At 37.2% G+C, this 144,179-nt stretch overlaps 3 protein-coding genes across 4 annotated transcripts; 2 read left to right on the top strand and 1 right to left on the bottom strand.

Annotated features, from left to right (window-relative positions):
- The first annotated feature begins 7,551 nt into the window (after positions 1–7,551).
- Positions 7,552–25,182, top strand: LOC121970567 (casein kinase 1-like protein 2). The gene is made up of 15 exons (XM_042521360.1): positions 7,552–7,776; positions 7,867–7,970; positions 8,072–8,112; positions 10,373–10,442; positions 10,523–10,671; positions 11,148–11,243; positions 11,323–11,393; positions 15,762–15,823; positions 15,984–16,047; positions 16,126–16,210; positions 16,294–16,420; positions 16,548–16,630; positions 16,712–16,772; positions 17,836–17,981; positions 24,578–25,182. The coding sequence occupies exons 2-15, from the start codon at positions 7,895–7,897 to the stop codon at positions 24,866–24,868; spliced, it is 1,422 nt and encodes a 473-aa protein (XP_042377294.1). The 5' UTR covers positions 7,552–7,776; positions 7,867–7,894; the 3' UTR covers positions 24,869–25,182.
- A 5,682-nt stretch (positions 25,183–30,864) lies between these two features.
- LOC122040604 (ELF3-like protein 2) lies at positions 30,865–36,348 on the top strand. Its single transcript, XM_042599973.1, has 4 exons — positions 30,865–31,569; positions 33,213–34,177; positions 35,967–36,018; positions 36,094–36,348. Exons 1-4 carry the CDS (start codon positions 31,348–31,350, stop codon positions 36,346–36,348), a joined length of 1,494 nt encoding a protein of 497 aa, XP_042455907.1. The 5' UTR covers positions 30,865–31,347.
- Positions 36,349–37,945: 1,597 nt separating this feature from the next.
- On the bottom strand, positions 37,946–50,650 carry LOC121970573 (UBP1-associated protein 2C-like). Of its 2 annotated transcripts, none has more exons than XM_042521375.1 (2): positions 49,237–50,650; positions 37,946–38,293 (listed from the first exon to the last, which is right to left on the bottom strand). In XM_042521375.1, exon 1 carries the CDS (start codon positions 50,648–50,650, stop codon positions 49,238–49,240), a length of 1,413 nt encoding a protein of 470 aa, XP_042377309.1. In that variant the 3' UTR covers positions 37,946–38,293; position 49,237. The 2 variants fall into 2 exon arrangements, with proteins under 2 accessions (XP_042377309.1, XP_042377304.1); XM_042521370.1 differs by lacking the exon at positions 37,946–38,293 and adding an exon at positions 39,943–39,987.
- Positions 50,651–144,179: the final 93,529 nt, after the last annotated feature.

A 144,179-nucleotide genomic window follows, 5' to 3' on the forward strand; every position in this document is an offset into this window, starting at 1 on the left:
TTGGAAGCACATCACGTGCTCCTTGCCCTTGCGTATCGGGACTCCGGCTTCCTTGATCTTTGGCGCCGGTGGAGTCTTCTTAACCCTCTTTGGACACTTACTCTTGTAATGTCCATACTCCCTACACTCAAAGCACATTATGTGTAATTTATTTGAAATTGAAATGCTTGAGTTACCTAGGGTTGAGATGGGTTGTATGCTTTCTTCTTCATCCCTTCCGGAAGTAGAGGCTTCTTCTTCTTGCTCCAATCTTGAAGAAGAACTCTCCTCCTCTTCTTCCTTAGATGTTGAGTAGCCCTCAACTTCTAATTCCTCTCCTCCATGATGTGAGCTACTTGGCTCACTTGACTCCTTTTCATGACTTGAAATGGAGCTTCCCTCATGGAGCTTGGCCAAGTTGTTCCACAACTCCTTGGCATCGTTATATCCACCTATCCTACACAAAACATCATTAGGTAAAGAAAATTCAATGATTTTCGTTACCTCATCATTGATGGTTGATTGGTGGATTTGCTCCTTCGTCCACTTCTTCTTCTCCAAAAGTTCTCCTTCTTTATCCAATGGAGGTTTGAAACCTAATTGAACACAACTCCAATTTTCAAGGTTAGTCATAAGAAAATACCTCATTCTTACCTTCCAATACGCGAAGTCGTCGCGGTCATATAAAGGTGGAATGGTGATGTCTTCTCCGAGTTGATCCATCTCTAGCTTGTGCTCCCCCGGGTGTCAATCCAACGAAGAGCGACCTCGCTCTGATACCACTTGTTAGGATCGATGGTCGCGGCTAGAGAGGGGGGGTGTGAATAGCCGACCCCAAATCTCGTTTATTCCTACGATTAGGGTTAGCGCAGCGGAAATAAAACAATAGAAACGAAACGAAGATGATCAAACCTTAGACGCAGCGATGTAACGAGGTTCGGAGATGATTCTCCTACTCCTCGGCGTGTCCGTAAGGTGGACGAAGCCTATCAATCCGTCGGTGGATGAGACCCCGGATAACCGGCTAAGATGAACTCCTTCTGGGTGGAGAAACCTCGCCACAATCTCTTTGCAACAGCAATAAGGAGTACAACAATAGAGAAAGCAAATAAGAAGAATATGAATGTACAAACACTACCAAGTTTTCTTGCCTTCTCGTTGTCGACTGAAGTCCGGTGATGAAGCAACAACTTCACGGATTCAAGCACAGCAGCTAGACAACCAGCCGACGGAAGCTCACACGAAGCTTCAGCAATGGGGAGCTCAACAAAGCTCAGATCGCAGGAGCAAGAACCAGGAGAAGAACTACAGTAGAGACCCTCGACCTCCGTATATATCCTGCGAAGAAGAAGACACATAAACTAGCCGTTGTGTCGCAACGGCTAGGACCTGGACCGATCAAGCACTCTCCTGATCGGTCCATACCTCCTCTGATCGGTCTTGGGGACCGATCAGGACCTATGCTGATCGGTCCCCAGACCGATCAGGACCTATGCTGATCGGTCCCCAGACCGATCAGCACACTTCACAGAGAGTTTGCACAACTCTCTGTGCGTGCCCTGATCGGTCCTGGGGACCGATCAGGCTTCATGCTGATCGGTCCCTAGACCGATCAGTAAGCTCACAGAGGCACTGATCGCTTTCTGATCGGTCTCCAGACCGATCAAGAAACCACAGTATCACTGGATCGGTCACTAGACCGATCCAGGTCTTGGTTTTTGCCCAAACCAAGCCCAAACCAATATCCGGTCAACCTTGACCTATTGGTACATCATGCTTAGCATCCGGTCACTCCCTTGACCTGCTAAGACTCCCCACCAAGTGTCCGGTCAATCCCTTTGACCCACTTGGACTTTTCTCTTCGTGTCAAGTACCCGGTCACTCCCTTGACCTACTTGACCTTCTCAACACCAGATGTCCGATCAGCCTTGATCCATCTGAATTTTTCCTTGCCCGGCTTCACTCACCAGGGCTTTCACCTAGCTTCACTCACTAGGGTTTTCATCTGGCTTCACTCACCAGGATTTCCAATCTGCCCGGCTTCACTCACCAGGACTTTCCAACTGCCCGGCTTCACTCACCAGGACTTTCCGTCTGCCTGACTTCACTCACCAGGACTTTCCAAATGCCCGGCTTTACTCACCAGGACTTTCCGACATCCGGTCCAGAGAACGAGCTACCGAGCCCTCTCTGACCACAGTTCAGAGAACGAGCTACCGAGCCCTCTCCGACTTCCATCCGGTCCAGAGAACGAGCTCCCGAGCCCTCTCTGACCTCAGTCCGGAGAACGAGCTACCGAGCCCTCTCCGACTTCCCACGCCAAGTTTCCATACTTGGATTTCTCCGTGCCAAGTCTCCCTGCTTGGACTTTTCACCATGCCAAACTCCCTGCTTGGACTTTTCCCATGCCAAGCTCCCTGCTTGGACTTTTCCCGTGCCAAGCTCCCTGCTTGGACTTTTCCGAGTCAGGTCAACCAGGTCAACCTTGACCTAAGGTTGCACTAACAATCTTCCATCAAAATACAACTCTTCTGTTTTCGTCAAACATCAAAATACAACTCGAGTCAAGTCAACTCGAGTCGGGTCAACCAGGTCAACCTTGACCTAAGGTTGCACCAACAGTATAGAGTGCAGCTATTGACCTATTTTTCACTCGGCTTTCATATTGTCGGAAATGCGCACTTTGTTCGATCGGCCCTTAGGTCCGATCGGCAAGGAGTGACCCAGGTAACTTAGTATTTGACTCTTAATCTCATCTGTAAGTTTTGAAGGACAATCGTTCAGACCGTCTGGTCGATCTTTCACATCTGACTGACACTAAGACCCTGCTCGACTAACCTTACTTGATTTATAGTTCACTGTTTCACGGTCCGTTTGATCATATAATTTTGATCGTTTGACTTTAACTTTTACATTATCCTTGCTGTTTTAACCCACTTTTAGATGGATCCACCTATCATCGTGTCAGCCCTCACAAGGGAATATGATATACAAGATGTAGATAGGAGCTGTCATGGGTTATAGTCCAGCTGAACAAATTGATTGCCGCATCTTTTCTTCTTTATTTTGTTCCTTTCGTTCACTTCATAGATTGCCCAACTGATTTGATTTTATAGGATCGGCTCTACCTCCACAAAATGAGGTAAGCTTCACACCGATAACAATATATATTATAACATATGATCCAAGCGGCCATCGAATTAATAATTTTATTTGCAAACTCTGTTAGTTCATTTTATTCCTGTATTTTTTAGATAATTTAGGTGTTAGAACTTCACATGATTAATTTTGAAGGTAAACATATTTTCTCTTAATTTTTCTATTAGGTAAATCTAAAGTATAACTCATGATGGTAAAAAGATAAATATATTCGTCCTCAGTGCCCCCACCAATTCGTCCCAGGACCAACATGGAGGAGGTAAATCATGGACGACTACTAGCCTTTGGAATAGTGACTAACATATAAGGGAGACATTTATCTCGACTTTATCGAGATTCAAACCCCAGACTTCATGATGATAACACTTCATGTACTAACCACTAGACTCATCCGAGAGGACCCATCTAAAACATAACTCATGCACACTCATGAGGTTGAGCTTCAAAATATTCATTCTTATTGAGATTTAAATTTTGGTCTTTTATTTATTTTTTAGTATTTACCATTACATCATATTTGTGGAGCATCTATTCATAACTCTTGTAAAAAGAGTGTCATATTTACTTGCAAGTCACGTTTGATTTGTGGTAAAGTAAATTTTAATTAATTTTTACTTCTCTTGCGATGTTTAGAAGGAAGAGACATGATAATTTCAGTTAATTTTATGACTATTTATAGGATGATCAATCTGACCCTATAAAAGTTTTCTATCGATCATTAGAATAGATCGAGAAGTACACGTGACGGCCAATCCAAAAGGAAGAGACATGCCAAGTATCATTATATTTCTCATAGAGCCGTCAATTTGGATTGAGCCTGTCAGGTTGGCCCGCCCCGCCAGACAATTTAAGTAGGTTGGATTAAAATTTTATCAACCTATGCCCGGCGCGAGCTGACCCGCCTAGGCCCGCGACCCATGCGGGTCGACCCGGGATGGACTTAGATTGACCCGTGAGTTGAGAAACATATGTAAACTAAGTCTTATGTTAATTTATTATTATTTTTTATTATAATTTTAAAATAAAAATAGTAAGTACTGTCTGTATCCATTTATATTTAAAATACAAATTTATGAATATATTTGATTAATGAAACCTTTTCGAAATAAAACGTTGAAAATATAAAATATTTTTTAATTTTTTTAAAATTTTTTAATGGCCCTGTGGATTGACCCGTCAAACCCGCAACCCGCCTTGGATTGAGTTGGGTTAGAAATTTTCCAATCAACTAAGTTGACGGATTAGTCCCCCCTACTAAATGGTTGACCCACTATGGATCGACCTGTCCCGTCACGGATTGACCCGTCTGATAGCTCTAATTTCTTAGATGATATTGGGAATGTATAATTTTATTTTAAATATTTCTCAAATTCATGTAAAACATAAGGTACAATATTTATTGCTTCTATGGATTATTCCACCCCTCAAAAGGATAAGTTTTTAAGGATTATTGGTCGCAAACAAGGGAAAATTTACATGAAGTCCCTATTGGTAAATACAATTTTGCATGTAGTCCTTATTGATAAAAATCTTTATTTCTACTCCCTACTTAAATATATTTATCTAATTGCCTATGATATTTTTAGATATAAAAAATCTAAAAATAAGTATAATTTCTCTTAAATTCAGTATATTAAAGTAGAATATAGTATATTTTCTATCAAATTGAGTATGATTCACCTCAATTAGATGAAAAATATATTAAATTTTCTTTAAATGATACTCAATTGAATGAAAAATCTACCAGATTTTCTTTAAATGGTGCTGAATTTAGGAGAAATTATATTAAATAGGAAAAAAGTCGTGCTCAATTTAATAAAAATATACTCAATTTTAGTTTAAAATGCTAAATTTAACATGAATTATACTCGTTTTTAGACTATTTATACCTAAAAAATATTAGGAACATTTTTATAGAAAATATACTTTATTTTAATATAAAGTACTAAATTTAAGAGGAATTATACTTATTTTAGTGTATTTTCTATCAAATTAAGTATAATTTATTTTCCACCTCAATTGGATAAAAAAAATACTAGATTTTCTTTGAATGATACTCAATTGTATAAAAATATCTTATATTTTTCTTTAAATTATGTTGAATTTAGGAGAAATTCTATTAAGCAGAAAAAAGTCGTATTCAATTTAATAGAAAATATACTCAATTCTAATGTAAAGTGCTGACTTTAAAAAAGATTATATTCATTTTTAGACCTTTTGTATCGAAAAAATTTGAGAGACAATTAGGTAACAATATTTATATGAGGGAGTTGAAGCAAATAAAACTTTATATGCAGGGATTAGAAATAAATTTTTTTATGATTAGGAACTACATGTAAAGTTAAAATTATGATTAAAATTTTTTCTCTAATTTATCAAAAAAAAAAAAACAAACTTATTTTTATAAATTTTTTTACATAGCCCACTAAAGTCCATTTCTTCTGCATTAGTCATCTGTAATTTCTAGATCTGTCTTCGATGATATAGTATACGGTCTCCGTACATTGAATGTCAAATCAATGGAAGAGAAAATTTATTTAAAATAAATTTATATTTATTACATGTCTCCATTGTGCTTAATAAAACTGTGATCCAATCTTTGAGTCACCTTGCAATTGCAATTTGACCTCTTAGAAAAACTTATTCTTTCCTCGTGAAAATATTTCTAATATTTTTTTTTCCCACATTGCAAGCTTTTTTCAATTTTTTTTTCAAAAACTGTGTCAAAAATATATCACCATGGTAAGAATAAGTTTTTTTTTAAAAAAAAAACCTTTCTTGCTTTCAATATCTCGAATTTAGATTTTTTTACGAGGTAATGAGCCTACTGTTAAAAAAAAAATGATATAAGAGTGGGCCTATTAAAAAATAATTGGAAAATTTTTAAAAGAAAAATAATTTTTTTTTCTACGTGGTAACGATGATAATTGAAAAAACATAAATAATAAATAAATAAATAAAAACTCAGTCATGTTCTGCGTTATTTTTGGACATGTGGGTTTTCCAATGATTGCAGTCAATGTCATTAGATGCTTTGAAAACTCAGAACTTTGACCAAAGCTTAAGTTTACTCAATGCATGACCCTTCCACTTCCCAATCCGCCATTAACACCCTTCTTCTACTTCCAAAGCCACACTATTGCAGTAGGGTGAAGATTGATCCGTTAGTGCGCGATTCGATTCATTGCTCTATAAATACAGTGCCAAATGAAGAAGCCATTCACCTCAGCAATTAGAGAAGGTGAGCTACAACTGTCTTCACTTAGAATGGATCACAAAGGTGGCAATCCAGCAGGCGTTGCTGAAGGTGGTGCAAACAAAGGTGGCAAACCTTCAGGAGTTGCTGAAGGTGGTGCAAGAGGCGGCAGCACTGGAGGTTACTCTTCAAAGGGCCCAGGCGAAGCCTCTTCATCGGCGAAGCCAATCGGATCAGGCGATGGGGCGATGAAAGCTCCTGGAGCAGAGGGCTACATATTAAGGGAAGCCTTTGAGAGGAACCCCCAAGGCTACTTCCAGGGCCTCCATCATGGTGACAAGGGCGGAAAATGAACTGAGCCAATCAACTATCATTAATAATAGCTTCTGATATATGTAACTCTTTTCATCGCTTGAACCAATGATGCAACTTCTTGCTATATATTTATCCTTTTTTCCATTCTATGAATTACCAAATGCACTGTTAAAGTAAGGTCATTTGACTACTCCGATCCCTCTTGTCAAATCGCATGCACAATAGAATTGGGGTTGATGGAGATGAAAATTAGAGGATTGGAACTGAGAAGATTGAAATTTGATCGATAGGTTTCTAATGACAATCCATCAAGACTAATATGTCTTCTTCCCTTTTCTAGTAGTGATGCAATAATGGTGGAACTCCATGTAAACTTTTGTTTCCTTACCTTCTGAAGCAATAACAAAGCTGGAGTTGATGGAGATGGGGTTTGGGGATTGGGATGAAAATTTTCCTTCAAAGGAGATTGACATTTGATCAAATGGCTTCTCTATCACCCAATAACAAAACTAAGATTGATGGAGATGAGGTTTGAGGGTTGAATTTGAAGTTTGTTATCAAAATATTGAAATTTAATCAATTGGCTTTTGATGAAAATGATCTAAGTAATCATATGGCCATGAGATCGTTATGGCCGCTTGATTGCAAGCTCATGATCGTTATGGCCGCTTGATTTATATCTTCCCACAAATTGGAAAATAACTATCAAATATAATACAAAAAATAATAAGTTGGAAGAAAACAAACAAATAGTTAATTAGAATATATGCACTTGGTATATATTTTTGTTTAATTGTAGTGACGTGTAATGAAATCAATTAAATATTTAAAAATTAATTTACGCGTAAATAATCGATGATCACGCGTACGGACAAAGTTTTATCCGCTCGGTATCCAGGGAACTAACGAGTAGCCTACGCTTCGCTCGAACCGGGCGTTCAGAATCCGGTGGAAATACGCCATCAATCCCCGCTTCACGACTTCGTCTGTTCGTCCCCTTTCTTGCTTGTGAGCGATAAATTGACCTAGACAGGTCTCCGCTCAATCTAATCTCCGGTTCTTCCATCGATTGAGATCAGCTTCCTTTCTCCCTTGACCTGCTAAATTTGTCTTGATCCTCTTCCGCGGTAAGTTGGACCAGAGGTTTCGCTATTGTTGTTCACTTGCGTTTTTTTTTCCAGTTCAATTGTTTGAATTAGGGGCTGATTTGAAACCAGGTTACATACCGTTTCCGATCGCGCTCGGATGGAGCCCCGCGTGGCAAACAAATTCCGCCTTGGTCGAAAGATAGGGAGCGGATCCTTTGGCGAGATTTATCTAGGTTTGTCTCTGATTGGACTTGCAATCGAGATCTGTTGCTATTCTTTTGTGATAGGAATTGTGAAGTCTGATTCTATGGTGGTTTCGCTTGTTGGACTACAGGAACAAATATCCAAACGAACGAAGAGGTTGCCATTAAACTTGTAAGTGCAGATTTTTAACAAGGACAGTTTGCTTTCTTCAGCGATCAATCAAAAAGTGGATTTTATTTTTTTTTGAGTGTTGAATAGTATGGGGTTCAGGTTATTTCTGTATCTTTGATGCATATGACACCATTTAGCTGAAATAGATTTTTTTTTTAGTTTTTTTTAAAGCTAAGACACCATTTAAATAGATAGTTTCAGTTTGTATATTGAAAACAAAATCAGTTTTTTTTTTACCCTTGAGTAGTCATTTCTCTCTTAGCTTTGGAGTGCTTGTTTTTGAGAAAATGCAGTAGCTCTCACCCTGAATGCCTGAAGCTTGTTACATGAACCATTGGGTTGGAATTTGCAGGTGATGCTCGAAGAGTCACTTGTGAATGGGCTCTGAGGAAGTTAAACCTCAGGCATATAATGTATCTTTTTATTTCACGCAACTAGTTTTATCCCCTTCAATGTATTGGATTTTTTTTAACTCAATAATTAATTATAATAAATAGAGAATGTTTTAACAAATAATTATACTGACAGAGCAAGTAATTGTCATTTGTTAGTAATATTATTTACTTAAAATGGTTGGGACTTTGTTGTTGTATCTTCACTTACTTCAAGTTACTTTGTTGAAGATAAGTTATTGATTTTATTAATTGCTTGAACATTCCCATTTTTTTTGTAGTTAATATTATATTTTATTATTGATTTTATTAATTGCTTGGGCATGCTCATTTTTTGTGGTAAGTACTATATTTTGTTATTATGATCAGACACATTTTAACTTTTAGCTTATGTTGAAACAATTTAATTCATAAATAATAATTTATACCGAGTCGAATGTACCACCGGTCAAATTGCTAGTTAATTTTCATACTATTCAAATTAAGGTTTTAAATTCTAAGTTGTGCTAGTTGGCATTGACGACATTTACTATTATGCCTACTAACTGATAGCTGAAAAGATTTTGATATCATGACTTACGGTGATGAAAAAGGTCCTTGAGGGTTTCTACGATATTGATGAGGTTGCGTGAGAGGTGTGCAAACCTTGAGAGGAGGTGACAAGTACATAAATAGAGAGACCAAGAGACATATTGAGGGATAGTGAAAGGTTACTAGAGGAGTGGGAGAAGGGGCATGATGCTCTTCTACAACTTTGATCGACGGCAAATGGCATGTGCGCGAGTTGGGCAATGCCATGAGGTAGAGGAAGGGAGGAAGTAAAAGAATAAGGAGAGTACATGGACAAGGAGGAGAAGAATATGAATAACTCTTAATCTCCTAAAAATTTCACTAATTCAATCAAACAGGATTGAACCTGAACCGGACTATCTCATTTATAAACATGGTTCAATCTTAGACCGACTTAAATGAAATTAAATGGAGCTTGACTTGAATCCATCTAACCCTAATCACTATGTCTCCTCGATAAGCTCCACTAAACCCTAAATTGCCTTTTTGTCAACTTTAAAAACTTAAATATTATTTTGATTCGGCTTAATAATTAATTACAATAAAATAATAATTAAAAATTACAATTTATACTCAGAAAAATTCATATTATTAATAATTCAATTAAACAAGTATCAAAATTGTACACGAGAGAGAATACCGAAATTGTATTGTTCTAGTTATAAATTGAAATTCCTTGAGATTTTATACCTTTATTCAAATAATAGTTACTGAATAAATTTGATTATTCATTTAGATTGGATTATATAATAAAAAAGTTTCTTTAAACATAAATGATATTTTGATTTCTTTTCAATCAATATTTTTTTCAAAAAATAATACTAACAGAATATATGAGAATTGAGCATTTAATGATTTATATTTTTTATATAAGCATTTATAACAATTGTCAATGATTGCCTTGAAACAATTGTAATAATAATAGAGACTATTTTTATAGACTAATTAAATTTGTTTATTAATTATATTTTTGTTAGATTTCATTTCTCATTTAATCTAACTAGACTGCATATTAATATTCTGTTCTTATGTCATCTTAGCTGATAACTTAAACATAAAAACTTAAATTAACCATAGTCAACGAAATAACTATTACAGTTGGATACACCTGTTAAATGAAATAAATATCTCAAATACCTTATCTGTAATTCGATGTTGTGCTAATGTATATGTAACATGCTACACAGAAAATACATATGTTTTTTTTTCTATTTGGATTTCAAGAGTTTCTTTCTGTTAATGCAAGTTTTGGACTACCTACCTTCCCTAATATGGCCACTTGCTATTTATTTTCCTAGGAAAATGTTAAGACGAAGCATCCACAGTTGATATATGAATCAAAGCTATACAAGATCCTACAGGGAGGAAGTATGAAATTGTTTTTGATAGTTTTGGAAATACATTTTTGCCATTTCTTCATTCCTTTTCCTCCTTGCTTGATCTGGCAGCTGGAATTCCAAATGTTCGATGGTATGGCATTGAGGGTGACTACAATGTTCTGGTGATGGATTTATTAGGACCTAGTCTTGAAGACTTGTTCAACTTTTGCAACAGAAAATTCTCATTAAAGACAGTGTTAATGCTTGCAGACCAGATGGTATGTAAATTCATATATATATATATATATATATATAGCCTAGGCGACGCCCGTGGGCGCCTCTCACATGCGGAGGCGCCTCCCAATGTGAGAGTCGCCCAGGCTATCAAGACTCTCTCTCTCTCTCTCTCTCTATATATATATATATATATATATTATTGACTACAATTTTCTTTTATTTTTGTCTATGATTTCCCTCCATATCTGTCATTTTGACTGTCACATTGTTTGTCTTTCACAGAATATTCAATATTGCAACTTAGGTCTTATCCTCGTTGAACCAAACTTTTTATTCCTTGCAACCCTACGAACTCCCTTTGGAATGCAGTTGATAGCTATTTTTATCCTAAGATTTTAGGCTTACATTTCTATCCACATCTTAGTTTGCAAATGCCAGTCCTCAATACTTTCTTTCTGGTTAATTTCCCCCATTATTGCTACCAAAGAATTGAGTCATTATATCTGTGCTTTATCAGATAAATAGAGTGGAGTTTGTTCATTCAAAATATTTTCTACATCGAGATATCAAGCCAGATAACTTTCTTATGGGTCTTGGGAGACGTGCTAATCAAGTGAGATTTTAGGTTCCTTCTATAAAAAATAAACAAGTGTATTATGTTTTGTGTTAAGCTACTTTGGATTTTCATCTAGGTTTATATTATTGATTTTGGACTTGCCAAGAAGTATAGAGATAGTTCTACTCATCAGCATATTCCTTACAGGTAAAATTTTATGGCATTTTCTTGTAGTTCTGGGCAAAATTATTGCATCAAATATTCAAATAGCTGACATGTTAGAAAATTCAGAGACTTAAAGGCTTACAGAAATTAGTGCTTCAAGACACGGAGTATATTCCTTAGGCTATTACAACAACAGTTCTGAAAACAAATAGTCTGTATTTCTTGATTGAGTTTTCATTTTTAAGGATATGACAGAGTTAATATTTGAACTTTAACATTTTTAGCTAGCATTGTGTTTGTTAACTACCAAGTTTGTTGAAATTGTTGGAAACTAATCTCAATCATGGAAGGTAGAAACTTGGATGTATTCCTTTTGTTAATTTTTATGTACTTTCATCTGAATGTTAACAGAAGCATCCTTGTCTCTGTTAAAATTGAGTTTGACAGTCCCCACTATCTGAATTGGCATGAGCTGTGTGTGCCTTGGCTGCTTCTTTGGTGTTGATAATATAATTGTGGTTTGTGTTTCCAAATCATGGGAGAATTAGTTTCTTGCCACGCCAAGAGTTATTATTGCAATAAACAGTTTTTCCCTTTTACTTGAGCACTTTGTTTGGCTTTAGAAATTTCCACCCAATCCCATGTACTTTATATTCTTCATTAGGGAAAAATCCCAGGTAACCCTTTGTTGTAGCCTTTCCATACTATTGCTAATTTTGGCCTTAAATGCAAAATAGGACAATGTCTATTCCTTCCTATCTTTAAACTATGCTTACTTTCTGGAAAAGAGGTTGAAGAGAAAGGAGAGGAGGGAGAGGGGGAGAAGAGAAGGGGAAGGGAAGGGAGAGGAGCGGTGAAATCTTATTTAAAGGAGGAGAATATGGGGGAGAGGAAGGAGGAGAAGAGGATGAGGTGAAGAATGACAAAAAACCAGCCATCCTCCTCCGGTAGTATTGACATAGACTTCCCACCCAAGTTTGCTAGTTCTCTGTGTGTTCCACCATTTTCGCTCTCTCACTATGAGGGCATGTGGTGGAGCTTGATTAAGTCAAGCAAGATGGCAGTGTGAAGGAGGTCCTTTCTTGTTGCCAGAACCTTTTTAGCACCCTTGTCACACTCCCCATTGGAGCTCTTAGTGGTGGTACAATGGCTTTATAGCTCATCGACCATCCACCATGGCCACCCATGTCAATTGGCAAAGACGTCACTGTGGTCATCACACAAGGCCTTGTTTAGCTGCCAGAATCATCCAAAGCAGGTGGTGAAGATGAAAATAATTGAATCAAAAGAAATAGACAAAAAGACTTTGGATACGGTGACACTAAAATCAATGGAGATGATGATGGAGCTCAGGATAGTAATGGTCTAATGCTGTAATTTGATAAATGAGAAAGGCAAGAAAAATTTTGGGTGGAAGCATTGGACGCATGAGATCATTCCAAGGGTTTCCTTGCCAAATGCATCACCTTCCATCCCGCTCAAAGTAAACTGTGTAAATCAATTCCCTTCTCTACTGATTTATATCTGCCCTCTAAGCAAAAAAACCATTTAGTTTTTTTTTTGTCAATAAAAAACTAAAAGTACGAGAATATAACAGCGAACTGTATGGCAGGTACAGTGGCCAATACTATATTTAAACTTAGGAACCTAGGACCAATTTATCTAACTTATTATTACATCTAGGCAGTACTAATCCCTCAAGCTAGATCATATATATTTTAACAATAATATATTTATTTTACATCTTGATTACTTGAGAGGCACTCAAAGGCTTAGTAAAACTATTAGCCAACTTCTTTTCAGCACATATGAGAAATCACACTCTTTGGAAAAATTGTATCACATAAAAAGTGAGAATCGACCTGGTATGTTTGGTGGGTTATATAAGACAAGCTCACTACCAGTATAAGTTATTGCTTTATTGTCACAATCCAGAACTATAGGCTAAAAAGTTGATGTCAATTTTTTTTCTTCATCAGAGCCTCTACCATATCATCCTACATTTACAGGCACAATGAACCATTATTCTGTAGTCAGCCACATCACTGGAGCAAGTAACAACACTTTTTATCTTCCAAGCAACCAAGTCTTTACCAACAAAAGTGTAACAGCAATATATATATCACTAACAGATCCAACATAGTCTGCATTAGCATTGATTTCAGTTCATAGATTTCTTGCCTTTTTATGAAATAGCCATCTTTTAGGAGTCCTTTTAAGGTAACAAAGAATTCTTATCACAACTTTCCACCGATGTTGGTCTTTTAAGAGTGAGACGATGAGCTTTCCTACCACACCTTGATACTGAACACAATCCTTAAAATCTGCAATCTTGGAATATTCAAGTCAATAGCAGTGTCTGATTTGCATCCAAGAAGTCTTCCCTTCAGGTAGAACAGTATTTTTTTCAGATGCTTTTTTACTTCAAGAATACACATCATTAATATTAGTTCATAAAATATCATCAGTAAACTGCCAAATGCCAATATCGCCATGCCAAAAATAATATGACAAGCAAAGAATAGTCAGCACTGCTCTGGCAAGATCAATTTCTTCTGCTTCATACCAAGCTTGAGTATTCTGTTTCAATCTGTAGATGGTCTTTGGAAGCTTGAACAGTTGCAAATCCTCCTGAACAACATACCTTGAGGGTTCAATCTATACAGAGTACATACAGCCTCAAAATGAATTTTTTTAAAGTACAATAGTTATGTCTATCTGCTGCATTTTCCAACACTGAATAACAGCCATTGGTGAAAAGAATCTTGCTGCCAATGAAAATGTTCTGAAGATACCCAAGCCAGATAATTGGGCATAGCCTTTGGCCACCAATTTTTACTGTGTCATCGAGATTAAATTTAAGTACTTACAAGCAAATGGGACCCTTACCCTTGCAGTGGCTAAGTCCCAAGTATGCCAATTAATGCAGTCATTTCACTGTCTGTTGTCTATCTCTGATCTAACAGATATTGTTGATGAATCATGGCTGTGGACACTGAGAAGAGAAACACTGTGAACTCTTGAAAAGATGAGTGGTTGGCTAGAAATGATGTGATACAAAGGGAAGCACAGTTATGACAATTTTTGCCAAATGGCACTAGAAGATCCAAACTAGAAGGTCTATTAGGTGAGGACTTTGGTGGAGGATCCTTAGGCAAAGGAAATGATGGTGGAAGAGTTTTAAATTGTAGACATGATTCCACCAAGCCATTTCATAGAGCATATGATGATATGCATATGTTGTCCATATTAAAATAATTAAATTAATTATATGATAAATATATACTACTCTATATGCAATTAAATATTTAAGTTTGTGCTCTAATCTTTTATATAAAAAATTAACCTAACCAATTATAATTAGCTTTACTGCATAATTTTTTGAATGATCTAATTGAACCAATCTCTATGAGCAAAAATTTTACATGTATCACAACATATTAAATCAAGCAAACCAACACTATAAATTTTTTTGAATTTCCCAAGAATCTAGCTCAGATTTACAATCAATCTATTTGAGGGAATGTACTTGGCCTATAAAGCTCCTTAACTAGTGTTTTCTCTTCATACTTTCCTGTTACTTATTTTTTATATTATAGATGTTCTTTATTGATATGTTTCCATGAGACAGATTGGAAAGGAAGATTTATTGTTTGATTAAAGATTTTTTTTTTTCGTTTTTGTGATAAATGTAATTACTGGCAATCAATGAGCAATTGACATGACCTTTCTACCCTAGAGTTGAGGAAATGTAAGAATTAACAACAATCCCAATCCCAAAATCTCAATATGCAAGGATTAAGATTGCTATCTCATAAAATTTTGCTCAGCATTATATTTCCCACTGTGAGAACCTTTTGTATTTAGTTAAGTGAACGTACAATTTAGGAGGTTAATTATGTGAATTTTTAGTCTGTACTTTGTTCATCAGAAGGAGAATTATCAACTATAGTTTTCCTCTATTAGAATCATGATAAATACTTGAGGTTTTCCACATATGAACAAAGGATCTGCAGGATCAGTTAGCTGGTTTATAGGAGGCATATGCTTGACTTGATACACGTGACATGATAACAGGAATGATCATTCTACTATCATATGGCATGATGTTGGTCACCATAGCAGCAAATACTGGTTGGCAAAATCCATATTCAGCATTATGTGATTCTTGACATGTAGAAATATTCCAAGTAAAAAACAAGTTTGATGGTGCTAAGTTCAAGTCCTTAACCAATCAGTCCATAGTTGCAATAAGGTTGTCCAATTTTTGCCAACAAAGTTTGCAGATTCAGTTGTTAGCATTGTTTATTTTGATGTTTTTAGTGGACTCTTTATATTCTGCCCCATGTTCCAGTAGCATGTTGTTTGTCCTTCATTCTCTTATCACATGTTCATCCCTTGTCATCGCAGAGAGAATAAGAATCTGACTGGGACAGCAAGGTATGCAAGTGTTAACACACATCTTGGCATAGGTATGGAAACTAACTTTTACTTCACTTAATAATTATGTTTAATTTGGATCTATCTGTTATAAATATTTGTTAAATTGAACTTTGGTTGATTTATTTTCAGTTTTTCCCTTCATTATGAATCCTTAGTCTGACTTCTATGTTTCTGGTTTTGACTGCAAAGAGCAAAGCAGGAGGGATGATTTGGAATCTCTTGGATATGTTCTCATGTACTTCCTAAGGGGAAGGTGCACTTGGGTTTCTTAAACTTCTTTCCCTATGTCTGTTAAATGTTCTAATGTAAATTTCTTGATTTTTTATTTCAGCCTCCCATGGCAAGGTCTAAAAGCTGGAACCAAGAAACAAAAGTATGAAAAGATTAGTGAAAGAAAAGTTGCAACATCCATTGAGGTTAGTTTTAATTCTTGTCACTAGTTATATTCTTTATGCCTTAACATTTTCACTTGAGGATGGGGATCCATTTTTACAATCAGGCTTTATGTCGGGGTTATCCTTCAGAGTTTGCATCATATTTCCACTATTGCCGTTCGCTACGTTTTGATGATAAGCCAGATTATGCATACTTGAAGCGATTATTCAGGGACCTCTTTATCCGAGAAGGTTAATTTTCTTCTTATATATACATATATATTTATTTAACATGTGTCAAATACCTCATGACTGATAGCTGTCGACATTCTGATCTTTATATGAATGGTTTTAACACATTTTAACACTTATTTTCCAGGATTCCAGTTTGATTATGTTTTTGATTGGACAATTTTGAAGTACCAGCAGTCACAGAGTGCTAATGCTCCTCCACGTGCTATTGTTAGTTGATCTTTGAAGAACATAGTAATTTATAATTTCAAATATTTTCCATGAGTAAATGTGTTATCTCTTAATTCTTAGGGATCAGGTGTGGGACCTAGTTCTGGCTTGGCTCATGCTGCTACAAATGATAGACAGCCTGGTATTCCTGTTCACCTAGTGCTATGGTTACTGGTCTTTAGCATGCATATCTGATTATATTGTGTAAAACTCACTGATTTTTATGTAATTTTGATATTTTTAGCATGATTTAAGTACATATATGTTGGATTGTCTCTTAGAATTTAACCAGAAATGGTGCACAATAAGCAAGAACTGCACTGTTGTGAATCAGTACATCTAAGTTCAAAATTAGAGTTTCACTAACATTTGAAATATTATTACTTATAAAGAATCTCCACATGAATTTGTTTGCCAGATAGTCTATTATTCCGTATGTTCTTCTAGTTGACACAACATTAAAAGTAGTTACTGGTCTTTCGCTTACATATCTAATTATATTGTGCAAAACTGATTAATTTTCATGTAATTTAGATCTTTATAGCATTTCAGTACAGATATGTATGTTTGTCTCTTAGACTTTACTGGTATGTCTTTACCAATTCATAATCTGCCCAGAGATATTGCATGATAAGCAAGAACTTCTGCACTGTTGCAAATCAGTACAACTAGTCAGTTCAAAATTATAGCGTTTCACTAATATTTGTAATATACTTTACATAGAAAAGAATTTTCACATGAATATTTTACCAGATAGTCTACGAATCTGTATGTTCTTTTAGTTGACACGGCATTCAAAGTAGTGCAGTATATGTGTTCCAATTGGTGGAAGCAGGAACTTCCTCCAACCAGCTTTGGGCTTATTGGCTGGACAAAGGACTAGTCCAGTTCAGAATTATAGAGTTCCACTAACATTTGAAATATCATTACTTAGAAAAGAATCTTCACATAAATTTGTTACCAGATAGTCTCTCAATCTTCTTTCGTTGGGGCAACATTCAAAGTAGTACAATTTACGTGTTCCAATTGGTGGAAGCAGATTACAGATCATAACTTCAACCATTTGGGCTATTGGTTGGACAAAGGACCAGTACTCACCATACAGCCTACTAAACTAATGCTTATGTGGCCCAAATCCCAATTGCAATTGATCTTTATTTCTTGAATGGCAGTTAGTAATTTGTAGTTTTTTTTCCTGATGTTAGGTGGTGATGATGGAAGGACAAGTGGTTGGGCAACAGTGGACCCCACTTATCGCCCAAGAGTTCCACCTCCAGCTGTACATCTTGGGAGCTTGACCAAACAGAAGGCTCCCGCTGGTCATGATTCACCTGCAAACAAAGAAGCTGTTGTGAGTTTTATTCTTCTTTTTTCCTTGTCTGTGTAGCAATCAGCAAGAAAGATTTATGATTGTTGGAAATTGGAATATATATTCAAAAGTCATCTTCATAAATGTTGAATCTCATAGTTTTAATAATTTGTTTTGAATATGGACTAAGATTAATTAGTTTACTTGATATAAATGTGGTCTATTGTTTTCATACTTTGACAAAGACATGAATTCAGATGCATCAAACTAAGCCATCGTCGGATGCTTAGAAGTTTGTTGCTATATCTTAGACTAAGCAAAGGCCTCACTTATCATGTTTGAGCTATTATAACATCTAGCAAAAACCTTCATCCTTTGGGTTTAACTATAAGTATATGATCTTGATGTGTTTTACAAATGCATGGTCACTCGAGTCTCTGTCTTAAGCCTTGTTTGGTAAAAGAGTCTTCTGTTCTACACATGGGATTTGACAAGAATCACATGGCTTGATTTCTTCAATAGAATTTGGCAGAACCCCATTCCATCACAAAACCCACTCAGGAGGCTGGATTTACAACTTTTCTATGTTTGAGTTTCTCGATATTACTGTTATTCTCTTGAAGGAATTACTAACTCTCTTATGTTTTATAAAAAAATCCTTTTCGAAATTTTGTTCATATGAATGGTCCTCTATTGATATGAAGTTTATACACATATCTTATTTGTTTTTGTGTTTTGTGGAAAATGTGGATCGAATTGATATTACTCAAAGAATTGTATACATTCAGAATGAGAATACCCATTATATACAACATTAAGAGAGAATGGGAAACTAATTATTCTGTATATAAGAAATTAATATCTTTCTAACTAAATCCCTTGATTTCCTACTTTGTGCTCACAGCTGTTTTATTTCTATACAAGTTGTGAAATCTATTCACAGCTGTTTGACACAGCTATACAAGCTGTGAAATCTGTTCACAGCTTGTCAAATCTGTTCACAGGCTTTGATAGTTGCTGTGATAGCTGTTTGACACTCCCCCTCAAGTTGAGGAATAGATGTTTTCCATTCCCAGCTTGACTATGAGATCGTAAAATCTAGAACTGTCCAGTCCCTTTGTTAACACATCAGCCAATTATATTTCTGACGGGACATATGACATACATACTAATCTTTCTTCCAATTTTTCCTTGATAAAATGCCTATCAATTTCAATATGCTTAGTCCTATTATGTTGAATAGGATTATGAGCCATATTTATAGTTGACTTATTGTCACAATAGAGTTTCATGGGTATTCCAATTTGATTTTCAAATCATCCAGGATAATCATTAACCAGAGTAGTTCACATATTCCTTGAGCAATGGCTCTAAATTCTGATTCTGCAGATGATCTTGCCACCACATTTTGTTTCTTGCTCCTCCATGTCACCAGATTACCACCAAAGTACAATATCCTGTAGTGTTGATCTTCTATCCACTAGAGAATCTGCATAGTCTGCATCTGTGTAAGCTTCTAAAGCTAGTGTCTCATTTCTCTTGAACAAAATTCCCTTTCTTGGAGTGCTTTTCAAGTAATGTAATACTCTGTAAACAGCTTGAAGGTGAGATTCTCTTGGATCATGCATGAATTGATTGATTACACAGCATATGCAATGTCTGGACGAGTGTGAGCAAGGTATATAAGCCTACCAACCAACCTCTGATACATTCTTTTGTCAACAGTTGGTTCTTCCTTAGCTTCTCCTATCTTGTGATTTGGATCCATTGGATTAGAAATCGATTACACCCAATCTCCCGGTTTCAGCTAACAAATTAGTCACATACTTGTGCTGAGAAATAAAAATTCCTTTAGTAGAGTATGCTACCTCAATACTAAGGAAGTACTTTAGTTTGCCCTGTTCCCTTATTTCAAACTCCTTTATTAATTGTTGCTTTAGATCATGTTTTTCCTTTTCATCATTTCCATTCACATTGATATCATCTACATAGACTAGAAGAGCAGTCACCTTCTGTACTGTTGAGTGCTTAATAAAGAGAGTATGGTCCCCTTGGCCTTGGTTATACTCAGATTTCTTCATGATTTTTGTAAATCTTCTAAACCATGCCCTAGGAGATTGTTTTAGACCACAAAGAGCCTTCCTTAGTTTATATACTCTGTTACTAGTATCCCTTTCAAATCCTGGTGGGAGGTTCATATAAATTTCTTCATCTAAATCTCCATGAAGAAATGCATTCTTCACATCATACTGTAGGAGTTTCCAGTTGAAGTGTGCAGCCAAAGATAGTAGAACTCTAACAGTATTCATTTTTACAACTGAAGCAAAGGTCTCCTGATAATCTACCCCATAAATCTGAGTAAAACCTTTTGCCACTAACCTAACTTTATATCTCTCGAGATTTATCTGCTTTGTATTTTAATGTGAAAATCCAATTACAATCAACAATGTTCTTCCCCTTTGGCTTCTCAACAACCTCCCATGTCTTATTCTTTTCTAATGCGTTCATTTCCTCCCTCATGGTATCCCTCCATTCCCTTTTTGACACTGTCTCAGAAACAATATTGGGAATAGTCATGGTATTTAGACTCACAATGAATCTTTTGTGGACTGGTGATAGATGTTTAAAATAAACATAGTGAGATAGAGGATAGAGAGAGTGTTTGGTGCATTCTCTAGTACCTTTTCTAACCGCAATGGGAAGGTCAAGGCTATCTGTTAGGTTGGATGATTTAGTAGATTTTAAAGGTGGGTCGGAACTTACCATGATCCTAGCATTGAGGTCGGAGGTTTGTAGTTGAGGTTCTTGGTCTTGTATCACTTATGGAGCGGCCTTTTTACTTGAATACACTTGAGGGATATTTAAAGTATCACTAGGAGGAGGCTCACTAGATGGAATAGAAGGTGATTCGATACGAACTTGAGTAGGAGGAAGATCAAGAGCGTTAATGGGTTCAAATGACCCACAAGTGCTATCTTTTGTTGTTGAAATCTCCCCTTAAGGATAGGACTTGGAGAAGAATGGGGTATGTTCAAAGAAGGTAACATCAGCCAAGATGTAAAACTTTTGAGATGAAAGATGATAACACTTGTACCCTTTTTGAGTGGATGAATATCCAAGAAAGACACATTTGATGCACGAGGATCTAGTTTACCTCGAAGTGGACTGTGGATATGAACAAAAGCAATGCACCCAAAAATCCTAGGAGTAAGTCCATTTGTAGTTCGGAAATGAGAATAAAACTCATTGAGGAGTTGCATGAGACTCTTGTTATCTAGGACATGTGAAGAAAGTATGTTTATCATGTATGTGGCATTAAGGATATCCTCTCCCCAATAAGATTTAAGGGCATTGTTGTGGAAAAGAATAGCACGAGTAGTATTGAGTAAGTATCTATTTTTCCTTTCTGCTATTCTATTTTGTTAGGGTGTATAAACACAATATGAATCATGAATAATCTCCTGGGATTGGAAATAGGAGGACAAAGTTTGGTTGAAGTAATCTCTAGTGTTGTTGGTTCTAACACTTTTGATTTTCACGCCAAATTGATTTTGAGTCATTAAGTGGAAATTAGAATAATAATATTGGCATTAGATTTTTGTTTGAGGAGAAACACTCATGTAACCCAAGTGCAATCATCAATTAAGGAGACAAACCATCGAGCCTCAGAAAGATTGGGAATATTAGGATCCCATATGTCACTATGAATTAAATGAAAGGGTACACGAGAATGTTTTGCCAATTCGCAAACATCACATTGAAATTCAGAAACATCCAATCCTTCAAGGAAACATGACCTTTAACACTCTAAAAGAGGGGATGACCAAGACGTTTGTGATGTAACCAAATAGTCCTTATTGGAAGAACTATGAAAGGACAAAATCATCTTATTCTTCTTAGTGGATTCAAGGTAGTAAAGACCACTATGTTCCTTAGCAAGTCCAATCCTCCTCCCCGAGTCCAGATCCTGGAAAACACAATAAGAAGGGGAAAAAATGATATGACAATGAAATTTAGTAGTTAATTTTTTAACGGAAACAAGTTTGACAGACAGTTTTGGTACATGGAATGATATGACAATGAAATTTAGTAGTTAATTTTTTAACGGAAACAAGTTTGACAGACAGTTTTGGTACATGGAGGATGTTTTTGAGGATAAGGTTAGGAGACTATTGGCTACTATAATTTTTCTGTTACTTGGGTTGGGGTCATAAGTGTGAAAAATTTTAGAATTGGGAGTCATGTGGTCTGTGGCACCGGAGTCTATTATCTATGAGTTATTAAACAAACTATTTTAGGTATTCATACAAGATGAGAGTGAGAGGATACTTGAGAGAGTCAGAGCGTGCGTCAGATGGTTTATCAAGAGAACCCAATAATCCTCGAAGTTTCTCAATTTTTACACTGTTGAATCTGCCAAGAATTGAGTTTCTTCAATATGGGATTGCTCAATCAGGTGTGCTTGAGATTTGTGTTGCCCCCCACGACTTCCCCATTCTCGACTTGGTGGTTTACCATGTAGTTTCCAACATGTCTCTTTGGTGTGGCGAGGTTTAGTAGTTGCACCAAAGATGGGCTTTATTGTATTTAATCGGAGTCACACCATACTTATCTTTCTCTTGCGAGCCAATTTTGGATGTAAGGGCTGATCTAGCCATGGGTTGGGGCTCAAGAATCACACTTCATCAAACTTTCCTTAGCCCGGAGTAGAGAGATCACCTCTGCTAGGGGTGGTATGCATTCTTTGCCAATGATTTGGATCCGGACCTGATCAAATTCAGGATTTAAGCCGGCCAAAAAATCATATACACGCTCCTTTTCAATAAAATTCTTCAAAACAACAGCATCAGAAGCACATTGCATCTCAATTACTTGGTAGTAATCATGTTCTTGCTATAGATTTTGCAAAATCGTGGAATATTCCGTGACTGAATTATCTGCTTGCTTAGTAGCACCTGCTTTGATTTTAAGTTCATAAACTTGGGCAGCATTACGGACTTTTGAGTAAGTGCGAGTAATGCAATCCCAAATTTCATGAGCAGAGAAACATACATGTATCACTGATGGATGGTTCCATGGAATCTCATAACTAAGACATAATCATAGAATCTTCTTCATCCCATGCCTCAAAAACTAGATCAGTCGTGGTAGGTCCTATCCCAAGGATATGACTAAGTTTCCCTTTGCCTTTGAGCTACGTACAAAGGATATGGCTAAGTTTCCCTTTGCCTTTGAGCTACGTACAAACAACCTGACACCATTTCAAGTAGTTCTTCTCGTTGAGTCGATTGGAAGCTTGAATATTCTGCAGATCACCAATTTTCTGGACTGAACTACCATCATCAAATACAATAGATTGGCTAGGGTTGTTGGAAATGGTTGTTTGAGAATCGGCCATGATGAAGAAATGTAGAAAAGAGAATTAGCAATGAAGGCTAAAGCTCTGATACCAAGTGGAAAATGTGGATCGAATTGATATTACTCAAAGAATTGTATACATTCAGAATGGGAATACCCCTTATATACAACATTACAATAGAATATAGAATAGGAAACTAATTATTCTGTATATAAGAAATTAATATCTTTCTAACTAAATTCCTTGATTTCCTACTTTGTGCTCACAGCTGTTTTATTTCTGTACAAGCTGTGAAATCTATTCACAGTTGTTTGACACAGCTATACAAGCTGTGAATCTGTTCACATCTGTCAAATCTGTTCACAGGCTGTGGATATGTTTCATTTGTAATTGCCTCAAGTTTCTAGAGTTCTACCCTGTATCTTCTGTGGTGACAAAGTCATGTAGATACATTGTCTCTTGTATATATACACGTTTTTTCATTTAATGAGGGCATGGTGATGATTATCTTTAAAGTTTTCCTGCTTAGTAATTCACCCCACTTTAATAATTTACTGAATGACATGATTCTTATGATTACTCTTCCTAGGCTACATTTTTGCATCTCGCCTACCAACAACTTTGCTAGGATCTTGAATATGCATAGCTAGACATTTAGTAATTGCCTCGTTCCTTAGAAATTTGAGGGCTTTATGTTTCTTTAGTTGAGACATGACATATTATTGAATATTTCTCATTGTTGAAGTTAGTATATGTCACACAAGTTGCTTGGAAAGTCTCCTGCTTATCGTGTTGTTTATCTTTCCTATCCTGCCATTTCTAAATGGACGTCTTGTCATGTCATCTACTGAGTCGGACATCGTACAAGTGATTTTTTGACAGACCTTGACTTTTTATTAGTAGTATGGAATTTCTGGTAGTGAACTTTGTTAGGCAAATACAGCCAATGCTCTGTTGGATCATAGTTTCCAAGAAGTCAAGAACCTTAAATTACAAGCCTAACTTGGACTTTTGTGAATATTTTTGGTTCTGCTGCAATACTAAGTTTTCTAGAATTTTTCCCTGTTCAAGTTCCTGTATGTGTATGTCTATACCATTTTACTTGGTGGATTATCATTGTATCTGGGAAAGTTTACAACCAGAACATTTGGTTGTCTTCTTTTTTTACTCAGGGATTACATTCTCTAGTTTCTGAGTGATTCGTTGGGCATGCTATTCTGCATTTGCTAATTTATTGATGTCTACTCGATATCTTCTGACACTGAAAGCACATTTGTAGTTTTCCAGTTCAGCTTTTTTGGGACAATCAAGCGGATCTTCAAGGCGAGTTGCTGTTTCTAGCAGCCGAGAAATAGGCTCTGAGGGTGATCAGACACGCACTCGCACTACAGAAGTCAGTCCTGGGACCTTCCGTAAAATTTCAAGCTCCCAAAGAAACTCCCTGCTAAGTTCTGCAGAACCCAGACACTTCTCCCAGGTAAGGAATCAACCAAATTTGAAGAACTACGAGTCAACTCTCAGAGGAATCGAGGGCCTTAGCTTTGACGATGAGGAAAGGATTCAGTATTAGCCTTGCCAAGAAAGCAATACTTTGTGTTGCTTTTTCTTATCTTTGTAAATTTTTTAGAGCGCGACAAGGAACACATGCCCTCCCCGTGAGGTGGTATATAACACTGGATTTGAGAAATTTTCTTTCTGACAGTAGATTGATGGTGGGTTTGAGGAGCTGTGTCATTGTAAATTTATTTAGAACTTGCCGTTGCTCCTCGCCTTTGTCACTGTCGTTAGCACTATGTATCGTATTGTTTCTTTGTTTTGCATCTGCTGTAAACGGTTGGCTTCCAGTATTATCGGATAAGAAACTATTCATGGCGGCTTCCGTAATTTCTTTAGGACAAGAGATCAACTGTGTTGCTAGTGATGGTGAATTCCTCATTACTTTTTTAATCGTCTAAGATCAATTAGATTCCTATGATATAGCTAAGATATGCGATCATGTCACTATTCTTCCATTTGATAATTTAGATATTTAGTTATTTGAATCAATTGATTCTGAAAATAACTGGTTTAATACTACAGAAGTTTTTTTTTTATCGATTATCATTATAAATGGTCTCCAAGGGAAGCGTTGATGGAGATCTATTACTAACATTCATAGAGCATCTCCGATGGATGAACTTCAAAAGTGAGGTTTTTTTATTTTAGAAGTGTCGTATCATTGTTACATCAAAATAAAAAATCTCACTTTTCTCTTCACTATCTTCTGTCATCTTAGGGCATTCACATGGTTAGAACCCATTGTGAGTTCTTTCGTTTCCACGTCTGCGTTATATCAAAAGTTAAAAACCTCATACGTCTTTCCACTATCAAAAAAACCTCTTAACAATTCTCTCATAGGTTTCACACTTTTCATTATATATAATTCTCATTTCTCCTTCATATTTTACATTATACACCATTAATTTTTTATAAAATTTAAATTTATAAATTGCTAACATGAAACAACATTAATAATTAAAAAAAACATAAATATTATAGTGCATCAAATAAAAAGACATAAATTATAATAATATATAAAAATAAACGTAAACTCATCTACACCAAGCCATGTCTCTGTTTAATTTTTTCCACCATTTTTTCATGTAAATAAAGTTGTCTTGGTGTCATCTCACTGGTATCCTTCATAAGAATTTCATAATCTTTATGAAAGATCTCGGCTTCCCCGCAAAGCCATTTTTTGGATTTGATATTCTTTAATATCTTACCATTCTTTGTCGATGTTATGTTCCATTGTGTCGTCCTCTCTGGCTTTAGATTTGCCCTTTCTTTGCGCTACCTTTTGCCCTATAGGATTAATGCGGACTTCAGAGTCATCTAAATCAACACTTGTATCTGGATTTGATGTTGAAGTGTTTTCCCCTGATTCGGATGTCCTTGCCTTCTTGTTAGAGTAATGAGCAACTGATTGTGGAGTATATTTCTCATATTCTTTGAGAACTCTTCACATGTGCATATACTTAAAATCCTTGCCTTTGTTGTTGGCTTTCCACATCTTCAATGCATTCTCCAACACATTCTCGTCACTCCAACCGTTTTGCCGATGAGATAAAAATTATTATAAGTTGCAGAAAATTCATTTACCATCGGTGCAAACATATAATAATATGATTTCAGCCGCTGATAACTTCTCGTCATAGATCCAGTGGGGCGATGTTTGTTGTAGTAATCAGCTATACGTTTCCAAAAAGCTTGATCCTTCTGGTCATTACCAATGATTGCATCAGTGCTTATAGTTGCCCATGACTTCGCAAGGACCGCATCTTCATCGAGAGACTAAAATCTTCGTTTCGATTCATTTTCCTCCAGCTCAACTTCACGCTCCTCTTGTGATGAGTGTGGTGGCAACTGAGTTGCAGGAACAGATGATGGTGTTAGAGATTCTTTGTCGCTGATAGATGGATCAATAGTTGTTCTTCTTGATTCATTCGAATGTATGACAGGTGGTTGAGTAGGAGAAAATACATACGGATAAGGCATCCCAAGTTGGCTACCCATTGCTGACCAATCTTGGGATGGATACATACCAAATGGAGTTGGGAAGGGGTTACTTGGATTCCACGTCTGCAAAAAATTTTGAGAACTTTGGAAATTTGGAAATTTTGGAGAATATTGTGGAACATATGAAATATTTTGAACATTTGGAGGATATTGTGGGTGAGAGAAAATATGAGGATATTGGTATTTGGAGGAGTGCGAGTATTTTGAGAAGATGTATTTCCTTTCGTGAATTCAAAAGATTCGTAAAGGAAATATTGAGATTTTCATTCATCTCGAATACAAATAGGGAATGAAAGGAAGAAATGAGTTGAGAGCAAAGATAGCAATGGAATGAATGAAATAGATCCCATAGTTATAGATTTTTTTATATATTAAATAATTAAATTAAAACGTTGAACAACGGCTAAAAATTAACCGTTGTTCGACGGCATGCAACCTCTAAATTAGCCATTGCTCTTTTGTCTTTTTTTTTTAATTATAAAAAAAATAAAATATTAAAAAAAATTAAAAACCATGAAGAAGCGGCTCTGTGGTTACAGAGCCGCTTCTTCGTGTAAATGAAAAACCTCCCTCCCACTATGGGAGGGAGGTTTCTTATTTATGACACGTCAAGGAATTTCCACTATGGATGCTCTTAATAGTATTCTTCATAAATACTTCATAGTCCTTAATTGTCATCTCGTATTTTTACATCTTAATTCGCTCTCTTTGTAATTCTTTCATTTTTTGCTACTTATTATTAAAATTCCATGTCATCAATGTCTCTAGTTTTGGATTTGCCCCTCCTTTTGGTTGCCTTTTCCCCCATTGAACAAGTATGGATTTCGCAACCATCTACGTCGACAAGAGCATCTGATTGGATGAGGTTGTGTGCCCCTTTGATTCCGAGGTCTTGGATTGTTTGTTAGCACGATGACCAACTCCTTGTGGAGCATATTTCTCACATTTTGTGAGAACTCGTCAAACATATTCATAGTTGAAAGACTTGTTGCAATGATTTTCCTATCACATTTTATGTGCTCTCATGAGTACATCCTCATCGCTCCACCTACTTTCACGATATGTATAAAATTGTTGTATATGGTTGTAAATTCATTCAGCATCGATAGAACCTATAGAAATGTGATTTTACCTTCATCTAATGTCGCTCCACAAATTCATGGAGCTGATATTTGTTGTAGTAATCTGCAATTCATTTCTAGAAAATTTGATCCTTTTGATCATTACCGACAATTGGATAAATGCTAATATTAATTCATGCCTTTACAAAGTGTATCTCTTAATCCATTGACCACTTTGCTCTTTTGGTGTCACGCACACCAAAACTCATTTCTTTGATTAACTCTGAAACTTCGGATGGTGTTACTGATTCTTTGTCGGACCCAGATATACCTATGCTAGCCCTTCGTGAATCCTCTGAGAGTATTAATGATGGTTATGGAGAAGAAATTTCATAAAAAAGGGGTGACATTACAAATTAATTTGTCATGGACCACCAATATTCGGGAGGATATATATAAAATGGAGGTTGAGGGATATTACTTGGAGGAGCCCACAAGTTTTGGACACTTTGAAAATTTAGTAGAAATTGTGGAATGTATGGAATATTTGGAAAGTTTTAAGAGTAATGTGTGGAAGTGGAAATATGAGAATATTGAATATTAGGAGGATTGTCAGAACTTTACGAAGTTGTATTTTCAGAATTGTAAATATTTCTAAAATCTCTCTATATTTTGGATCCATTTGGAAAGAATAAAGAATGAAATGGATTTACAAAATAAGAATGTGATGATTTTTAAAAGTAGGATTGATGAAAATAATAGAAAGGATGCGCGTATCTATATAGAAAAAAATAGCCATTGCAAATAATTCGCTAGAAATAACGGTAGAAAAAATTGGTCACAAAAATAATAATAAAAAAACAGTCACAAAAAATAAAACGGTCAAGCAAGCACAGTAGAAAAAAATAGTAAAAAAAAATTAATTAGAGAATAAAATAAATGAAACCAGCCTCTCAACAAAATTAAATGGTCAAATCTTTAAAAAATCATTTTTGATTCCACTAAAACTCAAAAACCTGAGTTTAATGGGCAGGGATCCTCTAGTCTCGGATCGCTGGATCGATTTTGATCCCTTATTTATTCATTAGTTGAATGGATTGGATCTCATCTATTTAACATGTGGAGTTCGGTCCATCCATCCAATGAATGAATAGAGACTCTTCTGGTTCAAAAAATTCTAAACCAGCGGATCTGGCCTCGAGTTTAATTTGTCGAAGCTAGGAGGACGAATCCTCTGGTCCGTAATTTACGGATCAGAGGATGATCCACTTGTTTAGACCCTTGATTTAGATGGACCCCATCTATTTAAAGTTGGAGTCTATCCAAATCAAGGATCCTCATGCAAGAGACCATCCATTGGTCCATAATTTACGGACCAGAGGATCCCTACTGTCGAAGAGGACGAATCCTCTAGTCTGTAATTTGTGAACTAGAGGATGATCCACATTTTTAAACTCTTGATTTGGATAGACCCAACCTATTTAAAGGTGGAGTCTATCTAAATCAAGGGTCCTCATGCAAGGGATCATCCCCTGATCCACAATTTGTGGACCAGAGGATCCCTACTGTCGAAGGAGGACGGATCCTCTGACTCGTAATTTGTGAACCAAAGGATGATCCATTTTTTTAGCCTCTTGATTTGGATGAACCCCACCTATTTAAAGGTGAAATTTATCCAAATCAAAAGACCTCATACAAAGGACCTTCCCTAATCTATAATTTACGGATTAAAAGATCTCTATTATCAAAGGAGGACAGATCCTTCCGTAACTGAGCTAGCCAAAGGTTTTTAAAAGAGAAAACCTGATAATAATAGTGCCCAAGTTTTTAATATAGTTTCCAAAGGCAAAAACCTTCCAAAAAGCACAGTTAGTTAGAGATGCCGTTAGGCTCATCCCAATATCCTCAAAGGGGCCTAACTGAATCACATATTTATTATCTAGATATGCCTCATTAAGTAGCATTTATTATCTAGATTTCACATGAGAACTACTAAATCGCATAAAGATTAAATTGTCATTTTATATTTTTATATCCATACAAAAGTTGCCATCCAAGTTAAAAATCCTTCTCAACCAAAAAACCTTTCCCAACAGATTCGGATCTTTGTGAAAATCCTCTTAAATCTATCTCTGCTTGTAAAAGAAAAAATCACAAAATTAAATACAAGTTCTTCTAAGAATTCAAAGAATGCCTCGAATATCTCAAAAAACGCGATCGAATGGCAATCCTTCATACACGTGCGATGCGTGCGTATAGATATGGAGTCCCCGAGCAAAACCCCTCATAAGCCACACATTTTAGTTGCTCATTTCATTTATATTATTAGAATTTAGACTTTTTAGGTCTAGTCTTTTGACAAGTACGGCAAAGCTATTTGAGTTAGATTGCAGTCAGACCTTCTTGAGAAGAAGAATTATAGGAGGGGGAAAGATTTAAGGAGGTACCAAAGTATAAAAATCATAATTGTCCTACTAAAATAAAGTGCCAAAAATTATATATATATATTTTTAAAGAACTCTGAAGAGTCTAGTAATAACTAAAACACTCCTCTTAATTTTTATTAATTATAGTAAAAAAAAAATAAAGTCATCAAAAGAAGAAAAAATAAAGTCGTCAATCTCTAATATAGTCCCATAATCTAAAAGAAGAAAAATCATGAAGGACATAGAACGTACTTTGCACGAAAAAATCACACACTCTTAATTTTTATTAATGAAAAATATAATAAGGGCGTCTTGTTGATATTTTTAAAAATATAATGTTTTTCTTTTTTAATAATAATAATAATATCTTTTTAATTTTTAGTTATAACTTATACATTATAGATGGTGTTCCAACATTAAAAATTCACTCTGGGCTTTTGAGGCCAATCAGTAGTCACAGCCATGCTACGAGGACACGGTTCGGTTATTTTATTTTATTTTATTGGTACTTGTTCGTACCTTTAAATTGATGAAATGGGATGAGGTGGGATGAGGATCCAAAAGTGACTCTCGATTGCACTTTCCCGAATCTCTCTTTCGCCGGCCCTTTCTTCGTATGCTCGATCCCGAGTCGTAGCTCCTGCTACTTCTCCACCGATTAGTGAATTGCTGCTAACAGATTTTACTCGTCGCGAGATCCGGCTCGAGATTACTGCTGATCAGCTGTCGCGGTGGAAGTTTGATGCCGGATTTGGTGCTCCGCCTACTGTTTCCGTTCTTCCCTGACTTACTTCGCCGGAAAGTTTGGATTTTTCTTTTTTTTTGACCCAAATTGGTAGATGGATTGTCGTTGTTGTCCAACACTGATTTAGGATTTCTTTGAAGAGCCTGCGTGTCTATCGACTCTCGTTTGCAGTTTTTGTTGAAGATCGTGTTCTTTTCAGTGGGTTAATTAGGCTTTTCCCCGGTTGAGTCGAGTTTCCAGATCGGTGGAATCGAGTGGTATGAAAGGGGCGAAGGAGGAGGATAAGACCATGGGGCCTCTTTTCCCGAGGCTCCACGTGAATGACACCGATAGAGGGGGGCCGAGGGCGCCTCCGAGGAACAAGATGGCGTTGTACGAGCAGCTCAGCGTCCCTTCGCAGAGGTTCAACTCGACCTCCTCTGCCATGCCATTTCTTCCTCGTAGCTCCAACAATTTGGTTCCTTCGTTTTCGTCGAGTCAGGTTGGTGATGCCTTTTGTTCACTTTCTAGCTTGGTTGAATTTTTCGAACTGCTTATCTTGCTGTTATCATTCATCTAATGTATTTCACAGAAGTATCATTGACTTTTCCTAACAATTTGTATCTGGGATGGCATGATAATCTTTCCAATGCCGTAAACTAATTCAATTTTCTTTTACTTTAAAGTTAAAACGGATGTGATGGGCAAGACGACAATTTACAAAGGATTAATTGTTATTTTAGAGCAGTGTATTATGTGCTATCATAACTCAAGGCTCGGACCATTTCTTCCCATAGTCAGAAATAACATCATTTGTTTATGTTACCCTGGGGTAGATTAGAAGCCATGTTCAACTAAGACTCTCTTAGCTCTCTTTATAAATTGGTGTAACTACAGTGGGCTTTGCTAAAGATGCTAATGTGACCCAGGCATCTCTTCTCCTTCCATAACTAGTGTCGCATCCTTCACATTTCGTCTTTCTACCCCCTATCCATGTTGTTAGATCGTGGATGAGATAGGATAATTGTTTTCTCTTTCATACCTTAAATTATGTACATTTTTTAGCTTCTTCATGCCAAAAATTATCCTATACATGATGTTAGATCGTAGGGATTCAAAAAGTATATGTATGCAGAATATGGTCGTTCCAATGCATAACACATATTTGGTATACTAGGTAGGCATGTGAATGGGTCTGGCTCATACTTTCTCATAGGAATACATCAGCATAAGTCATCCTAGAAACAACAATTTTTCCAGACATAGATAACTGTAGGAATCAAAAAACAAAACTCTGGAAGAACAGGATCCAACTGATAGATGAGCTGTGGAGAACAGTTTGCTGAATGAATAATTCAGCAGAACAAGCTGCCGAAACAAGAATTCTCCAGCATCTGGAGAGGGGGAAATGAGGATCTGAGGTTCACAATGAAGAAACCATGGTTGAACGCAGCTTGGGAATAAAAAAAATATGTGCACTTGGATGCACATGATAGATTCTACATGATTCAATTGGGCATGATTCAAATGGGAAAGAACTGAGAACAGGATCTGAGGTTTACACCGAAGAAACAGAGGAGATTGCATGATTCAAACAGGAAAGAACCAACAAAATAGATGGATTAGCTTTGATAATATGTTCGGATTAGGAAAATCATTACATAGGGTTGTTCCCTAAGATAATGTCTTCTACCTTTATTATTACCTTTATTGTCATTTTACAGTAACATGGCTAATTTTGGTATATTTACATTTAAACCCTAATCTATATTGGATGACAAACTTATTTTTTGCAAAATAAATCAACCATAACAGACTTCAATTTGAAAAATGAAATTATGTGGACCTACACTAGGGCTTAACTATAGAGTTCAAAATATGCACATTGAATCCTCAAAGAAGATTCAAAATGCATATAGTTATCTTGCATCATACAGTCAACAAAATTTTTGTTGATTTAATATCCTTTTTCCTATTGAACTTATTTTTGTATAATGTGCATTTGGTTTCCAGTCTGGTATTAAAACCATGATGTACTTAGACCACTCTTATTCATATTTTATGATCAATGCATCAAAAGATGATCGTTATTATGTATGGCTCTCAACTATTTCTTTTAGGAGTTGACAAACATTTGTGTTTTAGGGATGCGGTCAGCAGAGGAAGATATTTTCCCCTTTTTGTATCAACCGTCAAGTGTCTGTTCGTTCAGCGGAAATCTCTAGAACTACTGATGGTATGAATCCAATCACAAGAAGGATAGAATTAGAGAGAAAACCCACAAAGCAAGTTAGTTCTGGAAATTTGTTTGGAGCAAGATCAGTTGCTGAATGTAGCTTACAGAGACAAGACAACCCTAGTGCTATAAATTCTAGTAAGAAGGTTTTGGATGATGCAGATGAGATAGTGGTTCCTTCCTTTGATCAGTCAGAAATGGTTGCATCCATGCAAAAGGATACATATATGACAAATGCAGCAAAGTTAACTACCTTCATTTCACCAAAAATGCAGAAGAGTCTTACTGCTGTTCATTCTTTATTTGAACGCCCAAATTCAGATGTGCAATCCTTAGAAGAAACAGATATTGCAAAAACTAGATTACAAAATTCCGATAGAACTCGTATTGAAGATCTTAAAGAAATTTCAGATATTGATAAGATCAAGGAAATCAAAGAAAAGTCTCTGTCCAACAATATTGCTAAACGACCAAGCTGTTCAAAAGATTTAGTTGAGACTGATACAAATAATTTTCATTTAACTAAGTCAGCGAATGGAGAAACAGTGTCATGCCAAGAAAACGGTGATCCTAGTGGTTTTAATACGTCAAATGACATTCCTATTTCTGATGTTAGGAAATCTCTGAAGGCCAAAACTGTGCTATATTCCAAGCTGTCATCTAGAAGTCCAAAAAATACAACCTTGTTGGACTTCTATAAGGAGGAAAATGCAAAGAGAAATGGGTCATTTGAATTTGGTGATGTGGAGAGGAAAGATGATGCATATGAGCCCTCAACGGCTGGGACAGTATCAAGCTTAGAAATATCCCCGGATGATATTGTTGGAGTAATTGGTACCAAACACTTTTGGAAGGCCCGAAGAGCTATTATCAAGTATGTATAAAACTTTTTGTAGAATTACTATTTCCTATAAACACATTCTTGAGAATGATCTTAACAATATATGTTGTTCCTTATCCCTTAGGTGGCAGTTAAATTACTGATAAGCATTGTTTCTATTTATGATCTCATAGTAGGAATCTTTGTCCTTGTATATATCCGATAGTATGTGTGACCAATGAAACATATTTGTGGCGCCATTTTAAAGGGCTTGAAGAATGGATTTGACTATTCCAATGCAAGTGAGCCATCCTGTCAGTATGCTGGTTTTGTAGAGACCACTGTTTATGAGCCTATATCTGAGTCTGTCAACTATGGAATCGTATTCATCTAAAAGAAAAACAAAAATTGTGGTTGCATTATGGTCTGACAGAGTGACAATTACTTAGTTATGTGCATATCGCTAGAAAAGCCAAAGGGTCAGTTGGTCACGTTTTACTACAATTACTTTAGATGCTTTTGGAAAATGTCCTTTTCCGATTGGGTATATAGCTTCGGTGATTCCTGGAGCCCGACAATTAGTTAACCATAGACATATTTTAGTTAATGGTGGTATAGTGGATATATCAAGTTATCATTGTAAACCAAGAGATATTATTACTACGTAGGATAAACAAAGATCAAAAGCTGTTATATATGGAGGACAAGTATGGTAGAATTGTCTTTAAACAATTCATTGTTAATTCATAGGCTGTTGCAGCAAAATGCTCATTCATTCTGACAAGTTCATTATAGGAATTGGATCATGAACTTGGGGAGAAGTTAATGCATCCAACTAGTTTGTCTCTTTAGAAAACCTTGCTTCTTTATCACATAGCTAATCTGAAAGAAATATGTTGTCCTAAGTTTCTAAACAAATGTGAAGGCACTATCAGATCTTGAATGTCGCGGATTAGGAGTGATTGGATATGAATTACACTATTATCTTTATAGGTGACTGGGGAAGGGTTCTAGCAACAATTTATGATCCTTGCCATCTCTCTATTCCTTTGCATGCAGCATGATTGCACGTCACAAGATGATACTAAAGTCTAGATAAACTAAGCCAGTATGTGCAGGCAATGGAGGACCAGAAGATGATGTCTAGGGCTGAGAGTTGAGTGAGGTCATATTTGAGAGTAAGAAGTCAGAAGCCCAACATTAAGCATCCCACTGCAAATAATGTCAAACTAGAGGGCAGCGTTAGTCAGCCACCTTAAGTGGCAGAGAACATGACACTTCAATTTAGTCACAGCTAATAAAGGGTGGTTTATTAGCTTAGATTAGTGACTAGTTATTAATTGACTGAGCATTTTGAGCTAGTTGCAACTTGAAAGGGTTTATAAGCCCTAACCCCACTCAAACCTTTTATCAGCTTACTCTATTAGTTGCAACTTGAAAGGGTATATGCTACTTTCTCATTTTCACTTTCCTCTCTCTCTCTCTCTCTCTCTCTCTCTCTCTCTCTCTCGTTTTCTTTTGAGCATTCTCGGAACTTTATTCAACTCCAACAGCCAGTTCATCTACTGATTCTCTTTGTCGTTTAAGCTGAACCCTAGTCTCTTTAATACACAAACTTTCACAACATTGTTCCATTAGGTGAGGTTCACTATGTGAAATCAGAAATAGTAACTCTTTGACTTATTTTACTCAATAGAAAGTGCTCATATGTTGTACAAAATGTTAAGCACTTTTTGTTTACGTATTACATCTGTCATTACACTGCAATTGTGGTATTTTTTAAAATTTTTTTTGATGATTTCTTGAATTGCTTTCAAGCAATGATTTTGTTATATTTTTATAGTCAGCAAAGGGTTTTTGGAATGCAAGTGTTTGAGCTTCACAGGTTGATAAAGGTTAGTTTCCATATATAGTTACATTCACGAGCCCTTTGTCTTCTTGCAGTGTCTATAACATTCTACCTGAAACAGGTCCAGAAGTTGATGGCTGCATCACCTCATTTACTTATTGAAGGACATACTTATTTAAACAAACCTTCAGTAAAGATTCCAAATAATACCACATTACCTCAGTGCAACACTAACTCTCAGCTAGTGGAATTAAAGAGACAAGATGATTGTCATAAGACAAAACATAATTTGGAGAAGCCAATTGATCACTTGGATGAATTGGAATTTGGTAGAAAAATGAATATCCATCCAAATAGCAAAAATGTGAATGTTTAATAAATCACTCTAACATTTGATCAATGAAAGGTAAAGAAAAATGATCTTTCCTAATTTTTTATTCAATTTCTTATAATCAATACATATTCATCACCCTATGACTATTCTTCGGATGGAAATCAACTAATTATTCTCATTCTACATTACTATTATCCCCCTTTCTTTGAAACTATATGAACCGGACTCACCCATTCACTATCCGAAATTGGATAAATTACTCATGCATCCAACAATTTCAACACTTTTTCAAACAATTTCTTCCATATTCCGATTTAATTGTCTTTGATGTTTTATTGAAGATTTATAACGATTTTCAAGTAAAATTCTGTGTATGTAAAAAGATAAGTTAATGCCCTTTATATTTTTAATTGTGTATCCCAAGACTTTCTATGCAGTACAAGTTCTCCAAGTAACCTCTGAGTTGCTGACTCATTCAAATCAACATTCACTAGGTATGTTGAATTTGATCTAAAAAATTTATACATAGGGTTTGAAGGAAGTGGCTTCAGTTCGATAAAAGGAACTTTCTCTGTTGCTTCTCCAATTTGTCGTGGTTCAAAACTCTGAGAATTTTCTTTAACCATGAATAAATCTAGATTTCTATCCATCCATTGTGAAGAATCAAGATCTCCCTCATCTCCATATGCTTTGACATTCAATACCTTGCTTTCTATTTCTTCTTGTACAACTCTATGTAACATTTCAACTCTGCAGCAAATGTCCACTTCAGATGGTAATTTAATAGTCTTTGATAGATTAAATTCAACTTTTTCTCTCCCTATCATCAATACAAGTCTATAGTTTTTGATGTCAATAATGGCACTAGTTATAGCTAGAAAAGATCTCCCTAATATCAGAGGAACATTCATGTCTTCTTCCATTTCCAACATCATAAAGTCTGTAGGTACAACATAATCTCTAATCTTTACTAGTGCATCTTCAAGCATTCCTACAGGATGATAGGTTGAATGGTCCACTAATTGTAAGGACACATTCATGGATTCCTATTCCATAAGTCCAATTCTTCTACACAATGTATGTGATATAAGTCTCATACTAGATCCAAGATCACAAATTGCTCTATGAATATGACATTACCAATAATACAAGATATCAAGAAACTTCTAGGATCTTTCAATTTGGGTAGCAACTCCTTTTGAATTAGTGTTGCTTTCTTTAGATACCGCTACCATCCCTTGTTCCTCTAATTTTTTTTTAAGAACCATGCATCTTTTAGGAACTTCTGCCTCAATTTGGGTAGCAACTCCATTTTTACAATTTTCCCTGTCCAAAGTTACCTCAGATGGGGTGTGGTGTTCATAACATTCTGATGGAATTTCCATGCTTCTGGATATAAACCTCTCTACTCTCTTTTATCTCATTAATGCTTTGGTTCATTACCTCAACACTTTTCTTTATCTATTCCAAATTATTTTCTGAATTTTTTGTGCATGGCTACACATTGAGCTATCATAGTATCATCTTCTTCACTTCTGTTATATCTTACCTCCATAAGTTGAGATATGTTGTCAAGTCCTCAATAAGTAAATACGCATGTTCCATGTTTTCCTTCATCAAAAGAACCCCTTGCTGTGATATCCAATGAATTCCTTACTGCATTAGATATTCTCATGTAGCATAGATGAAGTGTAAGTCATTCCTCTAGATCATAATAAAGGCACAGCAACAACAATTCCTCGAATCTGCCACAGGCATGACCATGAGCGTGACATGGGTGTGGTGCAGTCCGTGCCAACCTCTATGGCTGTTGTCAGAGTTTGCCACAGACATGGCAAAGCCCATGGCGGCCTTTGTGGCTGTTGTCGAAGTCTATCAGAGTTTGCCACGGGCATGGCAGAGTCCATGGAGGCCTCTATGGCTGACCTGGAACTTGCCACGAGCATGACCACGAATGTAGAGGCTAAAATTCTACCCATTGTCAAATCTGCGAAAAGCTAGAGTTAGGCATGGGCTGCCAAACAGTGTTCACGGTCGTGACAAATTCTGAGTGTCTAAAATATTTTGTTAACAATTCTCCAAACTAGAAAAATAACAAAATGAGACATGAATAGATAAAAACATGAGATATATGTATATGAAATAAAACAAAATGTGTGACAAATTATGATAAAAACACAATATAAAAGGCACACATTAGTGTATCCTATGTGTTGGTCATCGAACATAAAAAAAACAAATTTATTGCCTTCTTATTTTACACACATTAAGCATATTTCTACCTTTCATTCATCTTAAAATCATGGACGGGACCACACAAAAATTTCCCACCACTACCAGATAAATCCAAAAAGGGTAAACGAACCATATGGGATAGCCTAACACCATGAGTCATTCGAATGTCACATGTATTTATTTATGCTACATGAAAATTTAAGAAACTCATCCATACGCTTACCATCGCACCAAGCTCTGAGGGCCCTTATTTTGCACTCATTCGAGCAAAAAGTGAAGCGTCACCTTAACCCCTTCATAATGGCCCTATACTCTCTGAAAGGAAATAAATCACAAAAACATTTACCCTAACACAACGATTCTTTACATGAAAAAAAGTCGGGCACCCAGTGGCATATTTATACCCACTGAGAATTGATCCAAAACTTTTTCAAATAACCATCCATGCAAATATCAACTACGCTGATGAAAGCTCTTAATTTGCACTCATGCTTCCCATCCTGTAGCCTTGATGTGTTCCTCTATGGAAATTAATGCAGAACTTCAAACCTCATGCTTTTCAGTCAAAGAAATCCATTCACTAGCAACACAACTAGGGTCACTAACAGGCTTACAAGGCTCAACAAATTTTAATGATGATCATTACAATCAGTAGCATATAAAACAATCAGCAAGTCAGTGACATTGAGTTTTTGTTCATTCACAGGGTACGCAATAAAGACAAATCCACAGCGAATTAAAAGGAGAGATACTTTGCAATCCAACAATCAGGTGAAAACCATGATATATTATTTGAAATTACAAACTAAATGTTGAATTTCAATAAAATATTGAGTATCTAAGATGAAAAAAAAAACATAATTGTTAATGCCAGTCAAACCATTGAAGGAACAACCACCACAATTCAAACAAAACAAACATATTTAATATTTGAATAATAGCAACCAAAATAAATGCAACACAGCCACAAAATTTCAAGAAACACACACGTCACGACTATGCCATATGTTGAGACTACAACACCGGACATTAAAAAAAATTAAGCGTAGAGAGCAGCATGCAAATTTTAAAATTCATAAAATTTAAACAAGAAAATCAAATTATACTATTGCTCAGTCTTACCCTGAGATTCTAATGGTAATCCACCTAAGCAATTTGCCGGCAAAAAGCTACAGAAGGTAAGCAAGTCATACGGGATAACAATTCAACTTGAGACGAGCAACCAGTTGCATTCTAAGAGGTAACATAGTCAGCATACAAAGTTAATTATTAAACATCAACAACCATAGAGTTAATGAAGTGCTAAAACCTTAGATCAATTATATCTCTACAGCTAACATTCCGAAAGGAAAGTGCATTCCAGGGCAGAGAAGCCACAAAACTTTGCAAACCATTCATAAAGCAGATAACAATCATTCAAATCATTGCTCCCATGTTCCCAAACACCTGACGACACAACCATCAAAATATATCAAAACAATAACACAAAACAAATTGCCACCTTAAATAAAGTGTTGCAATTATTTGCTCTATAGAACACTACAAATGTCCAAAATACTAAACCACGATTATTGAGATATAATTATCATAGCACAGAATGTACATTAATTATACAAATTAATGAAAGCAAATTAATGAAAGAATGTGAGGAATACAACAATTACAAAAACAATTAAATATCAAAATCTAACTTAGCCACGTGTAAACAAGACACAAACATATTTATTGGCCTTTTCTGTTAATATGTGATATTAAAATACTAGGAAAAAAAACACTAAATATATAATATATTGAATAAATAACATAACTAAAGAAGGTGGTGCAAAAACAAAATGATAGAATTTGCAAATCATACAAACAAATTAAATTTGGACAATTTATGACAGTATCAAAATCCATATCAGAAATTCAAAAAACTAAAAATATGGGTCATATCGGATCGGCATCGGTATAGGAAAAAAAATCATATTAGAGCGCACTTTTTTACCAAATTATCAAAGAGATGCCATTTTGAAATGGCAACCCACTTGCTTTTACCTGCCAAAGGAAATGTCCCTTTGAACCTGCTCACTCAAACCACTGCACTCTAACTTGCCCGTCCAAAAAAACTCAAACCGAAAGTCAACAAACAAATGTTTCCGCCTAAATTGCAATATGTAGCCCTTCTATCGCGCTTACCTTCCCTTTTCTTATTATATTTCTCTGACTCATCTCTTTCTTTTGCCATCACTGTTCGACAAAATTCTCACAGCCTCTCTATAAGACTAAGTTGACAAACTGCAAGGAAATCACTTTGACACGATGAACAATCAATTAAATATTGGTACATTATGCTCAGAGACTTTTATGGTTTCTAGTTTTAGAAGTTTACTTTGTCATGAGAAGTTTTAAGAACTAAATACCTAGAATGTTTGTTTAAATTTTAAGGTATTCTTGTTAAAGCCTTAGAGAACCATCCAGTAGCTTTAGACAATGATAAATAGATCTAATCCTGCAAAATCCTCAAATATGTAGCAACTTTAGGAATTATAAACCCAAAATAAGTAATAATTTTAGGTCATCGTACCTCACTTTAGGAATCCAATACCCTTCTCTCCCAAAGAGTTTCAGGTCGGAATTTCCCAAAGAGTGCACCAGAATTTGATTTTTACCAAAGGCACACTTAATTCTCAAAATATCCTTCTCCCAAATAGTTGTAATTCCAACCCAACTTTCAAAGCATCCAACCCGAAGACTATCCAAGCCCCAAATATGACCTAGAGATTCGTGCTTGTCAAGTCCTATTTTACACAACTTTTCCAACTCAAAGCATTGTTCCGATGATATAACCCTAAAAAAAAGTGAAAGAGTGTTGTTTCTACAAAGAAAACTGTTTAGGGTTACTCTAGAGCTCAGTGCAGATTGTTACTTGACATATAATCTATGTTCTCATTTATTCTCTTCAAGGCTTTCTCATGTATGTTTTCTAACTTTTCTACAAACCAGAGTTTACAATTTATTTATATTATGAATGTATATTATATAAAAATTCATGTATACCATTGTTGTTTCTATATTGTTTAGAAATATTATTTTAGGATGATTTTTAGCGGTTATAATGTAGATCTTAAAATATTTGATAATTAATATATGGATTTAGAATTTATTGTCCATTGTTGTCTAGTTCTAGGGTTTAGAAATCCAAATTAATTGTGTATTTACAACAATTATAATGTACATCATTAATCATTGAACATTTGATAACTGCTACAAGGACTTAATATTACTGTCCAAAGAATTTAGAATTCTTTTTATGCATTATATTGGCATTGTAATTGCTCTGTAACTCCCTAAAAGGAAAAAGAAATGGTCTCTGCCCACCCAATATTAGAAAAAACTATTATTTTAAAATGGTTTCTTCAACGCAGCACCATCACAGAGCTTGTTTCTTCAACGCAGCACCAACATAGTTCTACTTTCTTTAACACAGCACCACTATGATGTTGTCTTCAACGCACCATAACCGTCGTACTAATTACTCCAACATAGCACCCTAGTGGTGTTGGTTTCTCCAACACAGCACCACAGTGGTGTTAATCTCTCCAATACATCACTATAGTGGTGTTGGTCTCATCAATGCAGTAGCCTCTAGGGCATGATTGAGTTGGCTACTGCGGGGTAGATATTGCTACAATGGGCAAGGGATCAAATCTCGACAAAGCCGTGAAAAATGTCCTACCTGTAGTAGCCAACTGCAGCTTCCTGATTTACCTCTTCACAGATGGTTATAGGGTTGGTCGTATGGGGCCGCTAGTGGCAGATTCCACCTTTATTGCTACAATGGTCTCATTAATGCAACACCATAATGATGTTGGCCTCTCTATAGATTGGTTTATGATAACCAGGTTCTCCATAGGTTTATGGCTTGGTGACACTCAATGGAAAGGCAGGAACCTAATGCACTTGGATTGGGTTCAATCAAAGATTCATAGGGTCATCAATGGGTTTTGATCAAAACTAATTATGAATCTAAGCATTCAGGTTTGATGAATCTTACGCATGGAAAGGAAGAGGGGAGTGTAGAGAAGTTAGTGTTGTTGTGCATAAATGGTTTTAGGGGCTCCTAGATAGAGATATGACTTTATGTCAATTAACACAAATTATGAAACAATCACAAGAAACAAAGCCATGAGGCTATGGGTTTAGGGTTCGGTGCACTCAGTGAAAAAACATAAACCTAATGCACTTGGATTGGATCCCATCGGAGCTCATTGATGAACCTAGGCATTCAGGATTGCTAAAACTTGGCTATGGAGAGGAAAAGGATAGTGTAGGAAAGTTAGTCTTCTCATGCAAGAGTAGTTCGGCGGCTCCTAGATGAAGATATAACTTTGTACCAAGTGACACATGTGTTGGTGATGCTTTGTTCAAATAGCACCATGGTGGAGTTGCGTTGAACAAAACATAAACACCTACGATTGACATTGTTGAAAAAACTAGGAACACCATGGTGCTATGTTGAGGAAATTCATGCCACAGTGATGTTGTGTTGGAGAAAGCAACACCACAATGGTGCTGCATTAAGGCGGTCAACACCACTGTGGTGCTACATTGGAGAGACTAGCACCACTATGGTGCTGTGTTGGAGAGACCAACACCACTGCAGTGCCGCGCTAGAGAGACTAGCACCACAATGGTGTTGCATTAGACAGACTGGGACTAATGTGGTGCAACGTTGAAAAAGCCATTTTAAAATAATATTTTTTTATGATATTGGGTGGGCAATGACCATTCCTTTTTCTTTTAGGGAATTATAGAATAATTACAATGTCAATATAATGAATAAAAAGAACCTTAAATTCTTTGGACAGTAATACTAACTCCATGTATTAGTTATTAGATATTCAATGTTCAATGATGTACATTATAATGGTTGTAAATACACAATCAAATTGTATTTCTAAACCCTTGAACTAGGCAACAATGGACAGTAAACCCTAAATCCATTATAATGGCTAAATATCATCCGCAAATAATATTTCTAAATAACATAGAAACAACAATGGTATACACTGTATTTTTAATAATATACATTCAGAATATAAATAAACCATTAACTGTGACTCAGAAGAAAAGTTAGAAAACATACATGAGAAAGCCTTGAAGATAATAAATGAGAATGTAAATTATATGTCAAGTAATGATATGCATCAAGTTATAAACCCTAAACCATCACCTTTTTTTGGTTGTTATATCGCCAGAATAGTGCTTTGAGCGGGAAAAATTGCATGAAAAATAGGGCTTGTCTAGGACGAACCTCTAGGTGACATTTGGGTGGCTCAAATAGTCTTCAAGTCAAATGCTTTGGATGTTAGATTGGAGTTACAGCTGTTTGAGGAGGGGTATATTGGAAATTAAGTGCACCCTTTGGTAAAAAAAACAAAGTGTGGTGCACCCTTTGGAAAATTCCGAAAGTTAAGTGTGCCCTTTGGTAAAATGTCGCGGACATTGTTGTCATGTGAAGTAGCCTTCCCATTGTGTCAACATCCAACTCAGGAGAGGAGGGTGAGGGCAGCAAGTGGCAACAAGGAATTAAATGGGATTGGTAGATAGTAAGTTTAGCTTGGTTGATTTGGTCTATGGAAGTTTCACATGCATTGGTTTGGGTTGATTGAGTATACAGTTGGGACAGGTTGTGAAAAGTGATATTTGTTGTTAGCAATAATATCATGAGTTTCATCCTAAACATTTATGATTGCTGCAACTTGAGGTTTAAGAGTCCCTCATTACAACAACCCCTAGGAGATATCTTGTTCTCTTTATGCAATGCATCTCCCATGGTTTGATTTGAAGTAAAGAATAGCATGGGCTAGTTCAGGGTCTCACAAATAAGAAAAGTATCTATCCTTGCTATGTCTAGTAAGCTTCTAAACTTAAGCTGATGCAGGAGCATCTAGTAGTACAACCAATTTATGTCCTCCTATACAACTATGTTCTCTTTCAAGCTATGACAAGAAGAAAACAAGGCTACCAGTCTCCCTTTTGGGTCTTGAGGTTGTGCTCTATTCCTAGTCCGAACGAGGTGGAATCGTCTTTCTAGTGGTCAACATGACCATCCCGTGCCCCATGTCATGAACGTGTTATGCTATGTCTTTTGATGAACTCTAGATTCGGTCAATTTACTTTTTCTTTTATTTATTTTAATTTTTTAGGATTAGTTTTCTTTTCTAAAAATTAGTTTAAATTTTATCACCTTTTTGTAAGGATGAGTTGCCTTTTACTTTTGTAACAATTGCGACTCCTTATTTCTTAAATTATTTAAACCAAGGTTAGAGCTCTTGTAAAAATATGTCAAATTTGGTTTTGATGTGAATAAAAAAATATTTTCGTTTAAACCTAGAGACAACTCCTCTTCGTTGGCTATACATTAACTCCTCTTCGTTGGCTATACATTAGTTTAGATTTTTAGTCTTTTAATTTTTTCTTTTATTTAGTTTAAATTTTAGGATTAGTTTTCTTTTCTAAAAATCAGTTTAGATTTTATCTCCTTTTTTAAAGGATAAAGTTTCTTTTACTTTTTCTTTTGTGTGTTATGACTTTTTCTTATTTCTTAAGTTATTTAATAAGAGTTAGGACTCTTGTAAAAATATGTCGTCTGGTTTAGATTAGAATAAAAAAATATTTTCGTTTAAACCTAGAGGCAGCTCCTCTTTGTTTACGAATTACCTTCCTATGTTTTTCTCTGCAAACTTCTAATTTGAACGTTGCACCCAAAGTTTCTTCCCATGCATCATAAGCCTATACATTTCAAGGTTAAAATTGGTCACGTCCAAAATAGCCAGCATAATCATTTTGGATTTGAGGGCCAATAGTTAATTAAAAACATACCCACTATGGTCTCACCAACTTATGCTCAAAGCTAGTCGTGTTCCAAGGTGAAAATTAGTCAAATCTAATCAAAACATGTTGTATAGTCAACTTGAGACTTCAACCTCTAATAGCCAAAACTCGCAGTTTGGATGGAAAGATCTGTTAGAATGTATACTAAAAGCCTAACTTTTTGTAAACATTTACTTTGAAATAAAAGAATCACATTGGTCAAATGTCTACATTTATATGCTAAGTGTAGTTGTTCAATTAATTTATATTGTAGATAACATGGTGTGTATTATGTTATCAGTTCCTTATAAATTATAAACAGTAGCTCACGACTAAGATGGATAGGAACAAACCATTGGAATAGTCGTAATGTAATTTGATATTAGTTTATCTTGACTATAAAATTACACTAGTACACTACGAGTGTATTGAGAAGGACCATTTAAGGTAGTTTCTTTTTATACTGACTAAATAAAAGAACAAGATAATAACAGAAGTGTGTGCTCTTAATCCTAATATAATAATAAGCACATATACTTCATATTTATTTCTTTAATTTATCAAAGGGTGTGATTTAGTTCGATAAATCAATAGGCCTGATAAGTTGGAAAATAATATTATTTATAGTGTATGTTGTTGATTATAGAAGAAAACTGTGTTATAGGAATCTAAGTTGATGATGTCTCCAAGAGGAGCTCATAAGGATTGTCATGTAAACCCTGCAGGTGGACTTAGTTTGACATGACAATAAGGTTGAGTGGTATTACTCTTGGAATTAGATATTAATTAAATGAGTTGTCAGTAAGTTATTTAATTAGTGGACATTCGATATTTTAAACACAAAGAGACTAACACACTCATGATAAGAAGGAGCCCATAGAGTAATATGTGATTGGTGCGGTAGTTCAATAATAACTCTTTAGTGGTATGAGTTATTATTGGTGAACTCGAGTTGGGTGTTCGGGGCGAACACGAAAAGCTCAAGTTCATCGGGAGACCAAAACCAATTTCTCCTCTCGGTCCCTGTCGTAGTCTCTTATTTATAAAGTCTTATACCCACCCATATCCACCTTCTTACCCATCCTAAGAAGGTCGGTCAAGCCTAGCTTTGAGCCCAAACAAGGGTCGGCCATGATAAACCTTAGATGGATCAAGCAGGTAGTCGGCCCTAACTTGGAGCCCAAGTTGGTGGTCGACCACAATAAAATTAAAAAGATTTTATTTTTTAAAATCTTTCCTTACGTGGAAGTCATGATTTAAAAGAGAGTTTTAAAATTAAATCTTTCCTTTTATAGTTTCTACAAAAGATTAAGAGAAAGGTTTGATATCTTTCCTTATTTGTAGTTAAAAGAAAGATTTTAATTTTGGAAAAAACTTTCTTTTTTGTAATCATCCACATCTTTTAATAGAGAGATTTTAATTTATAAAAAATTTCTTTTATAACCAATCATGAAGGGAATTTTTTAAAGAAAAATTTTTATTTTAAAAATTTTCGGAAACAAATTAGGAAGTTTTAATTTTTTGTTTAAAATTTTCCTTGTTCGGAAGACATGATGTGGTCGGCCATTGAAAGGTTTATAAGGAAATTTTTAATTAAATTTTCCTTCTTAGACATTGACAAGGAATATAAGGAAGTTTTAATTATAAAACTTTCCTTATTTGCCAAGACCAAGAAATATAAAAGAGATGGTAGAGGTGTCTCACCTCATAACAACGCATCTATTATCCCTCTCCTCCTTAGTGATGGTCGGCCCTCATCCTTCCTCATCTCCTTTTCTTCTTCTTTGATGGTCGGCGACATCAACTCTTGGGGAGTCCTTGGTGGCCGGATTTAGCTTAGAGAAGAAGCAAAGAAAGGAGGCTTTATTTCTTAGCATCCCTTGGAGCTTAGTTGGTGTCCAAAGTTCTTCATCTCTAGAAGACTCTTGGTGGCCGAAACTTGCAAGAAGGAGGCTTGGGTGGATTCTCGTCTCGGTAGATCGTCGCTCACACGACGTCCGAGATAAAAAGAGAAATACGGCAGAAGATCGTGAGGTTTATAAGCTACAAAAGGTATAACTAGTTATTAGTTTCCGCATCATAACTAGTTCATCCTTTTGTTTAGATCTTGAAATACCAAACACAAGAGGCTAATGAATCTAGACTATCGAATTTATGTTTTCGATTTTGTGTTTCTTTTGTTTTTCGAACTTGTGATTCGATTGTTCTTTTTGGTTAAACCTAGGATTACTATAAGAAGATTAAATATTGATTTCGTTGAAAGACTTTGTCTAGGAAGTGGTGGATGCTCCCATATCTAAGAAGGTCTAATGCCTCGCCATGTTTAACCTGGAAGTCGATCTCTGACATTAATATTTAATCGAATTTGTAACATGGGTGGATTTGGATCAATAATGTTAAGCATCGTTTGTGATCCAAGTCTAAACCTCTAAGAACAGATAAGTTGAATTTGGAATCAATAATGTTAAGTTCTGTTTGCGATTCCAAATTTAATTTCTAAAGAACACAATAGGTTGTTAGGAATGGTTCAGGACTTGTACAAAATTTTTGTACAGGAGAACCGGTATGATATTCCCAGTAGCAACCAACAAGAGCAGCATCTACACGTAAAAAATTCAGCTACTATAAAAAAGTTTATAATTAAGCATCATGAAAGAAATCTACATACACCAAATATTACATGTCCAATAAGCATACCAGATATAGAATTCAAATAACAAATATTAAATGCAAAAAAAAAGAACCAAGAAAATTTTAATTTAACAAAAAAATGCGAGGTCACAATTAAAATGAAAATACAATACCTCAAGACCATTTGTGAGAGGAATTGTATTGGTCTACTTATATGAAACAAATTCAAGAACTAAAAAAGCATAAGGGCAGTTCTAGTGTAAATCATGCAAAATCAACCAAGTTAATAGCCCAACCAGTTTCCCAATGAATCGCAAAAATTTCAAATTCTCTTTAAAAAGGACTAGAGCATTTGTGGTACATATTAATGATACACCTAGATGATTAATAATATAGTTGTGACACTTGGAAAAGCAAAGAAGAAAATGAACTAATATCATCTACTTCAATTAAATTATGCAACCAGCAAAAGGAAATCATATACAAGGATGTAACACAAACATAGTCAGCAACTTTACAATCAAAAAACATCTTAGAATAAAATAAAATTACCAGTTAAGAAAAATTAAAATTATTATAAATTCAACAGTATCAATCAATGAACTGTAACCATACGTTGTAAGCCCCAACAATTGGGTCAGCAAACAATAGCAACCAAACCAACAGGAGACTAATAATCAAGAAACAGTATGACTCACCTAAAAACTAAACTTACTGTCCAAGTATGATGCATAAGAACAAAAAATAGGACACAAAACAAAATGCTTAAACCTAATTCACCTCTATTAGGTTTCGAAGGTAAAGGATAGAATTGTCTTTGCTAATTTGTGATGTTTATTTCCAAGAACTTATCAGAGACTCAGGCAAAAGCAAGATTATATAAAGAACCTTTACCCTTCATTTCCCTTTACTTCATCTTTCCTGTATTCCTTCCCACTGCCTTACCAACAACTTAACTGACAAACCTTTGAATATCACACCTACCTCCTTCAATATGATATAGAATCATTGTACACTACCTAGTTTTATGTTTTGTGATAAGTGAAGATTAACAATTTAAAAAAAATAAATAAATACCAGGGATGATGAGGGAAGAGAAAACACAGAGAGAAAAACTACTAAATTGAGCAAACAATACAAGCTAAAATCTAAGTAAATTCAAAGAGGCAAGTAAACTAAAAGAAACTGTTAGAGGCAATCTGTTACCTTAGTAGTAATGTGGAACATTCGGATATACACCTCCACTTGAAGCCTTCTGTCCAGGAGAGGAACCTGCTGGCTGGTGATGATGATTCTGATACACTGACGAAGATAGAGGATAATGCCCGCTGTCATGAAAACCACCTGAAGGCATTCCACCAGGGTTCGGAGGCATTCCATATGAACTCATACCATAACCTCCGTAGCCACCAGAGCCAGGGCCACCATACTGAGAAGAAGACCCGAGAACAGCACCATAACTACCAGAACCTATACCATAACTTCCACCTGAAGGCATTTGACTACCAACTGACAGAGCTGGAGTGACTGCACCAACTGAGGATGGAAATGATGAGCGTATATTAGGATGGTGACTCAGTCCAGCAGCAGCGGTAGGGAGAGCATTACCGGAGTACCCACCATACGAACTGAAACTGCCACCTGGTCCACCATATTGGCTTGAGACAGAGCTCTGCACACCTAATCCAAGCCCATCAGGACCCATATCAGCGCCATTACCCAAAGGCTGGCTTGGAATCCCTCCCACAGGAGCAGTGCCTGGGACTGGGGCACCTGGCTTGCCCTTCTTTCCTTCGATGGCTAGTTTGCAAACCAAGTTGTACCCATCGATGTTTTTGTTAGGTTCCATAAGAGAATTCCTGGCCCCTTCAGCTGTTTTGTACACAAAAAGTGCAAATCCTCGGAATTTCCCAGTCAGCTTGTCAAATCCTAAAGGCCCCTCCTCAATCTCCCCATACGAGGAAAAATGAGCGAGCAAGCGGTCTGAAGGCATTTCAGCAGGGACATTCGCCACATAGATCTTGCGATGGGAGACATCCACGAATTGAGTAGCACCGGATCCCGAGGAGCCGGCGGCAGCGAGCTGGGTTACGGTCATTCGACCATCAATCTTCTTTGAGGGTTCCTTGAGAGCGAGAAGAGCCCCGTCGACGTGGCGGAAGGTGACGAATCCATATCCTCTGCTCTTCCCCGTGATTCTATCGACAATAACGGCAGCCTCCTCGACCTCTCCGTAGATGGAGAAGAGGGAACGGACAGCGTCCGTGGTAGTGTCCATCCCGAGGCCGCGGATGAAAAGCTTTCGCTGGATCTGGTCGAGATCGGCAACGGAGCGGACATCGGCGAGGAGCCCGGGTTCACCGCGGCAGATAGCGGCGGCGACGATGTCACGTAACTGGTCCAGGGAGAAGGCGTCAATAATCTTGCGCCCGTCGGAGAGGGTGAGTTCCCCCGCCGGAATCGAAGTGGCGAGATTGCCGTTCTCGTCGGCCTTCCGCTTCTTGGAGGCGGGATCCATGGGAGGCGCAAAATCCGAAACCCTAGAAACCGTGAGGGACGTCTGAAGGAAGGGCGAGTTAGGAATACGAGCGTGCCCACACGACGGTATCCCGTTCCGCATTATATAGAGAGAATTTAATTTTGCCACCCGGAGTTTAATGTCTATCTTTAAAATCGGTAATTTATGAAAAACATACACACATATATGTAATTTATAATTACTAACCAGATGGGTGAGGGTAGTTTTATTAAAAAAAAAAATATGGGAAGGTAAAATAAAAAATAAGAAAGTAAAATATTTATATTATTTTTATTTGGGAGGAAAAGAAGATTCATTAACATAATATGTATTATCTTGTTTAGAAAGAAAAAGAGGATAATAAAAATTAAATGTATAAAATTATAAAATTATCTTTACTTTTTAAAATACTCTCATCAGAACACTACAAAGGTTTTTATCAAGTTAAGACTAACAAATAAACCTATCTACAGAAGTTATAAAGATAGGTTATAAATTCAAACGTGAACATAGATTTCACATATTAAATATCTATTGTGAATTCTCATATACCTTAAATGAAAAGAACATCAACAAAAAAAATAATAATGAAAATCATTATTATTTTTATTTTTATAAAATAGAAACAAAACATATCCTATTTTTATAAAAAAACAATCCACCATTAGCACAAAATATATCCAATTATCAAATAACAAGTCTTATATTAAATAATAGTCTAACAAACATTAAAGATCATTCAAGTACATATAATCCAAATTCATAATACATAGCATCCAAATATATAACAAGCAACAAACTAATCATGTCGTAGATTCTCTCCATCCAATATTTGAAATAACAAGTTTTTATGATGTTCGAAAGGACATCCAAGTAAAGCTCTCAACATCTTTGGGCATTGAACAAGATACAAATAGCATGTAGACATTATATGTTGCTCAATACCTAAGTGAATCAACAAACTTTACACTTTCTGCTCATGAATAGAAAGTTCATTTGACTTAACTATTTCATGTGTTGAACTCATAATGGCTTGAGCTACATGGTCAATTGCATTGGTTATATCGTCATCGTCAATTTTACCTTTCTTTACACTCTTATTCTTTGATGATGCACCAACAAAAGAGGTAGTTTGAGATTTAGTTGGTTTAGAACTAAGAAATGGAATTTGGGCATTCTCATTAACTATATTTGAATTGTCCAAATGGATCTTTTGTTAAGATATCATAAATTCAACTTCATCAATTGTTTCAAAATCATATCCACCACCATTATTGTCCATTTCCATATTCTTCTCTTTCGCATTTCTAATGCAATTTTGGCATGTTGTCTCGTAGCTCTATCTTTCCCATATAATTGAACTAACTTTTCATAATTTCGAATAGACTTATTTTTCCATTCGGTAGCTGCTGGTTTTATTTATAAGTTACAATATAATTACATTAAACATTCATTCATAAATAGTATCATAAGAGAAAATTAATTATAGTTTTCAAATGCATATCATGAAATGCACCTCAATTAGTTGTTACCAACTTCAGGTTCAACAATGAAGAACTCTGTGATGGGATCCCATCCAAAACCACTTATACCATTCTTTTAATATGTTTTATGCGATTTTGAATCCTGTCCTTATCGATAAGTTTGTCGAGAAATTTTACTGTAATGCCCGCCCTTCTCCTAACCTTAACTTACAGGACAAACATTACCCTTTCCTTGTACATCTAAATTTCGGCATTCTTACATATTATATGCTGCTCAGTTCATAGATCTATTCTAACTTGTTACGATTGGTAGGACATGACTTGCAGTCAAGCAGAGCCGAAAGGGAGTCTAAAGCTTCTAATGGGTCTAGGTCGTGTGACCCTGACAGATAGTGTACTCCCGGCTGGCGCAGGCCACGACCGTGTGAGGGTCGCATGGTTATGACCCTTGGCAGCAGAGGAGAGGAGGGGCACGACCGTGTGAACTCACACGGCCGTGTCACTTTGGCCGAGAGGAAAAGAGACACGGTCGTGTAGCTTTGGCCGAGAGGAAGAGGTGCACGGATGTGTGGAATCACACGGGCGTGTCACCTTGGCCGAGGGAAAGAGGTGCACGACCGTGTGATTCCACACGACCGTGTCACCTTGGCCGAAAGCAAGCAATGGGAGGTCATGTGAACCCGCACAGCCGTGCCACGGGCCGTGCGAAGGGTCACACCCTGCTCTACCAAAAGAGCTTGTTCTCCTCTTTTTCACTTATCCTTGCCACTCTAAATTCTGTCAAACCAATAAATGCTAAACAATTAGTGACAGTATTTTATATAAAACGGAGAGAAGAAAATACTCAAGTTCTAACATGTTCCACACAAATACAAGTTCCCCGATCTCCTTCCATTGTTCCGTCACACACACGCACACAAACACTACTCCTGCTGCCTCCTCCTACTCAAGCTTTCCTTTTCCTTTATCTGCAGTATAAGGAAATGCAAATCTATAAGCGGATGCTTAATAAGTACCATCTACTCACAAAACGATGCATTAAAAGGGGGCATGCTTTTTAAAACTGCTTGAGGAAAATACAACAATGGAAACATGCTTTTAAAACTGCTTAGGGAAAACACAAACATGCACTTGACAATAACTCACGCTAAAACGCATTATTCGAAAATATGTGCATGACGTGTATTTTTAAACAGGTTTGTCATGCAAAACCCCACTTAAAAACATGCTGGTAATGTAATGAAAACCGCGATCTTGGCTTATTAGAGAGTTCCTCAATAATGCGCTTTATAACTCAGGTTCTCAAACATAAGGATGCTTCCACTAAAGCAAACAATGAATTTTGAAAACTTCATATTACATAACTAGTGAAAATAATAATCACTTGCTTGGGTCCGACATTGTACCACTTTACGCGCATCCTTAATAAAATCTGAGGTAGCTAATCCCGAACCTATCAAGGTACTACTAGGCGGTCTAGGAGCCTAGGGGCGATCTAGGAGCTCACCCATGGACCTTGTGTCCAGTATATGTCTTTCTAAAGTAAAATACTTTCTTTTAACTATTAATTTCCTGTACTTGCACTTGCTTTGCATTTAACAAAACACCTTATGTGCACTTAATCCCCTCACACTTATAGGGAAGCACTTTAGGACACTTGAATACACTTCTTAGCCCCAAAACTAAATGGGAAGTAATTCAAGACACACTAAACATGCTCTTAGTTCCAAAACTTTAGAGGGCATCATACATATCATAACGTGCATCTTCTTTATATGCATAAAAATATGATATCTTCTTTACATGCATAAAAACAATAACACAAGATGCATCATCGAACAACTTATACTACAGGTGAGTAGTACTTACATCCTTTCGCTAGATCTTACTATTATAAGGTGTAGGGAAGACCCAAAATCCTCCCTCGTATGTCTTAATCTCCGAGTCGCCCTTCTCCCCTGTACCAATCCTTGCAAAAACTCTCCTCTTAGATCTTCTACTTGAAGAACTTAGAAGCTTGGACCTAGGTTTCTTGATCTTGGCCGAAACCACAAAGGGGACAAGAGAGGATTCGGCTAGAGAGGAAAGGAAGAGGAAGATTAAGTTTTGATCTCATCCAACCCCTTTTATACTAAGTGGAAGTTGGAGCATATCTTCACATCTAATCTACATATAATGAATTGTTTCATATTACTCATGTGATGCTTTACCACCACCTAATGGCTACTTAAACCAATCTTAACTAAGAGGTCTTAGGTTCAAATCCTAGTCCGGGTTATTTATAAATATATTTTTATTTCTTTTCTCTTCTTCTATTTCTTTTTGCTCTTTTAGAATAGAGGAAATTTCCGAGTATTACATTTACTTTCAATTCATTCACAATATTTTCAAATGCATGTGTAGTAAAGGTTCCACCAACTCTATTGCCTATATTATGTTGGTTCAAATATGCATTAATAAAAACATCATCCATTATTTAGTCCAAACACACTAATTATTTGCCTTGCTTGTAATAGCACTTTGCAAGTCCTTTTTTGACATCCTTAAAAACAAAAATATAGTAGCAATCAAATACACAATCACATAAACAATCATATGACATAAAATTCAAGTAACATAATAAATTAAAATATCAATATTCACAATCATCCAATTATATGAGAATTTGTCCAAAACCATAAGATAAACCTATAAACATAAATATCACATATTATAATCTAACGACATAGTCACAACTATAGAATCCCTAAGCAATTCTCCCCTTCTTGCATCTTCACTGTCATCTCTATTATTATGATTTTCCTCTTGATGTTCACAATTATTATTAAGTTCAGCATCAGCCTCGACAAGCAATCCCTCATCTGAATCAATATTAATTAAGTAATTGTGTAAAATACAACAATAGAGAATAATTTTTTTTGAGTTTCAATTCCATAATGTGGTTCCGTTGAACTTCTTATAATAGTAAATCTCTTCTTAACAACTCCAAAAGCTCTTTCGATTACATTGCACAAAGAAGAATGTCGAAGATAAAATAACTCTCGAGCATTTCGTGGTGGATTACGACTATATTCTTTCAAATGATAACCTTCTCCTCGACGCGGTGTAATAAGACCGCTTTTCAACATGAATCCAGCATCAACAAGATAATATTTTCCTAAAAAAAATATATGTTATTAAATTATAAAAAGTAAGGAAAGCCTAATCACAACATATGCTATTTAATTTACCTTCTAGAATTTTAAGACAATCTTATCTGGTTAATGCATTTTTTATTATTCTCGAGTCGGATGCTGTCCCTTCCCATCCGGCTAAAACATAAGTGAATTTTAGATCAAATGTGCATGCTGCTAAAACATTTTGTGTTAAAAAATCCTTTCTATCACGAAACTTTGGGACATCAAAGAGAGAAACTTTAACTAGAATGTGTGTTCCATCTATTGCTCCAACACAATCCTGATATACCATGTCTAAATTATTAATAATTATGAACATATAGACATGAATCTATAGTAGTCAAAAGATAAGAATAATATTTTCACCTTAAAAATGGGTAGAATTGATTGCTATTGAAAATTTCTGAAGAAACTTATGACCCATCCGGTTGTTTGAGAAATTTATCCTCCAACTCCATTATAGTTCTTAAAACATTATGGAAATGATGACTCATTGTTTCTCCTGGTCGATAGAAAAAGAAGCTAAGTCCACGATTTGTAACATTATGACCTAGTAAATAGAGTGAATTTGCTACTTGTTCTTCCATAGTGATCCTTGTTGTAGGTCGTAAACTACCTTCTATCACTAAAAGATTAAACAATTCCACAAATACAGAAAGACCCATTCTAATTATACTACAATATTGATCATTAGTTAATACTTTTGTTATTAATTCATTTTGTACATGTTCCCCTACTAATGGTACAATACGAGGAATTTTACTATTTTATTTGTGCCTATTTTGTGCATACCAAGCCACAAACAAATAAATCACTTGTGTCGTTGTAAGTTGATACATACGATGCAACTTAATGAAATCATTATATTTCCCATCTTGATCACCCATATATAATCAAATAAATGAAAAATAAAATAAATTACAAAGAGAACAATAGTGAGTATCGAAAATGAAATCACCTTGGTAAAAGAAAATTAATTCAATTATGTAAAAAAATAATTCATTTCTGTGAATTCAATTAAGCAAAAAATAAATAAATATAATTCTATAAAAAAATGAATTCATTTTATGGATTTTTGGGAAGGAGAAGGATATGGGCATAAGCTCGAGAATGAATTTACCAGATGTAGATTTTGAGAAGGAGAAAGATATAGGCTTAGGTTGGAAGCGTAGACACATGAGGTCACTCCAAAGACACATGACCAGAGTTGCAAAAATCAAAAAGCCGTAGATTTTTGGAAACTTCACCAATGAGATGCAGATTGTTGGAAACTTTACCAATGAAGATGAGATGAGCAGGGAGGCAAAATTAACTCAAAATATCTGATAAAAAAATAACACAATGTAGAATCGATGGTTATTACATGATGACGAGATGAAAAAACATAATATCCATATCAAATGCATGAATATATTTCACGATAAAGGTCGATTCATACTAATGCAGATCACGTTATATTAAGATCCTAATGCAGATCACGTTATATGATCAGTTTCGACAAAAGGAAAATTTGGCCAGATTCTAACACCGAGAAACAACCTAGCACATCAGAGAATACACGAAGAAGAAAAGATTCAGATTACCCGTCCTTAGAGAGATACAGCGAGAGTCGGTGCCGGTGCTGTGGAGTGAGAGCTATTGGAGTCGATGGTGCAAGCTTTTCTCATTAGCGCGGCGCAAAGAATACCTAAACCAACTAAAACAACAATTTTTATAATTAATATAATAAAACAGGGATAAAATTGAAAAATAATTTTTAGTTTTCTTTACCCTTCCTTACACCCCAAATCGGGGTGTAAGAAATTCTTTTATTTCATAGGTAAGGAAGGTTAAAGCTTACCTTTCCTCACCCTTCCTTTCCTTAACTCACTTTTTCCTAAACAGGTTTAAGTTTCCCTTCCCCTTATTTACCCTTCCTTCCCCTTGCCTTACCTCCTCCCAAATAGACTATAAATGACATACTAATTTATCAAATCTCTTTCTCCCTTTCTCCTTGTAGTCTTAGAAATCCGCAGATCCTAAAATAGATTTTCAATCAAAACTCATTGATCGACCTAGACTGATTTGATTGGACTCATTTTAGGACATGTGGATTTCTGAGGCTACAAGGAGTCCAATGATGCCCTCCATTACTTATTTCAACTTCTCTAGAATATTGGTGCAGTTAGCATTACTAATCAAACTTGGGTTTAAATATATGATAAAAGGTTAAAGTTAGATTATATGTTTTCTAATATATGGACCAAGTATGCAGGCTGAAAGTCTTGACAGATCTAGAGAACCAAACACTAGGCTGAAGTCCAGTTAGGTTAGGAGGATTAGATAACTAACAGGAAGCCTAGATAGGTCAGAGAGGACTTGATTTTAGCAAGAAGTCTAGATGGATCAGTAGGACCTACAACTAATTGAAGTCTAGATGGGACATTTGATAGGAAGACCTAGTGCGTCAGACATTGAGTCAAGTGATTCTTTAAAATGATAAGTTAGGTAAGCAACTGGAGGAGAGAGATCTAGTGAGGATGAGTCCTAGTGGAACTATAGGTGTTGATCTAACTTAGATCCACTAAAATCTATGTTGAGATTGAGACAAGATCTTGGTCGTGTTAGACATGATCTAATTAATAAATTAATTTATACATATGTATTAACTATATTTTGTAAGTAATTTTGTTATTTAGACTAATACGTTTTGTAGGAGCTTGGAGTAAAAAAAAAAAAGCTCTAGTGAACAGTGTTTGAGATGCCTCGATTGATGGAGGGCGCTCTGAGTGAAGGCTCAGAGGTGCCTCAGGTGTGTGGAGGCGCCCCCAAGCAAATAAGAGTTAAAGACAAAACTTTAGTGCTACAGGCTCCTCTGGTTATCAGAGGCACCTCGGGTTGAGGCATTGGAGGCTCCCTCAGCCACTTAGATGCGTCCCTAGATGGATAAATGTCGAATACTTGGAATTGGATCAGCGTTGATGGAGGCACCCTAATGTAGTAGTATAAAAGAAGTGCTCGGCCAGTGCTTTGTACAACAATTCTTCATACAATTTTAAGCTTTTTCTACTACGCCGTTTTTCTGCTACTGTTGTTCTGCAACTCTGCTAGGCCCAACTGCTGTAATTAGAATGGCAACGACAACGAGCTACAACCTTTAACTACTATAAGTGTCGGTAATATTTTAAGTTATTTACTATTGTTCTTGTATAAGAAAGTGTAGCTTGTAACACTTTCTTCATTTGTATTTGATTTTTTAATTGTTAGTGGATTGCCCATTAGATATGTCCCAAAGAGGCATTGCATACTGTGTTCTTGTGTTGTGTTGTTTGTTTTATCTTCCATTGCGTACTTAAGTTTTAAAAACTGAAAAGAGAGATTTTTAAATATGCATGATTCACCCCCCTCCCCACATGCATCGATCTTACAAGTGGTATAAGAGCAAAGTTGCATTGAATTGGTGCAACCACCATTCGAGTAGAATTTGTTTTACACTTTTTTTTTTTTTCATTTTTAGCTTTTTCACATTGAGTCAAAATTGGTACAATCACCTCTTTTGGCAAATCCATTTTTCTACAATTGCTCAAAATTGGTGCAAAACCATTCGAGTCATTTTTTTGCATTTCTTATCTTTGTATCACAATAATTACACCAAGACCTAGTGTTGGAAACTTCTTGTGATATTTTTCTTACAAGAACCATATAACCCAAAACAACGGATACAACACCACTCTCCTCCACTCTTTAACGAAGATGACTTTTCATACTGGAAGAGAAGAATAAAGGTGTACTTGAAGACCGACATTGATTAGTGGTTCAACATTTGATGAGGATACATGACTCCAATAGATAATGCAATCGGTGTGCCACTTGACTTAGAAAAGTGGAACTCGAAAATGAAGAAGAATGCCCAAGTTGACTCGAAGGCGTTGAACAATCCACAATTGTAGGTCAGAGTTGGGCGGCGGCGGCGCGGGGGGGGGGGTTGAATAGACTTGAAAAAAGTTAGAAATTTTCTCTTTCTTTCAGACTTAGCAATGACACAATATTAATTAAACACAAATAATTAACATTAAAAACAATAACACAAAATAAGTAAGAAGACAAACAATTTACTTGGTTATAACCAGGGTGATTGTTAATCCTATAGGATCGATACACGTGTGAGGGGGTTAATCACGTGTATTTTAAAAACTCGTTCTTTTGAAACTTAAAAGGAGCACGAGTGTACAACAAAATAAAATAAAATAGAAATGGAAAACAAACACAAGAACACGGTCGATTATTTGGTTCGGAGCCTTCGGCGACTCCTATTCTAAGACCCAAGTTCATTAGACCTATTGATAGGCAATCCACTAAATTCTCTACCGATAAACTCCTAGTAGAGTAATTGAATACAAAGATAATATAAGGTAAGTGTAACAACCTACACTTCATTTAAGCAATAAAGTAAATGACTAAAATTAAGTTGCCCAACATGATGATGTAGAAGTTTAAATGTAAGATACAGTAAATTTAATAATAAGTGTTATTGGAGAAATAATTTTATTAGATTTTTCTATAATTTTTAGAATTTTTTTCAGATTTAAATGGAGTATGTATGACACATTTAGGGGATAAAGCGATTAGGTTTAAAGTAGGCCTGTTTGGAATAACCAGTAAGTGAGAGTTGATTGAATTCATGAACCTAAAGTTTAATTATTAAACCTAGATTTCATTTCTTTGCCTTCTCATTTCGTCGATTCATTTCCTCTCCCCGTGCCTGATCCTCATCCATCCGTTGCCTCCTCTCTCGATGCACTGCCTACCTCTCCTCATCGCCGCCAATCCCACTCTCCCTTCTCTGCCTCTTCATCGTCAGCGACCACTAATCATGAGACACAGGCTACCATGTGACCTTCCTTGCCATGGGTCCATCCTGGATACCATCTCTTCTCTCCGATGTATCCATAGTAGATTGATCCACTTTCGCCCCTTTCTTCTTGGTTCAATCTCGCCGAGGGTATGACTGATCGTCGTCGATCGCCACATGATCTCTCCTTTTTCCACCCGATCGTGTTGCCCTCTTCACCAGGACAACTCAACAACAACCAGTGCCGCACTTACCTAGGGCAACCAACGTCGCACCTACCTAGGGCAACTACCACTCTTCTCCCTGATTTGTTGCTGCCACCGCCAGATTATCATCGTCGGTCATTGCCCAGAAGCTACCTAATCCTTGCTTTGGCCACTCTTTGGCCACAAGATCCAGTGCTAGATCTCTCTTCTCCATTCGACGAGAAGCCGAACATTAGCCGGGCACCATAGTGTGGTCTCCACTATTCCGACAAGATCAAGAATTTGATTGAGGGTAAGATCTCTGGTTTAAGAGGATTATTGATCAGTAGTTAGCTTTAATTTCTGATGTAGAGTGTTCATTATGGAATTGGGATGATTGGATTTGGTAGATCCATTTCTATGTTGTTTAAGGCATTAGGTTGATTAAAAAAATAGATTTAATAGAGGGATAAATCAAATTTAATTGATAGATTTAGTGAACTTGGGGTTAGTAATGGATTATGATATAAATTGATCGAGATGATTAGTCTTGGTTTAATTTGAATGGTTTGGGTGAGTTTTAGTGAGGATTCATGTTTAAACCTAATTTAATTAGGTTATGGTTTGATGAAGGTTAATTGATGGATAAAACATAATCTAGTTAATAAGATGGATTAATTAGGGTTAATGATAGGGTTAATCTTAATTTGATCAATGGATTAGATTAATTGAAGTTAATCATTAATTAAGGATCGTTCGATTTTAGGGTATTACCTGATTAGTTTGGGTTTGAGTTTAGCTAGTAGTTGCTTATAAGATTAGCTAAACTGTACATCATGTAATTTGTAGGATATTGATTCGAGATGAGCGTCTCGACGTGGAATTGTTTAGCACAATCGGCAGATAAAGGCGAGTACTTCTTACCTTGCTTCTTTAGCATATTGACCTTAGTGCATGAGCTATATTTAGATAGTTGTTGTAGTTATCTTGACTTTACTTATATTTTTCCTGAGCTTGATACTCACATACTTAACCTTAGAGATGATCAATTTGAGATCTATACAGTCTCTTATTGCCATCCATGATATTAGTAGATTTTAGATACCATGTTTACTTGTATTGATTGTTGTTTATTCATGTACACTATTGAGCATGCTAGTTTTATTGTAGTATAGATGATTGCTATTTAAATTATCTGGTGATAACTGTTTGCATCTTGCTCATCATATCATTGCATGCATGTCGGTGACTAGTTCTCCCTTATAGTTGAGAGAGTTGTGGACCACAGCCGCACATTTGACCACTCATGGATAGTGGTAGTTGGAGTACGTGCCGCTTATCCTGTTGTGCCCCCCACTCGATCACTTATGGATAATGGTAGCTAAAGTTGCGAGTAGTAGGGATCTTATTGCTATGTAGCTAGTTAGCTACTATGCAAACTGTCCACTTGGTTACTCAAGAGTAGTGGTGACTGGAGTGTTATATAGTTGTCATTCTCTCGGTCTCTCGACCATACAGGGGTCATGGTGCATAGGGTTGGGTGGGAGTGACCATACCGTGCATATGCATATATTATTGTGTTTGCATATGCTGTTGTTTTATTGTATCCATATGACTATGATATGTATATGATTGAGATATGTCTGCTGCATGTGTATCGACACTGGCTTACTTAGTGGAAGTATGTATATGCCATACATATTGCCCTTGTAGTTATGAGTAGTACCATTGTAGATCCTCACTTCCACCTGACTTTCTATTACTTACTTAGTATATGGGTTTAGGTATGGACATTTACTATGATATCACTATTGTTCTTGCTATAATTTCCCTATGAGACTGTATACCTTTGAATCTCTAGATATATTATGTTTATGTATTATCTGTTTATTACCTGCTGAGTCACCCATACTCACCACCCCTTGTATTAGTTTTTCTTTTTCTAGAGAGCAGGTAGAGGATTTATGGAGTTGTCTGGCAATCCTGTTCGCTAATCTCATATCACATAGAGTGACTTCTTTCGTTATTGCTTCCACTCGCATTATTGATTTTGGACTTGTACGTGTAATATGCATCTTCTATATGCATTCTTGTATTTATTTTGATGTTGTTGTGTCAAGCCAGGTCAGCTCGTAGTCAATTGTTTTGAATTATATGTTTATTTTATGCTTTCCGCTATGTTTTTGATCCAGTTGTGTGGGCTACTATTTATCTTGTTTGGCTATGTGACCATGTATCTAGGTTTCAATTGTCACTATTATAGGGAAGGTGCTGTCTGATTTTTTATCAGACAACCTTATCCTTGGGGCGTGATAATTTATTGGTATCAGAGCCACAAATTTATGAGACATGTTTCCCATGTTTTAGATTTCGTGACTTATTTTCTTAGTATGACTTTTTGAGTTTTGGGACTAGATAGTGACAGGATATCTCGAAGCTATAAGAGGTATGTTTGTACACTGTTATCATATACTTCTATTGGTACTTATCTAGTTATTTATAGCATGCATGACATGTGTGGATCAACTACTATTTAGGTCCATCAAACCCCTACTGGAGATCACAGATTATAGTCTTAGAGGATTCCTTCTACTATACCACCAGTAGCACTAGCTTCTGCTACTACTTTTGGCCGAGAGTTAGAGTCACATACCCTTATTGGTTCGATCAATAGAGGATTGATTTACTCTTATTGGTTCAGTCAATAGAGAACCAACTTACTCTGTTACATGAAGTTTATGCCCCTTGGGTAATTTGTACTTGGTTAGAAAACTTGGAAGACACATATGAGTATATGACTTGTACAGACATAGAAAGGACTGAATTAGAGGTACATCATTAGTGGCTTGACCAATCTATAAAGGATCGATGTATTCTATTCCATGGGGACTTTGACCATGGACTAGATGTACCTGGTTAGATAACTTAAAAGGTACATTCGGATAGATGACCCCCACTGATGCAGAAAGGATGAAGTTAGTTGTTTATCCTTTATGTGACTAGGCACCACGTGAAAGGAAATGTAGAAGATGACTTTTAGGAACAAGGCACCACTTGGTGTTTAATTTGAGGTGTTTTTGAGAGCGAGAGAGTACCTCTCTACCTCCTTTGGTATAATTCATTACTAGGAGTTCTTGAACTTGAAAAGGAGGAATCGTGACATAATGATTTATAAAGCGATGGTCAGTTGAATCACCTAATGTTATTTCATGGGAGATCTTGACTCATGGACTGATCAAATATCATTAGATATCCTCAATGGTACATAGAGATATATGACCGACAATAATATGGAGAAGGTGGTGTTGGTTGGTTAACACCTATAATATCCAACTGTTATAGAGTGGAAATTGAAGAAGATGATTTTCAAGGAGCAGAGTGTTGATCGACAGTTATTTTGACTAGCTATTAGAGATAGTGCTCGTCTACCATTATGTGCAAAGCTCATCGCCAAAGGTTCCTGAACCTTTAGTAGAGTAGTTGCAATGTAATGGGTTGTAAGATAATGGTTAGTCGACTCAATTAATATTGTCTCCATCAAGTAGCATAAGACCTTTACCACATGATCATTTACTAAAGGTTTTGAAGTCTATATTTCAGATCAAAATAGTTGACCTTTTATCGATATTTTTCGGAGGATATTTATGAGCACTATTTTGAGAGTTGTGGGGAGACCCTCTTAATAGGTAGACTCTTAGTTAGGAGGTTAAGTGACCCTTTGGACTTTGAATTATCATTTCCTTATTGTAAATATTTGAGTACCTAGAATGATGAGAATTGGTCATTGAATTGTTCCTTATTTGAGATATTTTCAGGTACAACATCGATACTCTATGTCAACAGGAAGGATGAATGATTTCCTTTAATTCTATCATTGCTCGGGAAGCTATCAATTTTGATTGATGCTGAGGATGATTTATGATTGGTAGATTTTATTGATCAAATTACAAACTCATTATCAATGATCTTATGGTTGTGTGTGGCTGTTGTACTAACATTATAAGTTCTTGGTAATGTCATTTGGGCATACCAATGCCCTTGTTATGTTCATGGATTTGATGATTCGATATTTCTAGGGTATTTGGATCAGTTGTCATTGTCTTCATGATGATATTGTGATACGCTCCCAATCTGAGGTAGATCACGAACAACATCTTCGCTTAGTTTTAGAGATGTTTCGACGAGAACCTCTCTATGCAAAGTGCAGTAATCACAGGATTGGTGTATAGTTTCTGAATAGGGATCAGTAGAGCAGGGACTGACAAATCAAGAGATACTGGTATCTATAAATATTCAGTTGCTTATAGTTGAACATATTAAGAGAGCTCAAGCTAGTGATTAGCACCTGTGGTTTTATGTAGCAGAGTAGTCTCAAGATAACAGATAGAATTCTCGTGTGATGAGAATGAAATTCTTTGTTACCGTAGGAGATTGTGTTCTTAGGTCATATCCCATCTAGGAGGATTTACTCCAAGAATCACATCGATCTAAATTTATGATACATTCAGATGGTACCCAATGTCTAGAGATTTGAAGCGTTCCTATGGCTGGAACAACATGAAGAAAGACACCACGGATTTTGTAGTTCGATGTCTAGTATGTTAGCAAGTGGAGGCTGGACATCAGAGAGTAGCAGGATTATTTCAGTAGATTCAGAGACTAGAATAGAAAATAGGAGTTTGTTACAATGGACTTCGTTGTGAGGCTACCAGGTCATTGAGAGCACATGATGCAATTTGGGTAATCGTTGATCGATTAACTAAATTTGCTCATTTACTACTGATCCGAGGAATATATATTTTTTTTTGGATCGATTAGCAGGTTTCATTGTATACCTCTAAGTTTCATATCAGATAGAGATTCACAATTGGTACCACGATTCTAGTGGAGGTTATAACATGTTTTGGGTACAAAGCTCTGTTTTAGTACAACTTTCTACTCTCAGACAGATGAACAGTCTGAGCGACCTATATAGATGTTAGAGGATCTGCTAATAGTATGTATTATAGATTTCGAAGGGAGTTGATTTACCCATAGTTTGCTAGACAGTGGTGTAGGAGTAGTGGAAGTACGGTGAGCTCATAACCCACAGAGTTATCACTATCTACTTAGAAGTGGATCATCATGTAATTTTATAAGGGAACCTTAATCTCTCACGGTTGGAGATTTGTACATGATACTAGGATGGAGTAATCGATGAGGGTGTTACTTAGTTATTACCCTCAGATGAGGATCCCTGAGTTGAGCAGTAAATTTGGAGATCAAATTTTTATTAGTGGGGGAGAATATAAGATACAGTAAATTTAATAATAAGTATTATTAGAGAAATAACCTTATTAGATTTTTCTAGAATTTTTAGAAATTTTTTAGGATTTAAACGTCTTTCGTATGACATGTTTAGGGGAAAAATGATTAGACTTAGAGGAGGCCTATTTGGATAACTAGTAAGTGAGAGTTGATTGAATTCATTAACCTAAAGTTTAATTATTAAACCTAGGTTTCATTTCTTTCCTTTTTCATTTCACCGATTCATTTCTTCTTCTCGTGCCTGATCCTTATCCATCTGCTGCCTCCTCTCCCGATCCACCGCCTACCTCTCCTCATTGCCGCCAATCCCACTCTCCCTTCTCTGCCTCTTCATTGCTGGCGACTACCGACCATGTGACACAGACTGTCGCGTGACCTTCCTTGTCGTGGGTATGTCTCGGATGCCATATCTTCTCTCTGATCTATCCATAGTAGATTGATCCATTGCTGCCCCTTTCTTCTCGATCAGATCTCGTCGAGGGTATGACTAATCGTCGATCGCCACCTGATCTCTCATTTCTCCACCTGATCACATCGCCCTCTTCACTAGGATAACTCAATAGTAGCCAGCGTCGCACCTACTCAGGGCAGCTACCACTCTTCTCCCCAATTTGTTGCTGCCACCATCGAATTATCGTTACCGGTCATGACCCAGAGGCTACCTAATCTCTACTTCGGCCACTCTTTAGCCACAAGATCCAGTGCTGGATCTCTCTTCTCCATCCGACAAGAAGACAAACACTAGTCGAGCACTATAGTGTGGTCTCCACTGTTTCGGCAAGACCAAGAGTTCGATTGAGGGTAAGATCTCTAATTTAAGAGGATTATTGATCAATAATTAGCTTTAATTTCTTATATGGAGTGTTCATTGTGGAATTGGGATGATTAGATTTGGCAGGTCCATTTCTATGTTGTTTGAGTCATTAAGTTGATTGAAAAATAGATTTAATAGAGGGATAAATCAGATTTAATTGATAGATTAAGTGAATTTATGGTTAACAATGGATTATGATGTAAGTCGATCCTTATTGAGATGATTAGTCTTGGTTTAATCCAAATGGTTCGGGTGAGTTTTAGCGACGATTCATGTTTAAACCTAATTTAATTAGGTTATGGTTTGAAGAAGGTTAGTTGATGGATAAAACCTAATCTAGTCAATAAGATGGATTGATTAGGGTTAATAATAGGGGTAACCTTAATTTGATCAAAAGATTAGATTAATTAAAGTTAATCATTAATTAAGGATTAATTAATGATCGTTCGATTAGGGTATTACCTGATTAGTTTGGGTTTAGGTTTAGCCAGTAGTTGCTTATGTGATTAGCTAAACTGTACATCATATAATTTGTAGGATGTTGATTCGAGATGAGCGTCTCGATGTGGGATTGTTTAGCACGATCAACAGATAAAGATGAGTACTTCTTACCTTGCTTCTTTAACACATTGACCTTAGTGCATGAGCTATATTCAGATAGTTATTGTAATTACCTTGACTTTACTCATATTTTTCCTGAGTTTGATACTTACTTGCTTGACCTTAGAGATAATCAATTTGAGATCTATATAGTCTCTTGTTGTCATCCATGATATTTAGTAGATTCTAAATACCATGTTTACTTGCATTGATTGCTGTTTATTCATATACACTATTGAAACATGCTGGTTTTATTGTAGCATAGCTGATTGCTATTTATATATCTATGGTGATAATTATTCACATCTTGCTTATGATATCATTGCATGCATGTCGACAATCATTTCTTCCTTGTAGTTGAGAGAGTCGTTGACTAGAGCCATATACTCGGCCACTCATGAGTAGTGGTAGTTGGAGTACGTGCCACTTATCTCATCATACCCCCACAGTCACTCATGGATAGTGGTAGTTGGAGTTACGAGCAGGAAGGACCTCGTTACTATATAGCTAGTTAGCTACTACACAAACTATCCACTCAATTACTAGAGAATAGTGGCAGCTGGAGTGTAGTACAGTTGTCATTGTCCCGACCTCTCGACCATACAAGGGGTCATGGTACAGAGGGGTGGGCGGGAGTGACCATGCCGTATATATGCATATGTTATTATGTTTGTATATACTGTTATTTTATTGTATCCATATGACTGTGATATGTTTACATATGATTGAGATATGTATGTTGCATGTGTATTGGCACTAGCTTACTTATTCCTAGTATGCATATGCGATACATATTGTTGCTCTTGTAGTTATGAGTAGTACTGTTACAGATCCTCATTTACACCTAACTTTCTATTACTTGCTTAGTATATGGGTTCAGGTATAGACATTTACTATGATATCATTGTTGTTCTTGCTATTATTCCCCTATGAGACTATATATCTTTGAATCTCTAGATATATTTGTTGGGACTTTCGGGCCGCAAAAACTGCCTTTTGCATTGCGGAAACCCCGAAGTCTTGCCACCAGATCCGTGCGAAAATTAAAATAAATTCATGTACATGTTTCCTAATCCTAGATCTACCTTAGATCTGTTGGAACCCCAAGGTTGTTTTGGTGTGATCAACAAGTTAAGTTAGGTCCTGCGTTGTGTCTAACCTTGTGTCTAAGTGTGCAGGAGCTTAGGAGCACAGGTACTCGAGCGGAAGATGTAGCTAGCGAGAAGGACGGCACGCGGTGCGTCCGAGGGACGAGGTGCTGCGGAAGAGTACACCGGCGGACGAGAAGGAAGTGCGCGCGGTGGTTCCGAGGTACGAAAGCCGGAGCGGAAGATTGCTCGGGGAGCAAGAGACGCAGCTAGCGCGAAGGTCGGCACGGGGTGCGACCGAGGGACGAAGTCTGCGGATGAGTACGCTGGTGGACGAGAAGGGACACGCGACAATTCTGAGGGACGAGAAGCCGGAGGGAAGCACGCTCGAGAAGACCGGAAGATGGGTTCGGGTGAGCCCTATTCTGGATGTCAGAGATCACCCAAGCAAGCGGAGCCGGAGCAGAAAGACCCGGACCAGAGGCGAGCTGAACCGGAGAAGAGAGCACGGACTTTTGGCTCCGGGGCGCCCGGAACCCTTCCGGGCGCCCGGAAGTGACTTTTTCACAGGATCGAGCTTTGACTCGATCCAACCGTTGGGGGATAAATTTTATCCCCCCCAGGGCGCCCGGAACCCTTCCAGGCGCCCCGACCAAGGCTATAAATATAGCCTTGGTCCAGAAGCTTTTCAACAATCACGATCATTCTATTTCCAAACACTTGTATGCTTTAGTTGTAGTTAAGCTTCTGTTTTCTGTGCCTAAACGCTGTAAGAGGCTTCTCCGCCTGAAGGAGTTTTTGAGCTTAATCTTCCTTGGATTAACAACCACATCGGTTGTAACCAAGTAAACATCTGGTGCCTCGTCTTTTCTTTTATGCTTCTATTTATCTGCTTAATTCATTTTACAAGTGTTAGCTTAATCGTTCGAGGAAGGGTTGTCTATTTTTAATTGACAGGTTATTTACCAACCCTTCTAGCCGGCCCAACGGTCCTACAAGTGGTATCAGAGCCGAGTACGCCTCAGAAGGACTAACCGCCGTCTGAAGCAACAAAACAATGGCCGGAGCTAGCGACTACCCACCAGCATTCGAGGGGGAGCTTGCTTCTTGGAAGCAACAAATGACGGTATTTCTTAACTCTGATATTGGTATTTCTCTAATAATGAAAACAGGTTATGAATCACCGAAAGACACGAACGGAGAGAAAATCGGCATACGCCTCTGGAACGAGAAGCAACGTGAAGAGTCCATGGCAAATGCTCGAGCAGAGTTTCACATTCTAAGCGCAATACCAACTAAAGATTTCGACAGAGTCAGAGAGTACAAAAGCGCGAAAGAACTTTGGGAAAAGTTCTTAATGCTCTATGAAGAACCGGTTGAAGTCGTCCCCTCAATAGACATCAAGCCGTCATCAGAAGAATCCGAGACGGAAGAAATTACCAAGACAGCCCCAACAGCCGAAGTACATCCCGAGATCGATGAAGGGGGAGAATCTTCGGAAGAAATTAATTCAACAGGGGGAGAACCTACGGCCAAAAAGGTAAGTCAGGTATGCTCTCCATCTTCTAATCAATTGGTTAAACCAGTCGAAAAGCTGCCTAAAGATTTTTTCGAATTAGAAATTGATTCATCAAAAGAGATTTTCGGTTTAGAAAAACTTTTGTATAACAAATCTTGCAAACTAGATTCTTGCGAATTAAGTACTTCATCAAAAGATTTATTTCCAAATATGTTATCGAAAGAATTTTTCGGATTAAGAAATCGACTGTTAAAAGATTTTTGCAAGTTAGAATTTTTGTCGTCAAATTCTTGCAAATCACAAAATAGTCTTTCGAACGAATTTTGCACCTTTCCAAAAGAACTTCTTATATTGTCAAAAAATTTTATCAAGTTAAAATTTATGCTATTCAAATATTTTTGTGAATTAAAAATTCAAAAAATAGAAATTAACATGATACAAATTTTTACATGTTTAATACTTGCGATTTTAAATCTGAAAAAGATTGATTTAAGAAATTATGACAAGTTAAAATGGAAATTTTAAACTTTCTGATAAATAGAATTAAGAACTAAATAAATAAATAAATGCATAGAAATTTTTTTAATGTTTAAATTTTCTTGCATAAAAGTCTTTTTTGGGCTTAGAAAGTTTTTTTTTTAACTTAGAAACTTTTCAAAAGCTGTTGTTGACTTAGAAATATTTTAACAGATAACTTTTCAAAATTTCCTAAGTCTTTAAACCCTTAGAATTTTAAATCCCATTTTATTGTGATCAAAGGGGGAGAAGGAAAGTGTATAAGTTTAGGGGGAGGTACAAATTGAAAATAAAAAATTTCCGAAATCTAATTTTTTCTATCTTGTTGCACATTATTGCAATAAATTGTTTAATTTCATATCTATTTTTGACCCTAGCTTAACTTGGGTTGATGACACCAAAAAGGGGGAGATTGTTGGAACCCCAAGGTTGTTTTGGTGTGATCAACAAGTTAAGTTAGGTCCTGCGTTGTTTCTAACCTTGTGTCTAAGTGTGCAGGAGCTTAGGAGCACAGGTACTCGAGCGGAAGACGTAGCTATCGAGAAGGACGGCACGCGGTGCGTCCGAGGGACGAGGTGCTGCGGAAGAGTACACCGGCGGACGAGAAGGAAGTGCGCGCGGTGGTTCCGAGGTACGAAAGCCGGAGCGGAAGATTGCTCGGGGAGCAAGAGACGCAGCTAGCGCGAAGGTCGGCACGGGGTGCGACCGAGGGACGAAGTCTGCGGATGAGTACGCTGGTGGACGAGAAGGGACACGCGGCAATTCTGAGGGACGAGAAGCCGGAGGGAAGCTGGAAGATGGGTTTGGGTGAGTCCTATTCGGATGTCGAGATCACCCAAGCAAGCGGAGCCGGAGGAGAAGACCCGGACCGAGGAGGGCTGAACCAAGAAGAGGCACGGACAAAAGTCAACGGGTTGACTTTTGGCTCCGGCGCCCGGAGCCATCCGGGGCGCCCGGAACCTTTCCGGGCGCTCGGACCTCCAGGGCACCCGGAACCCTTCCAGGCGCCCCGACCAAGGCTATAAATATAGCCTTGGTCCAGAAGCTTTTCAACAATCATGATCATTCTATTTCCAAACACTTGTATGCTTTAGTTGTAGTTAAGCTTCTGTTTTCTGTGCCTAAATGCTGTAAGAGGCTTCTTCGCCTGAAGGAGTTTTTGAGCTTAATCTTCCTTGGATTAACAACCACATTAGTTGTAACCAAGTAAACATCTGGTGCCTTGTCTTTTCTTTTATGCTTCTATTTATCTGCTTAATTCATTTTACAAGTGTTAGCTTAATCGTTCGAGGAAGGGTTGTCTGTTTTTAATTGACAGGTTATTTACCAACCCTCCTAGCCGGCCCAACAGTCCTACAAGATCTACATGATAAGGGATATACCTTTGAAGTGAAGCCCTTCGCAAATCCCGCTCGTCCAAGGTTCTTCGGATCTCAAGTGTGTTCAAGTGTACACACCTCTATAAGTATCCACACAGGACAAGAGATGGAAGAAAAACACCTAGAGTGTGCTAGCACTTTTGGATGTTTCGGCCAAGGAGGATGAGAGGGAGAGAAGAGAAGAGAGGAGGAAGAAGAAGGAATGAATGAGCACACAATGCTCTTGATTGCTCAATTAAAGTGGCCGGCCACTTATTAGAAGGTTATAAACCTCCATGGAATATCAAGAGTCAAGGCTCTTGATCTCCCTCATTAGGTGGCACACCTTGATGATGTGGAACGCCATGATTGGCCGACCCATGCCAAGTGGTTTTGGTCAAGTCAAACTTGACCCTTCACCTTCCCTCTCAAGTCAAGTCAAACTTGACCCATTTATCTCTCATGGTTGATCAAATCCAACCATAGATTCAAGTCAATTTGATTTAATGAATCTCTATTCATTAAATTAAATTGATTCAATGAGTCATAATCTAAATTAGACTCATTGGACACATGAATCAAATTGAGTCCAACTCAATTAGTTTAATTTGGATTGCTCTTAATCTAATTTGGTTCATCACATGAACCTAATCCTCTTGGTTCATCATATGAACCTATTCTCCATCTAATTGTCCTTTGTGTGTGACCCTATAGGTTCTTGTAACGTTGGCAATGCTCCTAAACCCATTTAGAAGCATAAGTAATGAGCGGTATCTAGCAACACATCATTACTACCCAAGTTACAAGAATGTTGAGATCCAACATCACCTTGTGACTACTAATTGTGACTCTCACAATATGTGATAAAGTCCTTCTATCCTTGACATCTAGATTGATCAATGTGAGGCATAGACCATGTCATCCTCTAATCAATCTAAATCTTGAACTCCAAGTAGACTCACTTTAATCAAATGAGCTCAATATCTCATATTGACTAATTTGGGCATGACCATGCACTTAGTGGTCTCACTCTATCAAGAATAATGATGTCACTCCCGTCATATAGGAGGGATAGATCCCATCTACATCACTCACATCCCTCCGCATAATTTGTTACATACCCAGTAATCGCCTTTATGGTCCACCCAGTTACAGGTGCCGTTTGACTAAGCCAAAGTATGCAACTCCTTATGTAGGGAACCATGACGACTTTAGTTCCAAGGGCTAATAGTCATACTAATAGCCACATGAGAAAGTATATGATACTCATATAACGATCCATGATACTTTCTCATGGCAGGTCATTCAGTATACATTCTCCAATGCATACCCATGTGTCAACTTGATATCTCTATATCCATGACTTGTGAGATCTGTTAGAGTGTATACTAAAAGTCTAGCTTTTGGTATAAACATTTATCTAGAAATAAGAATCACATTGGTCAAATGTCTACATTTATGATAAATGTAGTTGTTCAATTAATTTATATTGTAGATAACATGGAGTGTGGTGTCACACACAGAGGATCATGTTATCAGTACCTTATAAACAGTAACTCACGACCATAATGGAAAGGAACAAACCATTGGAAGGTCGTAGTGTAATTAGGTATTAGTTTATCTTAACTATATAATTACACTAGTACACTTAGAGTGTATTGAGTAGGACCATTAGAGGTCGTTTCTTTTATACTGACTTTATAAAGAAACAAAGACCTCAGTTGTTATGGAAGTGTGTGCTCTTAATCCTAATATAATAACAAGCACATATATTTGATATTTATTTCTTTAATTTATCAATGGGTGAGATTTAGTTCGATGAATCAATAAGCCCGATAAGTTGGGAAATGATATCACTTATAGTGTGTGTTGTTGATTATAGAAGGAAACTGTGTCCTAGTTATCTAGGTTGAGAATGCCCCCAAGAGGAGCTCATAAGGATTGTCATGTTAAACTCTGCAGGTGGACCTAGTCCGACATGACAATGAAGTTGAGTGGTACTACTCTTGGAGCTAGATATTAATTAAGTGAGTTGTCAGTAACTTACTTAATTAGTGGACATTCGTAATCTTAAACACAGGGAGACTAACACTCATAATAAGAAGGAGCCCAAAATATAATTTGGGATTGGTGCGGTAGTTCAATAATAGTTCTTTAGTGGAATGAATTATTATTGATGAAATTAAGTTGTGTGTTCGGGGAAACTTAATTTCATCGGGAGAACAAAACCAATTCCTCCTCTCGGTCCCTATCGTAGCCTCTAGTATATAGAGATTTATACCCACCGCATACCACCTTCTTACCCATCCAATGGGGCCGGCCAATCTAGCTTGGAACCCAAGCTAGGGCCAAGACCAAGTGGATGAGTCATATAGGTGGTCGGCCAAAGCTTGGGTCCCAAGCTTAGGTGGCCGGCCACTAGAATATTAAAAGGATTTTTATTAAAATTATTTCTTATGTGGATATCATGATTTTAAAGAGAGTTTAAAATTAAAAATTTCCATTTATAACTTTCTACAAAAGATTAAGAGAAGAGATTAATCTCTTTCCTTATTTGTAGATTAAAAGGATGGTTTTAATTTTTGGTAAAATTTTCCTTATTTGTAAATCATCTACATGTTTAAAAGAGAGTTTAAAATTTGAAATCTTTCCTTATTTGTTGATTAAAGGAGGATTTTAAATTTTAAGAAAACTTTCCTTTTTAACCATGTTCATGATTTAAAAGAAAGTTTAAAAATAAATAATTCTCTTTTATTAGTTTCTACAAAAGATTGAGAAAAGATTTGATATCTTTCCTTATTTGTAGATTAAAAGAGATTTTAATTTTTAGAGATAACTTTCGTTTTATCCACATGTTTAAAAGAAAGATTTTAATTTATTAAATTTCCTTTTTATAAACCAATCATGAAGGGATTAAATTATTGAAGAAATTTTATAAATTTCTGGAGACAAATTAGGAAGTTTTAATTAATTAAAACTCTCCTTGTTTGTAGCTTTGGTGTGGCCGGCCATGTAAATTGAGAAAAGGAAAATTATTTTTAATTAAATAAATTTTTCCTTTTCATGGCAAAAGAATTAAGGAAGTTTTTAATTAAATTTCCTTATTTGCCAAGACCAAGGATTATAAAAGAGGGGGTAGAGAAGGCTTCATGGTGAACAACCTCTATTTTTCTCTCCCTCTTTTCCTTGGTGTTGTGGCCGGCCAACCTCTCTTCCTCTCTTCCTCTTGGTGGTGGCCGAACCTTCTCTATTGGCTTGGAGCTCTTATGGTGGCCGGATACTACTTGGAGAAGAAGAAGAAGAAGGAGAGAAAGCTTGTATCCCTTGGAGCTTGGTTGGTGTTTTGTTCTTCGTCCTTGGTGAAGCTTCTTTGTGTTGGCCGAACCTAGCTAGGAGGAGAAGAAGGTGCTTGGTGGTTTCTCATCTCGGAAGATCGTTGCCCACACAACGTCCGAGGTTAGAAGAGGAATACGGTAGAAGATCAAGAGGTCTTTCTAAAAGGTATAACTAGTAATTTTTCTTTCCGCATCATGCTAGTTATTTATGGAAATAATACCAAATACAAGAGGCTTACGATTCTAGTATTTCGAATATGTTTTTCGAAGTTGTGTTCTTTTGTTTTATTTTTCCTTGTGATTTGATTGTTCTTTTCGGTTAACCTAAAGTTATTTTAGGAAATTAAATATTAGATTTCTATAAAAGGTTTTGTCTAGTCGGTGGTGGTTGCTCCCATATCCAAGAAGGCCATGTGCCTCGCCACGTCAGTACTGGGAACCAATTATGGAAATTAATATTTAATGAAATTAATAACTTAAGGTGATTTGGGTCGAAAGTTTCGCAGGAGATCCAAGTTAAAACCTAAAAGAACAAATAGATTAAGTTTTGGATCAAACGTGTTAAGTTCCACAGGCGATCCAAAATTTAATTTAAAAGAACACATGGTAGCTAGGAAAAGGTTCAGACCTTTGTACAAAATTTTTGTACAGTGGAACCTCTAGGCTTTCCGAGTAGCAACCAACAATTGGTATCAGAGCTAGGGTTTTGCCTCTGTGTATTTGGTATTAGTTTAATTATGCACATGTCATACATAATTTAGGCAGATTAATAGTAGGATGTGCTAACTTTGTGGATGCAGGATCCAACTATTATGACTTTTAGTTATTATGTGTGTGATTGGACCCTTGGACATGTCAAGGGCATTTATCTGTGTGTGCATGATTGTATTAAAATACAGCAGGAGCTGTATTTAGTTTTATTAGGATTTTATTTTTGATCTAGATACATGTACATTCCTTTTATGGAATATAGGATCAAAATGTAAAATTCTATTTATGTCGCGGATCGAATCTTGCAAAGCGTGGAACCTTCTAAGGACCAGAGGCGCAGCGGAACTAGGAGCAAGATGGATGCGACAGCTAGACCCGGTGGCGGTGGCCAAATATGGCAGCAGCTTGGGATGACAACACACGGAGGACAACTAGAGATAAAAGCCATAATAGTTGAAAATTAGATTTTCTATTTATTGCTTTTATATATTGTGCTGTGTGTTCATGTTAGTATACATGACTAGTAGGCTAGCATAGTTAAAATTCCTCGTTTATAAATAACTAAGTGGGAGAGGGATTTTTAAATAAATCCCATGGTCTCCATTACTGGTTTGTAAGTGATGTAAACAAGCTTGCGCGTTGGCTCTGAGTGCCTTCCTCCATAACGGATGAGCTTGTTTGTGGATCACTAGAACAGACTTCCATTTTTGGATGACTATAGGAAGTTAATTAAGAGCGTGTGATCTTCCCCAACGGAAGGGGCATAATCTTATTAATGGACTTAGTGTCAAGTAATGGTATACACTTAGACACATCTAATAGTATCCTCCCCATCGGAGTCACTGCTATTATTTGTGTGACCAAATGAAACCAACTATTAATTTGTCATAAAACTAGGTTGACAAGATAATAAAATTAAAGGGTTAAAACCCCTCTTACAAATGATTGATTTTGTATACGTCCACACTAACGTGGCATACAAAATTAACGGTGTTTGAGATAATTTTATTTGTCATAAAGATACGTTGACAAGATAGTTAATGGGTAAAACCCTCCTTTTACAAATGTTGAATTTGTATACGTCCACACTAACGTGGCATGCAAAATTCACGGTGTTTGAGGTGTTGGTAAATTTAAATAATATTGTTTGAGGAATCAATGTTATTTTAAATTCAAAATTTTGACCAAATATTTGATCAAAGACAGATCAACTATTAATTTTATTCGTCATAAAGTAAAGTTGACGAGATAATAAAATTAATGAATAAAATCTCCTCTTCGATTTTGTATGCACAAAATTCATGGAGATTTTAAGGAGTTGATCTTGACCAAATGTTTTTGTGATTCTTAGGATGTTTGTCAATCCCTAGTAGTCATACTATAGAAAAAGACTTAGTAGTCCCAATTGTAATGATTGGAAATAGGACTTGGACATTAAGGTGTCTTCTTAGAACTAAGAACAATTTAGGTGTATTTAATTCATTAGTTGAAACATGTCTAGTGGTGTTATCTACGAACCTGGAGTGTAGATACAAGATGTCATTAATCATGTCTACAATTCATTGCAGGGTTCCAGGAAACCCGACAACTAAATGAAAGGTAAATCACCGTCCACATGGGCACTCCTGTAAAAGTGGTAGCATTGCAATGGGAGATGTTTATCCTTTGATAAGAATAAAATATGGATTTTAAGTAATTGTCTTTACGTACCAAGTTTAGAAAGAACCTGATTTCAGTTTCTAAACTATTATAGATATTATGTCTATTTTGATAACAAAGTTGTTATCAAGAAAAATAGGAAAGTTATCTATTCTGGTATGATGGTTGACAATTTATAATCCAATAGCTCCCACGATGCAACAAATAGAAATTAGTAACACATCTTCTAATTTTAAGAGAAAGCAACCTTCGGAAATGAACCAATTATATCTTTGGCATCTAAAGCTAGGTTATACTTGAGTAGGATTCATTGGTAGCTGATGAACTTTTGGGTTCATTGGTAGTGGAAATCTTTCCAACCTGCGAGTTTTACTTGGAAGAAAAATAACCAAGAAGCTTTTAAGTCCAAGGGTATGGAGTCAAAGATATGTTGAAATCGGTTCATTCTGATTTGTGTGATCCTATGACTATCCAGACAAGAGGTAGTATTGAATATTTTGTCTAATTTATAGACAACTATTCAAGATACAAATAAATTTACTTAATATACCGCAAAACTAAGTACTTTGATTAGTTCAAAGAGTACAAGGTTGATGCGGAGAAATAAAGTAAAAAGTCACTATGGAAGATCGTAGTGGCAAGTACCTCTTGAGAGATTTTAGGAGTCACTTATCAGAAGTTGGATTTCAATCCCAACTAACTGCATCTGGTACACCCCAACAGAATGGTGTAGTAGAAAGAAGGTAAAGGACTCTTATGGAATAATTAGATAGATGATGAGTTATTTAGAAAATTACCAAATTTGTTTTAAGGATAAACTCTGAAAATGAAAGTGAACATAGTACCTTCCAAGTTAGAACTCTCTACTCATATAGAATTGCTGAATAGGTGAAAACCTATTTTGAAGCATATTTGGATTCGGGTAATCCAGCACATATGTTAAAGAGAGACAATGATAAGTTGGATAGGAGTTCACTTGTTTGTAAGTTATCCTAGATAAACAAAAGTAGGTTTATAGTCTTAAAAATCAGAAAGTCATTGTTAGCATCAATGACTGATTTTTTAGAAAAGGACTATATAATGAACCACGTGCTCATAACTAAATTTGTTCTTAAGGAAATAATAAAGGACATGTCTAACCTAGTACCAACTGTACAAGATGAGATACCACAAGAAAACTACAACACGTATCACAAATGATACACAATTGCAGTAAGTGCCTTGTCGTAGTGGGAGGGTTGTTAGGCAACCTAAAAAGATTCATGTTTTGGGAGAGTTTTTGGACTCGATCCCTGGAGGACATGAACCTGATCTCCGGTCATATGATGAAGCACTCCAAGATAAAGATGCAGCATCTTGGCAAAGAGTAATGAATAATAGAATTAGAATATATGTATTCTAATAAAATCTGGAAGCTTGTAGAATCACAAAATGGTGTAAAAGCCGTTGGGTGTAAAAAGGTCTATAATAGGAAAAGAGGGATAGATAGGAAGGTAGTAACTTTCAAAGCAAGACTTGATGAAAAAGGAAACTTTTTCACTGGTAGCCATGCTTAAGTTTATCCGGATTCTTTTGTCTATTTGGCAAGTGGATGTCAAGACAGCATTCCTTAATGGAAGTCTTGAAGAAAGCATCCATATAAAGCAACCAGAAGGGTTCATTACAACGGGCTAAGAGCATCTTGTGTGCAAGCTCAATCAGTCTATGGACTGAGGCAAAGCTTCAAGGTCTTGGAACATCCGGTTTATCAAAGTAATCCAGATCTATGGATTTAGTAACCGGATAAGTCTTGTGTATACATAAGGTGTGATGGAAGCGTGGTGGTATTTCTTGTACTATACGTAGATAAGATTTTTGGTAGTTGGAAACAATATCAAAATGTTGTCAGAAGTAAGGGTATGGTTGTTCAAACAATTCGATATAAAGGACTTGGGAGAATGTATATATTCTTAAGATCAAAGTAATAAGTGATCGCAAGAAAAGAATATTTTACTTATCCCAAGCTTCATATATCAGAAAAATCCTTACTCGTTTTAAGCATGCAAAACTCCAAGAAAGGTTTCTTACCTTTTCAGGATGGAGTAACTTTATCTAAAGATATGTCTCTGTAGACATCAAAGGAGATAAAGGAAATAAAGGCAGTTCTTTATGCTTCGGCTGTCGGAAGCCTAATGTATGCTATGCACGAGATCAGAAATCTGTTTTGCCAAGGGCATAGTTAGCAGATATCAAAGTAACCCTGGACAAGGACAGTGGATTACAGTAAAGCATATATTGAAGTACCTTAGAGGCACTAGAGAATATATGCTAGCTTACAAGGCAGTTAATTTGGTCCTTGTGGGTTGCATGGATTTTGACTTCCAATCGGATAGGGACAATAATAAGTCGACCTCGGGGTTTTGTGTTTACTTTAGGAGGTAAAGTCATAACTATGGAAGAGTGATAAGCATAGGTGTTTTTTTTGGACTCCACCATAGAAGCTTAATATATGGCAAGCCTCTGAGGAAACCATAAAAGCTGAATGACTTAATTACCTCAAGATAGACTTAGATATGATTTCTAATTTGTCCAAAGATTATTACAATTTATTGTAATAATAATGGTGCAGTAACAAACTCGAAGAAACCATGAGTCTATAAGGCAAGTAAACACAATAGAGCGCAAGTACTACCCAATACGAGAAATCGTATAAACGAGGAGAAGCTGTTGCCGCCTAGAATGCATCAGATGATGACCTATAGATCTTTTCACTAAGGTCCTTAAGGCGAGAGCTTTTGATGGACATGTTGAAGGGTTCGGAATCAGATGTATGGCAGCAGATATGGCAGCTTAGTCTTTTAGTATAAGTGGGAGATTGTTAGAGTGTATACTAAAAGTCTAGCTTTTGGTATAAACATTTATCTAGAAATAAGAATCACATTGGTCAAATGTCTACATTTATGATAAATGTAGTTGTTCAATTAATTTATATTGTAGATAACATGGTGTGTGGTGTCACACACAGAGGATCATGTTATCAGTACCTTATAAACAGTAACTCACGACCATAATGGAAAGGAACAAACCATTGGAAGGTCGTAGTGTAATTAGGTATTAGTTTATCTTAACTATATAATTACACTAGTACACTTAGAGTGTATTGAGTAGGACCATTAGAGGTCGTTTCTTTTATACTGACTTTATAAAGAAACAAAGACCTCAGTTGTTATGGAAGTGTGTGCTCTTAATCCTAATATAATAACAAGCACATATATTTGATATTTATTTCTTTAATTTATCAATGGGTGAGATTTAGTTCGATGAATCAATAAGCCCGATAAGTTGGGAAATGATATCACTTATAGTGTGTGTTGTTGATTATAGAAGGAAACTGTGTCCTAGTGATCTAGGTTGAGAATGTCCCCAAGAGGAGCTCATAAGGATTGTCCTGTTAAACCCTGCAGGTGGACATAGTCCGACATGACGATGAAGTTGAGTGGTACTACTCTTGGAGCTAGATATTAATTAAGTAAGTTGTCAGTAACTTACTTAATTAGTGGACATTTGTTATCTTAAACACAGGGAGACTAACACACTCATAATAAGAAGGAGCCCAAAATATAATTTGGGATTAGTGCGATAGTTCAATAATAGTTCTTTAGTGGAATGAATTATTATTGATGAAATTAAGTTGTGTGTTCGGGGGGAACACGGGATGCTTAATTTCATCGGGAGACCAAAACCAATTCCTCCTCTCGGTCCCTATCGTAGCCTCTAGTATATAGAGATTTATACCCACCGCATACCCACCTTCTTACCCATCCAATGGGGCCGGCCAATCTAGCTTGGAACCCAAGTGGATGAGTCATGTAGGTGGCCGGCCAAAGCTTGGGTCCCAAGCTTAGGTGGCCGGCCACTAGAATATTAAAAGGATTTTTATTAAAATTATTTCTTATGTGGATATCATGATTTTAAAAGAGAGTTTAAAAATTAAAAATTTCCATTTATAACTTTCTACAAAAGATTAAGAGAAGAGATTAATCTCTTTCCTTATTTGTAGATTAAAAGGATGGTTTTAATTTTTGGTAAAATTTTCCTTATTTGTAAATCATCTACATGTTTAAAAGAGAGTTTAAAATTTGAAATCTTTCCTTATTTGTTGATTAAAGGAGGATTTTAAATTTTAAGAAAACTTTCCTTTTTAACCATGTTCATGATTTAAAAGAAAGTTTAAAAATAAATAATTCTCTTTTATTAGTTTCTACAAAAGATTGAGAAAAGATTTGATATCTTTCCTTATTTGTAGATTAAAAGAGATTTTAATTTTTAGAGATAACTTTCGTTTTATCCACATGTTTAAAAGAAAGATTTTAATTTATTAAATTTCCTTTTTATAAACCAATCATGAAGGGATTAAATTATTGAAGAAATTTTATAAATTTCTGGAGACAAATTAGGAAGTTTTAATTAATTAAAACTCTCCTTGTTTGTAGCTTTGGTGTGGCCGGCCATGTAAATTGAGAAAAGGAAAATTGTTTTTAATTAAATAAATTTTTCCTTTTCATGGCAAAAGAATTAAGGAAGTTTTTAATTAAATTTCCTTATTTGCCAAGACCAAGGATTATAAAAGAGGGGGTAGAGAAGGCTTCATGGTGAACAACCTCTATTTTTCTCTCCCTCTTTTCCTTGGTGTTGTGGCCGGCCAACCTCTCTTCCTCTCTTCCTCTTGGTGGTGGCCGAACCTTCTCTATTGGCTTGGAGCTCTTATGGTGGCCGGATACTACTTGGAGAAGAAGAAGAAGAAGGAGAGAAAGCTTGTATCCCTTGGAGCTTGGTTGGTGTTTTGTTCTTCGTCCTTGGTGAAGCTTCTTTGTGTTGGCCGAACCTAGCTAGGAGGAGAAGAAGGTGCTTGGTGGTTTCTCATCTCGGAAGATCGTTGCCCACACAACGTCCGATGTTAGAAGAGGAATACGGTAGAAGATCAAGAGGTCTTTCTAAAAGGTATAACTAGTAATTTTTCTTTCCGCATCATGCTAGTTATTTATGGAAATAATACCAAATACAAGAGGCTTACGATTCTAGTATTTCAAATATGTTTTTCGAAGTTGTGTTCTTTTGTTTTATTTTTCCTTGTGATTTGATTGTTCTTTTCGGTTAACCTAAAGTTATTTTTGGAAATTAAATATTAGATTTCTATAAAGGTTTTGTCTAGTCGGTGGTGGTTGCTCCCATATCCAAGAAGGCCATGTGCCTCGCCACGTCAGTACTGGGAACCAATTATGGAAATTAATATTTAATGAAATTAATAACTTAAGGTGATTTGGGTCGAACGTGTTAAGTTTCGCAGGAGATCCAAGTCAAAACCTAAAAGAACAAATAGATTAAGTTTTGGATCAAACGTGTTAAGTTCCGCAGGCGATCCAAAATTTAATTTAAAAGAACACATGGTAGCTAGGAAAAGGTTCAGACCTTTGTACAAAATTTTTGTACAGTGGAACCTCTAGGCTTTCCGAGTAGCAACCAACAATTGGTATCAGAGCTAGGGTTTTGCCTCTGTGTATTTGGTATTAGTTTAATTATGCACATGTCATACATAATTTAGGCAGGTTAATAGTAGGATGTGCTAACTTTGTGGATGCAGGATCCAACTATTATGACTTTTAGTTATTATGTGTGTGATTGGACCCTTGGACATGTCAAGGGCATTTATCTGTGTGTGCATGATTGTATTATAAAATAGCAGTATTTAGTTTTATTAGGATTTTATTTTTGATCTAGATACATGTACATTCCTTTTATGGAATATAGGATCAAAATGTAAAATTCTATTTATGTCGCGGATCGAATCTTGCAAAGCGTGGAACCTTCTAAGGACCAGAGGCGCAGCGGAACTAGGAGCAAGATGGATGCGACAGCTAGACCCGGTGGCGGTGGCCAAATATGGCAGCAGCTTGGGATGACAACACACGGAGGACAACTAGAGATAAAAGCCATAATAGTTGAAAATTAGATTTTCTATTTATTGCTTTTATATATTGTGCTGTGTGTTCATGTTAGTATACATGACTAGTAGGCTAGCATAGTTAAAATTCCTCGTTTATAAATAACTAAGTGGGAGAGGGATTTTTAAATAAATCTCATGGTCTCCATTACTGGTTTGTAAGTGATGCAAACAAGCTTGCGCGTTGGCTCTGAGTGCCTTCCTCCATAACGGATGAGCTTGTTTGTGGATCACTAGAACATACTTCCATTTTTGGATGACTATAGGAAGTTAATTAAGAGCGTGTGATCTTCCCCAACGGAAGGGGCATAATCTTATTAATGGACTTAGTGTCAAGTAATGGTATACACTTAGACACATCTAATAGTATCCTCCCCATCGAGTCACTATTATTTGTGTGACCAAATGAAACCAACTATTAATTTGTCATAAAACTAGGTTGACAAGATAATAAAATTAAAGGGTTAAAACCCCTCTTACAAATGATTGATTTTGTATACGTCCACACTAACGTGGCATACAAAATTAACGGTGTTTGAGATAATTTTATTTGTCATAAAGATACGTTGACAAGATAGTTAATGGGTAAAACCCTCCTTTTACAAATGTTGAATTTGTATACGTCCACACTAACGTGGCATGCAAAATTCACGGTGTTTGAGGTGTTGGTAAATTTAAATAATATTGTTTGAGGAATCAATGTTATTTTAAATTCAAAGAATTTTGACCAAATATTTGATCAAAGACAGATCAACTATTAATTTTATTCGTCATAAAGTAAAGTTGACGAGATAATAAAATTAATGAATAAAATCTCCTCTTCGATTTTGTATGCACAAAATTCATGGAGATTTTAAGGAGTTGATCTTGACCAAATGTTTTTGTGATTCTTAGGATGTTTGTCAATCCCTAGTAGTCATACTATAGAAAAAGACTTAGTAGTCCCAATTGTAATGATTGGAAATAGGACTTGGACATTAAGGTAGACTGTCTTCTTAGAACTAAGAACAATTTAGGTGTATTTAATTCATTAGTTGAAACATGTCTAGTGGTGTTATCTACCAGAACCTGGAGTGCAGATACAAGATGTCATTAATCATGTCTACAATTCATTGCAGGGTTCCAGGAAACCCGACAACTAAATGAAAGGTAAATCACCGTCCACATGGGCACTACTGTAAAAGTGGTAACTGTTGCAGTGGGAGATGTTTATCCTTTGATAAGAATAAAATATGGATTTTAAGTAATTGTCTTTACGTACCAAGTTTAGAAAGAACCTGATTTCAGTTTCTAAACTATTATAGATATTATGTCTATTTTGATAACAAAGTTGTTATCAAGAAAAATAGGAAAGTTATCTATTCTGGTATGATGGTTGACAATTTATAATCCAATAGCTCCCACGATGCAACAAATAGAAATTAGTAACACATCTTCTAATTTTAAGAGAAAGCAACCTTCGGAAATGAACCAATTATATCTTTGGCATCTAAAGCTAGGTTATACTTGAGTAGGATTCATTGCTAGTCTTATTTCATTAACATTGTCCCTGAATGTTAATACTTGACTAGGAATGATTAAGAGTAGTGTTCTCTATATCATCTCACTATCGATTCAACCAATCGATTAATATAGATAAGGACCTTCTACTCAAGGATGCTATTATACTTAGTTATCTGGCACCAAAACAAGTAAGTATAATAACCATAAAGAAATGCCTTTATAAATATTTAGGAATATGATACAACGAGTCCATACAACAATCATCATATGATTAGCTCTAGGGCTCTAACTAACAATCTCCCACTAACACTAGTGTCAATCAGTGTAGGGTCTAGTATCCAATGGCCTAGTGTGACCATCATGCTTTCTCTGTGCCAAAGCCTTGGTCAAGGGATCAGCGACGTTAGCCTCTGTGGATATTCTACAAATCTTCACATCTCCTCTATCGATGATCTCTCGAATGAGATGGAAGTGCCGTAATATGTTTTTGGTCCACTGGTATGAGCGAGGTTCCTTAGCCTGTGCAATTACTCCATTGTTATCACAATAGAGCTCAATAGGATCTGCAATGCTAGGAACCACCCTAAGCTCAGTAATGAACTTGCGGATCCAAACTACCTCCTTTGCTGCTTCTGATGCAGCAATATATTCGGTCTCTATTGTAGAATCAGCAACTGTGTCCTGCTTCGAACTCTTCCATCTCACAGCACCACCATTCAAGCAAAACACGAATCCAGACTATGATCTATAGTCATCCTAGTCAGTTTAGAAGCTGGCATCACTGTAACCCTTTACAGCTAGCTCATCATTGCCTCCATATATCAAGAAATATTCTTTAGTCCTTCTCAAGTACTTAAGAATATTCTTGACCGCTATCCAGTGACACTCACCTGGATCTGATTGGTATCTGCTCGTCATGCTCAAAGCATACGAAACATCAGGACGAGTACATAGCATGGCGTACATGATAGATCCTATGGCTGAAGCATAAGGAATCTTATCCATGCGGTCTCTCTCCTCTCTAGAAGAGGGACTTTGAGTCTTCGAAAGACTCACACCATGTGACATCGGCAGAAATCCTTTCTTGGAATTCTACATGGCAAACCGTAGTAATACTTTGTCAACATATGTACTCTGGCTTAGGCCAAGCAATCTCTTAGATTTATCTCTATAGATCTTTATGCTTAGAATGCAGGCTGCTTCACCTAAGTCCTTCATTGAGAAACAATTCCCCAGCCAAGTCTTGACAGACTGCAGCAAAGGGATGTCATTCCCAATGAATAGTATGTCATCCACATACAATACAAGGAAGACAACTGTGTTCTCAACAACCTTCTTGTAGACACATGGTTCATCTTCATTCTTGATGAAACCAAATTGTTTGATCGCATTATCGAATCGAAGATTCCAGCTCCGAGAAGCTTGCTTTAGTCCATAAATGGACTTATGTAGCTTGCATACTCTGCCAGTATGATGTGGATCTACAAAACCCTCAGGTTGTGTCATGTACACATCCTCGAGCAAGTTTCCATTCAGAAATGCGGTTTTGACATCCATCTGCTAGATCTCATAATCGTGGTATGTTGCAATAGCAAGCATGATCCGAATGGATTTAAACATTGCTACTGGAGAAAAGGTTTCATCATAGTCAATACCATGAATTTTCTTGAAACCTTTAGCTACTAGACGACCCTTATATATAAGTCCATCCATGTCAGTCTTTCTCTTAAAGACCCACTTACACCCAATGGGTTTGACGCCTTCAGGTGGATCAACCAAAGTCCAAACTTGGTTGGTGTACATGGATTCCATCTTGGATCTCATGGCCTCTAGCCATTTCTCAGAATCTGGTCTCATCACAACTTCCTGATAGGAGGTAGGCTCATTCTCAACCAGCATAACGTCATCATGGTCAGACAAGAGAAATGAGTATCTCTTAGGCTGACGACGTACCCTATCAGACCTGCGAAGAAGTATATCTACTTGAACTAGTTGTTGTTCCTCAACTCCTTATGGAACAATCTCATCATCCATAACACTTTGTGGTTCCAGTTCAACTTCCATCAAGGCTTCAGTGCTATGGTCTATATCATGAACTTCTTTAAGATTGAACGTACTCCCACTAGTTTTTTCTAGAAACAAAATCCCTTTCTAGAAAAACCCCAGTCTTAGCCACAACTACTTTGTGTTGACTAGGAATATAGAAGTAATATCCCTTCGTTTCCTTGGGATATCCTATAAAATAGCACTTATCGGATTTGGGTCCCAGTTTATCCGAGACTTGACGTCGAACGTAAGCCTCACAACCCCAAATCCTCATAAAAGACACCTGGGCATCTCTCCTAGTCCATATCCTATATGGTGTCTTTATCACAACCTTGGATGGAACACGGTTGAGTATGAAGGCTGCTGTGTCCAAAGCATAGCCCCAAAGAGATATAGGAAGATCTGTGTGACTCATCATAGATCGTACCATATCTAATAGAGTACGATTCCTCCTTTTGGATACACCATTCCACTATGGTGTTCCAAGAGGAGTGAGTGTGATAGAATCCCACACCCAGCTAGATAGTCACGAAACTCATGGCTAAGGTATTCACCACCTTGATCTGATTGAAGTATCTTAATACTCTTGCCAAGCTGGTTTTGCACTTCATTCTTGAATTCTTTGAACTTTTCAAAGGATTCTGACTTATGTGTCATCAGATACACATAACCATATCAACTGAAATCATCAGTAAATATAATGAAGTACCTATAACCACTTCTGGTAGCGACATTGAAAGGGCCACATACATCACTATGTATAAGTCCTAACAAGTCAGTCGCTCTTTCGCTATGTCCACTAAAGGGAGTCTTGGTCATCTTGCCCAGTAGGCATGACTCGCATGCCTCATATGATTCAAAATCAAATGAGTCCAGCAGACCATCTTTATGGAGCTGGGATAAGCGTTTGTCATTTATATGACCTAAGCGACAGTGCCAGAGATAGGTTTGGTTCATTTCATTAGATTTGAACCTTTTGGTATTTATGTTATAGATGGGGTTCTCTAAGTCTAGAATATAGAGTCCGTTCATCAGAGGTGCACTACAATAGAACATATCGTTTAAATAGATGGAACAACATTTATTCTTTATGATAAACAAAAAGCCTTTCTTGTCCAAACAAGAAATTGAAATTATGTTCTTAGTAAGAGCAGGCACATAACAACATTCATCTAATTCTAGTACAAGCCCAGAGGACAGAGATAGAAAGTAAGTCCCTATAGCAACAGCAGCAACCCGTGCTCCATTGCCTACTCGTAGGTCCACCTCGTCCTTCGTCAATGCCCTGCTATTTCTCAATGCCTACACATTAGTACAAATATGAGAAGCACATCCGGTATCTAATACCCATGATGAAGAAATAGAGAGATTAACTTCTATAACATATATACCTGAAGTAGAAGTCTCACTTCTCTTCTTCTTAAGATCTTCCAGGTAAACTTTACAGTTCCTCTTCTAGTGCCCGGTCTGACCGCAGTGGAAGCAGGTAGCATCCTTGGCAACCCCTCCTTTGGGTTTCAGTGCCTTGCCTTTGTCCTTGGTTTGAGACTTTCCCTTACCTTTAGGCTTGCCCTTGCCTTTGCCCTTTTGCACCATCAAAATAGAGTTGGGCTTTACCTTCTTAAGGTTGAGCTCAGCAGTTTTTAACATGCTTAGCAGCTCGGGCAGGGGTTTATCAATTTTATTCATGTTGTAATATAGAACAAATTGATTGTAACTATCCAGCAAGGATTGCAAGATCAAGTCAGTGGCCAGCTCTCGGCCAAGTGGGAATCTCAACCTCTGTAGGTTTTCTATGTACCCAATCATCTTGAGTACATATGGGCCTATAGGAGTCCCATCTTGCATCTTGCACTGAAACAGTGCCTTAGAGATCTCGAATCTCTCATGCCTTGCTTGTCCTTGATATAGTTGACGAAGATGTTCAACCATATCATAAGCAGTCATCAACTTGTGTTACTTCTGAAGCTCAGAGTTCATGGTCGCGAGCATGAGGCATGACACATCTAATGCGTCATCTTGATGCTTCTTATAAGCATCTCTGTCAGCTCGCGTGGCAGTGGTAGGAGGTGCCTCGGGAATGGGCTGCTCCAGGACGTATAGTTTTCTTTCTTGAGTGAGAACTATTCTCAGATTCCTGTACCAGCCTAGGAAATTAGCTCCATTGAGCTTGTCCTTATCAATGACAGAACGTAGAGAGAAGGTGTTCATGTTTGTCGATATGACTATGTATAACAAAAAAATGTAGAAAATAAATATCATATTCCATTAATCATTTAATTAGGCCTTTAATTAAACGATGCTCCCACTGAATTATAGAACTTTTGTAGAATCGATTTATGGATGTGGTCAAACCACACTCACTAGATTCTAACCAACTAGCTATAATTCTTGTGGGACAAGATTCACATCATACTACGCCTTGAGTTAGCTTTGGTTAAATCACCCAAGACTTAGTATGATCGGTAGGTAACTAATTACCAATTACATCTCTATGCAACTCTTATTTATAGGATCAAGATCCGCATGTATATTAAAACTTGAGTTAGCTTTGGCTAAATCGCCCAAGAGTTAATATAAATGTGATTTTGACCTATCTTCCAACCATTGGAAAAATGCCTATAGTTAAACTCGATCCAATTGAGTTAACTAGTTTTACTCAATCTAATTGAGTTTGTACTCACCCAAGCTTTGATAGGCGGGACCAAGATTGTCCCTCCGCACCCTACCAAGATAATATGCGTTGCTCTGCTTTGGCAGATTCAACAACAACATGTGATCGAGGTAGTGATGGGTATCAAAACGTGGTAGGAATTTTGAGTTGACACGATTAAGATCTAATCTAATCGTTAAGATGTATCATATACATGATTAAGATCTAATCTAATCGTTAAGATGTATCATATACGCGATTAAGATCTAATCTAATCGTTAATGCACTAATTAATTACTCTACTCTAGCATGCATCACATACACACAAGAAATTAATTAAATTTTGATTAGGTCATGACCCTACTATGATCTTCTCAAGCCAATGAGAAGATCGGATGGTCAACCTAGGGTCAACAGCTTCTCCAAGCTCCTCCCTTTGACCACCATGTGTTTCTCGCACCCTCCTCGTAACTCCGTCTCAAGTGGACCTTCCACCGCTTCATTTTTGTACATTAAAAATTTGAAACTCGAGTTACATTCGAGTCTAAAATCTATTTACAACAAGAATTAAATTAGAAAGGCACGACGCACAGGTCGCGTATCAAATACAACACGCACAATCACATAAAAATGGCACGCAGACCATATTATGAATTACAACACATATTTCCAATCAAATTGGATTCTTTGAGCCATGACCATCACAAAATTATACATAATTCTAAATTATGTAATTTTCATAAATTTTTATAATTTTATTACTATTTTTACAATTTTATGAGTTACAACTTCCCAACGGTCCTGTTTAGCGGTTTTCGGGCGCGATCGCGGGACAATGCCGTTTGCGGGGTTAGGGGCAGCACCCCTTCTCATGAAATGAGTCTCACGAGTATCCCACAACGATCTAACAGCGTCTTAAGCCACTGTCCCAAAATATTTTGGACGAGACCTTGCCTTTTCGGAAGGTGTTTCTCGGTAGTCGAAACCTACAAGTGTCCAAACACTTGTTGCTTCGCCTTTACGAGAAAAATACTCATAAAATACATAAAAATAGTAAATTTAAAGAAACTTACAGATATGATATTTTTCATAAAAATACAAAATGAAATAAGCACATGCTTCGCACGTGGCTTTGATACCACTATTGGGACTTTCGGGCCGCAAAAACCGCTTTTTACGTTGCGGAAACCCCGAAGTCTTGCCACCGGATCTGTGCGAAGATTAAAATAAATTCATGTACATGTTTCCTAATCCTAGATCTACCTTAGATCTACATGATAAGGGATATACCTTTGAAGCGAAGTCCTTCGCAAATCTCGCTCGTCCAAGGTTCTTCGGATCTCAAGTGTTTTCAAGTATATACACCTCTAGAAGTATCCACACGGGACAAGAGATGGAAGAAAAACACCTAGAGTGTGCTAGCACTTTTGGATGTTTCGGCCAAGGAGGATGAGAGGGAAAGAAGAGAAGAGAGGAGGAAGAAGAAGGAATGAATGAGCACACAATGCTCTTGATTCCTCAATTAAAGTGGCCGGCCACTTATTGGAAGGTTATAAACCTCCATGGAATATCAAGAGTCAAGGCTCTTGATCTCCCTCATTAGGTGGCACACCTTGATGATGTGGAACACCATGATTGGCCGGCCCATGCCAAATGGTTTTGGTCAAGTCAAACTTGACCAATGAAGTGGCATTTGGTCAAGTCAAATTTGACCCTTCACCTTCCCTCTCAAGTCAAGTCAAACTTGACCCATTTATCTCTCATGGTTGATCAAATCCAACCATAGATTCAAGTCAATTTGATTTAATGAATCTCTATTCATTAAATTAAATTGATTCAATGAGTCATAATCTAAATTAGACTCATTGGACACATGAATCAAATTGAGTCCAACTCAATTAGTTTAATTTGGATTACTCTTAATCCAATTTGGTTCATCACATGAACCTAATCCTCTTGGTTCATCATATGAACCTATTCTCCATCTAATTGCCCTTTGTGTGTGACTCTATAGGTTCTTGTAACGTCGGCAATGCTCCTAAACCCATTTAGAAGCATAAGTAATGAGCGGTATCTAGCAACACATCATTACTACCCAAGTTACAAGAATGTTGAGATCCAACATCACCTTGTGACTACTAATTGTGACTCTCACAATATGTGACAATGTCCTTCTATCCTTGATATCTAGATTGATCAATGTGAGGCATAGACCGTGTCATCCTCTAATCAATCTAAATCTTGAACTCCAAGTAGACTCACTTTAATCAAATGAGCTCAATATCTCATATTGACTCATTTGGGCATGACCATGCACTTAGTGGTCTCACTCTATCAAGAATAATGATGTCACTCCCGTCATATAGGAGGGATAGATCCCATCTACATCACTCACATCCCTCCGCATAATTTGTTACATACCCAGTAATCACCTTTATGGTCCACCCAGTTACGGGTGACGTTTGACGAAGCCAAAGTATGCAACTCCTTATGTAGGGAACCATGGCGACTTTAGTTCCAAGGACTAATAGTCATACTAATAGCCACATGAGAAAGTATATGATACTCATATAACGATCTATGATACTTTCTCATGGCGGGTCATTCAGTATACATTCTCCAATGCATACCCATGTGTCAACTTGATATCTCTATATCCATGACTTGTGAGATCAAGTCATCGAGTTGACCTACATGCTAGTCTCGTCGCATTAACATTGTTCCTAAATGTTAATACTTGACTAGGAATGATTAAGAGTAATGTTCTCTATATCATCTCACTATCGATTCAACCAATCGATTGATATAGATAAGAACCTTCTACTCAAGGATGCTATTATACTTAGTTATTTGGCACCAATACAAGTAAGTATAATAACCATAAAGAAATGCATTTATAAATATTTAGGAATATGATACAATGAGTCCATACAACAATCATCATATGATTGGCTCTAGGGCTCTAACTAACAATATTATGTTCATGTACTATTTGTCTATTATCTGTTGAGTCACCTGCACTCACCACCTCTTGTACTGGTTTTTTTTTGCCAAGGAGCAGGTAGAGGATTTATGGAGTTGCCTGAAGATCTTGTTCGCCAGTCCCATGTTACATCGAGTGACTTCTTTTATTATTACTTCCACTCGCATTATTGGTTTTAAACTTATACATCTAATATGTATCTTCTATTTGAAGTTTAGTCTTGTGGCTTTTTGTATTTATTTTGATGTTGTTGTGTCAAACCTGGCCGGCTCATAGTTAGTTGTTTTGGGTTTATATGTTTATTTTATGCTTTCCACTGTGTTTTTGATCCAGCAGTGTGGGCTACTATTTATCTTGCGTGGTTGTTTTTGTTTCCAGCCTTGTGGGCTGAAATTATTATTCTTGTTTAGCCATGTGGTTATGTATCATGGTTTCAATTATCACTATTACAGGGGAGGTGATGCCTAATTTTTTTGTCTAACAACATTACCCTCAGGGCATGACATGAAGTGCCCATGCATTAGTGTTGGTCTGCCAGCAGTGGTCGGATGTAGTAGAGTATTTGTGTGGAAGCATCACAACAATATGCACATAGTTGTAGCAATCGAATGATGAAAGAATCTTGTAGAAAAGTTGTTCTGAGGCTATTGGTAGAAGTCTCTTTTATAGGCATTTTTGGGCACCTAGATCACCCCGAGCACTTGGATCAAGACCTATCCAATCCCGCTCTATCGTTGATTTATCCACCTCCAGGTGCTTGGACTTGGTCTGGGCTCCTGGACCATTGACATGGCTACACCTCGACGAAGCTCTATACAGTAGCCTCTATCCACTTTCGGCACCTAGACCAGCCCTGAGCACCAGGACATTGACGTGTGCCGGCCAATCAGAGTGCGCCACGTCATCTGTGCGGGCATTTAGGTTCGGACCAATCTAGGCCCTTGGACCTCCAGGCACTTAGACCCTACCCGGACTCCTGGAAACCCTTTTTCTAGCCAACTTTCTCCTTTAATTTCTTGCACCATAGAGTTGGAAAAATAAATAATAATATGTAAAATCATAATTAGATCCTGTCTTATCTAGATCAGGATTTAGTCATGGTCTCAGCTTAGACTTTCAACATGGATCTAAGCTGGATCAGCGTTTATAGTCCCACTGGGACTTGTCCTTACTTGATCTCTCTTTCTCTAGTAACTTACATTTACTTACCAGTTGTAATCTTTACTTGACTTCTTTGACCCACCATGTCTTTCTACTAGATGTCTCATCTGAATTTCAGCTTGCTATTAGGTCTTGCAGACCCAGCTAGACTTCTTGCCAGGCATCAACCTACCTGGGCTTCAACCTGATGTCATGTCCTAAGCCTTTCAATCCTGCATACTTGGTAAAATGGTTAGATAAATATAACACATAACTTTAATCTTTTGTCATGTATCAAAACTTGAGTTTGATTATTAGTGTAAACTGTATTAACAATCTTTGCTTTTTTGATGTAATGACAATCTGAGTTAAATTTAAGAAAAAAAATGCAAAATAGTAATAGCATGATTAAGAAAAAATTTAGTAGAAATGATATAATTCTCTTAACTATTTGTTCGATTTGTTTTTTTCTTAAAATTTCTAAGCTTTACACCCGTTTACTCTCCCCCTTTGTTATCCATTAAAAATAAATAAACAATAGACAATAATCACAAACTTATAGATAAGTAAAAAATTAGAGAACACAAGTTAGGTCTGAGGGAGAGAAAATGTTTTCTAAGGTATTTTTCAACCTATTTTCAATAAGTTTAAGGGGAAAATGTTCAAAAAGAATTCTTAATAAAATATTTTCAAAGTAATTTTCAATAAAATATTTCCAAGTCTTTTTTCAAGAAATTTTTTCAATTGTAAAAAATTTTGCAAGAATTTTTCAAGTAATTTTTCAAGATGGTTTTCAAAAGATTTTCAAAGTAGTTTCCAAGAAATATTTTTAAGTAGTTGCTAAAAGATTTTTCAAAGTATTTTTTAAAGTATTTTCTAAATTTTTTTAAAAAATATTTTCAAAGTAATTTTTAAAGTAATTTTAAAAGACATAAGCTAAAGGGTTAATTATTTTTTGAAGACAATACTTTCAAAATAATTTAATTTTGAAAATTTTAAAATATGTCTTTCAATGAAATCTCCTACTGAACATGACAATTCCTTTGGAAATATGTCTTTGTGTTAGGTTTGGATTTAACTGTCAATTAGTTAAATATATATTTCAAAAATTAGGTTCTAGACTGCGACGAGACACAGGGGCCTTGTTGGGTGTTAGATATGGTACTTAAAAAAATAATTAAATAATAAGTATTATTTGAGAAATGATCTTATTGAATTTTTTTCAGAAATATTTAGAAATTTTTTGAGACTTAAACGAACTTCATATGACACATCTAAGAAGATGAATCAATTGGGCTAGGAGAAAGCCTGTTTAGAATATCATTTAAATGAGAGTTGATTGAGTTAAATAACCTAAGTTTCCTTTTTCCCTTTTATTTGATTTACCCAAACCTATTTCGTCGAACCTCTTCTTCTTGCCTGATCCCCTTGTTCTCATTGTCGCCTTCTGATGTGAGCCTACAAGTATACGAGTGTCATCAATTAATAAAATTTTGATCCCATAGGGACCGTTGATTAAGCACTAGTTAACTTCGCACAACGAATTATCTAGACAATCGAAAAGTGATTCACAAATGCTAGAAGAGATATTGAAGAGAGGGAGAGAAGGATGAGAGAAAGAGAGAGAAGAATTGATCTTGAGAGGTGTTGAGCTTAAGAGAATGTGAGAAATGGTTTGGAAGACAATTCTAGGATTTTAGTTTCACTATGATGCTAGTTAATGTCCCTATGCATTATTGATCTCCTTACCTCTATTCTTATACACATGTAGGAAGTCTAACGAAATACCGACACTACCCCACGGTGATAATGTAGGAGTGTTACCCCTATTGGTGTCCGATGCCACTAAGTAGAAGAGGTAACTTAGAGAGTCCAGTTAAAGGGATACTCTTGTCACTAGGGCCCCCTGATCATATGATCACTAGATTACACAGGACACTTATTAACATAGGTCATGTTGGATCAAGAAGCGCTAGAGGGGGGGGGGGGGGGGAATAGCGCTCGTGGCTATTTCCATTTTATCGATTATCAGAAACGTAAATTAAGAGCAAACGCAGCGGAAATGAAATAAATGCAAAGAAGGAACACAACGATTTACTTTGTTCGGAGCCTAGATCGACTCCTACTCGAAGACCCGCGATCCTTGATCGCTTTCGGTGGGCAACAACTATAAGCACGATTATTACAAACTAAGTATTACAATAAGTGCAATAAATAAATCTATACCAACGACGGAAAAATGAAATCTCGAAGCTTTGGGTCGTTGGGCACGAGTAGCAGCACTTCGAAGCGTCTTTTGGAGCAGCACGTAAATGAGAGAAGGCTTAGAATTTTTTATTCTGATATGCTGCTCGAAACCTGCTTTTAAAGAATGCTGGAGGCGCCTCCAAGCTCGTCCGAGGCGCCTCCAGTTCGCCCGAGTCGCATGCGTGGATCAGTGATGAACTGGTCGAAACCTATTTGCTAGAGGGCGCCTTCATGAGTCTTCAAGGCGCCTTCCAAGGCGCCTCCATAACCCTCCGAGGCGCCTTCAGCTCTATTTCGCGGCCAGCTCAACTTTTGCAGCCGAGGCGCCTCCAAGCTCCATGGAGGCGCCTCGGACACTGTTCATCCGAGGGAAGACTTCATTATTTTGTACCTGCAAGACATGTTAGTCCCAAACAATATCCTGCAACACAAAGTTAGCTCATAAAGCAATAAATAAAGTAATAAAATATTATCGATAGTCATCAAACTATCCGGGTCTGACTTCGGATTTCCGACCGGAAATCCTAGGTCAACCCGACGCCTACTGTTCCCTTAGCGGGGAGCGCGTCCTCACCTACTCCCCTCAGGAGAGATTACCTGATGCCAGTGCGATCCTCCAGATCGACTGGACTTTTGCTTGGCGCTTGATGCTCCCGGACTTTCTGCTGGACTTCCGCTTCCCGGCTGGTCCAGTCTTTCATCTGGTTCGCGACACCAGGACTTTCCACCTAGGGTTACCACCCCCTAGGAGTTTTGCCTTAAGCACTCAACCCACCAAGACTTTCCGCATAGGGTTACCACCCCCTATGACCTAGGGTTACCACCCCCTAGGGTTTTCCTCCACCTAGGGTTATTGCCCCCTAGGACCTAAGGTTACCATCCCTTAGGATTTTCACCTGCCTAACCGCACTTAGGACTTTCCTGAAACACTCAGTTAAGCATGTTAGATCACAAACCAACTTAACCTTGAATCCTTTGCCATTATCAAAACTAAGGTTCGATCGTCGGATGCTTCCCGCACCAACAATCTCCCCCTTTTTGATAATGGCAATCGAAATTCAAAGTTAAGTAAAAATATGCAATAAAGTATAAGCACAAGGAAGATAATCATAAGCATGATAGACACATCAAGTGTGAGACTAAGCAAGATAAGCATAAGCATAGCTCCCCCTTAATGTAAGTTCCCTTTTTATAGCTCCCCCTTAATATAAATTCCCCTTTTAAGTTTTAAATTAGGTTGATTCACTTTTGAATTTCTCTACTCTCCCCCTTTGCCATATATCAAAATAAACTAGTTTGAAAAACTTAACTTTTCAAAACAAAGTTTAGTAAAATTTGTTTTAAAATCTTAACTTAGGCAAGAGGCAAAAAGAGTAAGTGAAAACCAACAGCTTAAAATTGGTTTTAATAGCACCAATTTTTGAGGAGAAAATTTGCTAAGGAACATAGTTTAAGTGCAAAATTTTATCAATTAATTTTTGCTAAATTTTTTTTTTATTTGTAATATAGTAAAAAAACTTTTAGTATTAAGCAACTCTTTTTAATTTAGTCAATTTTGAAGACTTAGGTTTTTAAAGAGGGATAAGAATATTTTACACTTAGCTTTTTATAATTGTTTGTCACTGAAAAGATTCTTAGCTAAGTTTTTATTTTAATTTTCACTTACCAATGTACTATTTGTGTTAGAGTCTTAGGTGAATTTTTTAAAAAATTGTTGGAAAGATACTTAGCTAAAGTTTTCAAAAATTTATAAGAATACTTATTAAATTTTGAGGAGTTTCCAAAAATTTTCCAACTTCAAGAATTTTCCACCTTAAATAGAAAAGATTTGAAAGTTTTAAATTTGAAAAAGTTTTTGAAAAACTGCTTAAAGAAAATGAATTTCAAAATACTTAAGGCAAAGGAGAAGCAATAACCTTAATGTCCAATAGATTGCAAATTTTGTTTTAGTAAGGTATCAGAGCCCTAAAGTCCAAGCATGAGTAAGCCTTAAAAAAATCAAGCACTTAACTTTTTGCCCACATGTCTAACCATTAGTTACTAGCTGTTTGCCTAGAGAGCAACAATTTTCATTTGGTTAGTCAAGTCAAGTCAATTGATCCAGTTAGATTTGGCTAAGGCTGGATTACTTGACTTGATTTCTGTTAATAATGTATTTAACGCCCAGACCCATATTGATGCACAGAAATAAGCATACTTGAGTCCAGGCTATACCCTATGCATCTCACACCATTCTATATTTTTCAAACACAATCAAGGTATACCTAGGTGTTTGTGAGATGCTCTGGCTCAAATCTAGGGGAACATGATTTCTAGGGGGAGAGCCTAAGTTAAGTCCAATTTTTGAAACTTCTAGTAAAACAGGGATTTTGAAAAATTACATTTTTCCTGGAATTTTAAGACATGTAAGGATCATTTTGAAAATAGGAGAGGATGATTTTGAAGACATGTAAAATATTTGGTTTAGAAATTCGGATCTATTCTACCCAACACATTCCTATTTGCCTTCTGAGTGCACTGAACTCAAGTTCAGGTAAGGGTTTTATGAAGATGCCAGCTAGATTTGATTTGGACTCAACATGGTTGAGTTCAATTTCACCCTTAGCTACATGATCCCTTACAAAATGGTGTCTCACCTCTATGTGTTTGGTTTTGGAATGGTGAATTGGGTTTTTGGTGAGATTAATTGAACTTATGTTATCAATTAACACCTTTGTATTTTTATATTCTAGTTGATAATCTTTTAGGGTATGCATCATCCATAACAGTTGAGAGGCACACTCGCCTAGGGCTATGTATTCAGCTTCAGTAGTGGATAGAGCAACATAGTGTTGTTTTCTGCTTGACCAACTTACTAGGGACTGTCCTAGAAACTGGCAGCTTCCACTTGTGCTTTTTCTATCTAGTTTGCACCCGGCATAGTCTGAATCAGAATGGCCAAAAAGGTCAAAGGTGCAAGTTCTGGGGTACCAAAGTCCTACATTTAGGGTTCCTTTAATATACCTAAGTATCCTCTTAACATGTGTTAGGTGTGACTCTTTTGCACAAGATTGATATCTTGCGCACATACCTACTGGAAATAATATATCTGGTCAACTTGCAGTTAGGTAGAGTAAGCTACCTATTATACTCCTATAATATTTTGGGTCTACTTGTTTTCCTTCTGGGTCAGAGTCAATGTTGATGTTGGTTGCCATAGGTGTATTTATAATTTTTGAATTTTCCATGCCAAAATTTTAACTAGCTCCTTAGAATATTTAGTTTGATAAATATAGATTCCATCTTTGGTTTGTTTTATTTGTAAGCCTAAGAAAAAATTAAGTTCTCAAACCATACTCATTTCAAATTCATGTTCCATTAATTTAACGAATTCTTTTAAAAATTTAGAGTTTGTTGAGCCAAAAATTATATCATCAACATAGATTTGGGCTATGAAGATGTCTTTTTCTATAGTTTTTACAAATAAGGTTGGATCTATTTGACCTTGGTTAAAGCCTTTGGACATTATGTAACTGGATAATCGTTCATACCATGCCCTAGGTGCTTGTTTTAGTCCATATAAGGCTTTTTTAGTTTGAATACATGGTTTGGGTAATCTAAGTCCTCAAATCCTGGGGGTTGGCTTACATAGACCTCTTCTTTAATAAACCCATTTACGAAGGCTGACTTGACATCCATTTGATATAATTTAAATCCTTTATGGGCTGCATAGGCTAGCAGCATCCTAATGGATTCGAGTCTAGCTACTGGTGCATATGTTTCATCATAGTCCAAACCTTCAACTTGGCTAAATCCTTTGGCTACTAGTCTGGCCTTATTTCTTACTATCTCACCCTGATCATCTAATTTGTTCCTAAAAACCCATTTGGTGTCAATTATGGACTTATCTATGGGTTTAGGTACAAGTTCCCAGACTTGATTTCTTTCGAATTGTGCTAGCTCTTCCTGCATAGCAATGATCCAGTCTGGGTCGGGTAGGGCTTCTTTTATGGTCTTAGGCTCAATCTTTGAAATAAGGGCAATCTGACTCAAGTTCCTATATGAGGATCTAGTTCTGACTCCTAGGTTTGGATCACCCAAAATTTGGTCAGATGGGTGAGAGGTACTTGCTCTCGTTGGTCTTACATTTGGGTCAAAAATTGGTTCCTTTGGTTTATTAGTGTTGGGATGAATTTCATTGTCTTCATTAATTCTTGGATTAATGTTAACATTTTCATTTAAGTTAGGTGGGTGAGAGGTACTTGCTCTCGTTGGTCTTACATTTGGGTCAGAAATTGGTTCCTTTGGTTTATTAGTGTTGGGATGAATTTCATCGTCTTCATTAATTCTTGGATTAATGTTAACATTTTCATTAAGTTAGGTAGATTATTTTCTTCATCAAATATTATATTAGTTGTTTCTTCAACTTTTATAGTATTTTGATTATATACTCTAAAGGCCTTACTGGTTGAGGAGTATCCTAAAAATATTCCTTGGTTAGATTTGGTTGTAAATTTTCCTAAGTAATCTTTAGTATTTAAAATGTGAACTTTACAACCAAATACTTTTAAATAATTTAGGTTGGGAATTTTATGGTAATAAAGTTCATAAGGTGTTTTATTGTGAGATTTGTTAATTAGAATTCTGTTTTGAATATAATTTGTTGTATTTATGGCTTTGGCCCAAAATTGATGATTTAAGTTATACTCATTTAGCATGGTTCTAGCTGCTTCTTGTAGTGTTCTATTTTTACGTTCCACTAGACCATTTTGTTGGGGGGTTCTAGGACATGAAAATTCATGTTGGTATCCATTTATTTTACAGAATTGGGTAAACTTATGATTTTCAAATTCCCCCCCGTGATCACTTCTGATACGTTTAATTTTAGTATCTTTTTCATTTTATGTTAATTTTCAAAAATTACTAAATATTTCAAAGGTTTCATCTTTTGTTTTTAGAAATTTTACTCATGTGAATCTAGAGTAGTCATCAATTATAACTAAGCAATACTGGTTCTTGCTTAGTGACTTGGCTCCATGTGAATCAAATAGGTCAAGGTGAAGGAGCTCAAGCACAAAGTTAGTTCTTTCTAGATTCGTTGACTTGTGTGTTGATTTGATTTGTTTTCCTTGTTAACAAGCATTACAGATTGAGTTTTCAATGAATTTTAATTTTGGCAAACCTCTAACTAGACCATTTTGACTCATTTTAGAAATGAGTCTAGTGTGAGTGTGACCCAGTCTTCTGTGCCACAGTTGGGTTTCCTCTTGTTGTGTTATGAGACACTTTATTGAGGATATTGATATGTCAATTGTGTAGATGTTATTTTTTCTAAGTCCCTTAAGTATGATTTCAGGGTTTTCGATGTTTTTAACTAAACACCCAGATTTGTCAAAATTGACTAAGTATCCACTATCACACAATTGACTTATACTTAGTAAATTAAAGTTAAAATTTTCAACCAATAAAACATTTCGAATAATGAAGTCAGAACTAAGTTCAATATTACCTTTTTCGATTACTTTCAGTTTACCGTCGTTGCCGAATGCAACCGATCCTAAATTCTTGTATTTGAGTTTAGTAAACTTCAACTTATCTCCAGTCATGTGTCTGGAGCATCCACTATCCAACATCCATTGATCCAATTCCTACACATGAAGTAGTTGAATTGGTTTCTTTTAATGGATTTAAAGATAGCTTAATTGAAGTAGGCTCCCTAGTTTTCCATCTCACCCAATCTAAGTTAGCAATCAATTAACCCTATGGGTGATTGTGAGATGATTGATTAAATTAATGGTTTGAAAAATTTGGAATAATTTTAAGTTAAATTAAATTTGAAAAAGAATTTTAAGTTAAAATAACTTTGAAAAAGAATTTTAAGTTAAAATAATTTTGAAAAAGAATTTTAAGTTAAATTAATTTTGAAAAAGAATTTTAGGTTAAATTAATTTTGAAAAAGAATTTTAAGTTAAAATTATTTTGAAAAAGAATTTTAAGTTAAATTAATTTTGAAAAAGAGTTTTAAGTTAAAATTATTTTGAAAAAGAATTTTAAGTTAAAATAATTTTGAAAAAGACTTTTAAGTTAAATTAATTTTGAAAAAGAATTTTAAGTTAAAATAATTTTGAAAAAGACTTTTAAGTTAAATTAATTTTGAAAAAGACTTTTAAGTTTATTAATTTTGAAAATAATTTTAAGTTAATTAATTTTGAAAATAATTTTAAGTTAATTAATTTTGAAAATAATTTTAAATTTATTAATTTTCAAAATAATTTTAAGTTAATTAATTTTGAAAATGTTTTTAATTTAATTAATTTTGAAAATGATTTTAATTTAATTAATTTTGAAAAATATTTTAATTTAATTAAGTTTTGAAAATAATTTTAAGTTAATTAATTTTGAAAATAATTTTAAGTTTATTAAATTTTGAAAATAATTTTAAGTTAATTAATTTTGAAAATAATTTTAAGTTAATTAATTTTGAAAATAATTTAAGTTAATTAATTTTGAAAATAATTTTAAGTTAATTAATTTTGAAAATAATTTCTTTATTCCAAATTTAATTTGAATTAATTCTTATTCCTTAGTCATCTCACCTGATCTAAATTTTCAATCAGGGTATCCTATAATTGTTGTGAGATGAATTATGGTTGAATTTTAGGGTCTGGTTTAACTTTGTGTTAGATTCAGGTTTAGCTTTGGGTTTAACATGTAAGCATTTTTTAGATAAACTTCTGGGCTATGGTGAGTCACAAGGAACTCATTAAAGTAACCATGCCTTCAAGGTTTCCCAAATAGTCCTACCCATTGAACTTAATACTAAACCTTGGTCTAACTGGTTAGGATCCATTTAAGGGTAGCTTCGGTCAGTTCCACTTGGCCAAATGCACCAGGTCGAAGCCATATCTTCCTAGACATGCGATGCCTAAGCTTCCCTAACGTACTATCATCCAAAAACTTCACCAGTACTGTGGGTCAAGTTAAACCTAGCCTATTTTTTCTAACCTTAATTACCCTGCCGGGTAGTCTACTCTTGTTTACCCATCTCGGGTAGATTAAGTTCGGTTACCCAGTCGGGTAGTTTAGTTGGGGGAGCCAGCTATTTTGGATCCTCCATCTATATTTTATTTGATTTAAATTTGAATTATTTTGAATTTTTAATTAAATTTTTTAATTTAATTTCGAATTTTTAATTGAGTTTTTAATTTTGAATTTTGAATTTAATTTTGATTTTTGAATTTGATTTTGAATTTTTGAATTTTGAATTTATAATATAATTTTGAATTTTTAACTTGATTTTGAATTTTGAATTTTAAATTTATAATTTAATTTCAAATTTTTAATTCGATTTTGAATTTTGAATTTTTTTAATTTCGTTTTATTAAGATCGTTTTTCTTTTTGCTCCCCCTTGATCATAGCCTCGATATGGTCTATCTGTTGGTTGCTACTCGGAAAACCTAGAGGTTCCACTGTACAAAAATTTTGTACAAAGGTCTGAACCTTTTCCTAGCTACCATGTGTTCTTTTAAATTAAATTTTGGATCGCCTGCGGAACTTAACACGTTTGATCCAAAACTTAATCTATTTGTTCTTTTAGGTTTTGACTTGGATCTCTTGCGGAACTTAACACGTTCGACCCAAGTCACCTTAAGTTATTAATTCCATTAAATATTAATTTCCATAATTGGTTCCCAGTACTGACGTGGCGAGGCACATGGCCTTCTTGGATATGGGAGCAACCACCACCGACTAGAAAAAACCTTTTATAGAAATCTAATATTTAATTTCCTAAAATAACTTTAGGTTGTAACGACCCAATTTTCCCTATTTCAAGTTCCAAATGTCCATAAAAATATTTGGAAATGCTTTTAAAATATTCTAGAGATTTTTAGAAAATTTTAGAGTATTTTTATGCAATTTTTGGAGGTCGTTTAGTATGGTTACAAAAAGAAAGAAGTTTAAGCAAAAAAAAGTGTTGGAGAAGAGGTTCGAACCCGCGACCTCTGGTCGGACCAAACCAAGCCAAACCGGCTTGACCAGCTGGGATAAGAGATTTATGTTAATCTCAAATAGAGTTAAATAAGGTTATAGTATAGTTGAGTTATATCCGATTACTTATAAAAGGAAATAAGTTTTGGGATTTTAGAAAACCTAACATTTTCTCCCGAAATCTTTTTTCCCCTTCTCCCTCGCGACGGCGCCCTCTCCCTCGGCGGAAACGAAGAAGAAGGAAGTTTTCTTCCGGCCAGCCCTCACCCGTGGGTGGTCATCCCGACAGAGAAGAGCTCGCGGGCACAAGAAGAAGCCAGAAAATCTGCAAACCCGAGCCCTCCGAAAACCCTAAGAGCCTTCTCCTTCCTCCTCCTCGGTTGTAAGTCCAAGAACCGGCTGTAAGTACTACTCACCTGCGGTAGGAGTTGCTCCGAGCTTCGATTTGTTTTCCTTGCTTCGGTTTTTGCCGTGCCGAGTAGTTCCGAGCTTCGATTGGTTTTCTTTGCTTCCATTGCAGTTCGGATTTGGTTTTGAGGTTGTTGCTGTGAGCCTCAAATGGGAACAAAGAAAGGAAAGATGGTATAGGTTAGGGATTTTAGTTCCTTGCATTGGAACCTGCTGTAACCGGATATGGTTGCTAGAAATATAGGTTTCTTTTTAGTTCATTGCTACTGTAAAGAATGTTTAAGGAATGTTTAATTCCAAAGTTTTCTCCTTTGGAGTTTGCTGGAATTTTTGGTTTTCTGCCATAGCAGATGGAGAGCATGAAGATATGTTGTTATTACCTCTTTAGTTTCTAGTAGCAAATTTAATGATTTAGCGTGAAGAATTTATATACAAACATGTACAGAACTGAGCATGTGATTTTAGATTCAATTTCATTGCTATATGAGGAATAAGAGCAATTTTATTAAATTGTTTAGGGTTAACATGTGGTTTCGGTTCCTATTAGTTGATCATTCTATTGCAAATAGATGAACAGATTTCTTTATCAGATAGAAGTTGGTAGCGGCAGTAGCTTTTCTTGTTGTTTTACTTCGTTGGAAAGGAGTCAACATGTGTAGATCTAGTGACGCATGCTTTGGTACACCACGTGTAGAAATTGTTAGCAGCAGTAGTTTTTATCGCCTTATGCTGTGAATATGTTGCAAGGAGTTTAGTTCAGCAGGTTTTCTTTTTAGTTAAGCATGCGGTTAGTTTTTCGTGCTACTCAAAGGGCAAGAACAGCCTTCATTTAGTTAGAATGGTTTAAGCATTTTATTGAGCTTAAGTGCAGATTTTTAGTAATGTTATGTGCAGATTTCTATTAGCCATATGTGCAGATTTTTATTAGTCATGTATGCTGACTTTTTGGGTTCTCTTGCTTCACAATGTACATGAACAGATTTTAGCATTCTGTTGCCTATTTTACAGCATGTTTAGAAGGTTTAAAGTTGCTTTCTTTTGCTCTATTTTATAGCATGATTAGTAAGTTCAGATTTGCTTCTTTTCCTTTATTTTACAGCATGTTTAGAAAGTTCAGATTTGCTTTTCTGTTGCTTTGTTTTATAACATGCTTAGAGAGAGTTTAGATTTGTTTCCCTTGTATTGTTTTTATATAGCATGCTTAGTTAATTGTAATCCTATACTTGTTAGATATATATCTAAAGGATTCTAATAAGCTCTAATAAAGGATTATGAGAAGTATGAGTAAAGAAAAAGACCAAGGTCTAATTAAAAAGAGATAACAAGTAAATTAAAGTAAGAGGCTAGTACCCGACATCCAAGAGCTTGTCGTTAAACAAATCCAGGTGACCATTTCCGAGGTCTTGGCCCTGGTAGACCGAGGTCTGCTCTTTTAGGATTGGTGGCTCGCAACCCCAACCTATTAGGGAACGCGCATGAGTTGGTACTAGGCCTGGGCCCAAGAAAAGAAAACCAAAGTAAAGAAGTAAAAAAAGAAAGAAAAGTAAAGAAGTAAAGGAAGAAAGAAAAGAAAAGTTAAGTAAGAAGGAAGAAAGAAAGAAGAAGAAAGTAAAAGATAGAAATTAAAAGATTAATTTCTAACACAAGGATACAAGAAATGAAATAAGTTCCAAGCTTAGAATAAATAAGAATGGTTAGTTTCTTTGATTCTAAGTTTACATTGTTAGTTTCTTGTTATCCTGCTTGATACTGAGTATGATTTGTATTCCGTTCATTTTCTGTATACCATGAGCACATGCAGATAGCTTTATTATTTCAGTTTCAGCACTTATGCATTTCATTTATGCATTTCGAGTTTTGTGAGATAGATTAGTACTTACTAAGCGTTTTCGCTTATAGATACTTTTCTTTTTCCTCCTACTGCAGATAAAGGAAAAGCTAAGATATGAAGGAGGGTGGTGGTGATGATGGATGTGTGTGGTGACTGAACTATGGAGAGGTCCAGAGGGGACTAGCAAGACTTATTTATTTAGAGTTTATGTCTAGTTCATTTTCCCTATTTCTGTTATGAAATTATGAGTTATGATTGAGTTGGATGTGCATTGTAGCTTATTATGCTTCATTCTGGGAGATTGAGTTTAGTTCATGTTGCTAGATTAGTTTTTGATTATGATATGATTTATTACTGCGTGGTTGTGAATAAATTGTGATCCAGCCGCATGTGGCTGTGTATATATATATTGTGTATTATAGATTTGGTCACCGGTACAGAGGAGACTCTGCCAAAATTTTTCGGTAGGGATTTCTCTGAACCGTGATAAATCTAAGTGTCGCTAATAATAGCATAAGTGACACTAGTAAGTAGAGTAGGAGTTAGGTAACGGTCGCCCTTAGAGAGTAGTAGTAAGAAGGGTGGGTTGTTACATAGGTTAACCGAAAAGAACAATCAAATCACAAGGAAAAATAAAACAAAAGAACACAACTTCGAAAAAACATATTCGAAATACTAGAACGTAAGTCTCTTGTATTTGATATTATTTCCATAAATAACTAGTATGATGCGGAAAAGGAAAAACTACTAGTTATACCTTCTAGAAAGACCTCTTGATCTTCTACCGTATTCCTCTTCTAACCTCGGACGTTGTGTGGGCAAGGATCTTCCGAGATGAGAAACCACCAACCACCTTCTTCTCCTCCAAGCTAGGTTCGGCCACAATAAGGAAGCTTCACCAAGGAAGAAAATCAAAACACCAACCAAGCTCCAAGAGATGCTAGCTTTCTCTCCTTCTTCTTCTTCTTCTCCAAGTAGTATCCGGCCACCACGAGAGCTCCAAGGGGAGAGAGAGGTTCGGCCACCACAAGAGGAAGAGAGGGAGAGGATGATGATGGCTGGCCACACCAAGGAACAAAAAAGAGGGAGAGAAATAATAGAGGTTGTCACCTTGAAGGCACCCTCACCCCTTCTTTTATATTCCTTAGCCTTGGTAAATTAGGAAATTTAATTACAATAAAATTTCCTTAATTTCCTTGACAACAATTAATTAAGAAAAAATAAATAAAATTTCCTAATTAATTGAATTGTGGCCGGCCACCTCATGTAGGAATAAATTAGACAAGTTTTAATCAACAAATTAAAACTTCCTAATTTGTTTCCAAAAATTTAAAAAATAAAATTTCTCTTCAAAAATCTCTTCATGGTTGATAAAAAAATATTTCCATAATTTTAATTTTACAGCATGTGAATAATTTTTAAAGAGAAAATAAAATATCTCACCAATCTACAAATAAGGAAAGAGATCTAATCTCTTTCTTTAATCTTTTGTAGATCTTTTACAAGAGAGATATTTTAATTTTAATTCTCTTTAATAAATTATATCTTCCACATAATAAAAATTAAAATTAAAATTCTTTTTAATTTAATATGGCCGGCCCCTCTAGCTTGGGTTCAAGCTAGGGCCAGCCACCCCAATTCATGCTTAGGCCGACCCTAGCTTGGTTCCCAAGCTAGCTTGGCCGACCCCCTTTAGGTGGGTACAGAAGGTGGGTATAGGTGGGTATAGTACTCTATAAATAAGAGGCTACGATAGGGACCGAGAGGAGGAATTGGTTTTGGTCTCCCGATAAAATTAAGCATCCCGTGTTCGCCCCGAATACACAACTTAATTTTATCAATAATAATTCATTCCACTAGAGAACTATTATTGAACTACCGCACCAATCCCAAATTACATTTTTGGGCTCCTTCTTATTATGAGTGTGTTAGTCTCCCTGTGTTTAAGATATCGAATGTCCACTAATTAAGTGAGTTACTGATAACTCATTTAATTAATATCTTAGTCCAAGAGTAGTACCACTCAACCTTATCATCATGTCGGACTAAGTCCACCTGCAGGGTTTAACATGACAATCCTTATGAGCTCCTCTTGAGGACATTATCAACCTAGTATCTCTAGGACACAGCTTCCTTCTATAATCAGCAACACACACTATAAGTGATACCATTTTCCAATTTATCGGGCTTATTGATTCATCGAACTAAATCTCACCCATTGATAAATTAAAGAAATAAATATCAAATATATGTGCTTGTTATTATATTAGGATTAAGAGCACACACTTCCATAATAACTGAGATATTTGTTCCTTTATAAAGTCAGTATAAAAGAAACGACCTCAAATGGTCCTACTCAATACACTCTAAGTGTACTAGTGTAATTATACAGTCAAGATAAACTAATACCTAATTACACTACGACCTTCTAATGATTTGTTCCTTTCCATTTTGGTCGTGAGCTTCTGTTTATAATTTATAAGGTACTGATAACATCATCTTCTGCATGTGACACCACATGCTATGTTATCTACAATATAAATTAATTGAACAACTACAAACAAATGTAGATAATTTGACCAAATGTGATTCTTTATTCAAAACAAATGTTTACAAAAGCTTAGGCTTTCAGTATACACTCCAACACTATCGAGGTAGTGTATTTGATCCTTTGGGATCCAGTATTGACCAAGTCCAACTTGATTGACCAATTTGGACTTGGGGACCCATGCTTGGACTGATTTACTATTTGGTTTGTTTATTAAAGATAAATAAGATTTATATTTCTTTTTGGTTTTATATTCTAGCCCAGTTTTATTGTAGACGGCTCTTTGTGACCCAAGAATTAGGTCGAGATTCTTGGATCCTAAAGAAAACCGTTCTAATGTTAACTTCAAATCCTTAATCTGATTTTTCAGACTGGAATTTTCTTCCTCAAGTTTTTGGACCTGAGTTGAATCTCCAGTCTGAACTGGGTCAGGCAAGGATTTGGAGTTAGTCACTTCTTTAAGGACTGCTATTTCCTTTAGAAGTGACTTTAGTTTAAGGTTTGATTTAGCTAATTTGCGAAGTAAATAATTAACTAAGTTATTAAGTCTAGGAATACTTACAGAGGGATCGGGCCCTTCGGAAACGGATACGGATCCGTGGCTTTGCTCGGACTCGACTTCCGACTCGCTCTCGCTCTCGGACAGGTTGATTTGGTCCCGGGCCATCAGCGCAAGTAAACTTGTTTGATCGAGTTCGTCGTAGGTGTCCTCTTCTGAGGATTCGTCCCAAGTCGCTTTCAGCACCTTCTTCTTCCTCTGCTTCTTTACGTCCTTCTGATTTGGACAGTTGGACTTAATGTGCCCCTTTTGGTTGCACCCGTAGCAGATTACCTCGAATTTTGATTTAGAACTTGGTTGGGCCTCCTTGGATTGGACTGCTTTCTTTAGGTCTTTCTTGTTGAAGCCTTTCTTCTTTTTGTAGAGCTTCTTCATGAGATTCACGAGCTCGGTTGTCAGTTCATCTTCTTCATCTTCTGAGTCGGGTTCGTTTTCTGACTCCGGTTCAGTTCTTCGCCGTGATCTCGGATCGCGGGTTCGACTGGTACCTGCAACCAAAGCAATACCCTTCTCGGTTGGCTGTGTATTAGTCTGTTCATGAAGTTCAAATTCACTAAATAATTCATCTAACTTTAAAGAAGACAAATCCTTGGAGACTTTGTAGGCATCTACCATTGATGACCATAATGTACTCCTTGGAAACGAGTTAAGAGCGTACCTTATTATATCCCTATTTTCTACCTTCTGCCTGATTCCGTGAAGGGAGTTATGGATGTCTTGAATTCGTGCATGTAGCTGGCTTGCCGTCTCATTTTCTTGCATTTTTAAGTTATACAATTTATTGAATAGTAAATCACGCTTACTTACTTTGGTATCGGAGGTCCCTTCGTGAAGCTCGATCAGCTTCTCCCATAGCTCCTTGGCGCTTGAGAATGGACCAACGCGGTTTAGCTCCTCCTTTGTTAGTCTGCACTGGAGGGTACAAGTTGCTCTGGCGTTTGCCTCCACCTTCTTGATTAATGCAGGTTCCCAATCTTCGCAGGGTGTAGGATTGCCGTCTTTATCTGTTGGCAGATCCAAACCAGTCTTGATGATCATCCAGGTTTCGAACTGGATCTTCAGGAAGTTGTCCATTCTGCCCTTCCAGTAACCAAAGTCCTCTCCGGTGAAGAGCGGGGGACGGACAGTGCTATAACCCTCTTGTTGGGCCATTTTAGATTAACTACGAAGAAAATAAATGACAAGAAAATTCCAGGACTTGGTCCTGGATTAGTAGTGCGGGAAGTATTAAAAATAGAACACGAACTCGGGTGGTGTTGCACCAACCTCGAGCAAAAATCGATTCGAGAAAAGAATTAGAGTATAGCTATAAAGCTAAATTCTAATTGACTCCAAAAATCTGAAACTACCACGAAAAATTGTTTTGAATGGTGGTTGCACCAATTCAAAATGACCCCGCTCTGATACCAATTGTTGGATCGAGAAGCGCTAGAGGGAGGGGGGGGTGAATAACGCTCGTGGCTATTTCCGTTTTATTGATTATCGGAAACGTAAATTAAGAGAAAACGCAGCGGAAATGAAATAAATGCAAAGAAGGAACACAACGATTTACTTCGTTCGGAGCCTAGATCGACTCCTACTCGAAGGCCCGCGATCCTTGATCGCTTTCGGTGGGCAACAACTATAAGCACGATTACAAACTAAGTATTACAATAAGTGCAATAAATAAATCTATACCAACGACGGAAAAATGAAATCTCGGAGCTCTGGGTCGTTGGGCACGAGTAGCAGCACTTCGAAGCATCTTTTGGAGCAGCACGTGAATGAGAGAAGGCTTAGAATTTTTTTTTCTGATGTGCTACTCGAAACCTGCTTTTAAAGCATGCTGGAGGCGCCTCCAGTTTGACCAAGTCGCATGCATGGATCAATGACGAACTGGTCGAAACCTATCTGCTAGAGGGCACCTTCATGGGTCTTCAAGGCGCCTTCCAAGGCGCCTCCATAACCCTCCGAGGCGCCTTCAGCCCTGTTTCACGGCCAGCTCAGCTTTTGCACCCGAGGCGCCTCCAAGCTCCATAGAGGCGCCTCGGACACTGTTCATCCGAGGGAAGACTTCATTATTTTGTACCTGCAAGACATGTTAGTCCCAAACAATATCCTGCAACACAAATTTAGCTCATAAAGTAATAAATAAAGTAATAAAATATTATCGATAGTCATCAGACTATCCGGGTCTGACTTCGGATTTCTGACAGGAAATCCTAGGTCGACCCGACGTCTACTGTTCCCTTAGCGGGGAACGCATCCTCACCTACTCCCCTTTGGAGAGATTACCTGATGCCATTGAGATCCTCCAGATCGACTGGACTTTTGCTCGGCGCTTGATGCTCCTAGACTTTCTGCTGGAATTTCGCTTCCCGGCTGGTCCAGTCTTTCACCTGGTTCGCGACACCAGGACTTTTCACCTAGGGTTACCACCCCTAGGAGTTTTGCCTGAAGCACTCAACCCACCAAGACTTTTCACATAGGGTTACCACCCCCTATGACCTAGGGTTACCACCCCCTAGGGGTTTCCTCCACCTAGGGTTATCGCCCCCTAGGACCTAAGGTTACCACCCCTTAGGATTTTCACCTGCCTAACCGCAGTTAGGACTTTCCTGAAACACTCAGTCAAGCATGTTAGATCACAAACCAACTTAACTTTGAATCCTTTGCCATTATCAAAACTAAGGTTTGATCGTCGGATGCTTCCCGCACCAACAGGTCATTAAACCTAATTAGATGCTTTCTTATGGATAATTATCCTCCCTTTTAAAGCAACTCCCTAGATGTCCAGAAACAGGATACCCTTGGTACTAAAGCCCCTCGTTTATATGATTTAGGGCATTCCCCCTACGGGGTGAACAATCAATACACATCTACATGCTTACACTATTCACATATTTCATCAAACACATAAAAGGGGAAACATACATAGAACATGACAAACACTTCATTGAATAAGAAAATATTCAAATACATAGTTCATGTATCACATCACATCATAGTTATTTCTTACATCCTAGATCAAGAGAATCAACTCCATTGTAAGGAAGATACAACCAATAGACAATAAAAATTTCATCTACAACTCAAAATATGGATTGAGAGAGAAGAGAATGCTTATCGGTGTATCGTCGGTCTTCTAGGTTGGACTTCTTGCTCCGGAGGTGGACGGATCATCGGAGATGATGATGATGACCTCTCTAGAGTTTCCCCTCAAGGGAAGAACCCTTCCCCAAGGAGAGGGACGAAGTCCCAAATCTAAGATGAGTCAAAGAATGAGGTTCTTAACCCTTTTATCTCATCCAAACTGCCTAGGAAAACCAAGATTACAAGGGTCCGGTAAACTGAGTTTTTCATCCCTTAAACCCAATTTTCTCATAATTTACCCTAAACCAAAGTTGTAGTCCTTAAAATTATCTACAATATTATATTTAGATCAAGCCCTAGATCCAATCAAACTGAAAGTTATAGTGGTTCAAAGTTTGGTTTGTAGTTTGGGCGGAGGTCCCGATGAAGCTGCGGCTGGGAGGCACGACCGTGCCTTTTAGCATGGATAGACCCTACTTTCTCTCTGTTGAACCTGAAGTAAAGTTGTAGATCTTGAAGTTGACTACATTTCAGTATAAAGAATAACGTGTAACTCTAATCAAATGTAAAGTTATGGCTATTTCAAAATAAGTCTACAGTCTGCCTAGGATTCAACATAACCTTGTTTTCACATGACATGGCCTCGAGTTCTCCGCCTCACGACAATGTGAAAACACACGGCTAGGGTCTTCCTCAGCTTTGGAAGAATGGCACAACCTGGCATGACCCATGCCATGGCCGTGTGGGATCCACATAGCCAAGGTCTGCCTGGGCTCTTGTCCGGCGCCATGGCCGTATGGATTCACATAGCCACAATTGGCTCTGGCTCTAGAAAATCCACACGATCATGTGGATCCACATGGCCAAGGTCTGCTCCTCTATTTCAATAACATGGCCGTGTGAATTCCACATGGCCAAGGCTTGCTTCGTCTCTACCTTGTGGCACGACCGTGTGGGTTCACACGACCGGTGGCTTCTCCATATTTGGTAAGTGGCACGACCGTGTGGATTCCACACAGTCGGGCACATTTTCGCTCCAAAAGCTTGTCTTGTCAATAAAAAAACACATAAAGAGCATATCTCGGAACAAAAAGAGTGGAAATATGATATTATAATGAAATACAATGCAATAAACATAGATTATACTAATGAAATATAAGTAGATGTGCGTCAAAACATACATAAAAATATGTATAACCTACACATATCACACTCCCAAACTTAAACCTTTGCTTGTCCTTAAGTAAAACTCGTAATCTAGATTTACGTACATACATGACATGTAATAATCCCTAGTGAATCAATATAAACTTATCATATAGTTTCATTGATGAGCATGATACAAAAATTATTTAAGCGTGGCCTAAGTAGAAATTCTCCATGCTCAGTGTGATGAGTAGCTTAACTTTCTCAAGTGTCAATCTCTAAGCCTAGTCAATTTTTTCATTTAACCGTGTTTCTCATACTTCCAATGATAAGCACTTACCTATCACACACAACACTCGTCCCCCACAAAAAAATACTATACATCATCTACACAAGGTCTCAAAGGAATACTCAGTATTAAGAGAAACATAGCATTCATTTTCCTAGTAACATAACTCGATCTTAAAAGGGTAAATTACTAGTTTCCACTCACAATAACTATTTTTTATCCCTTATTATATTTTTTTTTCTGAATATTTGCAAAGTATCAAACTTGAGCAAACCTTTATTTTTTTAGGGATTGATTTTTCCAAATGAGCTTGCATGATTTGAGTTTATCTAGTAACCAAAATATAGTTGTCAGGCCACCATAGAAGCAAGAGTACTAGTCCAGTTCTATGAATCATGACTATTTTTAAAAATATCTGCATCAAAGTCAAGCCTAATGTGAAGAGATCCTAAAACTAGGCCAACATTTAAATTCTTCTAGTAATAATAATGCTCACTTCATGCTACTATGGATAGAAAAATATAGATCAATAGATATACTTGTTGGTTGCTACTCGGAATATTGTACTGGTTCCCCTGTACAAAAATTTTGTACAAGTCCCGAACCTTTCCTAACAGCCTATTGTGTTCTTTAGAAATTAAATTTGGAATCGCAAACAGAACTTAACATTATTGATTCCAAATTCAACTTATCTATTCTTAGAGGTTTAGACTTGGATCACAAACGATGCTTAACATTATTAATCCAAATCTACCCATGTTATAAATTTGACTAAATATTTATTTCAGAGATCGGCTTCCAGGTTAAACATGGGAGGAACTAGGCCTTCTTGGGTATAGGATTATCCACCACTTCCTAGACAAAGCCTTTGAACGAAATTCAATATTTAATCTCCTTATAGTAACCCTAGGTTTAACCATTAAGAACAATCGAATCACAAGATCAAAAAACAAAAGAAACATAAATTTGATTGCCTAGAATCGTTAGCCTCTTGTGTTTGGTATTTCAAGATCTAAACAAAAGAATGAACTAGTTATGATGCAGAAACTAATAACAAGTTATACCTTTTGTAGCTTATAGACCTCACGATCTTCTATCATATTCCTCTTCTTATCTCGGACGTCGTGTGGGCGACGATCTACCGAGATGAGAATACACCCAAGCCTTCTTCTTCCTTCCAAGTTTCGGCCACCAACAATCTCCTAGAGATGAAGAACTCCGGCCACCAACCAAGCTCCAAGGGATGCTAAGAAACAAAACCTCCTTTCTCTACTTCTTCTCCAAGCTAGATCCGGCCACCAAAATCTCCCCAAGAGTTGATGCCGCTGGCCACCAAAGAAGAAGAAAAGGAGAAGAGGAAGGATGAGGGCTGACCACCACCAAGGAAGAGAAGAGAGGAATAATAGATGTATTGTTGTAAGAGGTGAGACGCCTCTACCGTCTCTTTTATATTCCTTGGTCTTAGCAAATAAGGAAAGTTTTAAACATAATTAAAACTTCCTTATTTTCCTTGCCAATGACTAATAAGGAAAATTTAATTAATATTTCCTTTTAACCCATCTTGTGGCCGACCCCTACAAGTCCTCCAAATAAGGAAAGTTTTAAACACAAATTAAAACTTCCAAATTTGTTTCCGGAAATTTTTAAAATAAAAATTTCTCTTTTAAAATTCCCTTCATGGTTGGTTATGAAAGGAACCTTTTATAAATTAAAATCTCTCTATTAAAACATGTGGATGATTACAAAAAGAAAAGTTTTCTCCAAAATTAAAATCTTCCTTTTAACTACAAATAAGGAAAGATATCAAACCTTTCTCTTAATCCTTTGTAGAAACTATAAAAGGAAAGATTTAATTTAAAACTCTCTTTTAAAATCATGGCTTTCACATAAAGAAAGATTTTAAAATTAAAATCCCCTTTTAATCTTATTGTGGCCGGCCACCTAAGCTTGGGTTCCAAGCTAGGGCCGGCCACCACTTGACCCATCTACCCTTGGTTTGGCCGGCCCTAGCTTGGGCTCCAAGCTAGGCTTGGCCAACCACCTTAAGGTGGGTAAGAAGTTGGGTTTAGGTGGGTATAAGACTTTATAAATAAGAGGCTATGACAGGGGCCGAGAGGAGAAATTAGTTTTGGTCTCCCGATGAACTTGAGCTTCCCGTGTTCGCCCCGAACACCCAACTCGAGTTCATCAATAATATTTCATTCCACTAAAGAGTTATTATTGTACTACCGCACCAATCCCATATTACTATATGGGCTCCTTCTTATCATGAGTGTGTTAGTCTCCCTGTGTTTAAGATATTGAATGCCCACTAATTAAATGAGTTACTGACAACTCACTTAATTAATATCTAGTTCCAAGAGTAGTACCACTCAACCTTATCGTCATGTCGGACTAAGTCCACCTGCAGGGTTTACATGACAATCCTTATGAGCTCCTCAAGGGGACATCATCAACCTAGATTACTAGGACACAATTTCATTCTATAATCAACAACACACCATATAAATAATATCATTTCCCAACTTATCGGGCCTATTGATTTAACGAGCTCAATCGCATACTTTGATAAATTAAAGAAATAAGTATTAAGTATATGTGCTTGTTATTATATCATGATTAAGAGTACCCACTTCCATAATAACAGAGGTCTTGTTCTTTTATGTAGTTAGTATAAAAAGAAACTATCTCAAATGGTCCTGATCAATACACTCAGAGTGTACTAGTGTAATTTTATAGTCAAGATAAACTAATACCAAATTACACTACGACTATTCTAATGATTTGTTCCTATCCATCTTAGTCGTGAGCTACTATTTATAACTTATAAGGAACTGATAACATGATCTTCTGTGTGTGACACCACACACCATGTTATTTACAATATAAATTAATTAAACAACTACACTTAGCATATAAATATAGACATTTGACCAATGTGATTCTTTATTTCAAAATAAATGTTTATAAAAAGCTAGACTTTTAGTATACACTCTAATAATCTCCCTCTTATACTAAAAGACTATGCTGTTATAAACGTTGCCATACATCTGATTCTCATTCCTTCAACATGCCGATCAAAAGCTCTCGCCGGAAGGGCCTTAGTGAAAGGATCTGCCAGGTTATCTGCTGATGTAATCTTGGCAATAACAACTTCTCCTTGCTTTACGATGTCTCGTATCAGGTGGTACTTGCGCTCTATATGTTTCCTTGCCTTATGGGCTCGTGGTTCCTTCGAGTTTGCTACTACACCACTATTATCACAATAAATTGTGATGATTTTGGGTAAACCAGGAATCACATCTAAGTCCATCAAGAAGTTCCTGAGCCATACAACTTCTTTGGATGCCTCAGAGGCTGCCACATACTCAGCTTCCATGGTTGAGTCTGAAACGCATTTTTGCTTAACACTCCTCCATGCTATAGCTCCACCTCCTAAAGTAAACACATAGCCTGATGTAGACTTACTATTGTCCCTATCTGATTGGAAGTCAGAATCCGTGTAACCTACAGGGAGCAGATCATCTGCTTGGTATACCAACATATAATCTCTAGTCATTCTTAGGTACTTTAATATATGCTTTACGGCAGTCCAATGTCCCTGCCCTGGATTACTTTGATATCTGCTAACCATGCCCACGGCAAAATAGATATTTAGTCTCGTGCACAACATAGCATACATTAGGCTTCCTACAGCTGAAGCATAAGGAACTACCTTCATCTCTTCTACCTCTTTTGATGTCTTCGGAGACATCTCTTTAGAAAAAGATACTCTATGTCTAAAGGGTATAAAACTTTTCTTGGAGTCTTGCATGCTAAAACGAGCTAGGATTGTATCGATATATGAAGCTTAGGATAAGCACAACATTCTTTTCTTGTGATCCCTTATTACTTTGATCCCGAGAATATATGCACATTCTCCCAAGTCCTTCATATCGAATTACTTGGACAACCATACCCTTACTTCCGACAATACTTTGATATTGTTTCCAACTAACAAAATGTCATCTACGTATAGTACAAGAAATACCACCACGTTTCCATCACACTTCTTGTATACACAAGACTCATCCGGACACTGAATAAATCCATACGACTGGATTACTTCATTAAATCGGATGTTCCAAGACCTTGAAGCTTGCTTCAGTCCATAAATAGACCGATTGAGCTTACATACTAGATGCTCTTTGCCCTTTGCAATAAACCCCTCTGGTTGCTTCATATGGATACTTTCTTCAAGACTTCCATTAAGGAAAGCTATCTTGACATCCATTTACCACACCTCATAATCCATATGAGCAGCAATAGATAAGAGTATCCGGATAGACTTAAGCATAACTACTAGCGAAAAGGTTTCCTCATAATCGATTCCTTCTTTCTGAGTATATCCTTTCGCAACAAGCCTTGCTTTGAAGGTTTCCACCTTCCCGTCTGTCCCTCTTTTCCTTTTGTAGATCCATTTACATCCAATAGCTTTTACACTATTTGATGGTTCTACTAGCTCCCAGACTTTGTTAGAATATATAGATTCTATTTCTGAATTCATTGCTCTTTGCTAAGATGCTGTATCTTTATCTTGGAGTGTTTCGTCATATGTTCGGGGATCAGGTTCATGTTTACCTGGGATCAAGTCTGACGACTCTCTCAAAAATATGAATCTTTCAGGTTGCCTAACAACCCTCCCACTACGACGAGGCACTGTCTGTTGTTGTATATCATTTGTGATATGTGTTGTAGTTTCTTGTGATATTTCATCTTGCACTGTTGGTATTAAAGTAGGCATGTCCTCTCTCATTTCTTCTAGAACAATTTCACTCATGGGCTTATGGTTCATTATATAATCTTCCTCTAAAAATTGAGCATTTGTGCTAACAATGATCTTCTAATTTTTAGGATTATAAAACAAACCACCTTTTGTTCCTTTAGGATATCCCATAAACAGACAAACTTCTGTACGTGATTCCAACTTATCAGTGTCTCCCTTCAACATATGTGCTGGACTACCCCATATCCGAATGTGTTTCAGACAAGGCTTACACCCATTCCATAATTCTATGGGAGTAAAGAGACTAATTTAGAAGGTATCATTTCAGAATGTATACTGCTGTTTCCAGAGCATATCCCCAAAACGTATTTGGTAATTTTGAATAACTCATCATCGATTTAACCATTTTCATAAGAGTCCTATTCCTTCATTCTGCCACACTATTCTGTTGGGGTGTACCAAATGCAGACAATTGGGATTGAATCCTGACCTCTGATAAGTAATTTATAAACTCTCCAAAGAGGTATTCGCCACCACGATCAGACCGTAGTGTCTTGATACTTTTACCATGACGTTTCTCCACATTAGCCTTGTACTCTTTGAACTTATCAAAGCATTCAGACTTGCGGCGCATCAAGTAAATGTACCCATATCTCGAATAGTTATCTATAAAAGAGATAAAATATTCGAAACCACCTCTTGCCTGGATAGACATAGGACCACACAAATCAGAATGAACCAGTTCCAACACATCTTTGGCTCTATACCCCTTGGTCTTAAAAGGTCTCTTGGTCATTTTACCTTCCAAGCAAGATTCGCAAGTTGGAAAGTTTTCCAACACTAATGAACCCAAGAGTCCATCGACTATTAGCCTTTGAATCCTACTCAAGTTAATATGACCAAGCCTTAGATGCCAAAGATATATTTGATTCATTTCTGAAGGTTCCTTTCTCTTATTAGAATTAGAAGATATGTTATTAATTTTCATTTGCTGCTTTATGGGAGTTATTGGATTTAGAGTATACAAATTACCAACTAATGTACTAGAATAGATAATTACCCTATTTTTCTTGACAACCACTTTGTCATCAAAAGAAACAGTATATCCATCTACAAACAGTTTAGAAACTGAAATTAAATTTTTTCTAAAAGTTGGTACATAAAGACAATTTCTTAAAACCAAAGTTCTATTCCTATCGAATGATAAGTAGACGTCTTCCACTGCAATAGCCACCACTTTCGTAGCATTTCCCATGTAGACGGTTATCTCTCCCTCATATAGTCGTCGGATTTCAGACATGATCAGTGACTCCTGTGGCGTGTTCCCCACAGAGGGAACAGTAGGCGTCGGTTCGACTTAGGGTTTCCAGTCGGAAATCCGAAATCAGAACCGGGCAGTCCATTGACTGCCAAACATTTATATTTATGGTATTATTATGTGCTAACTTTGTTTTGCAGGATATATCGTTGTTTTTGGACTAACATATCTTACAGGGACAAAATAACAGGGTTTGCCTCGGATGAACAGTACCCGAGGTGCCCTCCATGGAGCTTGGAGGTGCCTCGGGTGCAAGCTAGAAGCTGCGTAGGAAGTTAGGCTGGAAGCACCCTCATGGAGGCTTGAGGCGCTTTAGACGACATTGAAGGCACCCTCCAGGGGATTGGAGGCGCCCTCAAGTGGATAGGCGAAGACTTCTTCGGAGCTGATCCACGATGTGGATCCGGAGGTGATGGAGGCGCCCTCAAGGGGCTTGGAGGCGCCTTCAACAACCCTTATATGGAGGTCTCGACCAGCAGCTCGATTAATCACTTGAAAAGCCATCTTTCTTCAGTGCGCTGCTAACAAGACGTTCCGGCTAAGCTACGACAAGTTCCTGACGACCTGGAGCTGCGATTTTATGATTTCTTATTGTCGGTATAAGTTTCCAGTGCACTTAATTGTAATCATTTCTTGTAATCCTATTTACGCGATTATAGTTGTTGCCCAAAGTAAATGCTCAACGAGCGTGGGCCTTGGAGTAAGAGTCGCCTTAGGCTCTGAACCAAGTAAATACTTGGGTCTTTCTGTGTTATGTTCTTTATTATTCCACTGCTTTACTCGATAGTTTTTCGATACGAAAAGTGAAAGCCACGAGCGCTATTCACTCCTCCTCTAGCGCGTCTCGATCCAACAATTGGTATCAGAGTAGGGTCACTTTGATTTTGTGCAACCACCAGTCAAGCACATTTTCATGATATTTTTCAATTTTTCGAAGTCGATCGGAATCAGTATTCTTGCCGCCTTCTGATCCAATTTTTTTTGTAATCGAATTCTTCTCTCGAAGTCGGTGCAACCACTCAAGATCATATTTTATTTTAACCACACTACTAATCCAGGATCAAGTCCTGGGATGACTTTTTCTATTTTTTTTGCGCAGTTGATTTCGTTTTTATGGCACTCCAAGAAGGTTATAGCACTGTTCGCCCACCGCTCTTCACCGGAGATGACTTCGGTTACTGGAAGGGCCAGATGGAGTTGTACCTTCAAACTAATTTCGAGGTCTGGATGATCATAAAAACCGGTCTTGAACTTTCACTCGACAGCTCTGGAAAACCGGTATCGTGCGTGAACTGGGATGCAAGCATAATCAAGAAAATAGAAGCAAACGCCAAAGCAACCTGTACACTTCAGTGTGGCCTAACCAAGGAGGAGCTGAACTGCGTCGGCCCATTCTCGAGCGCCAAAGAACTATGGCAAAAGCTGATTGAGTTACACGAGGGCACGCCCGACACTAAGGTAAGTAAGAGGGATCTAATTCTCAACAAATTATATAATATAAAATTACAGGAAGGTGAGACGGCTAGCCAGCTCCACGCTCGGATACAAGATATACTCAACGGACTCCACGCAATCGGACAGAAAGTGGAGAACCACAACATCCTAAGGTATGCCCTAAACGCCTTTCTAAGGAACACCTTGTGAGCATCCATGGTAGATGCTTACAAGGTTTCTAAGGACTTATCTTCATTTAAATTAGATGAACTATTTGCTAAATTTGAATTGCATGAACAAGTTAATGCACAATCGACCGAGAAGGGTATAGCTTTGATTGTAGGGCAGATCACACGAATCAAAACTAAGACGTAGAACCGAAGCGGAGTCAGAAGAAGAACAAGACTCGAATGATGATAACGACGAACTCACAACCAAACTCATCAATTTGGTGAGGAAGCTCTACAAAAAGAACAAGGGCTTCAACAAGAAGGACGTTAAAAAGGTGATGCAGTCCAAGGAGGCCCAACCAAAGGTGAAATTCGAAGTAACATGCTATGGCTGCAACCAAAAGGGGCATGTCAAAGCCAACTGCCCGAACCAAAAAGATGTAAAGAAACAAAGAAAGAAGAAGGCTCTGAAGGCGAACTAGGATGAGTCTTTCTCAGAAGAATCCGACAATGAAGAACTCGAACAGACGAGTTTTCTTGCAATGACGGCTCGGGATCAAATCAACGAATCCGGAAGCGAAGACAAATCAGAAGCTAAGTCCGAGAGAAGCCACAGATCTGTATCCGTTTCTGAAGGGCCCAACCCCTCTGTAAGTACTTCTCGTTTGTACAATTTAATTAATTATTTGATGCATAAATTATCTAAATCTAATGTTCGGATCAAGTCACTTCTAAAGGAGGTAACAACCCTTAAAGAAGTAACTAACTCCGAATCCTTGACTGACTCTGTTCAGACCGGAACCTCAACTCAAGTCCAAAAACTTGAGGAAGAGAATTCTAGCCTGAAAACTCAAGTCAAATATTTAAAGATAGCATTGGAACGGTTTACACTGGGATCCAAGAATCTTGACTTGATTCTTGGAAAATAGAAAGTCGTATACAATCGATCCGGACTAGGATTTAGAACTAAAAGAAAATACTGGTCTTATCTATCACTTGTTAACAGACCAAATAGAAAGGTAGTCCAAGCATGGGTACCTAAGTCCAACTTCGGCAATCAAGTTGGACTTGGTCAATATTGGATCCCCAAGGATCAAGTCCATTACCTTGATAGATCATATCGAGGTTATGATCCAGGGGGAGCCAATAGAAAAACTATCTTTGTGAATAATTAAAATTGTTTGATGATTGTTTTGTCTTTTCTCTATAATATGCATACTTAGACTAGGATAGATTAAGGATCTAGGTGAAATTTACACTTGATTAGTTAGACCTCGGAGTTTCAAAAAGAAAATTAAATATATATTTTCTTTGAAAGGCTCTATCTAGAAATGGTGGATGATCTCATACCCAAGAAGACCTAGTGCCTCGCCACAGCTTGGGAGCCAATCTTTGAAATGTGTATTTAATTGACTAATTGAAAAACCTAAGTCCAACTTAAATGTAAATTAATCCTTAGAAATAATCTAAATTAAAGATAACCATCTCACAAAACTACATAAGATCTCCTGATTGATAACTTAGAATCGGGTGAGATGGATATAGGATTAATTTAGTCAAAATTAATTAATTAACCAAGTTAATTAACTTAATCAAATTAGTTAACTTAATCAAATTAGTTAACTTAATCAAATTAATTAACTTGATCAACTAAATTAACTTAACGAATTTAACTTAACCTAATCAAAACTAATTAACTTATCTACTAAATTAAATTAATCTAATTAAATTAACTTAACGAATTTAACTTAACCTAATCAAAACTAATTAACTTATCTATTTAATTAACTTAATCTAATTAATTAACTTAATCTAAGTAATTAACTTGACAAATAAATCAACTTAATTAAATTAAATATAACGTAATAAACCATCTCACAATCACCCATAGGAATACCTTGCTTGATCATCTAGATTGGGTGAGATGGAGCATTAAGGAGTTAATTTCAATCAGGCTATCTTCTGAATCCGTTAAATTATCCCAAATCAAATAACTTTATGTAGGAACATAAAGATTTGGATCAATGGATGCTAGATAGTAGATGCTCCAGACACATAACTGGAGATAGATTGAAATTCACTAAGCTAAAACTCAAGAACCTAGGGTCCGTCGCATTCGACAACGACGGAACCCTTAAGGTAATCGGAATAGGTAATATCTAATTAAATTCTGATTTTTACATTCGAAAAGTCTTATTGGTTGAACAATTTAATTTTAATTTACTTAGTATTAGCCAGTTATGTGACTCAGGATACTTAGTCACATTTTCAAAAACTGAGTGCATAGTTAAGAATATTAAAAGTCCTGAAATCACACTTAAGGAAATTAGGAAAAAGAACATCTATACAATAGACCTACCAACCTCCTCACTAGAGTGTCTATTGACACAACAAGAGAAAACTGAGTTGTGGCATAGAAGACTGGGTCACACTCACACTAGACTCATTGTAAAAATGAGTCAAAATGGTTTAGTTAGAGGTTTGCCCAAATTAAAATTTATTAAAAACTCAAATTGTAATGCTTGTCAATAGGGTAAACAAACCAAGTCAAACCATAAGTTAACCAACCTGAAGAGAACAACCTCGATACTTGAGCTCCTTCACCTAGACTTATTTGATTCACACGGGGCTAAGTCACTAACTAAAAACCAATATTGCTTAGTAATAATCGATGACTACTCAAGATTTACTTGGGTAAAATTTCTAAAAACTAAAGATGAAACCTTCAAAGTCTTTAAAATCTTTTGTAAATTAATAGAAAATGAAAAAGACACTTAGATAAAAAGAATTAGAAGTGACCATGGGGGAGAATTTGAAAACCATAAATTTATTGAATTTTGTGAAATTAATGGATATAAACACGAATATTCATGCCCTAGGACCTCTCAACAAAATGGTCTAGTATAATGTAAAAATAGAACCCTACAAGAAGTCGCTAGGACATGAATGAATACAACCTATCTAATCAATTCTGTGCTGAAGCAATTAATACAACATGTTATATACAAAATAGAATTTTAATTAATAAAGGTCAAAATAAAACACCTTATGAAATATATTATAATAAAATCTCCAACTTAAACTATTTAAAAGTGTTTGGGGTGTAAAGTTTTCATTCTAAACACCAAAGACTACTTAGAAAAATTTATGTCAAAAACAACTCCAGGAATATTTTTAGGGTATTCAACAACCAGTAGGGCATATAGAGTTTATAACAAAAACACCCTAAAAGTTGAAGAATCAACCAATATAATTTTTGATGAAGAATATACCTTACCCAATGTAATAAATGAAAATATTAATACAGAAAATGTTAGGAACGTAGAAGATGATGAAGATATTCAACCTAAACCTAGTGAATTACAAGAACCAGAAATTGATCCAAATATAAGACCAACAAGGGTAAGTACTTATCACCCATCCGACCAAATTTGGGTGACCCGACTCTAGGAGTTAGAACTAGGTCATCTTATAGGAGTCTAAGTCAAATATCCCTTATCTCCAAGATTGAACCCAAAATTATAGATGAAGCCCTACCAGACCTAGACTGGACATTATTAATGCAAGAGGATTTAGCCCAATTTGAAAGAAACCAGGTCTGGGAACTAGTACCTAAACCTATTAAGAAAACCATAATTGACACTAAGTGGGTTTTTAGGAACAAATTAGATAATCAGGGTGAAATAATTAGAAATAAAACAAGATTAGTAGCTAAAGGGTTCAACCAAGTAGAAGGGTTAGACTATGATGAAACTTATGCTCCTGTAGCCAAACTTGAATCTATTAGGATGTTGCTAGCCTATGCAGCACATAAAGGATTCAAGCTATATCAAATGGAGGTAAAATTCACCTTCCTAAATAGATTTATCAAAGAAGAGGTATATATAAGTCAACTTCCAGGATTTGAGAACTTAGAACATCCAAACCATGTTTATAGGTTAAAGAAAGCTCTATATGGACTAAAATAAACACCTAGGGCTTGGTATGAATATTTATCGAATCATCTGATATCTAAAGGGTTTAATCAAGGTTAAATAGATCCGACATTGTTTGTAAAAACCCTAGAGAAAGACATATTTATATCCCAAATTTACGTAGACGACATAATTTTTGGTTCCACCAACTCTAAATTTTTAAAAGAATTTACCAAATTACTGGAAAATGAATTTGAAATGAGTCTAGTAGGAGAACTTAACTTCTTCTTAGCTTTACAAATTAGACAAATCAAAGATGGAATTTATATTTTCCAAACAAAATATCCTAAGGAATTAATTAGGAAATTTGGAATGGAAAATTCAAAAAATATTAATACACCAATGACTACTAACATTAAAATTGACTCAGACTTAGAAGGAAAATCAGTAGACTTAAAATACTATCGAAGTATGATAGGTAGTCTACTGTACCTAACTGCAAGTCGACCGGACATTCTTTTTGCAATAGGTATGTGCGCAAGATACCAATCCTGTGCAAAAGAGTCACATCTAACATACGTCAAAAGAATACTTAGGTATATTAAGGGAACCCTAAACGTAGGACTCTGGTACCCTAGGTCTTGCACCTTTGATCTAACTGGCTATTCTAACTCAGATTATGCTGGGTGCAAACTAGATAGAAAGAGCACATGTGGTAGCTGTCAATTTCTAGGTCAGTGCCTAGTAAGTTGGTCAAGCAGAAAACAACACTGTATTACTTTATTTACCACTGAAGCTGAATATATAACCCTAGGTGAATGTGCATCTCAATTATTATGGATGATGCATATCCTAAAAGACTATCAACTAGAATATCAAAATACAAAAAATTCAATTGATAACATAAGTTCAATTAATCTAACCAAGAACCCAATTCACCACTCAAGAACTAAACATATAGAAGTAAAACACCATTTTGTAACGGATCACGTAGCTAAGGGTGATGTTGTGTTTAACTATGTTGAGTCAAAATCAAACCTGGCTAACATATTCACAAAGCCCTTACCTGAACTTGAGTTCAGTGCACTTAGAAGACAAATAGGGATGTGCTTAGTAGAATAGAGTTTATTTCAGCTTACTATATTTTAAATCAGTTGGTTTTTAAAATTGGTTTTAAAATCCTAAGAAAAATATTTTTCAAAATTCCAATTTTGATAGTTTTAAAAAATTTGGACTTAGCCTAGGAATTTATCCCCTAGAAATCATGTACCCCTAGTTTCAGCCAGAGCATCTTATAAGCACACTAGGTTTAACTTGTTTGTGTTTGAAAACACTTAGAATGGTGTGAGATGTATAGGGTACGGCCTGAACTTCAGAATGCTTATGTCTGTGCATCGACATAAGTCTAGGCAATAAATATCAACTTACATTAATCAAGTTAAGTTATCCTGTCTTAGTCAAATCTAATTGGATTACTAACTTAACTTGACTAACCAAGTGAAAGTTGTTGCCCTCTAGGTAAACAGCTAGTAGCTAATGGTTAGACATGTGCCTGAGGAAATAAGTATTTGGTTTCAATTTTTTCCCATGTTTGGACTTTAGGATTTTATAACTAATTCTAAGTGAATGTGACCTTAGTTAAAGGTGATACTATTTAAAGTATTTTTCAAATTTAACTAAGTAAAATTAATTTTATCAACTAAGTCTTTCACTATTTTTAAACTAACAAAATGAGCTAAGTTTTATCAAATATTTTTTTGATCGCTCTTTCTAAATTAAAATCTTCTAACACAAAATATTTTCACATTTTTCCTTAGCTTCCAATCTTAATCTCTAAAATTTCTTTTTAGAAAAAGGTTTTCTTTCTCAAAATATCAGATTATGTGGTTACAAGAAAATTTGTACTTAATTTTTGATGTCACTTAGCTAAAAGTTTTTATAGGAAAGTCTATTAAAAAAAGCTAAGTGTTTATCAAAGTATTTTAGAATAAAGCCTTTTTAGGTATTTAGAATCTTTCTAAAACTAAGGTTTTGATTGCTAAGTTCTCTTTAAAATTATCTGAAAAGCTAAACTATCAAAAGCTACAACTTTCTCAGAATAAGTTATTTTCATTTTTTAAACTAAAATTTTAGCTAAGGCCTATAATTAACTTCTCATTTTCTCTTTACCTTCTTTTTTCTATTTTTGATATATGGCAAAGGGGGAGAGTAGAAAATTCAAAGAAGAAGATTCCAAAAAAAAAAGGAGAAAAAAGAGTAGAAGAATTTTTTTTTTCAAAAATTCTATTATTAAGGGAGAGTTTATCATTTAAGCATCTATTAAGGGGGAGCTTTGCACTAAATATATGGTTGTTATTTGATTATTCAGTTATGCTTGCACTGTTACTAAAAGACTTTATTGCATTTCTTTATTATGTTTTTTTTGTTTAACTTTGAATTTCAGTTACCATAATAAAAAAGGGGGAGATTGTTGGTGTGGGAAGCACCTTACGATCGAACCCAAGTTTTGATAATGGCAAAGGATTTAAAGTTAAGGTTAATCGTTATCTGATATGTGTGAATGAGTTTGCAGGAAAGTCCTAACTACAGTTAGGCAGGTGGAAAACCCTAGGGGGTGGTAACCCTAGGTTCTAGGGGGTGGTAACCATAGGTGGTGGAAAACCCTAAGGGGGGGGGGGGGGGGTAACGTTAGGTCCTAGGGGGTGGTAATCCTAGGTGGTGGAAAACCCTAAAGGGCGGTAACCTTAGGTCCTAGGGGGTGGTAACCCTAGGTGGCGGAAAAACCCTAGGGGGTGGTAACCCTAGGCAGAAAGTCCAGTCGGTCTGGAGGATCGGACTGGTAGCAGGTATGCTCTCCTGAGTGGAGTAAGTGAGGACGCGTTCCTCGCGGAGGGAACAGTAGGCGTTGGTTCGACCTAGGGTTTTCGATCGAGAATCTGAAGTCAGAACCAGATAGTCCATTGACTATCAAACATTTATATTTATGGTATTATTATGTGCTAACTTTGTTTTGCAAGATATATTATTATTTTGTGGACTAACATATCTTGCATGGATAAAATAACAAGGTTTGCCTCGGATGAACAGTACCCGAGGGCCCTCCATGGAGCTTGGAGGCGCCTCGGGTGCAAGCTAGAATCTGCGCAGGAAGCTAGGCTGGAGGCGTCCTCATGGAGGCTTGAGGCGCCTCAGACGACATTGAAGGCGCCCTCAAGTGGATAGGCGAAGACTTCTTCGGAGCTAATCCACGCTGCAGATCCGGAGGTGATGGAGGCGATCTCAAGGGCTTGGAGGCGCCTTCAATAACCCTTATATGGAGGTCTCGACCAGCAGCTCGATTAATCACTTGAAAAGCCATCTTTCTTCAATGCGCTGCTAACAAGACGTTCTGGCTAAACTACGACAAGTTCCCGATGACCTAGAGTTGCGATTTTATGATTTCCTGTTGTTGGTATAAGTTTCCAGTGCACTTAATTGTAATCATTTCTTGTAATTCTATTTACGCGATTATAGTTGTTGCCCAAAGTAAACGCTCAACGAGCGTGAACCTTGGAGTAGGAGTCGCCCTAGGCTCCGAACCAAGTAAATACTTGGGTCTTTCTGTGTTATGTTCTTTATTATTTCGCTGCTTTACTCGATAGTTTTCCGATACGAAAAGTGAAAGACACGAACTCTATTCACCCCCCCTCTAGCGCGTCTCGATCCAATACTATTTACCCCCCTCTAGCGTATCTTGATCCTACAATTTGAACTTGAAAACTAAGATCTCTACAACTGAGGTGGAAGGAAGAACATTTTACCTTAGCACATAAGCTAAATAAACAAATGCCAAAATGTATCCTTCAAAACTAGCATTAGTCCAACTGTTGTTGGAAAGCAAGCTCAATGCAATTTACAGCAAGTCCTGACATTAACAATTCACAAACTAATGATGCCCATTAGTTTAGTGGGACAAGAGTTTCTCAGATCGTTTGTAGGCCCCTTGGTAGTGATGTTCATGATTGTCATAAATTTTGCATCGAGTACAATGGACTCTCCACTATTTTCAAAGTCCAGGCAGGAGTTTCATGAAATCAATGATGACTTGTTAGTGTCTGTTCACATTGAGTTTGTAAGTGGAACTAGAAAAACAAAATAATTTTATTTTATATTTCAAAACTGGGATTGGTTTGTGTACAATTTAGATTCTTTCACAATGAATCAGTAGAGGAATTCTATAATTTTTTTCATATGGCTTTTTTGAAACTGATATTGTCAAATGAATCAAGGAAGCATCGATTAGTAATCAACACCTCAAATTCTAAAAATAGTGAATGAGATTCAGGTCTAAAGATAGATTTTCTAAGACGAGGATGATACTTCGATTTTTGAGGAAGACGATGTGCTCCTAAGGCACTGTAGACCTATTGATTCATGATCTTGATCATGATCTTGCTATTCATTCGGGAAGTACTCATATGTATCAAGATAAAATGATCTTCCAAATATTATGGTGTGAAGAAGGACATTGAGGATCTTATAACTTGACGGTTGGTGGGTCAACAAGTGAAAGCAGAACATCAATGACGTCGTGGAAGTGTAGTGAGCCCATAACTCGTAGGGAGTGTCAGAGACAAGAAGGGTGCATGATTCAATTTGGATGATCATTGATCGATTAACCAAGTTCTTCTATTTCCTACTCACCTACTAGACTCTCTTTGGATCATTTGGTGGAGTTTTCAACGAGTCATGTGTATAGAATTTCATTATGTAGAATTTCAGATAGATGCACAGATAGATAGAGTGTTCCATTCAGACAACTAAAAGACTTGCTTACAGCATGTGGGATGGATTTCAACAGCAGTTGGAAAGATCATCTACATCTAGTGGATTCGTCTACAACAACAGATTGCAATATGAGCGTAGTGGAAGTATGATGGATTAATAACTCACAGAACACTGATTATCTTCTTTAGAAATAAATCATGTAGTGTATAAGGGATTCCATACTGTTATAGACTCTTTGAGATACTAGAATGGACTAGTATATAGGTGTACTGCTTAGTTGTTACCCTTAGATGAAGATACCTTACTATTACAATTAGAATAGTAAATTTAGGAACCAAATTTTTATTATTGGGGGAGAATGTAAGATATGAAATTTTAATAATGAGAATATATAAATATAAAATTAAGGAATATAAATTAAGAAATAATCTTATAGAATTTTCTGAAAATTTTTAAATTTTTTTTGAGATTTAAACCGATCTCGGTGTAGCTTCCCCGCGGTCTTAGTCAAAAGTAGCGGTAACTGACTCCTTCCCCCAAGTTTCTCTTAGCCGTCCCCTTCGCTTAAGGCTATATCGGCAATGTTGTAGCCGCCGCCATTGCAAGGGTTGAGCCATCGGTCTCCTCTCTGTCTCGATTCACTGCCGCCCCTCTCTCGTACCCTAGCTCTGCCGCGACCACCACTCGATGCTGCGTTGCTGTGTGATGATGTCACTGCTACACACATCTGTCGATGTCATTGCTTGAACACTCGTGCACCACCATCGATTGCTTGATCTGATTCACTCCTATCATGAGCACGGGCCACCTCCACCAGCCCTTCTTTGACCAATCAAGGCCACTACTGCGATCCCCTCAGGCCACAGTAACGACTGCAACACCTAGCCATCATCAGCCACCACCAGCTGCTCTCCGCCTTTGTTGCTTTCGGAGGATGAGACACTGACAGAGTGTCGATCTACAACTGCCCTCACTCGTGTGCCAACCACTATTGTGATTTCACTTTTGTTGGAGAAGGAGTCAAGCCAAAACCACTTCGCTAGTGCAATGAACAACCGCTAGTAGAAGCTGTAAGGTAATGATTTTATCCGGATAATCACTTGACTTAACTAATTATCATTGTTAGTATGATTTGGGTATATGAACAAGTTAATTGGATTGATTGGGTTTAATTAATTCATAAGGGGATTAGTGGTGAAGGAAGTGTTGGATCATTGGGTTAAATAGATTAGTGCTCCTAAGCGGTTTAGTATTTGGTTTCATTACTTGATTCATGGTAGACCTAGGTTTTGTTTACGTTCTATGTTGTAGGATTTTGACATGAGACGAGCATTTCGATATTGAGATAGTTCAGGACAATCTATAGTTAAAGGCATGTACTTCCTTCTTGTTCCTTTAGTACTTTGACCTTAGTGTATGATATATATTTAGATAGTTGCTATATTTACCTTTACTCTATTCGTTCTTACTTTTTGAGCTTGATCTTTTATTTCTTCATCTGTTTTGACATCCATGCTGTTTCATTGTTATCCATACTATTTATGACCATTTATACTGGTACTATTATGCTAACGATACTATACTGTAGCATAACTGTAGAATATTGAACTAAGTTACCGGCTTGATATTTATTCATGCCTGTATATTTGTAAGATCATATCATAGTGTAGGATATCCAGTATCCTACTTGATCTTGTCTGTTATTTAGGCTCATGCCTAAACACTAGTAAGGTTAGACCCTTCTACGTATTGTTATATTGTTATACCCTATCGACTATTGTCTCCCATTTATGGTTGAGAGAGTCATCAACAATCGTTGTTATATCCTATCGACTATTGTCTCCCACTCTTGCTTGATAGAGTCATTAATGACCGTTGGTATATCCTATCGACCATTGTCTCCCACTCATGGTTGAGAAAGTCGTCAGCAATCATAATATATATGACTGCCCATGAGACCATTCGTGGTAGCGAGTTCACCCACAGATAGTGACTGTTTACTTACCCTGTCTGTCTACAAGACCATTCGTGGTAGTAAGTTCGCTTGTAAAAAGAGACTATTCGTTTACCCTGACTGTCTATGAGACTATCCATGGTAGAGCGTTCTTCTACAGTCAGTGCTTATTATATATTTACTATATGTCGGTCATATATTTGTTCATGCAGATTGGGATGTATTGTATGTACTATTGATTTATTGGTCACACCTGGTTGAGTAGGTTAACAGAGGATTATTATTGTTGGTTACACTTTAGTTTGCAGATGGTTATAGTGACACACTTACTTTTGTAGTAAGTATTTTCTTGAGACTATATACCTTTGCTCTCCTTATGATATTATTATCATGCACTATTTTCTTGTACCTGTTAGGACCTTCGGATGGCTAGAGAGGGGGGGTGTGAATAGCCTCCTCTAAAACTCAATCAATTTCCTCACAAAGATTTGTTAGCACAGCGGAAATAAGCAAAAGGAAAACTAATGCAAGGAAAAGAAACAACCCACCACTAACACACAAAGATGTACGAGGTTCGGGGATAACTTGCCCCTACTCCTCGGCGTGTCCGTAAGGTGGACGATCCCTTGATCTTTTGGTAGATCACACCCTGGACAAATTTCGGCTAAGTATTTCTCCTTCTCGGTGGAGTAACCTCTCCACAAAGTCACAGAAAAGATTTGAAGTGAAGCACAAAACTTACAGAGTTCAGTGGCCAAAAGGAATGAACAATAAAACTTACAGCCACGAAGCAAAATGCAAAGAAAGTCAGAAGGGATTCCTCAGCCAAGAGCTCAACAACACTGCACTCTTGCTTGATCGACAGAGAGTTTTTCAAAATCCTTCCCAAACCTCTCTTCTGCCTTCTTCTTATTCTGCTTCTTTCTCACTGTCTTCAGCCAGAGCCGAATCACTATCACCTGTATCGAATCACTGCGACCAACTCAGGCATTGCCAATCACTCTTCCTCCTCATCTGGTTCTCTAAACTCACACCAATACCATCCATGGTCTTCATTGGTGTCTCTGAACTCGAACCAATAAGCAAGAGTCAAGCTGTTGCCAACTGATCGCAGCCAGTGAACGTTGACGCTCCAATTGCACCATTTGCAGCGAAACATAGTAGAAAGAGCACTTGGCCTTATTCTTCTGAAGGAGCTTAATTTGAAATTAAGCATTGGCACGACGCTTGCAACCTGTAACTCAAAAAGCTTGCAGCAGATGGTTAGATCAGGTGAATCAGAAATCGCAGAGAAACAGCAGAAGACAAATGACATCGTTGTGGATCGGTCAACAGACCGATCCATAGCCTTCCGGACCGATCAGGACACATCCTGATCGGTCTGGGATGATGTTGATCGGTCTGTGGACTGATCAGCCTATGGGTGGATCGGTCCACAGACCGATCCCCACTATTGCTCTGAATCCTATCGCTACTTACTGATCGGTCCACAGACCGATCAGATAATCCACAGAATGTTCTGTGTGGTTACTGATCGGTCACGAGACCGATCAGATAATCCACAGAATGCTTCTGTGTGGTTACTGATCGGTCACGAGACCGATCAGATAACTAATGTATCACTGGATCGGTCGACAGACCGATCCAGTCAGCCAAAGTATCACTGGATCGGTCAACAGACCGATCCAATGCCTCTGTTGGTTTTAGAGCTTCCTAGCCCTAAACCCTAATGTCTTCCTGGTCTAGAGAATGAGCTAACGAGCCCTCTCTGACCAAGTCTGGAGAACAAGCTACCGAGCCCTCTCTGACCTAGTCCGGAGAACGAGCTGCCGAGCCCTCTCCGACTTCGTCCGGTCCAGAGAACGAGCTACCGAGCCCTCTCTGACCTAGTCCGAAGAACGAGCTATCGAGCCCTCTCCGACTTCGTCCGGTCCAGAGAACGAGCTACCGAGCCCTCTCTGACCTAGTCCGGAGAACGAGCTACCGAGTCCTCTCCGACTTCGTCCGGTCCAGAGAACGAGCTACCGAGCCCTCTCCGACTTTACGTGCCAAGTATCCGTACTTGGACTTTTCCTCTCCACATGATCAACCTTGATCATTAATCAGTCTGAGTTTAATTAATATCTGATACAAACTTAAATCAGTGTCAATATCAAAACAACAGCCAGGTCAGACTGTATTAACAATCTTCCCCTTTTTGTTGTTTGACAACACGATTTAAGTTTAGATCAGAAATGTTCATATTTTCCTAATTTTAGAGAAATCAAGATCCTCCCCCTAAGACAGATACAACACCATGTAAGGATAGGGGAATCAAGATCCTCTCCCTAAAGCCAAACTTTCATTTATTTCTAAACTTAGTTGTCTTCTCCCCCTTTGTCAAACACCGAAAAGGTGCGAATAAGGTAAGAAAACGTTAAAGGACTCCCCCTTAACCCATACTGTCTTTTTCTTAATCCACCTAGAATGCCCTCTAAGTACATTATAAGACAGTAATAAAGAAATAAGAGACATACAGGACATGGCATATGAACAGCATATTAATAGCCAATAGGAAGTGAAACATAAAGAAAAACAAGAAAATGAGCAGCATAAATATATAAAATCAGCAAGTATCCAGGTCAGACATAAGTATCTAACAAACAACATCCAAAATATAGAAAATCAAAATGACAGCACAGAACAATGTGTATCAATCAGCCTCCTCATTACGAGGAGCATCAGCATCATCAGCTGGAGGAGTGGGTCCCTGAGGTGGCATGCCGCTGCTCGAGGATGGATAGCCCGGGAAATCCTGCGGAGGTGGGTATCTGGCCATCCATCCCATAATCGCCTGATGTTCTCCACAACCAGCAGCTCATCGTGCCGATCAATGCGACTCTCCAGCTCGGCGATTTGCCAGCGCAGATCAGGATCTGCCTCTCCATCGTCAACAGCAGCAGCAGGAGGAGCAGCAACAGGAGCAGCCGCAACCTGTCGTGGAGGTGCCCGTGGTAGCTCACCTAGTGCTCTCCCATCCTTCCACTGAACCTCCCCATTCTGTCTTATGATGCCAGACTTAGAAAATACCCATTTCCCAAGTCTGCAGTCCTGCCTGACCATCTTGACTATTCTACCCTTGGAGACATCAATCTGAAGGGTCTCAAGCCAATCTGTAATTATATGCCCATAAGGCATATAAACAGTGAAGTTGTTTGGCTCACTATAGGAGATGATCGAAGAATAGATGCTAGACATGATGTCAAAGTCGAGACGCCGACGCAATCCATAAAGCATCAGGCAATGATATGGTCGGATCTCAGACAAGGGTTTAGATGTGATTGGCAGAAGACAGTTGGTGACAATCTTGAAAAGAATGTAATCTGGGGCAGATAATCTCAAGGCTGCAAAAGTAGGAAAATCAACATCTAATTCATCTAGCCCACCCGGTCTAGGATGTCTGAAGAAATACTCATAGACGGAGTCAGATGAGATATCAAAAGGAGAAGGTAAGGGATCTGGTAAGTCAGGATATATGGAAAAGACATTTCCAGAACACCTACGGCAAGCTAGATAGTCAAAGAAAGCTGAGAAACTGAAATCAAGAGTCTGCTTAGCAACTTTTGTTTTATAACTTACATCATTAGTTTGATGAAGATTGTTATAGAACTCAGATACTAAGTCAAAATTGATATCTCGTTCTAAATAGACCAGTGAATCAAGTTTGTAATAGGCAATGATTTCAGACACAGTTGGACAAAATTCGTCCATTAATTTTCGATCCACAGATCTACAAGGGAGCAATTTGAAAGTCCGTTGTTTAAAGGCTTGTTCATATGGTGGTTTGGGAATCTCCCGAAGACAGATGGTTGAGGTCGGGAGGGAGCCTTAGACTTAGACTTCTCAGGTGACTTAGAGGTTCTTTCACCCACTTGTTTCTTCCTAAGGTTTAACAATGTGATATAATGGGGCAAATAAGTGAGCACCGGAGCCACCAACAACCGAAAGCCAAAACAAAATGCACATATACGGTGAGAAATGGAACTGAAATGCTAAGGTGAGTAGTTCTAGGGAAGTATGGAGTTACCTGGGTGCCATTTGTTGGTGCAACCTTAGGTCAAGGTTGACCTGGTTGACCTGACTCGAGTTGACCTGACTCGAGTTGTATTTTGATGTTTGACTTAGGAAGATTGTCGGTGCAACCTTAGGTTAAGGTTGACCTAGTTGAGTTGCATGTTGATGTTTGACACTCGTGGAAGAGTTGTATTCTTGATATGGGACAAGAATAGATGTTTGGAAGATTATTGGTGCAACCGTAGGTCAAGGTTGACCTGGTTGACCTGATTCGGGAAAAAGTTCAAGTATGGAGACTTGGCACTGGAAAAGTCCAAGCAGGGAGCTTGGCACGCGAAAAGTCCAAGTATGGAGACTTGGCACGGGAAAAGTCCAAGTATGGAGACTTGGCACTGGAAAAGTCCAAGTATGGAGACTTGGCACGGAAAAGTCCTAACTGGGATGTTAGGCAGTGTGGAAAGTCCTGGTGAGTGAAGACAGGTAGTCGGGAAATCCTGGTGAGTGAATCCAGGTGAAAATCCTAGTGAGTGAAGCTAGGTGAAGGTGAAAGTCCTGGTGAGTGAAGCCAGGCATTCGGGAAAATCCTGGTGAGTGAAGCCAGGTGAAAATCCTGGTGAGTGAAGCTAGGTGAATGGGAAAGTCCTAACTGGGATGTTAGGCAGTTGGAAAGTCCTGGTGAGTGAAGCCAGGCAGTTGTGGAAATCCTGGTGAGTGAAGCCAGGTGAAAACCCTAGTGAGTGAAGCTAGGTGAAAGTCCTGGTAAGTGAAGCCGAGCAAGGGAAAATCCAGATGGATCAAGGGTGATCGGACATCTGGTGATGGGAAGTCCAAGTAGGTCATAGGAGTGACCGGATACTTGGTACGGAGAGAAAAGTCTAAGTGGGTCTAAGGGATTGACCGGACACTTAGCGGGGAGTCCTAGCAGGTCAAGGGAGTGACCGGATGCTAGGCGCAATGTACCAACAGGTCAAGATTGACCGGATGTTGGTTTGGACTTGGTTTGGGCAAAGACCAAGCTCTAGATCGATCAGTGGATCGATCCAGCGATACGCTGGGTATCTGATCGGTCTGGTGACCGATCAGATAACGATCAGTGGCTTACTGAGGCTCTTCTGATCGGTCTGGAGACCGATCAGAGACGAGCCAACTCTCACAGAGAGTTGGCTGATCGGTCTAGGGACCGATCAGCCTAGAGCCTGATCGGTCCACAGACCGATCAGAGCACGATCAGTGGCTCTGTGAAGATATGGCTGATCGGTCTGGGGACCGATCAGACTAGAGCCTGATCGGTCCCATGACCGATCAGAGAGGCTCTGGACCGATCAGGGTGGAGCCTGATCGGTCCAGGTCCTAGCCGTTGCGACACAACGGCTAGTTTCTGGGTCTTCTTCTTCACAGGTTATAAAAGGAGATCGAGCCTCTGCTTCTAGTACTTCTTCTTCCTGATTACGGCGATTAGAGCTTTGCTGAGCTCTCATTGTGCTGAAGCTCTGCGTGAGTTTCCTGTTGGTTTTCTAGCTGAGTTTGGATCCTAGAAGCTGCTGTTTCATCTGGGTTCCAATCGACAACAAGAGGCAAGCAAGTGTTTTTACATTCCTGTTGTTCTTGTGTTCTTGTTCTTCTTGTACTCCTTATTGCTGTTGCAAAGATTGTGGTGAGGTTTCTCCACCCCGAAGGAGTTTATATTAGCCGGTTCTCTGGGGACTCATCCACCGACGGATTGATAGGGCTCGTCCACCTTACGGACACGCCGAGGAGTAGGAGTATCATCTCCGAACCTCGTACATCGCTGTGTTAAGGTTTGATATTCTTCCTTTCGTTTCTAGTTTAGTTTTCTGCTGCGCTAACGAATTGTAGGAAGAAACGAGCGATTTGGGGCGGCTATTCACACCCCCCCTCTCTAGCCGCGATCATCGATCCCAACAAGTGGTATCAGAGCAAGGCCGCTCTTCATTGGATCAACACCCGGGGGAGCACAAGCGCTAGAGAATGGATCGGTTCGGAGAAGATGTCACAATTCCACCTTTCTACGATCGCAACGACTTCGCGTTTTGGAAGGTAAGAATGAAATATTTTCTTATGACTAATCTTGAAAATTGGAGTTGTGTTCAATTAGGGTTCAAGCCTCCGATGGACAAGAAAGGAGAAACCCTAGAGAAGAAGAAGTGGACCAAGGAACAAGTCCACCAATCCCTAGTCAACGATGAGGTATTGAAAATTTTTGAATTTTCATTACCTAATGATATATTGTGTAAGATAGGTGGTTACAACAATGCCAAGGAATTGTGGAACAATTTGGCCAAGCTCCATGAAGAAAGCTCCATTTCAAGTCATGAAGAGGAGTCAAGTGAGCTAAGTAGCTCACACCATGGGGATGTGGATTTAGAAGTTGAGGGCCACTCAACATCTAAAGAAGAAGAGGAGGAGATTTCTTCTTCAAGTTCGGAGCAAGAAGAAGAAGTTTCTATCTCTGAAAGGGATGAAGGAGAGAGCGTTCATCCATCCTCAAACCTATGTAACTCAAGCCATTTAATTTCTAGCAAATTACACATAATGTGCTTTGAGTGTAGGGAGTATGGACATTACAAGAGTAAGTGTCCAAGGAGGATTAGGAAGACTCCACCGGCACCAAAAGTCAAGGAAGCCGGAATCCCGAGAGCACGTGGTGTGCTTTCAATGCAAGCGAAGGGGACATTATCGGAGCCAATGTCCAAGGGGGAGGCAACCTCACAAGGACAAGAGATCGAGCACATGTATAGGGGGAGCTAGGGCAAACCCTAAGGTAATCTCTAAGACACATTCTTGCAATTCTAGTAGGATGCATGCTAGTAGCCTTATTGCTATTGTCAAGAATGATAAGCATGTTAATTCTAGGAACCAATATATGTGCTTAGGTGCCAAAGATGTTAGTCTAGATAAGGATAACACTAGGAAAGCCAACCCTAGGATTAACTCATCTAAGGTTAAGGGAAACCTAGATAGAAATCCCAAATCATCTAGACATATGCCTAGGAATACCTCAAAGAAAAATGAAAAATTAAAAATTGAGGTATTAGAGAAGGAGAATCAAGTTTTGAGGTCAAGACTTGATACTTTGGAAAAGGCTCTTAAGAACTTGGAGAAGTCATCTCTAGGGTCTGGGGTCAAAACCCAAGTCCAAGGACAAGAAAGGTTTGGGTCACAAACCTAAGTCCCAAGTGGTCAAGCCCACTTATCATAATGTTCCATTCGATTATGGAACAAAACCTAGGGCTAGGAAGACCACCACCAAGGTCACAAGGGGAGTCACCCCTAGAGTTGATCTTGATGAGTCCCAAATGACCAAGGCTTTAAAGCCTAAGAGGGTCATTAGGAGGGTTGCTAGGGAAGTCATCCCTAGTGAATATTTAGTGAACCCAATGAGCTCAAATAGGTATTGGGTTCCTAGGAGCGTGATTTCATCACGCTAGATGAGTTAGGGTGTGCCAACCTTACTTGAATAGGTAGTTAACCTAATCATGGCAAAAGGTGGCACTTTAGGAATTTTCAAGGTGTGAACAAGCCTTGAAAATGAACTTAACAATTATTCCTAAGGTGATGTGCCAACTACATTTGAGGAGTTCTCTTAAGTCAATCTAATTGGCACATAGTGATCTAAACATCTTTGATATATGATTTTAGATCTATTATACTTAGGAATATAGAACCTATGGCAAAATGATCAAAATTATCAAAAATGGCAACTAAGGCTAGAATTAGGTATTTCCTATACCTTTACATGTTACTTGCCATATTTTGTTTGCCATATGCCATGTCATGACATCATACTTAATTTATCATCATTTGATATGTCATGATAAAGCTTAGGTTCTTTATATGTCATGCTTTAGTTAAGTTTCATACTTTATGCCATGATATCATGACATTGGCACATGTTTTCATTTATGATATTATGTCATGCCATGTCATCATCTCTTGCAGTAATAATCAATGAAATTGATTTAAGGATAGAAACACAATTTGATATTGAGATCAAATTGGTGTTTAGAAAATGCATGAGAACTTAGCCTAAGATGACCTAAACTCATATCTCACATCAAAATTGACTTGGATGTGTTTGATACACTTTAGATGTGTGTGAGATATTAGGATCATGAGTTAGGATCAAGGTGCATAGTTCTTGTACCTAGATGAGCCTAATTCAAGAAATGAAGGATCATAGGGAAAGCTTGTGTACAAGTCATGTACATCTAGCCCTAAGATTATGGTCCTAAATTCAAATGGTTTTAAAAGCATTTTAAAATTGATTTGAAAAACCTTGATGAAGCTTTCCTAGTGATAGCATTCATCATTGAACATTGTGATACAAAGTTAAGTTAAACTTGAACTATTTCAAAGTTTTTGAACTTTGTATCAAGATTGAAAAATGGAAACTATTTTCATAGAAAACTATTTTTCCATGATAGTATATGTTATGAGGAATGTATCCTCAAAATTTCATAATTTTTCGAATTTTCTGGAATTTTCTAGGAGTTTCTGAATTTCGGGAAGGAAATTTCAGAAATCTGCCTATCAGAGTCTGGATCGGTCTGGGGACCGATCCAGGTAAGTCCTGATCGGTCTATAGACCGATCCAGAGAAGCATGGATCGGTCTGCAGACCGATCCAGTGAGTTCCAGTAGCACGAGTGCGATCTGGTGAAGGGCTGATCGGTCTGGGGATCGATCAGGGCGTGCCGAATTTCTGATTCTTCAGCTGTTGTCTGAAATTTCAGTTATGGAAATGGTGTTTTTGGATTTCTAAAGGTTTGGAACTCACAAAGACATTGTTGGTGCAATGGTCAAGGGGGAGTTGACCTTTAGGGGGAGTTTTACCTAATTGTCAAGGGGGAGTTGACTTTTAGGGGGAGTTTTTACTCCTTAAGACTTTTGAGGATTAGTGATATTGGATTATCGCTAAGTTGATTGTTGAGTTTACTATCAAGGGGGAAATTAAGAGTTTCAATGAAAGGTATGGGACTTTCATTAGGAAGAAACTCTTGACCTTGATACCCTCTTTTTCTTTTTGATGTGTGTGTTCATTGGAGAATTATTGGAGAACCCAAGTTAGGTTATCGGGTTAACCTAAGCTAGGGGAAGAATGTCAAGGAATGTTCAAGGAAGAACATTGGAATTCTTTTTGATGTGTGTCAAAAAGGGGGAGAATTATTGGAGAACCCAAGTTAGGTTATCGGGTTAACCTAAGGGGAGAATGTCCAGAGAATGTTCAAGGAAAGAACATTGGACATTGGAAGATGGTTGGAAAACCTAAGTTAGGTTATCGGGTTAACCTAACTTGATTATGGGTTTTGTCAAACATCAAAAAGGGGGAGATTGTTGGTGCAACCTTAGGTCAAGGTTGACCTGGTTGACCCGACTCGAGTTGTATTTTGATGTTTGACTTAGGAAAATTGTCGGTGCAACCTTAGGTCAAGGTTGACCTAGTTGAGTTGCATGTTGATGTTTGACACTCATGGAAGAGTTGTATTCTTGATATGGGACAAGAATAGATGTTTGGGAGATTATTGGTGCAACCGTAGGTCAAGGTTGACCTGGTTGACCTGATTCGGGAAAAAGTCCAAGTATGGAGACTTGGCACTGGAAAAGTCCAAGCAGGGAGCTTGGCACGCGAAAAGTCCAAGTATGGAGACTTGGCACGGGAAAAGTCCAAGTATGGAGACTTGGCACTGGAAAAGTCCAAGTATGGAGACTTGGCACGGAAAAGTCCTAACTGGGATGTTAGGCAGTGTGGAAAGTCCTGGTGAGTGAAGCCAGGCAGTCGGGAAATCCTGGTGAGTGAATCCAGGTGAAAATCCTAGTGAGTGAAGCTAGGTGAAGGTGAAAGTCCTGGTGAGTGAAGCCAGGCATTCGGGAAAATCCTGGTGAGTGAAGCCAGGTGAAAATCCTAGTGAGTGAAGCTAGGTGAATGAGAAAGTCCTAACTGGGATGTTAGGCAGTTGGAAAGTCCTGGTGAGTGAAGCCAGGCAGTTGTGGAAATCCTGGTGAGTGAAGCCAGGTGAAAACCCTAGTGAGTGAAGCTAGGTGAAAGTCCTGGTGAGTGAAGCCGGGCAAGGGAAAATCCAGATGGATCAAGGGTGATCGGACATCTGGTGATGGGAAGTCCAAGTAGGTCATAGGAGTGACCGGATACTTGGTACGGAGAGAAAAGTCTAAGTGGGTCTAAGGGATTGACCGGACACTTAGCGGGGAGTCCTAGCAGGTCAAGGGAGTGACCGGATGCTAGGCGCAATGTACCAACAGGTCAAGATTGACCGGATGTTGGTTTGGACTTGGTTTGGGCAAAAACCAAGCTCTGGATCGATCAGTGGATCGATCCAGCGATACGCTGGGTATCTGATCGGTCTGGTGACCGATCAGATAACGATCAGTGGCTTACTGAGGCTCTTCTGATCGGTCTGGAGACCGATCAGAGACGAGCCAACTCTCACAGAGAGTTGGCTGATCGGTCTGGGGACCGATCAGCCTAGAGCCTGATCGGTCCACAGACCGATCAGAGCACGATCAGTGGCTCTGTGAAGATATGGCTGATCGGTCTGGGGACCGATCAGACTAGAGCCTGATCGGTCCCATGACCGATCAGAGAGGCTCTGGACCGATCAGGGTGGAGCCTGATCGGTCCAGGTCCTAGCCGTTGCGACACAACGGCTAGTTTCTGGGTCTTCTTCTTCACATGTTATAAAAGGAGATCGAGCCTCTGCTTCTAGTACTTCTTCTTCCTGATTACGGCGATTAGAGCTTTGCTGAGCTCTCATTGTGCTGAAGCTCTGCGTGAGTTTCCTGCTGGTTTTCTAGCTGAGTTTGGATCCTAGAAGCTGCTGTTTCATCTGGGTTCCAATCGACAACAAGAGGCAAGCAAGTGTTTTTACATTCCTGTTGTTCTTGTGTTCTTGTTCTTCTTGTACTCCTTATTGCTGTTGCAAAGATTGTGGTGAGGTTTCTCCACCCCGAAGGAGTTTATATTAGCCGGTTCTCCGGGGACTCATCCACCGACGGATTGATAGGGCTCGTCCACCTTACGGACACGCCGAGGAGTAGGAGTATCATCTCTGAACCTCGTACATCGCTGTGTTAAGGTTTGATATTCTTCCTTTCGTTTCTAGTTTAGTTTTCCGCTGCGCTAACGAATTGTAGGAAGAAACGAGCGATTTGGGGCGGCTATTCACACCCCCCCTCTCTAGCCGCGATCATCGATCCCAACACCATTGAAGTATCTTTTGGCTAGGGCTTGGCTAGGGCTTCGGCGTCCAAAGAGAAGAGAAGAGTTGAGGTGTAGGGAAGAGTCGGCTAGGGCTTCCGCGTGAAAGGGGAAAAGAAAGGATCGGGAAGATTTAAGGGAGATGGGTGTCCAGGTGTTGAAATGATCGGACGACTGTCCGATCAGGAGATATCAGGAACCTCCTGATCGGTCTGTAGTCCGATCAGAAGACGATCAGTAGACTGTTGATCGGTCCCTGGACCGATCAGGGAACCTTCTGATCGGTCTGTAGACCGATCAGAAGGCGATCAGTAGCCCTCTGCGTACCAGACTGACCTGATCGGTCCCCGGCTCGATCAGGGAACTCTTGATCGGTCCCCGGCCCGATCAGGGAACTCCTGATCGGTCTGTAGACCGATCAGAAGATGATCAGTAGACTGCTGATCGGTCCCTGGACGGATCCAGGAACCTCCTGATCGGTCTGTAGACCGATCAGTGTCTGATACTGAAATTTCTCCAGTAATTTCAGTGACTGAAATTCGTAGAGGTGTTCGATAATTCGTAGAAGTTTTTCAGTAAAACTTCCAAGTTCAGTACCTAGAACCTGAAGAATCTACAAGCATACCTATTTCCTAAAGATTATGGTCTGAAATTGTTTATAGCCCGAAAGTTTCAGACATTTAGAAAAGCAGACAACTCAAGGCTTGAAAACTGAAATTTTCGACCTTGTTATATTCAGTTTCAAGTTTGTCAAAATATAACCAAATTGCTATCATTATTTCAAGGACTTGTCCTAGTTTCAATCAAAATCATGAAAAGTATCGATCAAAGGTATCGAACAATCCATCAACCAAAGTTACATAATTTCTAGATAAAGGTCCAACCAAGTTTCCTTGGTTGGAATATATGAGTACGATCTAGGCACCAAATACACATGAATTATGTAATGGTCTTCCCCATACTCAATTTATGTCTCTTCAACCTAATTATTCAAGGGATGCATGATACATTTTGAATAATTCGGCTGATCCTAGCATCTCACCCCATTTCTAGCAAACAAAAATAA

This window comes from Zingiber officinale, chromosome 1B (assembly GCF_018446385.1).
Source record: "Zingiber officinale cultivar Zhangliang chromosome 1B, Zo_v1.1, whole genome shotgun sequence".
NCBI lineage: Eukaryota > Viridiplantae > Streptophyta > Magnoliopsida > Zingiberales > Zingiberaceae > Zingiber > Zingiber officinale.

Excerpts from the sequence above, each read along its gene's own strand:
- LOC122040604 (XM_042599973.1), top strand. The coding sequence starts at position 31,348 with ATGAAAGGGGCGAAGGAGGAGGATAAGACCATGGGGCCTCTTTTCCCG. Across the intron at positions 31,570-33,212 it reads CTTCGTTTTCGTCGAGTCAG|GGATGCGGTCAGCAGAGGAA; the intron begins GTTGGTGATGCC and ends TTTGTGTTTTAG. Across the intron at positions 34,178-35,966 it reads GCCCGAAGAGCTATTATCAA|TCAGCAAAGGGTTTTTGGAA; the intron begins GTATGTATAAAA and ends ATATTTTTATAG.
- LOC121970567 (XM_042521360.1), top strand. The coding sequence starts at position 7,895 with ATGGAGCCCCGCGTGGCAAACAAATTCCGCCTTGGTCGAAAGATAGGG. Across the intron at positions 8,113-10,372 it reads AAGAGGTTGCCATTAAACTT|GAAAATGTTAAGACGAAGCA; the intron begins GTAAGTGCAGAT and ends TTATTTTCCTAG. Across the intron at positions 16,631-16,711 it reads ATGCTCCTCCACGTGCTATT|GGATCAGGTGTGGGACCTAG; the intron begins GTTAGTTGATCT and ends CTTAATTCTTAG.
- LOC121970573 (XM_042521375.1), bottom strand. The coding sequence starts at position 50,650 with ATGCGGAACGGGATACCGTCGTGTGGGCACGCTCGTATTCCTAACTCG.